Here is a 144,179-nt window from a genome sequence, read left to right on the forward strand (position 1 = left end):
GGTGGGTAGGTCATCATAGAGCAGACCCACTGTAGTCCTGGTAGAGATTACAGTATTGGTGGGCCACCAGAGGTGCAGACCCAGTGCAGTCCTTGTAGAAATAATGGTATTGACGGATCATCAAAGATGTAGACCCACTGTAGTCCTTGTAGAGATGGCCAGCAGCCATCTGTTGCAAATGTGCAGGTGCACAATCACCATCGAAGAGTCTTGCGGATAATATAGCAAGTCCATAACCACCACTTGTGCACTCACAAAGTTTTTGGAATTGTCCTTAGAACCAGCAATGCTGTTATCCAGTCCCTTGCTGAATTATTAACACACGTGCAAACACTAACAGTCCCTACTTCTCACATATTGTCCATATACTATGACCAATAGAAACGTGTGCAGTGAAATGTAACTTGCAAGTTACTTAATTTGATGACCTGGTGTCAATTACAATTTTATAACATAAGAATACAATAACAACGGTATAAAATACATCATTAAAAACATAATAATACAGATAACATTTGTAGGAATAGGGGCTTTACAAAAGAATAGAAATAAACAAATACATCAGTGTTACAAAAATAATGACATAAGTACATACATAAAGATCAGAATAACTTTTGGAATATCAACTTCCACATGAGCATTAAAATAGAACAGAATAAATATCTAAACATCTTTACAAAGTAAATAACATATTATCAATGCAAATTATATTTGAGGATAACAGTATTCCTCATCATAGTTCACGTAGCTGAGTATTAGAAGAAGGAAAAATTCTATGAAACTACACAAAGACAGGAAGAAAACAAATACACAAGGGTACACAAACACATAGTGGGATAACACAAGGAAAGGACAGGGTTCGTTTTCAGTGTAACTTTTGGTACTGCAGTATTGTGCGAACAAAACCTTTTTTGTTCTTGGAGATCTCCCTGTGTTCATCATTATTCCCAAAAAGTCCTATCTGTACCTCTTTTCTGTATTCCAACCATAATTCTTTCAAAATAAATATGGCTCATTGTACAATACTCATTTAGGCCCAAATCTTTTTTTATATACCTTGTCAATGCATTGCTTCCAATTCATCATAGTTAGTTTCTTATATAGTCTACCCCCTCTTAAGCTAACTTAAATCTACTGAGCTCAGATATATATACCAAGGGACGAGGCAATGCAGCATCACATAAAACAATAAACATCAATGACAAATATTTCAAACTGGCAAAGCAAGCTACAGTAAATCTAAATTACCAAGCAATTCAACATTACAACTAATATGAGGCAATGCGCAGCAAACAATAAAATAATCATTAGTAAAACTGGCTTAACAGCGTAATACAAAATCAAATTCAGTAACATTATGCCTGGCAAACAGCAGAAGCAAAAGCAATAAATTATATCTAAACATGACAACGCTCAAGCATAAAAATATTATAGTAAAGACAACAATGCAGATAAGGGAAATGTATAATCACATCTTAATGTCTATGTAATTAAAGTGGTGCACCACAACAACTTATTGTAAAAAAATATTACCATGTACTTGAAAAGAAAATTATGTGTGCAGTAACTGTTACTAGTCCCTTCTTATTGTTCTTTCCATTCCAAGAGCTCCTTTTTCGAAGAATGTGGGTCATAAAGTAATTATTTAATAGATCTGTTGACAGAAAGTGTTCACATTAGCAAATGAATTTTTTTTTTTTATGAAACCAATGCTGCAACACAGCTGGAAACTAGATATCAAATGAAATAAGCAACTATGTACAAAGTAAAGCATAAAATAATCATTCAGTAGTCATGTGACATTTCATAAGTTAGAAATTCTCAAACTTCCCCTTTAAACAATTTATACTCGACTGTGCTTAAACTGACACACAGTATTTTTTTAGCGCAACGCAATCTGACTTTCCACACACAATATTTTGTTAACGCAACGCAATCTGACTTTCAAAATTCTCTACAAGAGAATGGCCCTGACTAACATTAAACTATACCTTTTACAAATCACTTACCTCACAAAAATCTTCGCTACTCAAGCTACTGCAATACAGCAAGCGCCACTACTGCCAGCTAAATAAAAGATTCAAACTATGGAAGGCACTAACTACTGATAGGGATAGTTAGCAAATGAAAGATATTAATAGAGAACAACCAATGTATTTACCTCAATAGTCATAATATATATAGCAGTTCATGACAAATTTCAAAACTCCGCCATCTCTCTCCCCACATCCACCACTGCTGGCGGCTCACCTCCAACTGCGCAACGCTACGCGCTGTTCACAGCCAGCTGCCTAACACTACAATGGCGAGTATTACAACAATGCAAAGCAGCCACAGACTGCACACGGCACAGCCGGTGATTTTCATACTGAGGTGGCGTTATCAATAAAAAAACCTAAACAGCCTACTTACACTGGTTCCACGACAACCTTCGTCAAACACCGTGCCTCTCTGACTGTCGAATGCGTTTCTACATAGACGTCGTTGCAGTTGACACGACCTGCCCTGTACACTTCCTTTTACTATCATTACTTGGGTGTTCCGTATGTTCCGTAGCAACTGTCAGTTGTTCTGTAGACCTGGAAGTTGTTCCTTACCAAGTGTCAATTGTTTAAAGTGAGGTAAGCTGCATGAAAGTCAGTTGCGGTAGGGGATGCCTGTCAATGAAGTAGATTTCGGATCACACGTGCTAGAGAATAAGCGCTGCGTCGAACAAAGACCCTTATTTAGCACACGAAATTGCAAAGAGATAATTAAACAAAGATGAGCTCATTGGAAACGAAGCTAAAACACAAGATTGACAGCATTCTCACCATATTGTATCAAGTAGGTCGCTCACAAACTTCCATCTTGTGCACTAGACAAAAAGTGTGAAGGCTCTAAGTCAGAGAGCCTGCCCCATTGAACGGACGTCCGCTAGCAGCAGCAGAAGAACACGTGTCGTCAAGGAACCGTCTTTCAACCTGCATAGAGAACGTGCATAACCATCATTAAAGTACAAACTACGAAATTCTTTTCAGCCCTCTAGATACTTACTTTACAGATAAAGTCAGGCAAATAACAATTGGTATGGAGGCATACGAGCTAACATTCCTCACACGCTGCGTCCGTAAAAAGGAATGGGACGAAACCTTAATATATGCTAGAATAAAAAGTATTCTCTGTCACTCACATCATATTGATACACTTGGTATAAATATAGATGTCTTCTATAGCATAGATGTAAGACTACAGAACAGCAGAATGACTCAAGATATTTTGAGTTACCCAGCGAGTCTGATTTGGGTTCAAAATGGCTCTGAGCACTATGGGACTTAACTTCTGAGGTCATCACTCCCCTAGAACTTAGAACTACTTAAACCTAACTAACCTAAGGACATCACACACGTCCATGCCCGAGGCAGGATTTGAACCTGCGACCGCAGCGGTCGCGCGGTTCCAGACTGTAGCGCCTAGAACCGCTCGGCCACTCCAGCCGGCTCTGAATTTGGGGTCTACACTGTTTTTCTGTAATGTCATTTTGCTTACACTTTGTATGATTTTGTGATTGTATTGTAACCTCCCAATAGAATAGTTCCGAAACCTCCCAACAGTAGAAAATATAATTAACATTGACATTTAGCGTAACCTCCCAATAAATAAATTGCGTAACCTATCAATAATAAAATGTGACTCTCAATAAAAAATTGCGGCTTACTTATAACCTTTCAATACTTGACTGTGAATTTACACAGGTAAAGTTTGGACGTCAGCAGTGCTGCGTCATGGCCCTGAAAGATCATTGTCAATAAATAGGAAATTCTTACCTCAGTAAGGTCGCCAGATAACGCGTATATATCTGCTCCTATAAGAAATTTTTCTGGCACAGCCGAGTGCAATGCTGGCCGATAGATTTGTCATGTATAAAAAGAGACAACTGATTTTTCTTTACAATAATCAGGATGACCAAGTATTGGAGAAATTTGTGAAATCTTTAAATTGAGTTGAATGATTGTCAAAAGTTAATTTTTATGAGAAATATTATAATTAAGAGTTTTTTAAAACATTTACATGGGACTTAATATAACAATACTACATATGCGCGAGGCTGCTTTTACCTTATACTACAACGCTCAGGCTCCGCCATCGCTCCCCAACTCCACAGACACAACTACTCGCTACTACTACACAGTTCCTACTGCTGACAACACTGCTCTCCGGTCTGAGATTCTCATACAGCTTACATATCGCAGGCAGCGCGTGAGAAATCCATCGAAATTACATCTGCTCGAGTGCTCTAGCAACAAATTCCTTAATCATGGACCTCTTACATAACCCTCCACTGGGGGGGACAAAAATTTGGCAGCGATGGTGGGTCAATTGGACTTGCCATGAGCAACAAATTTTTCTATAATCTATTTCGTTACTAAGTCTACAGTCACAGTGTATATACATTATTGATAAGTGCAGAACATATTAAGAAGTGACAAAATGTATACGCAGTGAATAAAAAATATATTAACAAAGGACATAAAGTGCACATGCACTGTATAAGTCTTTAGTATTTTTTACAAGAACTGAATACATTAAGAGATGAAATAAAGTGCACACGCACTGTATAAATCTTTAGCATATTTAGGAGAACTGACCATATTAACAAATGAAATAATGTGCACACACACTATAAAAGTCTTTAGCATTTTTTTTTACAAGAACTGAATACATTAACAAATGAAATAATGTGCATACGCACTGTAAACATCTTTAGCATTTTTTACAAGAACTAAATGCATTAAGAAATGAAATAAAGTGCACAAACACTGTAAAAGTCTTTATCATTTTTACAAGAACTAGGAAAGGAATGGGAAGCATAGCATCATGGTTGTAGCACAGTGGGTTGCACGTAGCTGCACTGAAAGTCCATATCTTTCTACAGAAGCACAACATCAAGTGAGACAATCTGAAGTTCTCTTCCCTGAAGTATTTATCAGTGTAGCCATGACACTGAAATGTTGTATTAGTACTGTATGTTATCATTTTGGTAGTACATTAGGAACACCAAACAGTAGGACCTTAATAACATCTCCATCGTTCAAGGTGGTGGACAGCTTGATATGTCAACACCACATTCTTGTAGAATCCATAGTCTTACATCAACATAGAATTAGTGCAGAAACCAAATATAGTGCTCCATGATCATGAGGATGGACAGGACATACGAATATTGCAGTAAGTGCTGGTAATTAGGTCGGAAGGTTAAGGACATTAAGTCTTATGCTAGTCATCATTCAGAATTACACTAGTGTATCAATCGAGTTGAATAATTATGGGCGCTCATTGGCTAGTTACTAAACATTTCTGTACTATGTATGGAGCATTACAGAACACTAATCATAAGTCATCTTATTACAGTAATTATTAGCATAGCATTTATGCAGAAGTCATCTCATTACAGTAATCATTGGTATACCATTTCTGCATAAGTCATCTCATTACAGTAATTATTGTCACAGCATTTATGCATAAGTCATCTCATTACAGTAATCATTGGCATTGCATTTATGCATAAGTCATCTCGTTTCAGTAATCATTGGCATAACATTTATAGAGTATAACAAAATATTATATACAGAAATTATTGGCATAGCATTTATGCATAAGTCATCTCATTACAGTAATTATTACAGACTATTATTCATAAGTCATCTAATTACAGTAATTATCTGCATCATAAATCTTCTCATTACAGTAATTATTGGCATAGCATTTATGCATTATTACAAAACATCATTCAGTATTACTCAGAAGTCATCATTCAAAACAAGAGTTATTGCGTGTAGCAACAAGCTGCTAGTGACTATAATTGATATCATGCAAGTGATATAACACATATTTCAAATGTAAGACATTGGAACTAGTATTCAAGGTGTTTAGTCCAGTAAGTCCAATAATACATAGAAATAATGGAATTAATACATCAGAAAAATTTGCATTATATTTAGGACTAGAAATATATCTTAAACTGGTAGCAATATTTAGTTGTATACTGGTAATAGTTGGGACTGGTAATGATTTTTTTTTTTTTTGCTAGCAATGCATTGCGTTGGGATCGATAATTAATTGCTGGGGGATGAAGATATTTGCTTTTGACTTATTGCTGGAAATAAGAATTAATAACATCATTTGTCGTGAGTCAGCTGTGGCAAGGTTATGAAACAAGTAGAGTAAGCAAGTACTGGAACAGGTTTAATAACTAGCTGCTTATAGCATATTAATATCATAGAAAGCTTCTCCTGGGAAAAATTACAAAATGGGTTATTCAGCTGAAAGAAAAAAAGTATATTATGCTGAAAAGTAGTGAACTTCAAATTAACAGGTAATGAAACGTGTACTCAATATGTATGTACTCTAGCTGTCTTTCCCAAAACATTCACTCATTATACTATGCGACACAAGACATACTGCCAAAAGGAACTGCAACAAATACTTAAATAACTACATAGCATTTCTTAACTAACAGAAAATATATAAACGTCATCCTTATCATCATCTGCAAAGAAAAACTTCGTTATTCATATTACCATGTACTTTATATAATATTCATCATCATTTATTATCATCTGCAAACAATAGACACTTCATTATTCATATTCATATCACCATTTACTTCATACAACTATTCACTATCATTCATTACTTCATATAGTATAGAGTTTCTTACTTCTAGCATATTTCATCACTAAAATTAACATGTGTTGTTCTGTCTGACAGCCTGCCATAATCGCCTCGTATTCTGAAAGAAAAATAATTGGTTAAGGCTGCTATTATACAGTGTGTATAATATATTCTTGTTAATGCTTGTTAATTATGATCCATTTACTCTTCATGAAAAGGTATTGCATTTTCTTTCGTTCACTCCGATGGTAAAATTTCATAATAAACCACCGTGGTTGTATAATTTCTTTCTTTTACACGTTATTGCTTTCTGAAAGTGATGAATATGGATTAATATCTTGCATTTAAATCATATACCCATTAAATGAAAACTTGTTTCTAGTGATATGACTAAGCATACGGCAAAGCATGACAGAAAACGTATTTCGTCAGAACCATAGACAACTTTCAAGTGCAAAAAATGTACACACAATACCATAACGTAGCAGCAAAAAATGTAGGATAGTCAAGATATTGAGATATCATAAGGAAAGATGTCAAAGTCAACTGGTGTTTGTTATATCTTAAAGATTTCATAGTGCATACAGACAAAATTCTACTTTCGTTAGGAAAACAATCATATATACACGAAAAAATGGAAAATGTGTACAGTCTGATGTCTAACGACAAGAAAAGCGACCTGCTAACCTTACCTTGCCGGGTACTTGCCAAGAAAAAATATGATCATGATCAGTAAGTGGTCATATAAATATCTGGAAATGGCATTACAGTGTGATAAATCATAAAGTATGTTCACTCAATAAAGGGTTCAATATTGGAAATATGATGATTGCCCTTGCTTTTTCTGGTTCTCAAAGTTTCGACGTGTACTACATTGGGGTGAGGAATGCTGCGAATTCTATATGGACCTGCGTATAGAACCTCAAATTTACTGCATCTACTCTTTCCTCTGTTCGATAAATAGTGTGTGTGTACTAATATCTTCTGTCCTATGTGAAAGTCACGGCGTGTAGAAACCTGTTTTTGCTGTCTTCTCCGGCGCTCTGCGGCACGTTTGATGTTGTTGAGTGAAATGTCAATTATTTCATGGTGGCGTAGTCGACGAGATGTAGGAAAGGATACTAATTCTTTAATTTTGTTAGGTGGTTCAACATTTTTCAATATAACAGTCGGAGATAGCATAGTAGATTCATTTGGTATGGAGTTAATTACTTCCTGGAATGAGAGTATGTGTGTGTTGTGTCTAGTTCCTACAGCATAGACACAATGAGGTAGCTAGGTGCACGCTAAACTAACGCAGACGGGCTTGAAGTTCTGGAACATGAGACTTATCAATGAATAAGAAGAAAAGTACGTAGATGTTACTTAACTTTTATTCTCTTGTTGGAATACATCTCTCTTGAATTTTAGTAAGCTATAAGCACTGATACAAATGGCGCCTTGCTAGGTAGTAGCTATGGACTAAGCTGAAGGTTATTCAATCTGTCTCTCGGCAAATGAGAGGAAAGCTTCGTACGTCTGGTCGCAAGCTATGTCGTCCGTACAACTGGGGCGAGGTCTAGTCCGTGTCTTGTGACCTGCCATGTGGTGGCGCTAGGTTTGCGACTACACAGTGGCGACACGCGGGTCCGACATGTACTACAGGACCGCGGCCGATTTAAGTTACCACCTAGCAAGTGTGGTGTCTAGCGGTGACACCACATTCCTCCCCCGCAAAACGGCGAACGGTCGTGAGATAAGGCTTCCGCCCGCCGTGGGGAGGACCCCATGTTGACGTATGCGATGAGGTGGGGAGCCTAACAACAGGCGAGGCTGTGCCACCCGCACCCGGCCATTCGGTCCGAGGGGAGCTAGGAAACGCCTGCAAACCTAGTCCAGGGTGCACGTCAACCTGAGGTGTATGCGCACGTAAGGAGACAAGAGGGGCCGAAGGGTCGACCTCCATGTGGTCGGAGCACCCGACGGACGAAGACGACATCTGGTCCGGAGCGGGCAAGAGGTCCATGGCGGAGGACGGCTGGTCACGGGAAGCGAGCGGCGGCGCGCGACCCAGGGAGGCGCGTGGCGGCTGCAGCGAAGCGTCCACTGCGGGCGGCGCCGGCGGCAGCTGCGGCGGCGGCGCGACGCCATGAGGCAAAATGGAAGGCAGCGTCGGTAACACCTGGGGATGAGGCGAGCCAGTAGATGGGTCCCCAAGGCGCTGACCTGACGGCTCCGTCGCTGAAAGCAGACGGGGAGCGGCAGAACCCAGGCGACGACAGAAGCGCAGCTGATTGAGATGCCGACGCACCTCACCAGAGGCCCCCAAAACCAAATACCTCGCGCGGCCGAGGCAGAGAAAAATGCGCCCTGCGAGCCAACGCCGTGAACCGCGATAGGTGCGATAGAAGACAACGTCGCCAGGAGCAAAAGCAGGAGTCTGCCGCTGCACAGGAACCTGATGCAGCGGATGCAGCAAAGACATCAAGGTTCGATGAGAACGACCATGGAGCAACTCAGCCGGCGAGCGACCATCGCTGGGCTGAGAGCGATACGAGGACAAAAAGAGCAACAAAGCGTCCTCCCGAGAATGCGATTCTTTCAATTTCAACATCTGTGACTTGAAAGTCCGGACCAATCGTTCAGCGGCACCGTTTGACTGAGGCGAAAACGGCGCGGATGTCAGATGTTGAATACCATTGGCCTTGCAGAATGACTGGAATTCTGCGGACATGAATTGTGGGCCATTGTCGGAAACAATAGTCTGCGGAAGACCCTCAAAGCAAAAGATGGCAGACAAGGCTTGGATTGTGGCAGAAGACGTCGTGGAAGACATTCGGACAACAAAAGGAAAATTACTGAAAGCATCGACCACAACCAACCATCGAGCATTCCAGAATGGACCAGCAAAATCGATGTGCAAGCGTTGCCAAGGGGAAGTGGCTTTCGGCCATGCAAAGAATTTCCGCGGCGGTGCGGATTGTTGTTCGGCACACGCCACGCAAGAGGAGCACATATTCGTAATCGCAGCATCGATTCCGAACCAAGTACAGTGCTGACGAGCAAGTTGTTTCGTACGCACTATACCCCAATGTCCTTGGTGGAGAAGCTTTAAGACAGAGGACTGGAACGAACGTGGGACCACGACTCTGGACTGATCATTATCCGAACGCAACAACAAAACACCACGTCGTACAAAAAGTCTCTCCTTGTGAGCAAAAAAAACGGCGAACCAAAGGATCTTCGATCCGTGACTTTGACAAGGGCCATTGCGTAGCAACAAAACGCAAAACAGTAACAAGGACAGGGTCAGCAGCTGTGGCTGTAGCTACACGACGAAAATCAATCGGAAACGATGCGACCACGTCATCGGTTTCTGAATCAATGAACATGCAAGCAAGTTCGGAAGAATCGAATGCTTTATCCTCAGCAACAGGCAAACGGGACAACGCATCAGCGTTTCCGTGCTGAGCAGTGGACCGATACAAGATATCGTAGCGGTACGGCGAGAGAAAAAGTGACCAGCGAATGAATTTCTGCGCTGTACGTGGAGGTACAGGCTTGGTCGGATGAAAAAGCGATGTCAAAGGTTTGTGGTCCGTGATGATTGTAAAGTGACGACCATACAAGAAATCATGAAACTTTGTAACACCAAACACGAGAGCTAAAGCTTCTTTCTCTATTTGTGAATAATTTCTTTGCGCAGATGAGAGCAATTTTGACGCAAAGGCAATAGGGCGATCATGCGAGCCATCCTTGTGCGCAAGCACAGCACCGATCCCGAAATCCGATGCATCTACCATCAACAAAAGGGGTTTCTGGGGATCGAATGGCGTAAGGCAAGTGTTTGAAAGTAACGCCGATTTCAACTGGCGAAAGGCGCATTCGCATTCCGTCGTCCAGACGAACGGAACACCTTTACGGCGTAAGCGATGAAGCGGAGCTGAAATGGAAGAAGCATTGCGCAAAAATTTATTATAATAATTAATTTTACCCAGCACACTCTGTAGCTGTTTCAAATTCTGCGGAGCAGGTAATTCCTGTATGGCACGGAGGTGCTCTGGACTCGGATGTATACCTTGGGCATTTATGACATGCCCCAGGTAGGGTAAGTCCCGAGCAAAAAACACACATTTGTCCTTCCTCAAGCGAAGACCATTCTGACGCAATACCTGAAATAATGTTCGGAGATGTTGCAAATGTTCGGCTTCTGTCTTGCCGGAGATCACAATATCGTCCAGATAGTTCGCAGCAGTAGGGACCGACGCACACACAGTTTGTAAATATTGCTGAAACAAAGCAGGGGCGGATGCACACCCGAATGACAGTCTTTTGAAGCGATACAAGCCAAGATGCGTGTTTACCACTAATACGTGCTGGGATTCTTCGTCCACAGGTAGTTGCAAGTACGCATCTGCTAGGTCCAACTTTGAAAAATATTTTCCCGGGCACAGTTTGTCAAAAAGATCTTCCGGGCGGGGCAAAGGAAAAGTAGCAGTCACAAGTTGTGGATTCACAGTTGCCTTGAAGTCCACACAAAGTCTCAATTTTCCGGAAGGTTTTGGCAAAATTACTAAGGGTGATGCCCAGAGAGAAGCCTGCACACGTTCAATCACACCTTGTGATTCCAAATCGTTTAACGTTCTTGCGACCTCATCACGCAATGCGTGGGGAACATTGCGCGCTCTGAAAAATTTCGGTTGCGCGTTGTCTTTCAGTTCCAAATGTGCAGCATAGTTCTTAGCGCAACCAAGGCCCGGTGCAAAAATGTCTGCAAATTCTTCACAAAGACTAGAAACACTGGCGGAAGGCACAGTCGGATTCACTGATAGGACCTGATTTACTATAGACAAATTAAACAATTGAAACAAATCTAAACCAAACAAGTTCACTGCACCAGAAGAACGAAGAACGTAAAATGACACAAGTTTCGTGTGTCCCTTGTATGTGGCAAGAAGGCTGCACTGTCCTAACACAGGGATCTGTTGTCCTGAGTAACTAGTTAACTTAACATTTGCGGCACGCAACGGCGGGGCGCCCAGTTGTTTGTACGTGTCGTGATTGAGCAATGAAACTGCAGCTCCGGTATCGAGCTGGAATGGTATCACTTTGCCTTCAAAGTCTAAGTCCACAAAAAGTTTATTGTCCTGTGGACGACAAGAGAGATTGTCACGTGCAATTTGAACTGATACAGGTACAGAAGCACTTGCGACTTTACGGGAATTCCGGCAACGTCGACGCACACTTTTGGTGGGACGAACACAGTCACTGTTAGCTAAAGTGTCACTGGACGGGTGGGAATGAACGACATGAATGTCCATGGGCGAAGGTCCACGAGCCTGATTGTCCTGGGGTTGATTCCGGCGCGAAGCAAAGGGCCTGGAATTATTGTGATGGTCCGATCTAAGCTTTTTTTGGCAAACACTTTGAACATGTCCCTTCTTTTGACAGTAAAAGCAAATAGCTTGGCGTGACGGGCAATTTGCACGCGAATGTCTCGTTGCACACCTCGGGCATGATTTCACTGCAGTTGCTTGCTTACGCGGCGCACGTGTTTGCGAGCTAGGCTGCCGCTGCTGTGCGGACGGGCGCGAGGGCCGTGTAGCGTCCCGGGCAGCGCGGCCGGCGGGCCGGTTAATGTGACACACGGCTGGCGAAGTTTCAAATGAGTCCTGAGCAAAGTCAAGTGTGTCTTGCCTATCCAATATGTCTATCACTTGTTGAAGGGAGGGATTTACTAGTCTCAAAATCTGTTCCCGTATGCGAACATCAGAAACGTTCTGTGCTATTGCATCACGCACCATAGTATCTGAATAAGGAAGTCCACAGTCACATTCAAATGCACACTCCCTAGTAAGTCCTTGCAAAGTTGCTACCCACTCCCTATTAGTCTGACCGGCCGTACGTTTTGTACGAAAGAACGTATACCGTTTTGCAACCACATTACTGTTTCTTTGAAATAGGCATCTAAAGCAGACAAAATTTCTTCGTAGGACAGAGTTGCGACGTCGCGTCGGGGAAACAATTTCACTATCACACGGTAGGTAGACACACCGACACAAGAAAGCAAAAACGGCTGCCGCTCATTACCTTGAATTCTGTATGCTGCTAGGTGAAAGTTGAACTGGCGAGACCACTCTTGCCAGGTCTCGTCGGCCGCCACGTATGGCCGAAAGGGAGGTGCAACAGCGTTTTGTGGCAGCGGTAGCGAAGAAACGGCGGCTGCCGCATCGGTTTGCAGCGCACGTTGACCCTGGACGAGCTGTCCAAGGGCTTCCAATAACGCCTGCGTCTGCTGATTCTGCAAGCGAAAAAGTTCGGACAGTACATCTGGAGATTGTGGCGAAGCCATGACACAAGCAAATCAGAGCAAAGTATAATCAAGGAATGCAACGTGGGCGCGGCATCCCATCCTCGTCGCCAAATAATGTTGTGTCTAGTTCCTACAGCATAGACACAATGAGGTAGCTAGGTGCACGCTAAACTAACGCAGACGGGCTTGAAGTTCTGGAACATGAGACTTATCAATGAATAAGAAGAAAAGTACGTAGATGTTACTTAACTTTTATTCTCTTGTTGGAATACATCTCTCTTGAATTTTAGTAAGCTATAAGCACTGATACAAATGGAGCCTTGCTAGGTAGTAGCTATGGACTAAGCTGAAGGCTATTCAATCTGTCTCTCGGCAAATGAGAGGAAAGCTTCGTACGTCTGGTCGCAAGCTATGTCGTCCGTACAACTGGGGCGAGGTCTAGTCCGTGTCTTGTGACCTGCCATGTGGTGGCGCTAGGTTTGCGACTACACAGTGGCGACACGCGGGTCCGACATGTACTACAGGACCGCGGCCGATTTAAGTTACCACCTAGCAAGTGTGGTGTCTAGCGGTGACACCACAGTGTGTATCCCAATCAACATGTTTTTATGGCAGTATATTCTACATAGTTTACCAATTTCTTTCATTAGTCGTTCAGAAGGGTTCGAAGAAGCGTGATACCTGGATATACAGATAGGATTAATGTTTCTAGCTCCTAACAGTCGTGTCCATACCGCAGATCGAAATTGTGGTCCATTGTCGGAAATTACTTTCAATACATGACCTACATGAAATAAAAAGTGTTTTACAAATGCATTCGAAATAGATTTAGCAGTAGCTTTGCGTAACGGAGTGAAGGTAACAAATTTCGAAGTGAGTTCAACAGCGACAAAGATGTAGCAAAAACCTCTATTTGTTCTGGGTATCGGACCAAAAATGTCTACAGCGGCCATGTGTCTCAATTTAACGGGTACAATGGGATGTAACGGAGGAATATGTGAAGTCGTGTCTGATATAGCTTTCTGGCAGATTTTACGTGACGCTAAAACTCGTCGAATACGTTTCTCCATGTTGGCAAAATAACAGTTCTGTCTCAGTATAAGAAAACATTTTCTGGCTCCATAATGTGCGTAACTTAAATGAGTATACCAAATTAATTAGTTAGCAAGTTCGTCAGGTATACATAATAACCAGTTGTTGCTGTCAGGGTGAGAGCGGCGAAACAGAATGTTCTTGTGTACAGTATAATGGTTTCTAATGGTAACGTTATTCCTATCTTGCCAAAGGTGTTTAACTTCTTTCCACACGTTGTCTTTGCTCTGCTCTTGTGCCATGTCTCGTAATGACGACGAAATGAAATTTTCAAAGGCAACTTGTTGAATATAAATGACGCTAGAATTTGCTTGGCAGAAGTTAGTTGTGATGTCTTGTTGATTGTTGCTGAGAGAACGGGATAGTGCGTCTGTTACAATATTTGGTGTACGGATATACGGAACAGGATAATGTTTAGCTTTAAATGTGTCATGCTGATTAACTTGAAAGTCATACATAAAACTGGACATAGTACCAGGGATGTTGTCAAAAACTGGAGCTCAATGTAATAGAATTTTGCGTAGCTGAATACGATCGTCATCTGTATTTGCGTTGCTCTGTTTAACCTTATCAGAAATCATTTGTATAACGTCATAGTCGACTTCGTCTGGTGTATTATAGTTGTGTACGTACGTATCTGTGAACAATGTGGAATGACAGTCCGTGCTACGCCATGTAGAAGAGACCTCTGTTCGATTAATTGCCTGTTCTTCTGCAGAGAAAGCGTGCTGAAATTCTAATGCTAGTTGTACTTTTTCATCCTTTAACATCAAATAGGAATTTGGAAAGTCAATAATTGCGTCGTGTTGCACCAAAAAATTCGTACCTAAAATAACGTCTGTTGTCAATAAGGGAACTATCCAAAAATTTGAGTGGAACGTATGACCTGCAATACAAAATGACAAGTGTGTCTCTAATTTTACATTCTACCAGATACTGCTCCTTTTACTTTAGTTTTGCCTAATGGTAACGTGGGATAAGTATTCTCTTTGTTACATTCGTTGAATATTTCTTCGTTTATAACTGTCATAGGTGATCCAGAATCGATTATTGCTGAAAATGTGGATGATCCAGTCTTTACTTCAATAACAGGGTGGCAAATGGTTTTTTGAATAGCTGGTTTTCCATGTAAAAGTGTGTTTCGGCTGTCGTCAAAAGTAATAACATTTTCGTGAACAAGAGTCTGTGGGTCAAAAGTATTGCTTACGTTGCTGGAAGATGCAACCTGTACTGTATCCAGTCATATTCTTTCTGACGTGCTGTTATTTGCGGGAGGATGCTGTGGCATTTCCACTATTGGTACTGTTCTGTTATTCGTCCTGACGTATATGTCTCGTGATGATAGCGACTGTCTGTTTCATTCATGATAATCTGTTGTTGCGGATGAATCTGCTGCACGTAAGGCCTACTGTTATTAAATGTACGCTGAAATCTGTGCCCATTACTTTTCCGTCTGTCATGATAGTCATTGCTATACGGCGCGTTACGATAGGAATTGAAATGATGTGTCTTCTGCACGTAGTGATTTCCTTGTCGCTGTGCGTTACTATTTGGTGGAGCCGACGCTATACGCGTTGGCGGCGAAACATTAAAGCTTGGTCGACCTTGCAGACTACATTGTTGGTTAGGTATGCTAACCGGCTGGTTTTGTTGCTGTTGTGGGAAAAGCCCCTATTGTTGCCAAAATGTGTTTGCTGTTGCTGATAATTTTGATGATACTGATAATTCAAATTCTGTCTGTTATTAAAATTATGCTGGCATTTCTTGTCATTTCGGGAGTGTCTAATGTATACTGCCACTTTCAGGTAAAACTTGTCATATCGGGCTTTCTTTACACGTTCCTAATCCTGGACAGATCGATAGTTGAAGAGCTGTTTTGATAAAGGATAGAAAAAGAGTAGGTAACAGTGCAGAAAACTAAAGAGGAAATAGCACTACTACGGCTCGGGGCCCTGTGCACGCTACGGCACGTATTCATCGAAGTGTAATGAATCCCCTGAGGTCACTTACGCGCTGCAAATACATTTTAGTTTCTGCGTTACAGGCAATGCCGGTGAAAAGTGAAAACCAAATTTTTGTGTCCAGTCCAAAGCGTGAATCTGTTTTCTGTCATTCTTAAATTTCCTAACGGATAGAAAGTGCTTGTAATCAAAATTATCGTCTCTGAATGTCTGAACTGGTTCAGGATTGAATGGTAATCTGTTTGTCTGTGACTGATCGGAATCTATGTCACGTACTTTCTGTAAGTTATTTAAGTTATACTGGCTGTGTAAGTGTGACAGATTTTCATAATGTGGGATATGCGGTGACGTGTTAGAGGATGAAAAATTTTTCATTTCTGTTACTTCTTGCTGTAAAGATGACAGTTTTCTACGTAATGTATTATTAGACGAACCTATCTCACTGATTGTCTGCTGTAAGTTTTGGAATTAGGGTGTTTGATTGAACGAAATTGGTGACGTATCGTCTGAATTGGTGTCATTGTTATTTTCGATAACATCAATACGACTGGCCAATTCATCGATTTTTTCAGTCAGTGCTTTTACCTGATCGTCATTTTTAGTGTCACAAACATTGATTTGTTTTTGGATTTTACCGGTGGTTTTGTTCAATTTCTTAACGTCTGCATTCATGGCATCGGGATCCTGTATTAATTCCAATTGTTAAAGTCTGCTGGTCATTGAAAGTCTACTGTGTGTGTGTCTGTTTTTGTTTTAAGAGCGGAGATTTCATCACGCAGTTCAGTGTTCAACTGTTTGATAGTATTAATTTCGTCTGATACTGTAGCAATGTTGACAAACTGCCTATTGGCTTCTGTCTCGGGTTCTTCGGCCGACGTTCATGTAATGATTTTTCTGACGTTTCGCCAGCACGAGTGGCTGGCATTGTCAAAGCTTCACCCTCGATTGCCGGTGGTGAACTGGAGCCGAGCTCGCGGGCGCAGACTATATGTACCTGGCGCGCCAACGTCCGAGGGCTTCTCCGCGGTCATTTCCGGTGCGGTTCTCATCTTGCTACCTGCGACGGTCGTTCGCTGCTGTACGGGAAGCCAGGATCCGTTGACCTTAAGGCTTTCCTCTTTCTTGTTCAAACTGTTGGCGTGTTTTTGTATTTCTACAGCTTCTCTGAACAAGCGCGTGTGATAGTGCTTCTCTACAGCCAGAACTTCCGTGTCGGCGAATTTTATTACGTGGTCGGTCTCATTCAGTGCGTGCTCTGCCACGGCCGATTTCTCCACCTGCCCCAACCTACAATGTCGCTTATGCTCGTTGATCCTGGTGTTGATGGATCGTCCAGTCATTATGTAGGTGGTGATTAAAACGTTCGTCAGTTTGCCTATTTTGTTGTTCAAATTTCTTATCGACATTCGCATCCAGTGTGCCTGAAAGTTCTGCTGACATCAATTTAAATTCGTCGCGTAAGTGTGTCGCGTTTTCAGAACATTGTTTAGCGACTGCACTAATTTCATCTCTAAGTAATTTTGTTGTGGCTCCATGCGGATTACTTAATTATTGTGCAACAGATCTAATTTCTTCACTACTGTTCCTAGCACAAGCCTTAATTTCCTCACGTAATTGTTCTTTAGTTTCATGACATTGCACGGCAACGGCTGTAATCTGTTCACTAAGTTGTTTGTTCTGCTTATTAAGGTTGTCGTGTTTTTCATTCAACTGTTTGAGATTCTCATTAAGTTGTAGCAATAATGCCATAACTTCATCCATGCCAAAATTAGCTGCTGTATTCTCTGTGCTGTGTGATGGTGTATCTGCATTTGTCACGTTTTGTGTAACCATTTGGTCATTCTCTGATTCTTGAAAAGGTTTGTCAATTGGATGTGCACTGTTGGTCACTACATCGGAATCCAATAAATCTGACGTATTTTGACTACATTGTTCATTTTCATTAGAAACATTTATCTGTTCCCTGCGTAAATTTTGCACATCAGGTGTGTCAAACTGGGCAGCGTTCATTGTATCGGAACGTGCCTTGTCATCAATTGTCGTTAAATTTAGTGTGGACACAATTGAATTTGTTTGCTCATCATTTAGATTAAAATCATTATTGGTGGTCGGCACACACACATCTGTAATTGGAGGATTATCATTATGAAACTGAGAGTCGTTACTATTATCTGTCAAATTATTGAAGTCCTCTTTTTCACTCACTGCGCATCGCGATGTACTGTTAGCCGTTTTACAAATCAAAGGTAAGCACAAAATCAAATAAAGACAAAGCAGAAATGGAAAAAATACAATTACAACAAAGAGCAATAAATTGACGATGATCTGTGAATGAAGGAGTGACAAATTACTAAATGCGTTGCGCCAGATTCAAACTACAGTTAATATTACGTAAATAAGAGCAGATACAAGATACTGCGTGAAGCGTTTGACAGAGCACTGAAAGACCTGAGTCGATGAGTCGAAACAACATTAGAACTACTGACGGCCTTGGGAGAGCCAGTCCTGATAAAACTCTCCCATCTGGTGAGCAAGATGTATAAGACAGGCGAAATACCCTCAGACTTCAAGAAGAATATAATAATTCCAATCCCAAAGAAAGCAGGTGTTGACAAAAGTGAAAATTACCGAACTATTAGTTTAATAAGTCACGGCTGCAATATACTAACGCGAATTCTTTACAGACGAATGGAAAAACTAGTAGAAGCCGACCTCGGGGAAGATCAGTTCGGATTCCGTAGAAATATTGGAACACGTGAGGCAATACTGATCTTAGAAGCACGTGAGGCAATACTGATCTTAGAAGCTAGAATAAGGAAAGGAAAACCTACGTTTCTAGCATTTGTAGACTTAGAGAAAGCTTTTGGCAATGTTGACTGGAATACCCTCTTTCAAATTCTGAAGGTGGCAGGGGTAAAATACAGGGAGCGAAAGGCTATTTGCAATTTGTACAGAAACCAGATGGCAGTTATAAGTGTCGATGGACATGAAAGGTAAGCAGTAGTTGGGAAGGGAGTGAGACAGGGTTGTAGTCTCTCCTAGATGTTATTCAATCTGTATATTGAGCAAGCAGTGAAGGAAACAAAAGGAAAATTTGGAGTAGGTATTAAAATCCATGGAGAAGAAATAAAAACTTTGAGGTTCGCCGATGACATTGTAATTCTGTCAGAGACAGCAACGGACTTGGAAGAGCAGTTGAACGGAATGGATAGTGTCTTGAAAGGAGGATATAAGATGAACATCAACAAAAGCAAAACTAGGATAAAGGAATGTAGTCGAATTAAGTCGGGTGATGCTGAGGGGATTAGATTAGGAAATGAGACACTTGAAGTAGTAAAGGAGTTTTGCTATTTGGGGAGCAAAATAACTGATGATGGTCGAAGTAGAGAGAATATAAAATGTAGACTGGCAATGGGAAGGAAAGCGTTTCTGAAGAAGAGAAATTTGTTAACATCGAATATAGATTTAAGTGTCAGGAAGTCGTTTCTGAAGGTATTTGTATGGAATGTAGCCATGTATGGAAGTGAACATGGTCGATAAATAGTTTAGACAAGAAGAGAATAGAAGCTTTCGAAATGTGGTGTTAAAGACGAATGCTGAAGATTAGTTGGGTAGATCACATAAGTAGTGAGGAGGTGTTGAATAGGATTGGGGAGAAGAGAAGTTTGTGGCACAACTTGACTAGAAGAAGGGATCGGTTGGTAGGACATGAGGCATCAAGGGGTCACCAATTTAGTATTGGAGGGTAGCGTGGAGGGTAAAAATCGTAGAGGGAGACCAAGAGATGAATACACTAAGCAGATTCAGAAGGATGTAGGTTGCAGTAGGTACTGGGAGATGAAGAAGCTTGCACAGGATAGAGTAGCATGGAGAGCTGCATCAAACCAGTCTCAGGACTGAAGACCACAACAACAACAACAACAACAACACATAACTGACTACTTCTCAGAAAAATACGATCCTGGCCGGTTGTCGCCAAGGTTAACCGCCCAACAGAAAAGTTCCGAAACATCCCAACAGTAAAAAATATAACTATAACATTGACATTTAGCGTAACCTCCCAATAAATAAATTGCGTAACCTATCAATAACAAAATGTGACTAATCTCTCAATAAAAAATTGCGGCTCACTTATAACCTTTCAATAATTGACTGTGAATTTAAACAGGTAAATTTTGGACGTCAGCAGTGCTGCGTCATGGCCCTGAAAGATCATTCTGAATAAATAGGAAATTCTTACCTCAGTAAGGTCGCCGGATAACGCGTATATATCTGCTCCTATAAGAAATTTTTCTGGCACAGCCGAGTGCAATGCTGGCCGATAGATTTGTCATGTATAAAAAGAAACAACTGATTTTTCTTTACAATAATCGGGATGACCAAGGATTGGAGAAATTTTTAAAATCTTTAAATTGAGTTGAATGATTGTCAAAAGTTAATTTTTATGAGAAATATTATAATTAAGAGATTTTTTTAAAAACATTTACATGGGACTTAATATAACAATACTACATATGCGCGAGGCTGCTTTTACCTTATACTACAACGATCAGGCTCCGCCATCGCTCCCCACGACCGGCCCAGCCAACTCCACACACACAACTACTACACAGTTCCTACTGCTGACATCACTGCTCTCTGGTCTGAGATTCTCTTATAGCTTACATATCGCAGGCAGCGCGTGAGCAATCCATCGAAATTACATCTGCTCGAGTGCTCTAGCAGCAAATTCCTTAATCATGGGCTCTTACAATATACACTCCTGGAAACGGAAAAAAGAACACATTGACACCGGTGTGTCAGACCCACCATACTTGCTCCGGACACTGCGAGAGGGCTGTACAAGCAATGATCACACGCACGGCACAGCGGACACACCAGGAACCGCGGTGTTGGCCGTCGAATGGCGCTAGCTGCGCAGCATTTGTGCACCGCCGCCGTCAGTGTCAGCCAGTCTGCCGTGGCATACGGAGCTCCATCGCAGTCTTTAACACTGGTAGCATGCCGCGACAGCGTGGACGTGAACCGTATGTGCAGTTGACGGACTTTGAGCGAGGGCGTGTAGTGGGCATGCGGGAGGCCGGGTGGACGTACCGCCGAATTGCTCAACACGTGGGGCGTGAGGTCTCCACAGTACATCGATGTTGTCGCCAGTGGTCGGCGGAAGGTGCACGTGCCCGTCGACCTGGGACCGGACCGCAGCGACGAACGGATGCACGCCAAGACCGTAGGATCCTACGCAGTGCCGTAGGGGACCGCACCGCCACTTCCCAGCAAATTAGGGACACTGTTGCTCCTGGGGTATCGGCGAGGACCATTCGCAACCGTCTCCATGAAGCTGGGCTACGGTCCCGCACACCGTTAGGCCGTCTTCCGCTCACGCCCCAACATCGTGCAGCCCGCCTCCAGTGGTGTCGCGACAGGCGTGAATGGAGGGACGAATGGAGACGTGTCGTCTTCAGCGATGAGAGTCGCTTCTGCCTTGGTGCCAATGGTGGTCGTATGCGTGTTTGGCGCCGTGCAGGTGAGCGCCACAATCAGGACTGCATACGACCGAGGCACACAGGGCCAACAACCGGCATCATGGTGTGGGGAGCGATCTCCTACACTGGCCGTACACCACTGGTGATCGTCGAGGGGACACTGAATAGTGCACGGTACATCCAAACCGTCATCGAACCCGTCGTTCTACCATTCCTAGACCGGCAAGGGAACTTGCTGTTCCAACAGGACAATGCACGTCCGCATGTATCCCTTGCCACCCAACGTGCTCTAGAAGGTGTAAGTCAACTACCCTGGCCAGCAAGATCTCCGGATCTGTCCCCCATTGAGCATGTTTGGGACTGGATGAAGCGTCGTCTCACGCGGTCTGCACGTCCAGCACGAACGCTGGTCCAACTGAGGCGCCAGGTGTAAATGGCATGGCAAGCCGTTCCACAGGACTACATCCAGCATCTCTACGATCGTCTCCATGGGAGAATAGCAGCCTGCATTGCTGCGAAAGGTGGATATACACTGTACTAGTGCCGACATTGTGCATGCTCTGTTGCCTGTGTCTATGTGCCTGTGGTTCTGTCAGTGTGATCATGTGATGTATCTGACCCCAGGAATGTGTCAATAAAGTTTCCCCTTCCTGGGACAATGAATTCATGGTGTTCTTATTTCAATTTCCAGGAGTGTATGACTGATCTGAAAGTGTGCATGCGTGTGTGTGTGTGTGTGTGTGTGTGTGTGTGTGTGTGTGTGTGTGTGTGTGCAGCTCAAACAGTTTCGATGAAATTCACGGACTGAGGATGTTTTGGGTCTATGTACAAGCGGGCCAGGGTTTTATTAAGTACTGGATTACCCGCGGCTTTGCATGGGCTTACCATGCGAAGTCGCGGGTTAGCTGGTACTTGTTGGTAAAAATGCATTCAGCCATTTTTTTTTTGTATGGAGTGTAGCGTGTTAACCTCGAGTTGTAAAAATACCGGATAGTAAAGATTTCACGATATATCCACTCATCTTTTTCTTTTTTTTGTGTAAGCAGATGGTGCTGCTGCCTCGCCTACGTCGCCAGTTGACTTTGCCGCGTTAAATGTAATCGCTAATGAAGAGGTGGAAAAATCAGCCAACCAGTTGGAAATAAAGATTTACTAGCCCTTGACCATGGTTTCGATATCTGTAAAAATATCTTCTTCAGAAGTAGTGGCCTTATTACGTGACATGATGGCACAATGGATTAGATGAAGCGGAGCGGCTCTTGTCATAAACAAAATTGATAAACCAAGAATTATTGCAAGCCATAGCTTTAGATTGCGCCATATTACATACATCGTACATCAGAATGAATACTTATTACTAAATGTCCACAGGTAGAGGCTCAGTATAAGATTGTGATGGGCCTCACAGAATAAAATGTTTGCAAAAGTTATATGTACCTTATGTCAGTGACTAATGCTCAACTTCATTCTATTGTGCCATCATGTGATGTAATAAGGCCACTACTTCTGAAGAAGATATTTTTGCAAATATCGAAACCATGGCCAAGGGCTAATAAACTTTTATTTGCAACTAGTTGGCTGATTTTTCAACCTCTTCTGATTTACGCAGTTGCTGTTTGCAGCCATGTTTAAGATTTGAAGCACTACTGTTATAAAATATCAACAAAAATACCCGAAATGTATACTAAAAGAAGGAAAATAGCACCAAAGGTAGATTAATATGCACTTCAGTGAACCTGCAGCTAAAGCCAACACCAGACAGGAATGGAAAAACAGGAACCCAAAAATTTACTCAGCCTTCTGACATCACAATGAGACTGAACCAATTATGAACAGGTTTTAGCTGTGTCTGACACAGTAAATCATTAAATATGTTTTCAAATCTTTCAGGAAGACCATACTTACAACTGTCAACGCAGTTTTCATATTTGGAAAAAATCCCTCTGCGTCACATTATGGTAGTAGAACTTCATCGCTGCAATGTCGCTTGTAAAATAATCCTCCGAAAGTACGTCCGGAATCATAATGTCTGATACAATGGTTTTCTATAACTCAGAAATTTAACAGCAAGCAAGTGTATTACTATGTTGCAATGGACTAACAAATCTTACTTACAGTATTTCACATAAATTGAGGAACTTACAGATTACTACAGATATTCAGTGGCTGTAACGACTGAGTTTCATCGTAATTTTGACTTTTTAAGGAGCAATAGCGACTGCTTCAACGCTAGGTTTCCAGATTGCGTGAAACATTGATCTATTTTTACATTAAGACAACGAGCTGGTGAGAACTGTTGTAGAAATAAACTGTATCTCTATGCATTCTTGAATTTATTTTCGTGATTATTTTATCACTGAAAACCACACCTTAGTAATAGTTCAATATAGCTGCGATCGAAGTAATAACTTTTACATGCACCGCTATAACCATGCGAAATTAGGCATATAATTTAACAGATTCGGTCTAAAGATAAATAAAACGGGGAAAGCTCGTAAAAACACTATTTTAAAAATTACTCACCTAAATCTTCAATTTTCTTGTGTTTTGAGCAGCGAAGACACCAGTTGCTCCATTTCGAGCAAACGTGCAACCTGCCTTTCCACTGCTACTACGGCAAGACTCCTCAGCCGCTCATTGTTCACTGAAGATCTGAGGTAGTTTTTAGTTACCTTCAAGTAGGAAAAGCTGGGCTCTGCAGAATTGACGCAATTTTCAAGTTTTTGGTGTCAAAAACTGTTGTGGCGTAACAAGCTAGTCACGCCACACTGAGGAGGAAGCCGAAAGGCACGCGTACACACACGCCGACTGGCGTCAAGTCTGGAACAGGATAAGTTATGACTGCTATAAAGAAAATACGTAGCTTTGGAATATACTTAACTTTTAATGCTTCCTTCGGTACATCTCTCTTGACTATACAAATGAGACTCGTAAGATACATGCACTGTGACAATTGGCGCCTTGCTAAGTCGTAGCCATTAACTTAGCTGAAGGCTATTCTAACTGTCTCTCGGCAAATGAGAGCAAAGGCTTCGTCAGTATAGTCGCTAGCAACGTCGTCGTACAACTGGGGCGAGTTCTCGTACGTCTCTCGAGACCTGCCGTGTGGTGGCGCTCGGTCTGCGATCACACAGTGGCGACACGCGGGTCCGACATGTACTAATGGACCGCGGCCGATTTAAGCTACCACCTAGCAAGTGTGGTGTCTGGCAGTGACACCACAAAAACAACACTGAATACGTCACAGCAGTTAACAGTTGAAACCTTTCCTTCAAAAGACATAATAGTGGTGTCTCCCACAACATAGAAGAATTAACTTGTCATGGTCGGTGTTCACAGTCATGCTGAATTTTTTTGAGGGACATCATATTCGCCGTTGACTGTAAAAATTATTTATTTCGCTATTGCAACTTAGACAGTTAAAACGACCTAAATGCCGAAACTGCAGTAGTTAAATAAATAATTTCTACAGTCAATGGCCAATATGATGTCCTTTAAAGAACATGAAAGAAGTTTACCGTTAAGCGGTTCTTTTCCACTAAAATAGGTTCATCTTTACTTGCAACTTTAATAGTTGCAGATCTGAATTCTGTTAACTCAGCAACATTTGCTTAAGACGCAACCAATTCCTCTGCTTCCTTCTTACCCTTTTCAGAATCGTTGGCTCTACATTATTAATTAACACTAAGTGATGATTTCATTAATTTCACTGTAGAGTCTAATTGCATACCTTCTCGCGGAACTGTTTTATTGACTCTGTTGACATGGCAAAGGGAATTACGCCATATCACAGCACACAAAGAAAACTTAAATTCTGAGATTTCTTTCAAGATACTAGTTACTTCACTGAAACACGTTGGATCAGTTTTGCATGTGTTCTTTCACAATGTTAATGCAAGTCTTATGCTACTGAGCTCAGATCTTACAACCCGAACACTTTCAGTCCTAGTGTCCCATCTTGTATCATACAGCGGCTTCAGAGTCCGGTTAACGTGACTCTTGAATGCTTGCCAGCGCTTCACAGAGGCGGAAAATAACGTGAACGATCTTCGAACTACACAAAAAAATGTAGCGCAATTATACATGATTTAACTGCGTCACTAACAGCTACGTTCAAGCTACGAGCACAGCAAGCGATAGAATGAACTCTTGGATTTTCTTCAATGATACGAGCTTGAGTACCACTCAAGCATCATGTATGTTGCTCCCGTTGTCTTAAGATTGTCTTGTGCAATCTGCATGTGGTATGATAAGGTTATGTTGTATACGAAGTATTTTGTATGATCTTTTGCAGCAGTGTTACTCACCTATATATATATATATATATATATATATATATATATATATATATATATACATATATATATATATATTCTCCAACTGCAACTGGTTTTCAAACACATCTACCACTCATAAAACCAAGCTTCATTATTCCTTGTGACTTAAATCTGGTTTACAGTCCAGTATTATTGAATAATATTTTTATTTTTGAATATGGAGTCCTACATGCTGTACAAGCTGAACTAAGGTAATGATTTCATTTTGTATGACCTTACTTAAGTAAGCAACCAACCTTCTGGGTTTAGCCACATGATTAATATGATTATTTAATACAGAATCTAACTTGGCTATTAATTATACTTGCCTTAAAAAGTTTCCATTAGCTGGATTTCCCAACATTTCATGGTCGCCTCTTAAAGATAGATTTATTTCGTTAAGGGGACATATTACGTAAAGTAACTTTAACGAAACCGATCCCCACCTCTTTTCTTCCTGATCAAAATGATTATCTACAGAAAATGTGACATTTTTTCACTGATCTCTTGTAGACCGTCCTTAACTGCTCTTATCCTAAATTTATCTTTTATAATATCCGACCAGGTTCCCAGATCGATAAGATCGTCGACGGTTTGAAAGCCATTACCTTCCTTCGACGATTTTGTTTCGTCTTTGAGATCGTGGCTTGATCCAGTTACTTTTATTAGTAGCTATTTCCGCTAGAGGAACAGTTTCATCAGCCACTAAATATTGCTTGCACGAAACGTACGATCCTTTAGCATTATCAACTAATCAAGCTTTAGTAACACTACATTCTTAAATCTCAGTGTACATTCACCGAAGTACTGTCAGTTCGGTTATTCAGTAAGCCCTTTTGCCACATCTGCTCATTAAGGGTGTCACACCCACGTTTTCGTATTTTGGGCACCCGACAAGTATTTACGATCCACTCTGCACTCTAGCATAAAACAAATCACAGGCACCGATAGCACCAGACACAGATCACAGACTGTCTTTGTACTTCGCACTTGACTGACATTAGGGCCCTTCACTCAAACGTGCACGTCCGTGTATTAGCGGTGGAAATCCCGAACAGCTAGCCGGCCTGCAAGCCGCACTGCGTCCAGCAGGCAAGGCTTACCGTGCCTGTCAGCGACAGAAAACGTCACTACTGGCAGAATGGCTGCTGTGATATTTATCAGAGCTGTCCAGATAAAAAAAAGAAAAAAAAGAAAAAGAAAAAAAGCTGAATTACCAATGAAGGTGCTCTTGACAGCGGGTCTAGCGCGAATAGAGCCTGTTAACATTCTAAATTTGAAGAATTTTTTTATTTTTAGAGGAAACCAGACTTTCTTCAGGAAGAGCAAATATTTGCAGCGATCATCGTGGGGCCCCCAGAGCTGGGAACCGTCTGCGACTGCTGTCTTTTTTTTTTTTTTCCTTTATTGATTTTCAATTCCCCCCGAAGGGGGCGGGCTGGCAGCAGCTTAGTACGCTGCTCTACAGCCTACAGACTGTTTTAGAAACGGAGGAAGAAAAGAAACAAGAAAAACAGGTGATAAAACGGTTACTTAAAGTGTAAAATGGCGGAAAAATGCGGAAAGTTAAAACAGAAAGCAAAGGGGTTGGCAATGTTAATAAAATACACAGGAATCAGACAAGTAACATAGTAGACACACAATTAAAAAAAACCTGGCGACAGTCTGGTTTCTCTTCGCAAGAGATAAAAAATCACACCCAGCGACAGTATGATGGCCGTTCGCAACACTTTCCAAACGACACAACACGGAACACTCACCGTAGAACACTCACTGTAAAACACTGTACGAATGGCGGCACAAAGGTGACACTCCCGAGCCAAAGGCAGATTGGGGGGTGGGGGGGACCTGGAGGAGGGGGAAAAACAAGGAGGGAGGAGAGGAAAAAACGAAAGGGGGGGGGGAGCGACTGTGGTGATTGTGATAGCCTTAAAACGGCCCTGCAGAACAGTGACGCACTCTCTTCAATTGCCCTTCTCGCACCTGTTTAATGCATTGGGAGGATTTGAAAATCCTCTAAATCAATGATCCCATATAAAAGAAGATTGGTTCACGTATTATATACACTGAAGCGCAAAAGAAACTGGTATAGGTATGCGTATTCGAATACAAAGATATGGAAACAGGCAGAATATGGCGCTGCGGTCGGCAACGGCTATATAAGACAAGTGACTGGCGCAGTTGATACATCGTTTACTGCTGCTACAATGACAGGTTATAGCGATGGGACATAGCACCTCCAAGACAGCGATGAAGTAGGGATTTTCCTGTACGACCAATTCACGAATGTACCGTGAAAATCAGGAATCCGGTAAAATATCAATTTTCCGACATCGCTGCGGCCGGGAAAAGATCCTGCAAAAACAGGACCAACGACGACTGAAGAGAATCATTCAACGTGACAGAAGTGCAACCCTTCCGCAAACTGCTGCAGATTTTGGTCATGGGCCATCAACAAGTGTCAGCGTTCGAACCATTCAACGAAACACCATAGATATGGGCTTTCGGAGCCGAACGCCCACACGTGTACTCTTCATGACTAAACGACACAAAGCTTTACGCCTCGCCTGGGCCTGTCAACGCCGACACTGGAGTGTTGATGACTGGAGACATGTTACCTGGACGTAGGACTGTCGTTTCAAATTTTATCAAGCGGATGGACATATACTGGTATGGCAACAACCCCTTGAATCCTTGGACTCTGCATGTCAGCAGGGGACTGCTCAAGCTGGTGGTTAAAGAACGAAGATAAACAAATTACATCATACCTGGATTCGATCCCACGACACTTCGGTTCCCCCGCACTCGCTCTGCTCCTAGACCACCTAGCCCAAATTCGATTGTGATCTTGAAAACTAGACCTACAGTTTAACGTGCAATTCTATCCATGTTTTGCTGCTGGCAAATAAATGCTAAGTTAAAAGGCAGTGAAAAATTCCACGGTCTTTCAGTTTTGAGACACGTGCTAGACCACGTCTGATTCGGATTCTGCTGAAGCTTTGTTGCTGTCTGGAGTTGTGGCAGCTGTACCACTCCTAGATGGCAATTCCATCGTTTTCGCAGTGGCAGCGGACTTTGATTCGTCGTGGCTTAGCAATTTCCATGAAATATTTATAAATAGTATTCACAAACCTCCGTCTTCAATCAGTCTATTTGTTGGTAAAAACTGGATCAAAACCCCTGTTGTACGTCCTGAGATTAGCCTGAACATGCAGAGGTGTGGGCGGCGAACTTACATACAGTGCATCACCTAAAACTTGTACCGCGGATACTGCAGAAATGGAAATTTGCTACAGATGAGCGGTTTTCAGAGCGTGGACTGGTAGTCGGGGGCTCATATTGTTCGCCAATAAACAGATTGTAATAATACTTGGAGAGCGTATTTTTTGTATAAACATAGGCTTTTCAATGGAACAAATCCTATTGACATTAACAAACTAAAAATAGAGTAGTGGATGTTAATGGTTTGTGAATGTAGGCCATAGGAAAATAGTATCTCGGAAAAGAACGTGGACATTTGTATCTGTTGATGTGTGCATTCACGAAACACTAGCCGGTTATGGATGCAAAGACGTGTGGTATGGATGATACTTATGACGATGCGATAGTGTGACGGGCCGGCCGGTGTGGCCGTGCGGTTCTAGGTGCTTCAGTTCGAATCCTGCCTCGGGCATGGATGTGTGTGCTGTCCTTAGGTCAGTTAGGGTTAAATAGTTCTAAGGGACTGATGACCTCAGATTTAAGTCCCATAGTGCTCAGAGCCATTTGATAGTGTGACAATAACATGACAATAATACCTACGGACATAGCGGAATCGCGGTGAAATTGCCGGGTGCATATACGTGAGTTGTGGTGCACTGTCTCTACCACAGCTATTTCATTAGCTTCTGTAACACGGCTGCTTTCCTTTTGCCAGTCTGCACACAGCTATAAGACATAAAGGTATTCACAGCCTCGTAAAAGAACGAACGAGAGCGATCTTTCTCTGGAAAACGCTCGGCATACGTGGCAACAGCAGCCTCTAGATGTCTCCTACATTCTCCGTGAATCAGCATTTCAATTTTTTTTCTGTGGCTGCAACATTGATGATCCACTTGGACGTCTGTTTTCCAAATGATACACACGTGTGCAAGCAGTAAACACTGAGCAAGAATTGTATTGTTTAGATTAGCTACTTGTTCTACGTCTGCACGATGTTTGAGCTCCGGTCGCATTGTAAGACCAGTTATTATACTCGGTGTGTCTAAAATGTTCGGTGAGTGGTGTCATATCTGAACGGCAACTTGGCACAAGTGTGCATGCATGCACATGGGTCTTCAGAGACTTGAGGAAAATCGCTACACGGCCTGCACTGCATGTGACTGGCTGTGTAAACGGATTTTGGCCAGGTGAATGTAGTGTAAGAGGAATTGTCACAGCTCAATGGAGCAACGTCTAAACATCACGTTCTGCTACAAATTGGGGAAGACTACAACGTAGACACGTGGAATGTTGGTGCAGGTGTACGGGAAGGAAGCCGTTAGCAGAAAATGTGTGTACGAGTGGTTTAAACGCTGCCGTGAAGGAAAGGAAGCAACTGAGGAGGAGCCACGTTGAGGTCGGCCATCGCCAAGCAGAACCGCAGAAAAGATCGAGAAAGGGCGACAAATGCTGGCACAAAACGGGCGACGGACTCACAGATTGTTTGGATTGATTGTGGAGGAATTGGGCATTAGCAAGGACACGATGCATACCACCATCCTCAGTGATTTGGGTAAGCGGATGATCAGCTCCCGATTTGTGCCGCACAAGCTTAGAGACGAACAGAAAGCAAAGTGAATGGAAGCTGCAGGTGATTTCATTTCCATGTATGAGCAGGATCCATTGCTTCTGAACACATCGACAGGGGAGATGAGACCTTGTGCTACCAGATCGATCCGGAATGGAAACGGCAATCGATGTCGTGGGGTTTACTGTTAAAAAAAAAAAAAAAAAAAAAAAAAAAAAAAAAAAAAAAAGTCTGCAAAACTCCAGGGTGAAAACACTGTTGATCACCTTCTTCGACAACAACGGCATCATCCACAAGGAATTTGTTCCTGTAGGTGAAACCATTAATGACGCATTTAACGGGTCGTTTTGAAACGATTGCTACAGGGTATCCGGGGGCTTCGGCCAGAGAGTTGCACATGACTGGAAAATGGATGCTTGTACCATGACAGTGCCCCTGCACACTGCGCGATCCGTGTTCGCCAATTCCTGGCGCAGAAGATGGTAACTGTTCTTGAACACCCTCCGTACTCCTCTGATCTGGCTGCTTCCTGTTTCCCCACTTGAAGGCGGCCATGAAAGGTGAACGTTGTGTGGACGTGAATGCTGTCAAAGATCAAATGGTTCAAATGGCTCTGAGCACTATGGGACTTAGCGTTTGAGGTCATCAGTCCCCTAGAACTTACAACTACGCAGCATGTCATTCTCAATGGAGAGAAGTCTTCCGAAGTAAGAAGTGCCGCAGGGGATTGTCGTAGGGCAGTTGCTATTCACAATATACATAAATAACCTTGTGGATGAGATCGGAAGTTCACTGAGGGTTTTTGTGGATGATGCTGTGGTCTATAGAAACGTTGTAACAATGGAAAATTGTACTGAAATGCAGGAGGATCTGCAGCGAATTGACGCATGGTGCAGGGAAAGGCAATTGAATCTCAATGTAGACGAGTGTAATGTGCTGCGAATATAAAGAAAGATCTCTTATCATTTAGCTACAATATAGCAGGTCAGCAACTGGAAGCAGTTAATTCCATAAATTATCTGGGAGTACGCATTAGAAGTGATTTAAAATGGACTGATAATATAAAGTTGATCGTCGGTAAAGCAGATGCCAGACTGAGATTCATTGGAAGAATCCTAAGGAAATGCAATCCGAAAACAAAGGAAGTAGGTTACAGTACGCTTGTTCGCCCACTGTTTGAATATTACTCAGCAGTGTGGGATCCGTACCATATAGGGTTGATAGAAGAGATAGAGAAGATCCAACGGAGAACAGCGCGCTTCGTTACAGGGTCATTGAGTAATCGCGAAAGCGTTACGGAGATGATAGATAAACTCCAGTGGAAGACTCTGCAGGAGAGACGCTCAGTAGCTCGGTACGGGCTTTTGTTCAAGTTTCGAGAACGTACCTTCACCGAGGAGTCAAGCAGTATATTGCTTCCTCCTACGTATATCTCGCGAAGAGACCATGAGGATAAAATCAGAGAGATTAGAGTCCACACGGAGGCATACCGATAATCCTTCTTTCCACAAACAATACGAGACTGGAATAGAAGGGAGAACCGATAGAGGTACTCAAGGTACCCTCCGCCACACACCGTCAGGTGGCTTGCGGAGTATGGATGTAGATGTAGATGCAGATGTACTTAAAGCTAACCAACCTAAGGACATCACACACATATGTGCCCGAGGCAGGATTCGAACCTGCGACCGTAGCAGTCGCGCGGTTCCAGACTGAAGTGCCTAGAACCGCTCCGTCAAAGATCGCGCGGCAGCCTTTCTACCATCGATTCCACAGGAGGCCTTTGCTGATAGTTACCAAAAGCTGTACAAACGTTGTCCAAAGTGTATTGTAGCGCGTGGGGACTATTTTGAAGGGCAATAAAGAACATTTGTTTGTATCTTTTGTTTTGTTTGTTGTCTGATAGCATTCACCGAACATTTTAGACTCACCACGTGTGTTATAGTTCGCTACACGGCCACGGTGGGGCGTCGAGTAGTCCCCTGTTCCATATATCGAAGGAATACAACGTTGCAAATGCGGTTTTCAGTTAGAAATGAAATACTGGCCTGTCATATCCTCACAGTATCGAGGTGGGTTCCCACGTGCCAAGGACGTTAATTAGCATGTCGTAAATAACGATTAAAATGCTTCAGACAAAGCGTATGTAGATTTTGCCGTAGAACCGTAATCTGCAGTAAAGGGGTTTGCGTTGAGGATGTCAAAGTTGCGTCCTCCCCCTCCCCCACTCCCCACGGACGGGGTGGGGTAGGGGGTGTAGTGTGGTATCATTGGATGTCCCTCTCTGGTATCACTGGATGTCCCGCTCTGAGATAAATAAAATTGGAACTATAACGTTTTTTGATCCGATGTGTAGTTTTCGAGATATTCCAGTGCCTTCATTTAAAATGGACAAAAACTATGAAGCCTGTGTCAGCGTGAACGCTTATTAGAGCAACGTGTAAAAATATGATGTAAATCGGTAATGAGCTTTTCTAGATTTTTGGTTAAATTACGACCTGTCTTTATATGGTAGTATAGATGAACCTTTCACAGAACCGTGTTTACTGCAGTGTTTACGGCAAGGAGCCATTTAATGCATTATTTTCACAGCTCTGCCGCAGCCGTCAGCACTACAGCTTCATTCCCACTCCTTCCTGTGACACATACGCGCCTCGCAGACGCTACATGAGTAAACCCATCAAATTTCTATCACAGTTTACGCACAACAAACAATGTCAGAAACAAAACTGGAAACAGGAGTGAGTACTAAATACGGGGAACAAGGATGCGTGCATTTGACCTTCCTATCAACAGCGATGGAAATGTTTCTTTCCAAAAAGACACACGTTCCGCATTGCACGACTTCGCGCGGGCGTGAAGGTATTCTCAGTACAATACAGTCTCTAGGTAATTCGAAGACCGCACAAATTACTCCGTAATAAGCCTTAAGCAACCAAAGATCCATTGTGACAAAACAGATAAACGTCTCTGAGGATTCTCCATGTATGAGGGGCTGACAGGTTGTTGCAAAAATTTTCTGACATTCCCGACAACCCTCGTAATAATCAACCAAAAATTAAGGGCAACAACCACCTTTACCGTGATCTCACAAGCGACGATCTCTGTATCAGCATCAGCATTACAGCTGGCATGGGGTTTTCACAACAAAGCATGCACAACAGATTGATGCACCACCACCACAGCACTGTGATACGATGATTTGAACAAGACAATTTGTGAAGCGAACGCGAAAGGGATATCTGTTTCACCAGATCAGGACATTGGAACGCTAAGACCTGAGTGCAACTGAGCAGGAAAAAGGAGACACTATTCACTACATTGTTAACAGATGGTGAACTATCGACAAAATTTCGGAGGTTGTTCAGATGTTCAGATGTGTGTGACTTCCTAAGGGACCAAACTGCTAAGGTCATCGGTCCCTAGACTTACACACGACTTAACTAATTTGTGCTAAGAACAACAAACACATCCAAGCCCGAGGGAGGATTCCAACCTCCGGCGAGAGGGGCCGCGCAGTCCGTGACACGGTGCCTCTAACCGCGCGGCCACTCCACGCTGCGGTTATTGTTCGGGATTTGGCTTATTACAGAATGATTCCATTTCGTTTGATTTCTTATATCTACTGATGTTTGTATCTCTTTTACACTTGAAACGAACCGAGGTGAAAAAAGTCATGGGATATCGGTATGCACATATACATGGCGGTAGTATGGCGTACACATGGTATGAAAGGGCGGGTCAGTGGCGGAGCTTTCATTTATACTCGGGTGATTCGTGTGAAAAGCTTTTCAACGTGATTATGCTCGCACGACGGGAATTGACAGACTCTGAACGCGGAATGATAATTGGAGCTAGATTCATAGGACATTCCATTTCGGAAATCCTTAGGGCATTCAATATTCCGAGATTCACAGTATCAAGAGTGTACCGAGAATACCAAATTTTAGGCATTACCTCCCACCATGGATGCAGTGACCGATGGCAGCCAATTAGCGACGGAGAGCAAGAGCGTTTGTGTAGAGTTGTCAGTACTAACAGACAAGCAACACTGCGTAAAATAACCACAGAAATCACTCTGCGACTAACGTATGTGTTACGACTGTGCGTCGAATTTTGGCCTTAATTGTCTATGGTAAATAGAAATTAGCGTTTGGCTTCATTGGTTGGGAGGCCCCTTACGGGGCATGTCCGGCCGCCTTGGTGCAGGCCTCATTACATTCGACGCCACATCGGGCAGCCTGCGCGCCGGGTGGGGATGAGATGATGATGAAGACAGCATAACACGCTGTCCCTGAGTGGAGAAAATCCCCGACCTAACCGGGAATCGAACCCGGGCCCGTAGGGCGGCAGTCTGTCACGCTGACCACTAAGCTATCGGGGCGGCGTTGACTATGGTAGCAGACGACCGGCGCGAGTGCCTTTGTTAACAGTTAAGACACCACCTGCAGTGCCTCTCCCGGGCTCGGGACCATATCGGTTGGACCCTAGACACCTGCAAAATCGTAGCCTGCTCAACCGATACCCGATTTGAGTTCGTGAGAACTGATGATAGGGTCCGAGTGTAGCTCTGACCTCACGAAGACATTGGCTCAAGTTGTCTACAATGCACTGTGCAAGCTGGCGGTTGCTCCATAATGCTGTGGGCTGTGTTTGCATGCAATTGAACTGAACCGATTATTGACTGGAAACGGTTATATTCGGCTACTTGGAGACAATTTACAGCCGTTCGTGAACTTCATGCTGCTAAACAACGATGGAATTCTTAAGGATGACAATGCGCCATGTCACTGTGCTACAATTGTTCGCGATTGGTTTAAAGAATATTGCGGAGAGTTAAAGCGGTTGATTTGCCCACCCAGATCGCCCGACATGGAACGTAGTCGAGAGACTATTCGTGCACAAAATCCTGCACCGGCAACACTTTCGCAATTATGGACGGCTACAGAGGCATTGTGGCTCAGTATTTCTGCAGGGGATTTCCAACCACTCGTTGAGTCCATGCCACGTAGAACTGCTGCACCACTCCGGGCAAAAGGAGGTCCGACACGGCATTAGGAAGTATCGCATGACTTTCGTCTTAATAGTGCAAATGACGTTTGCCACGTGTGTATTGTTCAGCAACAAACTTGTTCCTTTCTCTCATGGTACTTACTGTTGACAATATTAGCGTTCACTCTACTGTTTTCGCTCAAGCTTCGCACTGAGTGCTGTTCGATTCTGTCTCGAGTTTTCTTTCCGGCAGAGTTAGCTGTACGTTAAAAATACAGGGTGATTCAAAAAGAATACCACAACTTTAGGAATTTAAAACTCAATTAGCGACGGAGAGCAAGAGCGTTTGTGTAGAGTTGTCAGTACTAACAGACAAGCAACAGTGCGTAAAATAACCACAGAAATCACTCTGCGACTAACGTATGTGTTACGACTGTGCATCGAATTTTGGCCTTAATTGTCTATGGTAAATACGACAAAAGGCAGAGCTAAGCACTATCTGTCGGCGAATTAAGGGACCTATAAAGTTTCATTTAGTTGTACATTTGTTCGCTTGAGGCGCTGTTGACTAGGCGTCAGCGTCAGTTGATGCTAAGATGGCGACCGCTCAACAGAAAGCTTTTTGTGTTATTGAGTATGGCAGAAGTGAATCGACGACAGTTGTTCAGCGTGCATTTCGAACGAAGTATGGTGTTAAACCTACTGATAGGTGGTGTATTAAACGTTGGTATAAACAGTTTACAGAGAATGGGTGTTTGTGCAAAGGGAAAAGTTCTGGACGGCCGAGAACGAGTGATGAAAATGTAGCACGCATCCAGCAAGCATTTGTTCGCAGCCCAGGAAAATCGACTCGCAGAGCTAGCAGAGAGCTGCAAATTCCACAATCAACTGTATGGAGAGTCCTACGAAAAAGGTTAGTTATGAAACGTTATCGTCTGAAATTGGTTCAAGCACTGTATGCAGCTGATAAGATTAAAAGAATCGATTTCTGTGATTTTATCCTTGCTCAAATGGAAGCAGATGAATCTTTCGTTTCAAAGATTGTGTTTAGTGATGAAGCAACTTTCCACACTAACGGGAAAGTCAACCGTCATAATGTCTGTATATGGGGCACTGAGAATCCGCGGGAAACAACTCAGTATGAACGTGACTCGCCTAAGGCGAACGTTTTCTGTGCCATTTCAGCCAATAAAGTTTTTGGTCCCTTTTTCTTCGAAGGTGCTACTGTAACTGGACTACAGTATCTCCAGATACTGTTCCCTCAGCTCGAACAAGAAGCACAACAATTCATATTTCAGCAGGATGGAGCGCCACCACATTGGCACTTATCTGTCCGTAACTAGCTGAACGTCAACTACCCGAGGCGATGGATCGGCCGCCAGGCAGCCCGTGACAGAGCACTTCATCATTGGCCTCCAAGAAGCCCTGATCTTACCCCCTGCGATTTTTTCTTATGGGGGTATGTTAAGGATATGGTGTTTCGGCCACCTCTCCCAGCCACCATTGATGATTTGAAACGAGAAATAACAGCAGCTATCCAAACTGTTACGCCTGATATGCTACAGAGAGTGTGGAACGAGTTGGAGTACCGGGTTGATATTGCTCGTGTGTCTGGAGGGGGCCATATTGAACATCTCTGAACTTGTTTTTGAGTGAAAAAAAAACCTTTTTAAATACTCTTTGTAATGATGTATAACAGAAGGTTATATTATGTTTCTTTCATTAAATATACATTTTTAAAGTTGTGGTATTCTTTTTGAATCACCCTGTATACACAGCAATAAGCGAAGGTTGACTGCCGAAGAGATGGTCGACATGCACCTCTGGGAATACAGCGAAAGAGCGGCAGAATTACGCTGCGCTGAGCTCTTCCGGCAACAACAGCAACATCACAGTTTAATCGATATAATCCGATGTATGGCAACACAAGACAGTTCTGCCAACACCAGCAGAGCAACAACAATAATTACACGAATCAAGCAAGACAATATAGACCGAATTCACCACAACAACCGATAATCACGGTAGCCCACGGTAATTTTTCCTCCTATATATGTAGTTATGTAGTTCTCAGTTCGTTCGAGCAATCAATCATTCATAATAGGAAACACAGTTACAACTGATTCACTCAAAATGATTCAGAAATTTTACTTGTTAGAATGAAATCAGGCGAGGATTCCTCTTCTCTGCAGGCTCGTGCTTTGCGGCAGTCTGCTACTCTGTACAAATATAATGCCTCGTAATTTTGGGAGCGTTGTATAATCAGTCGCGAAACCTCAGATCAAGCGGATATTTGGCTTTGACGAAGTTTAACCTTCCGAACAAGTAATGGAGCTCTTGGATTATTAAATGCAGGTTCGTATCCAGTCTTTCGGAAGTTCCCTTCTGATTAACAACTACGCAATATATCGATGAATATTATTAATTCTCAAATTTCAAATAATATAAATTGTTACACACCTTTTGTATGAAGGTGCAATATATATATATATATATATATATATATATATATTTCCCTTTTAATCATACAGTTTCGTATCAGTTATCTTTTGTCATAAATCTCAATATACAGATTACAATTCTTCAAACAATGCTAAGGCTAATCGGCACGAAGACAATCTCGGAAGCTTTTTTCTAACAACCACCAGAGAGAGTACTACAAAGAATAATTATGCGCTCATGACATAGCTATTGTATGAAACTACTTTGCGCATGGCTTCTGCGAGTATGGAGATAGAAAATTAGTAAACATCATTCAAGGGTAGAATTGTATCAGAATAATTCATCGAATATAAAGAGATATTACAACAGTATTTTTGCATCTTTTTTTTTTACTTTTTTGTGTTGTAAGTACTGGTAACTGTATATTACAGACTTTTTCACTACTGTGACGTAATTTTCACGAAAACAATGGCAACAAGTGGAATCGTGATTTTCAGTCTTGGTAATTTACGGGAAGTCGTCGAGTGAAACCGAAGTGATTCCTGGGGATCCCAAGGAGATATTAAAGTCTCCCTACCATTCGTACTCTATATAAGGATTTAATACGACCAGTCCTCTTATTCTGTTTATAGATGCTGCTACCTTTTACCGTCCAGGAAACATGTCAGAAGAGATTAATATGGCTTGTACTAGAGACTTTCAGTAAGCAGTGCAGCACCTTTTTTTTCTGAAAGCAGGTTGATTACATTCAGGATTCCAGTACACGATATTATTCCCCACTCTTTTGGCTACAAAACCTGATTTTTCAACATAATCTCCGATCAATGCAACGGCCTTATCCCATGTTGCTGGGAAGGCCTCTATGCCCACATGGTACCACTCTTTTGGTCGACGACGGAGCCAACGCCTGGCTGCATCAAAAACCTCATCATCATCCACGCACTGCTTCCTGAGAAGTGGATCCTTCATTGGGCCAAACAGACAGGAGTCGGCAGGTGCGACATCCGGACTGTATGGTGAATGAGGAGGAAGAGTCCAATGAGGCTGTGTGAGATCCTGTCGAGTGTGCAGACTTGTGTGAGCCTTGCGTTGCCATTACTTTACCAGCTGAGGGTACGGTTTTGTTCTTCGGATTAGAGGTGGTGTGATGCCACACAATAGACTGACGTTTGGTTTCTGGTTCTAAGTCATTAATCCGTGTTTACTCGCCTGTGACGACATTTGACAAAAATTTTCACGATCAGCCTGGTAACGTGCAAGAAATTCCGCACAGATGGTCCTTCTTTGCTCTTTAGGATCTTCTGTTAGGTGGCGAGGAACCAAGCGGGCACACTCCTTTGAGTACCCTAACAAGGGAACCTCCCCATCGCACCCCCTTCAGATTTAGTTATAAGTTGGCAGAGTGGATAGGCCTTGAAAAACTGAACACAGATCAATCGAGAAAACAGGAAGAAGTTGTGTGGAACTATGAAAAAAATTAGCAAAATATACGAACTGAGTAGTCCACGTGCAACATATGCAACTTCAAGGGTGACATGCAGCCAGGAGCGCCGTGATATTGTGGTTAGCGTGAGTAGCTGCGGAATAAGAGGTCCACAGTTCAAGTCTTCCCGCGGCTGAAAATTTTAATTTTTTGTTTTCAGACAATTATTATCTGTCCGTCTGTCCGTCCGATGCGATTACTTTTTTGGGAGTGATAATCACATCCACAAGAAAACCTAAATCGGGCAAGGTAGAAGAATCTTTTTACCCATTCGCCAAGCGTGCAAGTTAGGTGGGTCGACAACATATTACTGTCATGTGACGCACATGCCGTCAACAGTATCGTATAGAATATATCAGACGTGTTTTCCTGTGGAGGAATCGGTTGATCTATGACCTTGCGATGAAATGTTTTCAGTTCCCATTGGAGAGGCACGTCCTTTCGTCTACTAATCGCACGGTTTTGCGGTGCGGTCGCAAAACACAGAAACTAAACTTATTACAGTGAACAGAGACGTCAATGAACGAACGGACAGATCATAACTCTGCGAAAATAAAGGTTTAAATTTTTCACTCGGGGGAGGACTTGAACTGTGGACCTCTTATTCCGCAGCTACTCACGCTAACCACAAGACCACGGCGCTCCTGGCTGCATGTCACCCTTGAAGTTGCATATGTTGCACGTGGACTACTCAGTTCGTATATTTTGCTAATTTTTTTGATAGTTCCACACAACTTCTTCCTGTTTTCTCGATTGATCTGTGTTCAGTTTTTCAAGGCCTATCCACTGTTCCAACTTATAGCTAAATCTGAGGGGGGTGCGATGGGGAGGTTCCCTTGTAAGTAGTATCAGCACTACCATCACAATTGAGCAACATGGTGTTTGTTATCCGGATGAGAGTCCATATGTTCCAACATTGCAGGAGTCACAGCTGTGTACGGCAGGTTTGCCCGATCTCGTTGCGATGATGATAGACACCTCATCCAACGCCCCGCCACGTATTTGTTCACTGCCAGATCTCTGTAGACATTCTGCAAACGTGTAAGTATCTGTGATTTTCTGGGTTTCCATTAAAAGAAACTCAGTGACAGCCCTCTGCTTGGAACGGACCTCCATTAGGCCGCGTCCTACGTAAGCGACAGAAGCGACCGACAGCGGGCTACTTCTCGATACGCGACACTCCAGCGACAAGCAGCAACATCGGGCGAAAAGCTCGGGTGTCCTGCGTGCGAGCGACCATCGTGAGCCACAATATGGCTGCCTAGAGCCGACCAGCTGTTTCTAGAAAACGACGCACCTAAACTGTAGAATACTGTAGCTAGAAAGTAAAGCTACAGAATTAGCTTTCCTTAGGAAAATAAAGCTAAAAGGAATGCTGTGCATGAAATTTACAAAGGGAGGAATCTTCATGAAGAGTTTCATAATTTAAATCATCAACTAAAAAGACCACCAGACAAATTCTTCGAATATACGTTAATGAGTACAGGAGTATTCGACTATCTCATTACTAAATTAAAGACGAATGTTTTTCACATGATCAAGGACTTTTACCAGCCCATAAATGCGGAAGAATGAATGACTACTGATTCCTGAAATGTAAAGAATGAGGGAAAACATCAGTAGTATGATGTGGTGTAACTGTAGCGTTCGCTGTTTGAGAAAGATGCACTAAAATGGCCCTGGGTTCGATTCCAGCTACTACATACGATGTAACTGACTCAGCTGCAATTCTACATTTTAAGTTTTATGTATACTGTTTACATTGCATCGCGAAGTACATTTTTATCCTTGCCAAAGTGTATACACACCTATCCCAGTATATCACACACACTAAATTCCTAATAAATTACAATGGACAACCACCTAATTTTACAGAAATTTGATGTTACGAACGTAATTCATCAGCAGTTAGTGATAAGGCTAAGCGTTACAGTTAATCTAAATAGTCTGTAAAAGTAAAGCATTCAACTACACTCCTGCAAATGGAAAAAAGAACACATTGACACCGGTGTGTCAGACGCACCATACTTGCTCCGGACACTGCGAGAGGGCTGTACAAGCAATGATCACACGCACGGCACAGCGGACACACCAGGAACCGCGGTGTTGGCCGTCGAATGGCGCTAGCTGCGCAGCATTTGTGCACCGCCGCCGTCAGTGTCAGCCAGTTTGCCGTGGCATACGGAGCTCCATCGCAGTCTTTATCACTGGTAGCATGCCGCGACAGCGTGGACGTGAACCGTATGTGCAGTTGACGGACTTTGAGCGAGGGCGTATAGTGGGCCTGCGGGAGGCCGGGTGGACGTACCGCCGAATTGCTCAACACGTGGGGCGTGAGGTCTCCACAGTACATCGATGTTGTCGCCAGTGGTCGGCGGAAGGTGCACGTGCCCGTCGACCTGGGACCGGACCGCAGCGACGCACGGATGCACGCCAAGACCGTAGGATCCTACGCAGTGCCGTAGGGGACCGCACCGCCACTTCCCAGCAAATTAGGGACACTGTTGCTCCTGGGGTATCGGCGAGGACCATTCGCATCCGTCTCCATGAAGCTGGGCTACGGTCCCGCGCACCGTTAGGCCGTCTTCCGCTCACGCCCCAACATCGTGCAGCCCGCCTCCAGTGGTGTCGCGACAGGCGTGAATGGAGGGACGAATGGAGACGTGTCGTCTTCAGCGATGAGAGTCGCTTCTGCCTTGGTGCCAATGATGGTCGTATGCGTGTTTGGCGCCGTGCAGGTGAGCGCCACAATCAGGACTGCATACGACCGAGGCACACGGGGCCAACACCCGGCATCATGGTGTGGGGAGCGATCTCCTACACTGGCCGTACACCACTGGTGATAGTCGAGGGGTCACTGAATAGTGCACGGTACATCCAAACCGTCATCGAACCCATCGTTCTACCATTCCTAGACCGGCAAGGGAACTTGCTGTTCCAACAGGACAATGCACGTCCGCATGTATCCCGTGCCACCCAACGTGCTCTAGAAGGTGTAAGTCAACTACCCTGGCCAGCAAGATCTCCGGATCTGTCCCCCATTGAGCATGTTTGGGACTGGATGAAGCGTCGTCTCACGCGGTCTGCACGTCCGGCACGAACGCTGGTCCAACTGAGGCGCCAGGTGGAAATGGCATGGCAAGCCGTTCCACAGGACTACATCCAGCATCTCTACGATCGTCTCCATGGGAGAATAGCAGCCTGCATTGCTGCGAAAGGTGGATATACACTGTGCTAGTGCCGACATTGTGCATGCTCTGTTGCCTGTGTCTATGTGCCTGTGGTTCTGTCAGTGTGATCATGTGATGTATCTGACCCCAAGAATGTGTCAATAAAGTTTCCCCTTCCTGGGACAATGAATTCACGGTGTTCTTATTTCAATTTCCAGGAGGGTATTTTAAAAAGAAAGTCAAACATTTGGTGAAATGATTTGTCGAAAAGTATGAAATAAAAAAAAATTATAGAAGCGTTTGATGCACCTCATTTTCTGTTCATGATTCCGAGCATCATTCAAAGACACGTAGAACGTGTCTCTGATCTATTTATTTCTTTTACACAAATCATTTCACAAAATATTCGACCGATTTCTTTCATTTTTTATTTTCAAGTTTTATTCAGAAAGAATGATCTTACTGACTCCTCGTTTTCCTTCCTAACGACTTCTGTTCTCTAAAATCCTAGCTGTGGTACTTGATTCGAAGGAAGCCTTTTTGACATTTAAATACCGCACAAATGTATCTTTATATGTGCAAAATAGTTAGGCCTTGAAAAGATGAACTTTTTGACGCTCCAATTACACAGCTTGGCAACAACTTTTCGTGAAGTGTTTCAATTTTTCCTCAACTCATTAATTAAGTTTTCCTTAATTACTCTGATTACTTTCAAGCAGTCAAATATTTTCATGCGAAACTATACCTCACGCTGGTCACTTTGATACCCCGTTTCACTAGTTTTCTCTCTTTGCTTATAAAAATTCGGGCAAAACCTCATGGTGTAACTTAAAGGGAATCTTGTTACCGCTCTGATCACGCGTTTACAAAAACGTATCGAATGTCAATGAAACGATAATATAGTCCGTTCTAGGTGCTGTCATTTCCAAAGAACGTTATCTTGAACCGTTTATGAGATACGACGAGTTTTACGACCACTTGATTTCCGAAGCGCAGGAAAGGATTCGGACGCGCCGCGAGAGACGCGTCCGCGGATATAACAACGAATATCTGAAGAATGAAAAGTTAAATACAATTTAAATATATTAGCCACATTTCATACACAGCAATTTATGGTCATAAATGAACTACACTCATGCTAATAAATTAAGGATAATTGCAGAATGTGGTGCCACACAACATGGCACTACACAAAACTGGCGCCAATAGCATAGGCACATAGGGAACACACACGACACAGATCTGTAAGTCCACGGTATTGGTGATAAGTTGAGAAAACCGTCCCGAAACACATGTGCCACAAAACGCCACTGTTTCCTGCGCATGTATCCCGACACCAATATGGAATATGATCACCATGAACACGTACACAGGCCGCACAACGGGTTGGCATACTCTGGATCAGGTGGTCGAGCAGCTGCTGGGGTATAGCTACCATTCCTGCACCAGTGCATGTCGGAGCTCCTGAAGTGTCGTAGGGGTTTGAAGACGTGCAGGGATACGTCGATCGAGAGCATCCCAGACGCGCTCGATGGGGTTTAGGTCTGGAAAACAGGCAGGCCTCTCCATTCGCCTGATATCTTCTGTTTCAAGGTACTCCTCCACGATGGCTGCTCGTTGGGCCGTGCGTTATCATCCATCAGGAGGAAGGTGGCTTCCACTGCAACCCTGAAAAGGCGGACATACTGGTGAAAATGACGTCCCGATACACCTGACCTGATACAGTTCCTCTGTCAGAGACATGCGGGGGTGTACGTACAAGAAGTATAATGCCATCCTACACCATCAAAACATGATCTCCATACAGGTCCCTTTCAAAGACCTTAAGGTGTTGGTATCTCTTTCCTGGTTCATGCCAGATGAAAACCCGGCGAGAATCACTGTTCAGACTACTTGTCCGTGAACATAACCTGGGACCACTGTTCCAATGACCATGTACTGTGCTCTTGACACCAGGCTTTACGGGCTCTCCCGTGACCAGGGGTCAGAGGTCTCCGGGCGAATAAGCTATGTCTGTTCAGTCGTCGGTAGACTGTGTGTATGGAGACAACTGTTGCAGTGGCTGTGGTAAGGTCCCGAGCAAGGCTACCTGCAGTACTCCGTGGCCGTCTGCGGGCACTGATGGCGAGATATCGGTCTTCTTGTGGTGTTGTACACTGTGGACATCCCGTACTGTAACCCCGGGACACGTTTCCTGTCTGCCGGAATCGTCGCCATAATCTTGAGATCACCCTTTGTGGCACACGGAGGGGCCGTGCTACAACCTGCTGTGTTTGACCAGCCGCCAGTCGCCCTAGTATTCTACCCCTCATAACGTCATCAATATGTGTTTTTGAGTAATTCTCAACACACAGTCACCATTAGCATGTCTGAAAACGTCTGCACACTCACTCGCTGCACCGTACTCTGACATGGAGCAACACACCTTGTAAGACGTATGCTTCGCCGGCGATGGGCGAGGCATGACAGAATCTCTGACCAGAGAGTAGTTTATCGTTAGTTGTTGCTTGTCGCTAGTCTGCGCTTGTCTGCGCGAGTCGACAGTAGTAGTTAGTAGTAGTCTGCGTGAGTCGGCGGGAGTCGGCATGCGTCGGCTGTCTGCTCTGCTCGCGACTCTGGTCAGGACTCTGGAGGATGAGTATTGTTGTAGAAGGTAAAGAAGCAGCCTTGCGCATATTTAATAATGTATGTTAATTGTAATTTAATTTGTTCCAAAAAATGCCCCAATAATAATTTTTATAATATAAAGTAACTCATTTAAAGAAAAGCATTCATCTCAATTTAAAGAATATTTCCAATGCATGATCATTCCTTCCAAGAATCAAAAAAAAAAATAAATAAATAAATAAAAAAATAAACGCCAGCATTGCACGAAGCTGTGTCGAAAGATATCTAATTAAGAGCAGATATAATTGCAGTTTTTATTGAGGTAAGAATTTTTGCTTTTTTTAAATTCAGAATACAGGGCCGAAGGTCAGCGCTGCTGTCCTCATAAAATTTATCAGGTTACTAAACTTTTTTTATTATTTTGGTGTTCATGAATTTTTTTTTTTGTTTCGAACTTAACATTAAATGAGAAAAGAATTTTGTGGGAACATTAATTGTGAATGCATTTCTGCACACAGACTATAAATCGAAGCCAATTTTGTTCAGAGTTTACAATATTAGAAAAATTCATTTAATCATTATTTTTGTGGCGAGGCTACGCTTGGCATATTTCCATTTAACAATATTTTGTGGGGAGTTTACGCTTGGCTCCATTTTCATTATTATTTAACATTTTTTCTTCTGTGGGGAGGTTACACTTGGCGACATCCAGCCAGGATCGTATTTCTTTGTGAATCTTCTGAGAAGTAGTCATATATCTGCTCTTATTTACTTAAACGTAGTTTGCATCTGGCGCAACGCATTTACTAATTTGTCACTCTTTCTTCCACAGATCATCGGCAATTTGTTGCTCTTTGTTGTATTTGTGTTTGTTGCATTTGGCATTGTGCTTGTTTCATTTGTGCTTAATTTTGTTTTGTGAAAAATGCCGCGAAAAACTGTTAACAGTACATCGCGATGTGTAATGAGTGAAATAACCGACTCGAATAATTTGACCGATAGTACTTGCGACACGCAGTGTAATGATAACAATCCTCCATTTACAGACAATCAGTGCGTACCGACCACTAGTAATGATTTTGATCCTAATGATGAACAAATAAATTCAATTGTATCCTCTGTTAATTTGACGACAATTGATGACGCGGGACGTTCTGTTACAGTGAACGCTGCCCAGCTTGACACACACCCGGTTTGCAAAATTTACGTAAGGAACAGACAAATTTCTTTAATGAAAATGAACAGTGTAATCAGAGAACGACAGATTTATTTGATTCTGAGGTAGTGACTAACGGTGCACATCCGATTGGCAAACATTTTTAAGAATCACATAATAACCAAATGGTTACACATAACGTGACAAATGCTAATACACCATCAAACAGCACAGAGAATAGAGTAAGTAATTTTAGTTTGGATCAAATTATGGCATTGTTGCTCCAAATTAATGAACGTAATAAAAAACAAGACGAAAATTCCAAACAACAGAATGAAAGACAAGAGAACAATTACAAACAACTTAATGAAAAACTAGATAACAATTCCAAACAACAGAATGAAAGACAAGAGAACAATCACAAACAACTTAGTGAAAGTCTCAAACAACAAATTAATGAAATTAATGAAAAACTAGACAACAATTCCAGACAGCTTAGTGAACAGATTACAGCCGTTGCCGCGCAGTGTCATGATACTAAAGAACAATTACGTATGGAAATTGAGGCTTGTGCTAGGAAAAGTAGGGAAGAAATTAGATCTGTTGCTCAAGAATTAAGGGATATGCAAGCAGCCACAACAGAATCACTTAGACACGAAATTAGTGCAGTCGGTAAACAATGCTCAGAAAACACAACACAGTTACGCGAGGAATTTAAATTAATGACAGCAGAACTTTCGCGCACACTGGATGCAAAAGTAGACGCGAAATTCGACCAACAGAACAGTCAAATTGACGAACGTTTTATTCACCACCTACAAAACAGTGAAACGCGTTTCCGTAAATTCATACAGGAACAAAATAAAGTAAAACGACAAGTCATGGAAACAATTACCGCACAGAGACAGGAAGATAAACGTAAATTGTTTACGAAAGCAAAAACATACGTAGACAACAATATTGCTACAGTATCAGACGAAATTAACACTATCAAACAGTTGAACACCGGATTGCGTGATGAAATTTCCGACCTTAAAACAAAAACAGACACACACACAGTAGACTTTCAAACAGTGACCGAGATACTTGAACAATTAGAACTAATTCAGGATCCCGAAGTCATCAAAGCTGACGTTAAAAAATTGAACGAAACCACACGTAAAATACAAAAACAGATTAATGCTTGTGACACTAAAAACGATGATCAGGTAAAAATACTGACTGAAAAATATGATGAATTGGCCAGTCGTATTAACGTTATTGAAAGTAATAATGACAGCAAATCAGACGATACTTCACCGATTTCGTTTAATCAAACACCTGAATTCCAAAATCTACAGCAGACAATCAATGAGATAAATTCGTCCAATAATACTTTACGTAGAAAATTGTCAACTTTACAGCAAGAAATGACAGAGATAAAAAGTATTTCAGTCACTAACACGTCACAGCATACGGCACATTCCGAACATTTGTCACACTCACACAGCCAGTGTAACTTAAGTAATTTACAGAGACTACGTGACTTAGAATACGAAGTGACACAGACAAACAGATTCTCATGCAATCCTGAACCTCTTCACAATGTCAGAGACGATATCCTCGATTATAAGCAATTTTTATCTGTAAGAAAATCTAAGGTATTTGAAAATGACAGACCACATGTACACGCTTTGAAGTGGATACGTCGATTTATTTTTGTACTTTCATCAGCTTGGCCTGTAATGCAGAAACTAGCTTTGGACTTGATAGAACAACTTGCTTTTGAATTTTCACCGGCATTGCCTGTAACGCAGAAGCTAAAATTTATTTGCAGCGCGTAATTAACCTCAGGGGATTCATTACACTTTAATGAACATGTGCCGTAGCGTGCACAGGGCCCCGAGCCATAGTAGTGCTATTTCATCTTCAGTTTTCTGCACTGATGCCTTCTCTTCTACTATCCTTTATATCTATCAAAACAGCTCTTTAACTACCGATCTATCTATAATTATGAAAGTGTAAAGAAAACCCGATAAGACAAGTTATACCAAAAGTGACAGTTTTCATTAGACGCTCTAGAAATGACAACCACGAGAATTTTAATAAGTAAAAAAATTTAATCATCAGTATGTGTAAAATTATCAGCAACAGCAAACGCACTTTGGTAACAATAGAGGTTTTTCACCGCAACAGCAACAAAATCAACCGGTTAGCATACCTAACCAACAATGTAATGTACAAGATCAACCAAGCTTTAATGTTTCGCCGCCTACGCGTATAGCGTCAGCTCCAACAAATAGTAATGCACAGCAACAAGGAAATAACTACGTACAGAAAACACATCATTTCAATTCCTATCGCAATACACCGTATTTCAATGACTATCATGATAGACGTAAAAATAATGAGCACAATTTTCAGCGTACGTTTAATAACAGTCGGTCTTACCAACAGCAAAATCATCCGCAACAACATATTATCATGAATGAACCAGACAGTAGATATCATCCCGAACGTAATACGTCCGGAAGAAATAACAAAACAGTACAAATAGTCTAAATGCCACAGCATCCTCCCGAAAATAATAGCACGTCGGATAGAATTTGACTAGATACAGTACAGGTTGCATCTTCCAGTAACGTAAGCAATACTTCAGATACACAGAATCTTGTTCACGAAAATGTTATTTGAAACATGCTTTGTTGAATGCACCACTTTTATCGCACCCAGATCTTACTAGAAATTTTTCCATTGCCACCGACAGTTCTAACACCGCTTTAGGCGTACACATTTTTCAGGAAATTGAAGAAGATGGCACTACAGTAATTAAAAACATCGCCTTTGCGAGTCGCATTCTGTCACCTGCTGAACGCAATTATTCTGTTACAGAACTTGAAACATTATGTGTTGTATGGGCATTTACGAGATTTCGGCATTTCCTTTATGGAAGACATACGACCGTTTACACATACCATAGAGTGATACAGTTTTTACTTTCCGCTAAATTTACACACGACAGATTAAGTAGATGGAAACTTTATTTGCAGGAATTTAATTTTTACAATTTTTCACATTCCCGGCACACAAAATATTGTAGCAGACGCACTATCCCGTTCTCTTAACAACAATCAGCAAGACATCGCAACCAACTTCTGCAAAGCAAATTTCAGCGTCATGTACATTCAACAAGTTGCATTTGAAAATTTCATTTCGTCGTCATTACAAGACATAGCACGAGAGCAGAATAAAGACAACGTATGGAAAGAAATTAAACACCTTTGGCAAGATAGGAATAACGTTACCATTAGAAACCATTACACTGTACGCAATAATATTCTGTTTCGCCGCTGTCACCCTGACGGCAACAATTGGTTGTTATGTATTCCTGACGAACTTGTTAACAAATTAATCTGGTATACTCATTGAAGTTACGCACATTACGGAGCCAGAGAATGTTTTCTTATACTGAGACAGAACTGTTATTTTACCAACATGGAGAAACGTGTACGACGAGTTTTAGCGTCATGTAAAATCTGCCAGAAAGCTAAATCAGACACGAATTCACATGTTCCTCCTTTACATCCCATTGTACCTGTTAAATTGAGACATATTGCCGCTGTAGACATTTTGGTCCGATTCCCAGAACTAATAGAGGTTTTTGCTACATCTTTGTCGCTGTTGAACTCACTTCAAAATTTGTTACCTTCACTCCGTTACGCAAAGCTACTGCTAAAACTGTTTCGAAAGCATTTGTAAAACATTTTCTATTTCATGTAGGGCATGTGTTGAAAGTAATTACCGACAATGGATCACAGTTTCGATCTGCTATATGGACACGTATGTAACGAGCTAGAAACATTTCTCCGATCTATATATCTAAGTATCACGCTTCTTCGAACCCTTGTGAACGATTAATGAAAGAAATTGGTAAACTGTGTAGAATATACGGCCATAAAATACATATTGATTGGGACACATACATACTCTCATTCCAAGATGTAATTAATTCCATACCAAATGAATCTACTATGCTATCTCCGTCTGTTATACTGAAAAATGTTGAACCACCTAACAAAATTAAAGAATTAGTAACCTTTCCTACATCTCGTCGACTACGAAACCACGAAATAATTGACATTGCGCTGAACAACATCAAACGTGCCGCAGAGCGCCAGAGAAGACAGTAAAAACAGGTTTGCACACGCCGTGACTTTCACATTGGACAGTACGTACACACTATTTATCCAATAGAGGAAAAGGTAGGTGTAGTAAATTTGAGCTTCTATATGCAGGTCCATATAGAATTCGCAGCATTCCTCACCCCAATGTAGTACACGTCGAAACTTTGAGAACCAGAAAAACCAAAGGGAACCACCACATCTCCAACATCAAACCTATTATTGAATGAAGATACTTTATCATTTATCACACTGTAATGCTATTTGCTAATTTTTTATGACCACTTATGCAATTATATTTATGTGACTACTTACTGATGATTATCGTATTTTTTCTTGGCAAGTGCCCGGCAAGGTAAGATTAGCAGGTTACACATCAGACTGTGCATATTTTTCCAGATGAACTTACACATTTTTTGACCACTTATGCAATTATATTTATGTGACTACTTACTGATGATTGTCGTTTTTTTTTTTTTTTTTTTTTTTTTTTTGGGAAGTGCCCGGCAAGAGATAAGGTTAGCAGGTCGCTCTTCTTGTCGTTACACATCAGACCGTGCATATTTTCCATTTTTCATGTATGTATGATTGTTTTCCTGTTTGCCGGCCGAAGTGGCCGTGCGGTTAAAGGCGCTGCAGTCTGGAACCGCAAGACCGCTACGGTCGCAGGTTCGAATCCTGCCTCGGGCATGGATGTTTGTGATGTCCTTAGGTTAGTTAGGTTTAACTAGTTCTAAGTTCTAGGGGACTAATGACCTCAGCAGTTGAGTCCCATAGTGCTCAGAGCCATTTTAGTTTACCTGTTTTGTTTGTATGCACTATGAAATATTTAAGATATAACAAACACCAGTTGACTTTAACATTTTGCCTTATGATATCTCAACATCGTGACTACTTTACTTTTCTTTTTGCTGCTACATTGTGATACACTATGTACATTTTTGCCTCTGAACACTGTCTATGTTTTTGACATGTTACGTTTTCTGTCATGCTATGCTGTATGCTCAATTATGTTACTATAAACCAGTTTTTATTTAATGGGTATATGATTTAAATGCAAGACATTAATCTTTGTTCTTCATTTTCAGAAAGAAATAACGTGTAAATGAAATAAATTAAACAGAAATGGGAATTTCACCTTCGGAATGAACGAAAGAAGATGCAATACCTCGTGACGGAGAGTAAATGGATCAGAATTAACAAGCATTAACAAGAATATACTATACACATCGTAGAATAGCAGTCTTAACTAATTTTTTCTTTCAGAATACGAGGCGATTGATGCAGGCTGTCAGACAGAACTACACATGTTAGTTTTAGTGATGAAATATTCTAGAAATAAGGAATAGTTGTATAATGAATAATGAAGTGACTTTTTTGCAGATGATAATGAATGATGATGAATAATGATGAAGAATATGCTACTATGGATAATGAAGTTTTTCATTACAGGTGATGATAATAATGGAGTTATGATAATATGGATAATGAAGTTTTTTCTTTGCAGATGAGGATAATGTTGAAGTTTATGTATTTATGCTATGTAGTTATTTAAGTATTTCTTGCTGTTCGTTTTGACAGTACGTCTTATGTCACATGGTATGATGACTGAAGGTTTTGGAAAGGACAGCTGGAGAACATATATATTTTTTATACACATTTCACTATCTGTTAATTCGAAGTTCACTACTTTTCAGCATAATATGTGTTTCTTCTTTCAGCTTAATAATCCATTTTGTATTTTTCTAGGAGAAGCTATTCACGAAATTAATACGCTATAAGCAGTTAATCATTAAACGTGTGTCATTCATGAATGTGATCACATATACTCTACTTGTTTCATAACCTTGCTACAGCTGACTCATGACGAATGACGTTACACATCTTCATTTGCAGCAATAGCTCAAAAGCAAATATTGTTATGCCCCAGTAATTAATTATCGATCCCAACGCAATGCATTGCTAGCACAAAAAAAATTGAATAATGGTGACAGTATGTTACATTTTCAATATGTTCTATGTAACTGAATGATCAGTTCTGAGTAATATGTCATTTGAATGATGAATTCTGAGTAATACTGAATAATATTTTCTAGTCACAGACCTTGAATAATAGTTACAGTATGTTACATTTTCAAAATGTTCTATGTCACTGGAATGATCATCTCTGAGGAATATGTCGTTTGAAAAATGAACTCTGAGTAACACTGAATAATGTTTTCTAATCACAGACCTTGAATAATAGTTACAGTATGTTACATTTTCAATATGTCCTATGTCACTGGAATGATTAATTGTGAGTAATAGTGAATGATATTTTGTAATAATGCATAAGTACTATGCCCATAATTTCTGTAAATAATATTTGGTTATACTCTATAAATGCTATGCCAATAATTGACTCTCATTTTGAATGATAACTTCTGAATAATACTGAATAATGTTTTGTAAAACTATATGAATAATTTGTAAGTGGCCAATGAGTGCCAATAATTACCAAAAGCAGATGAGTTATGAAAAGTGTCTTCTAATATTCAATACTTGCTACATGTTTAGTAACTGGCCAATGAATGCCACTGTTTACTGTAATGTGATGACTTATGTATAAATGCTATGCCATTCATTAGCTCCTGTTTTCAATGATGACTTCTGATGGTTTGTAACTGACCAGTGAGTGCCAATAATTATTTTAAATATGTCGTATGTCACTTGAATGATGAAAAATGTTTTGTACTATTCAATACTTGCTATATGTTTTGTAACTGACCAATGAGTGCCAATGATTACTATAATTAAGTGAATTATGTTAATAGTATGCCATTCATTAGCTCCTGTTTTCAATGATGACTTCTGATGGTTTGTAACTGGCCAATGAGTGCCAATGTTCACTGTAAACAGATGATTTATGAACATTATTGTGTAATACTACATACATGGTACAGACATGTTCAGTAACTGGGCGATGAGTGCCACCAATTACTCAAATCAGTTGTTAGACTAGTGTAATTCTCAATTAAGACTAGTATGTGACTTAATGTCCTTCAGCTTCTGACCTAATTACCAGAAATTACTGCAATATCCGTTTGTCCTGTCTATCCTCATGATCATGGATCACTATATTTGGTTTTTGCACTGATTCTACGTTGGTGTACTTTACAAGAACGTGGTGTTGACACGACATGCTGTCCACCACCTTGAGCGATGGAGATGTTATTATGATCCCACTGTTTGGTGTACCTAGTGTACTACCAAAATGATAGCATGGAATATTATTACGACATTTCAGTGTTTTGGCTACACTGATTAATACTTCAAGAACTTCAGATTGTCTTACTTGGTGTTGCGCTTCTATAGAAAGATATGGACGTTCAGTGCAGCTGCGTCCAACCTAAAGTGCTACAACCATGACGCAATCCTTCCCATTCCTTTCCTAGTTCTTGTAAAATGGTAAACACTTATACAATGCGTTTAAATTCTTGTAAAAATGTTAAAGACTTATACAGTGCGTGTGCACCTCATTTCATTTGTTAACAAGATCAGTTGTCCTAAAAATGCTAAAGATTTATACAGTGCGTGTGCACTTTATTTTACTTCATGATATGTTACGTAAAAATGCTAAAGACTTCTACAGTGCGTATGCACTTTATTTCACTCCTTGATATGTTTATTTGTTATAAAAATGCTAAAGAGTTTTACAGTGTGTGTGCACTTTATGCCATTTATACTCATTACGTATACATTTTGTGATTCCCAGATATGTTCTGTACTACGGTGCTTGTGCACTTTCGTCATTTTGTTAACATGATTTGTATTCATTGCATATACATTTTTGTGATTTTCTGATATTTTCTGAACTACAGTGCGTGTGCACTTTTGTCATTTGTCAATATGATTTGTACTTGTTATGTTTCTTTGTTGTAAAAATGCTAAAGAGTTTTACAGTGCGAGTGCACTTTTGCCATTTGTTAATATGTTTTGTACTCATTGTGTATATATTTTTTGTCATTGCCTGATATGTTCTGTACTCAGTGCATGTGCACTATATTTTATTTCATGTTTTGCACCTATATATATATGTATATATTCTGTGATTGTAAAGGTAGTTAATTAAGAAAAATTTGTTGCTCATGGCAAGTCCAATTGACTCACCATCGCTGCCAAATTTTTGCCCCCCCCAGTGGAGTGTTATGTAAGACGTATGCTTCGCCGGCGATGGGCGAGGCATGACAGAATCTCTGACCAGAGAGTAGTTTATCGTTAGTTGTTGCTTGTCGCTAGTCTGCGCTTGTCTGCGCGAGTCAACAGTAGTAGTTAGTAGTAGTCTGCGTGAGTCGGCGGGAGTCGGCATGCGTCGGCTGTGTGCTCTGCTCGCGAGTCTGGTCAGGACTCTGGAGGATGAGTATTGTTGTAGAAGAAAAAGAAGCAGCCTTGCGCATATTTAATAATGTTGTTAATTGTAATTTAATTTGTTCCAAAAAATGCCCCAATAATAATTTTTATAATATAAAGTAACTCTTTTAAAGAAAAGCATTCATCTCAATTTAAAGAATATTTCCAATGCATGATCATTCCTTCCAAAAAAAAAAAAAAAAAAAAAAAATATATACGCCAGCATTGGACGAAGCTGTGTCGAAAGATATCTAATTAAGAGCAGATATAATTGCAGGTTTTATTGAGGTAAGAATTTTTGCTTTTTTTTTAAATTCAGAATACAGGGCCGAAGGTCAGCGCTGCTGTCCTCATAAAATTTATCAGGTTACTAAACTTTTTTTATTATTTTGGTGTTCAGGAATTTTTTTTGTTTCGAACTTAACATTAAATGAGAAAAGAATTTTGTGGGAACATTAATTGTGAATGCATTTCTGCACACAGACTATAAATCGGAGCCAATTTTGTTCAGAGGTTACAATATTAGAAAAATTCATTTAATCATTATTTTTCGTGGCGAGGCTACGCTTGGCACATTTCCATTTAACAATATTTTGTGGGTAGTTTACGCTTGGCTCCGTTTTCATTATTATTTAACATTTTTTCTTTTGTGGGTAGGTTACAACCTCTGCGTTTGTGGACTGCTGCCAGCAGCACCGTGCGAGGACCACGGGTCAAATGCCCGCATGGTCATAAGCCGAGGTGGTTTAGACCAGCAAACCGCCAGCCAGAGCGTTGTTTTACCATGTATCAGCATTATCCTTAAGTTATGAACATTTGTGTATATGGAAAGTCTACGCAATGTGATTTTACCTCTGCAAATTCTTAAAAATTTGGTGCAGCCACGTATTCAGTTTCGTGCAGCACAGTAACAATAACAAATAACGAAAATAAATTCAGAACTTTATTATGAAAGTATAGGAACTGAAGCAGGAATTTTTCAGCTGAAACCGGCCGAGAAAAAAAAGTGTTGTGTTACATGATCAACGACCCTCCTAAAAACAAATATATCTATATTGTGCGAAAAAGGCAATTAACCGTGAACAAAAAGAACTGTGAGGACTCGCACATGAGCAGAAAAAAGTACTGTTTTACACGATAAAGCACAAAAATTTAAAGATAGTCCATTCAGCTAAGCCGGCCGAAGTGGCCGTGCGGTTAAAGGCGCTGCAGTCTGGAACCGCAAGACCGCTACGGTCGCAGGTTCGAATCCTGCCTCGGGCATGGATGTTTGTGATGTCCTTAGGTTAGTTAGGTTTAACTAGTTCTAAGTTCTAGGGGACTAATAACCTCAGCAGTTGAGTCCCATAGTGCTCAGAGCCATTCAGCTAAACACCTAGGTATTACAGTTGCTAGCAACTTAAACTCGAACCCTTACATAGAAAATGTTTTGGGTGACCAAATAGGCGTTCTATTGGTAGAAAGCAACAACTCTACTAAAGAGGCCGCCTATACTACGCTTGTCCGCCCTCTTTATGTAGTACTACAGTGCGGCACCAGATGGGATTAATGGAGGACACCAAGAAAGTTCAAAGAAGGGCAGCTCGTTTCGTATCATCGCGAAATAGAGGAGAGAGTGTCACGGACGTAATACGCGATTTGGGGTAGCAATCATTGAAAGAAGGGCCTGCGTCGACGCTTTTCCACGAAATTTCACTTACCAACGTTGTCCTCCGAATGTGAAAGTATTTTGCTGACTCACACTACGCAGGGAGCAATAACCATCGTGATAAGATAACGGAAATCAGAGATCACATAGAAAATTTTAGGTGTCTCTTTTTCCAACGAGATACTCGAGAGTGGAGCGGTCGAGAAACTGAAAGTAATTCTATGAACCGCTTGCTAAGCACTTAAGCGCGAATTGCAGTGTGGTTAGGTAGATCTTGATACGGATGTAATTAGAATAGCGAACCAAATAAATCATAATTACATCATTACTATTAAGCCACCGTGGACGACGCGTCGCTTATACAAAAATACTCAGAAAATATTTGTGAAAACGCTCCGAAATTTTGTAGTTGGTCCGCCCTGGTTCGCCCTGTTTATGTTAGTTTAGCCAATACGACTTAAACTGTAGTGAAACAATAATTTTGTTTTAATGATGATGGAAAATGGGTACAAATTCTTGTGTTAAAATCAAAATAACTTTTTGATAATGCTATTTCCAAAAGATTTGTAATTACAAGTATTACAGTCATAAATATTTTTTATATATTGTAACAGGTTATATTTTATTATTTGGATTGTTTCCTGTACTGGCACATTGGTGTATAGATTAGTGACATCAAATGAAATAAATTTAGCATTAGGTGGTATTTGTATGTCTTTTACATATCTTGCCAGAGTACGCGAATTTTTGATTGTGTACTTTTTGTTGAAAGTATAAAGTTTTTAATTAGTGTATTTAGTTTTTTGCTTATCAAATATGATGGGTAATTAATGCAATTAATTACGGGTCGAGTCGTAACCGTCAGTATATGTGTCTTTGGCTGGCCCCTTAATTACACAATGGTAAATTTATTTCATGTGATGTCAGTGATCTATACACCAACGTGCCAGTACAGGAAACAATCCAAATAATAAAATATAACCTGTTATAGTATAGGAAAATATCCATGGCTGGAATACCTGAAATTATAAATGTGATGGAAATTACAAAGTACCTTTATCAATCAACTCGCCGATGTTCAGTCCGTTGGGTCACTGCAGCATAACGCTGAACCAATCGGTGCATAGCTTCCTGCTGCAGTGCCCTGTCTCACCCTGAATAGAATTACTGCGGTTGCGTACTACTAGAATATTCCCTCCTGTTTGGGAGTTGGGATCTATGAATAATGCATTTACAACAGCCACATCGCCGTAACTCAGTTTAGCGCTTGTTTATTCTGTTTAGTTAGGTATCAGATTTACGTTCTACCTATCTCGTTGAGTTACTAGGCGCTACAAGACACACGGTGGAAAATATTTTATCCGGTAATACGTAACGCATCGGCGTGACGAACGTCGAGTCAGTTCTCTTCGGCATACTCAGGAACATACACTCCTGGAAATTGAAATAAGAACACCGTGAATTCATTGTCCCAGGAAGGGGAAACTTTATTGACACATTCCTGGGGTCAGATACATCACATGATCACACTGACAGAACCACAGGCACATAGACACAGGCAACAGAGCATGCACAATGTCGGCACTAGTACAGTGTATATCCACCTTTCGCAGCAATGCAGGCTGCTATTCTCCCATGGAGACGATCGTAGAGATGCTGGATGTAGTCCTGTGGAACGGCTTGCCATGCCATTTCCACCTGGCGCCTCAGTTGGACCAGCGTTCGCGCTGGACGTGCAGACCGCGTGAGACGACGCTTCATCCAGTCCCAAACATGCTCAATGGGGAACAGATCCGGAGATCTTGCTGGCCAGGGTAGTTGACTTACACCTTCTAGAGCACGTTGGGTGGCACGGGATACATGCGGACGTGCATTGTCCTGTTGGAACAGCAAGTTCCCTTGCCGGTCTAGGAATGGTAGAACGATGGGTTCGATGACGGTTTGGATGTACCGTGCACTATTCAGTGTCCCCTCGACGATCACCAGTGGTGTACGGCCAGTGTAGGAGATCGCTCCCCACACCATGATGCCGGGTGTTGGCCCTGTGTGCCTCGGTCGTATGCAGTCCTGATTGTGGCGCTCACCTGCACGGCGCCAAACACGCATACGACCTTCATTGGCACCAAGGCAGAAGCGACTCTCATCGCTGAAGACGACACGTCTCCATTCGTCCCTCCATTCACGCCTGTCGCGACACCACTGGAGGCGGGCTGCACGATGTTGGGGCGTGAGCGGAAGACGGCCTAACGGTGTGCGGGACCGTAGCCCAGCTTCATGGAGACGGTTGCGAATGGTCCTCGCCGATACCCCAGGAGCAACAGTGTCCCTAATTTGCTGGGAAGTGGCGGTGCGGTCCCCTACGGCACTGCGTAGGATCCTACGGTCTTGGCGTGCATCCGTGCGTCGCTGCGGTCCGGTCCCAGGTCGACGGGCACGTGCACCTTCCGCCGACCACTGGCGACAACATTGATGTACTGTGGAGACCTCACGCCCCACGTGTTGAGCAATTCGGCGGTACGTCCACCCGGCCTCCCGCATGCCCACTATACGCCCTCGCTCAAAGTCCGTCAACTGCACATACGGTTCACGTCCACGCTGTCGCGGCATGCTACCAGTGTTAAAGACTGCGATGGAGCTCCGTATGCCACGGCAAACTGGCTGACACTGACGGCGGCGGTGCACAAATGCTGCGCAGCTAGCGCCATTCGACGGCCAACACCGCGGCTCCTGGTGTGTCCGCTGTGCCGTGCGTGTGACCATTGCTTGTACAGCCCTCTCGCAGTGTCCGGAGCAAGTATGGTGGGTCTGACACACCGGTGTCAATGTGTTCTTTTTTCCATTTCCAGGAGTGTATTTCTTAGCATGCTATGTTTAGCAGCGAATATTACTTGTACAGTTATTTCGTATTCAGGTGGATAAATTTGATTTGCCTACAATTTGTGGCTCAGGGAAAACTAGCGACAGAGCAGTAGCAGAAGCATAGACGACACGTGGCAATTAATCTAACTCGCAGCTTTTCTCAGCCACTGTATCAACTGCTCTAATTTTCAAGTACTTGATTCATATACATGAGAAGCAGATTTTAACGTATGTTCATGTCACACGAATATGCGTCTTACATCGCTGCTCATTATAGTCTCCTATAACGAATGCAACATCACGCGACATTTAAGTCTTTTAATATTCTCCATTCTCGTCCAGCTGAGCAAGATTTCATTGACTGTGACAGAACGTATAACTGTATACAGTAATTTCCATATACAATAAAGTTTGTGACAATTGAGAGACGTAGGATACACTGGACTGCAATAAACATCAAGTCTCACATTAGGTAAACAGAAATGCAGGTATGACCAAAGTTACATAGGTGTGCATGATCCGTAATTCAGTACGAATATTATGACGCTTCAGTTGCCCAAATTTGTGATGTTCTTAGAAGACATGATCCTATTATCAAGATCTACAAAACCAGGAAAATATGACTCATTATTTTTGGGTTATTTCACACACTACATATATTGTATAACTGTCTGTATTTTTTCATGTGGTATCCCGTACTTTAAGAGCATTATGCTGTTAGACGTAGTAAAAAATATGCAAGCTGCAAAATGCGTTATCAAACATACGCAAGGCTCCCCATTTTTACGTAATTACGGGTGGCATTTAAGACCCTCACTGATGTTTGTTAAGTGCCTAACAAAAAACCAGAGCCATTTACCTACCACTCTCAATACAAGTTCACTTGAAAATCTTTGACAATCTATATGACTGTCTTATAGCAACAACTAAAAACGTTCATCTTCTTATTTTACAATATTTTGCGTATAGTCATGTATGACAGAGTGGATTATAACACTCACTGGTATATCATCTTACATATTTCACCCCTGGTAACTAATTGAATATGATTCATTCCTGATCCCTGTTCCACACAAATTTTGCTCACTACATACATTGCAAATTGCAAACTATAAGTATAAAACCTTATTACGACTAAAGCATATTAAGTATGCTGGCTAAGTATAAAACCTTATTACGACTAAAGCATATTAAGTACGCTGGCATTGTTCGCCAATATCATCGCAAAAGTGGGTCCAGAAATGCTCATTGCGTCTTTCTGTTTAACATTTTGGCAATTTAATCTGCGAAAGCTCAAAATATTTCCATTTTCTATTCTTCTTCTAAATGCAATTGGTTCAAGATGGATGTCATGTTTCCTAAAGACAGTTATTCAACCTTAAGGTGTTCCGTCAATTCACCATTTTCTTCACTGTCGCTACATGGATTACATCATGGTGAGTCGGAGATTGCGAAATCAGATACTGCTTTGTGAGACGTACTCAGATGCACATATTGTTTCAGATCACAATTTAGTAATGATGAAAAGTAAGTTGAAGTTTAAAAGAGTCGTTCGGATGAATCAACATGGAAAGAAGTGGAATACTCAAGTAATGAGGAACGATGTATTTTTGAAATTCTCCAAGGGTGTACGTAGAGTGATTATGAATATTACCGTGGGCAGTCGAGTTGAAAAGCAAAGATTTCTCTAAAACGGGCAGTCAAGAAGGTGGACAGACAGATACACCTGCAAAGAAGTTAACTCCGAAGAAACTTTGGACAATGGATGAAATACTTCAATTAGTCGAAGAAAGCGGATCATTTGCGGTCTACTCTACTCATTTGTTCCACTAGTACATGGTATGGTTTTCGTTGGTTTTTTGTCTTTTTTCTCGTCGCCCCCCCCTCCCCACTCCACCACACCGTGTATTTTCACAGTTAATTAGATTCCTTTTTTTGGTTCCGGCTATTTCCCCCCCCCCCTTCTACATTAGTCTATCGTGGGCTATGAGACATTCTGGGAAGGGGGGGGGGAGGGGAGATTAATGTCAATTTTGCTCCAGTATCATGTTGCAACTGTATGTACTGATCGTTGCCAAATTTTATATTACTTGCAGTCAGTCACTTTTAGCAATGACCTGACGTACTTTTTATCCCCTGTTGTCACTCCTGGTATTGTTTCACGGTTTCTTTCTATTCAGGACTTCGCCTGATGATGCAGATAACATGCGAAACCAGTCGTGCTATGTAACTAAAGTAAACTTACAGCTGAAGTGGGGTTTTTTGCTTAACACATACAAAAATTTTCACGGAAAAATGGTCCCCGGTAGGAGTTGTAACCCCCAGATTTTTCTGTGGTGTGTAAATCAGCAGTTTTCCAGTCCCATATAAAGAAAGAGAGTGCCGTTAAATAAGAATTATGTTTCAAATCGTGGGTCCATACTTACGTAAAGATGATCTCGTGTATAGTAATCGTGGACCTATTGCTTAATTAACTACAAAGCTGGTTAAATTAATCAGTCATAGACATCAATAGTCGTTATCCGTCGGAAAATCTAATGACTTGCCTAAGAAGAGGACTACCGAATGCAGATGGCAAATTAATTTTCATGTTCATCGATCAATTATTGTAGAAAAACAAGAAGATGGCGACAATCAGTAGAAGTTAGTATCTGTTACATTCAGATTCGGCCTATAGGCACGCCGCTGCGTAGGAATATTAGTTTAGGATGTCCATTTCATTTTTATTAAAAACCGGGACATTTTCAAAAGTTTAGAAAAATCTGTGACAATTAAGAAAACAACGGGACACGAACTATACTGACAAAATTTTATGGACGTAGAAGTTTATCTTTGTATCATTCACTCAGACGATTTGAAATGACATTTTACAATTATTCTCCTGCACTTTCACTTTGTAGTTTTAACTTTTATGTACTAGGTCTACAACATTGCTTCCGCCGTTTTTTCTCGAAGTTCAAAGTTTTGTTGCGAAAAACTTACAAAAAATTTATGAGTCAAAGTATTGGCGATCGCTAGCCGCTACTTCCTCGCATCTTTCAGACAACACACGAATCTCTTGACGGAAGGAAGAATTGGGCTTTTATACAAGAGACACATGAATCGATCCAATTTGCCACTTGTTCAGATGACCGGAAGTGAGGTCAGCTGTGTGTCAATGCCCGGAGACTACGGCGGGTGGTGTAGGATTTCCCAGTTCAGCGTTTCCCAGTACCCTTTGATGGGTTCTAGGAGATGGAGTCAAGTACTGTCATGCTGAAAAATCACCTTGTGACTGTCGCTGAATTGTGTGCATTTGCCTTAAAGTGCTCATCTCAAACTCATGAACTGCTTTCGATAACGGACTCCCTGTGCTTCCGTCGCTTTCAGTAGTTCTCTCTTCGATCGCCATGCCGGCCTCCGGCTTCAAAATCACCGTTCTGGAAGCGTTGAAAGCATTCTCTTTAGGTTCTTTCACTAATAGGTGCCTTACTAGGTCTTAACCTACATTTTATGAGCCTCGGCCGCAGATTTCTTCCTGACAAAGCAGAAAATTAAAACTCCCTGTAAATGACAAGATATGGGCTCGTAAGCTGATATAGTCAATCGAAAATAACTTTATGACTAATATTTTGATGGCGTTACGATTACAAATGCCTAACCCTATTGTATGACACTTACGACCTACCACCTGCACGACGAGTTGCTGCTGCTGCCATCTATTGCCAACCGGCTGTAGTGAAGCCGTAGACAAAACATTTTGTCAAGAGGTGCATTTTCGTTTGAACACTCATGCGATGTTTCTTCGTTTTAATGTGAGTCACAATGTCACACCTTCCACCACCTCCAATGGCAAAGTCCTACTTGCACATTTTACATTCTACAGTTTCTCCACTGCAGCTGATAAAAGTAAACTCACTTTTTATATTGGTGTTTAAATTACACTTCCGTTTTGGCCTGATGAAGCAGTGCAACACATGAATAGTATATAAACAAATATTCTAGGCAAGTTTACAAGTGGCAGTTACTGCCGGATATATTTGCGTGTTGTTGTTGTTGTTGTGGTCCTCAGTCCTGAGACTGGTTTGACGCAGCTCTCCATGCTACTCTATCCTGTGCAAGCTTCTTCATCTCCCAGTACCTACTGCAACCTACATCCTTCTGAATCTGCTTAGTGTATTGATCTCTTGGTCTCCCTCTACGATTTTTACCCTCCACGCTGCCCTCCAATGCTAAATTTGTGATCCCTTGATGCCTCAAAACATGTCCTACCAACCGATCCCTTCTTCTAGTTAAGTTGTGCCACAAATTTCTCTTCTCCCCAATCCTATTCAATACCTCCTCATTAGTTACGTGATCTACCCACCTTATCTTCAGCATTCTTCTGTAGCACCACATTTCGAAAGCTTCTATTCTCTTCTTGTCCAAACTGGTTATCGTCCATGTTTCACTTCCATACATGGCTACACTCCATCAGAAACGACTTCCTGACACTTAAATCTATACTCGATGTTAACAAATTTCTCTTCTTCAGAAACGATTTCCTTGCCATTAATCCTCTCTACTTCGACCATCATCAATTATTTTACTCCCTAAATAGCAAAACTCCTTTACTACTTTAAGTGTCTCATTTCCTAATCTAATCCCCTCAGCATCACCCGATTTAATTTGACTACATTCCATTATCCTCGTTTTGCTTTTGTTGATGTTCATCTTATATCCTCCTTTCAAGACACTGTCCATTCCGTTCAACTGCTCTTCCAAGTCCTTTGCTGTCTCTGACAGAATTACGCGTAATACGTAGTAAATTTGCAAATCAAGCAACGGATTGGGTAAAATACTTTAAACAAGCTGAACCAGGAAAAGGCGGGACATTAGAGCGCCCCCAAAAAACCTTCGTGACAGCGGAATATTTTGGAAAATATCTTCAGCGTCCTGGGAAAAAACTGGACGAATAGACACCCTACACTAGTTTCAGCCGCTCTCGTTGATCTGGCGACGCAGCACGCGACCCAGATTAAACACCGGCTGGTGGGAAGCAGCTGGAATTGTCTTCACTGGCACCCTCAGAAAAGATGGCTGACTGAAGGAACCGTTTACACTTGGAGGCATACTGCCGTGCAGCCTCCGACTTTACAAAATCAGAGATGCTCTCCGAGTCCCTTTTGGTTGCAGTTGTTAGCCGGTATCACATTATCACTGGCAGTAGCGCGGGAGTTGCGACATTTTTTTGTGCATGAGTTGGCTTCAAGCAGCCTTATTCAGAGTCAGCCAGTTTGAGTTAGTATGCTTCACGTAGCTAATTTTGTAGTTCTTATCGCGTCATTATGCTGTTTGCACCGCGAGAATCTGGCATCGCGATTTCATCAATGTGGACACGGTAAGCCTTCTCGCACTGCCCATCTCTTTGCATTCGTACATATAGCTCCTCACGGCTAAACGTTTCCTTTCGTGGTATTTGAGCTCCAAGAGTTAATTTTATTTCTACAAATTCCACTCCCTAGGGTCTGCATGCCTAGTAATCCAGACATGTGGGTAGATTTCCAATTATGTAGCACGACAAACTCGCATTGTGTTGTAATGCGCAATCTACGCGGTCCAGTCACACTAATGTGACCATTGCCTATGTCTGACGTCAGCGTCCAATAGCCATTCACACACGGCGGGTGGCAGCACTAGCAATGGAGGGTATGTATACCATGTCGGGGACAAGAAAACTCCAGTTGCACAATTTCTTGAAGAAAGATTCTCTTAGCTGCAGTGGAAGAAAAACAGATATCTGTCCTCCCACGTCCTCTAACCCAGCAGTGGGAGCGCTACTTTCCCGTCTGCCCCGGAGATAAGACAGCAACCTTACATAGCTCACCGCAGAAATGACCAACGTCAATTAAAATAGGACACACATTAAAATATTATTGTAAGTACGAGGGCCGTTCAGAAAGTAACCTCCGGTTGATTTAAAAAAATACACCAAGTTAAATAAAAATATTTTAATATATACATCTTACAACTACATCTTTGCACTATTTTTCTACATAGTCTCCATAGCGATTGAGGCACTTATCGTATCTCTTCACAAGCTTTGAAATTCCTTCTGCATAAAAATCACCCGCTTGTGCCTGGAGCCAGCCTGTGACCGCATCTTTGAGCTCTTCGTCGTCATCAAACCGCTGTGACCCGAGCCATTTCTTCAAATGCGTGAAGAGGTGATAATCACTTGGCGCCAGGTCTGGGCTGTAAGGTGGATGGTTGATAACATCCCACTTGAAGGACTCAAGAAGGGCAGTTGTTCTCCGAGCAGAGTGAGGACGGGCGTTATCGTGCAAAAAAACGATACCGGAAATCAGCATACCACGGCGTTTGTTCTGTATAGCCCGTCGTAACTTTTTTATTGTTTCACAGTACACATCTTGATTAATGGTCGTACCACGTTCCATGAATTCAACCAACAACACCCCTTTGGCATCCCAAAACACCGTTGCCATCAGTTTTCTGGCAGAAAAATCTTGCGAGGCTTTTCTTGGTTTGGTAGGCGAATTTGAATGTGCCCACATCTTTGATTGTTCTTTTGTCTCAGGGTTCACGTACTTAATCCAGGTTTCGTCACCGGTCACGATTCTGTTTAACAATGGTTCTCCTTCGTCCTCATAACGTGACAGAAAGTCTAATGCAGAGGCCATTCTTTGAGTTTTGTGGTGGTCGGTAAGAATTTTGGGCATCCATCGTGCACAGAACTTACGGTAACCCAATCTTGCTGTCACTATCTCGTACAAGAGAGTCTTAGAAATCTGTGGAAAACCAGTAGACAACTCCGACATTGAGAAACGTCGATTTTCACGAACTTTTGCATCAACTGTCTGAACGAGTTCGTCAGTCACCAATGATGGTCTACCACTCCTCTCTTCATCATGAACGTTTTCTCGTCCACTTTTAAATAAACGTACCCATTCACGGACAACTCCTTCACTGATAACTCTCGGTCCGTACACGGCACAAAGCTCACGATGAATAGCTGCTGCAGAATATCCTTTGGCTGTAAGAAACCTTATGACAGCACGCACTTCACATTTGGCGGGGTTTTCTATTGCAGCACACATTTCAAACTGCCACAAAAACTAAACTAGCGCAGGTACGACGTTCACTCGACCACGGCTTGATGCCGACTGACCTGTTGAGTGCGTGAACGCACAGATGGCGTCGCTACTCCCCCCACAACCCGCACTGTGACCAATCGGAGGTTACTTTCTGAACCGCCCTCGTATTTTTGTCTTGAGCTGATTAGAAGGACCACGCACTTAAGAAACTCTTAATGATAGGTGACGTTACTGGATTCGGCCGTTAGTTGCTAGATGCACATATTTCATAAAATGAGGCTGAGAATCGCGAACCGCAGGAGTACTTCCGAGCAATGCGGGCCGCATGCGGCCTGCTGGCCGCTGTTTGACGACCATACATCATGATGTATGAAGTCAAATCGTAATAAAGATCATCTTCCCCAAGAACGTGAAGTGGCATAGCACCGAATCAGAAGTGAGAGGCCCTGCAATCTCTCAAGTGCTCTTAAATGTTTACAGTAGATTACGGAGCCATGGTTGCATTGAGGGGTGCACCTCTTCGTCCAAAGCAAATCGACAACCACGAAATCACATGGGGAGAGATCGGGACTGTATAGAAGATGTGTAATGCATCCACAGTGGAAGTTCTGTAGCATAGTCGAAAGCTAAACATCAGGCGGCTGTTATCCTGCAACACAATAATGCCATCCGTCAACATTCCTCGCCTTCTGGGATTGATGGCCTGCTTCAAATTTTGCAGAGTACCAACATACCGATGTGCAATAATTGTGGCGCCAGTCACCGGGAACTCAATGCGCAGCTGGCCCTTGCAGTCAAACGAAAGGGCATCAAAACAGACGAGCGATGTTGTTTCGTCTACGGTGCAAAAGTTTCGCTGGGAAGCTCTTGCACATCTTCTGTACAGCCCTGATCGCTCCCCATTCGCTTACGTGGTTGTCGATTTGCTTTGGACGAAGAGGTGCACGCCTCAATACAACCATGGCTCCGTTCTGAATAACTGGTATTTTGTGATTTTTTTGGTCTTGGTTGCACAAGTGTTTTCTTTTTTTAATTTTGGCGAACATCCAGGTAAAAGATCTGAAATATCATTTGGTCATAGGAGCCATTTTAAAACAACGAGTAATTTTTATTCATAAAATTTCCTTTGTTTTGATATACTGTGTTATTATATGAAATGGAAAAACCGATCAGTGCTATTTTATTAACAATGCCGACAGAAACGAACAACAAACATATGGCATAAGAATCGGTGCAGTTCTTCTGAGACAATAAGATAATGATTTTTTCTTGTTTAGTTTGAAACATAACAAAAATAAAATCAAATTTCACTGAATTGTACCAATCGGTGATCTCAAAATTTTCCTTGCTACTTAAAGAGGCAACTTTCACGGTTCGTATTTCATAGAGACATAGGGAAACTTTAGGATTTTTCAGTACACTTTCTCACTGTTCAAGCTCATAATATGGTTCACATTTAACAATAAGTACACATATTTCTACAGATTCTACCTCAATTTTACCTTCTTTGGAAGTGTATATTTTATTTCAAGGACTGTATCTTTTCAGTCAGCACGTATACAGAGTGCCTCCAGCACTGGAACTCCAAGGAAAATTACAGTAAGATTTCCTTCCCATAAAATTTCTTAGCAGTCCCTAAAGAAACAACCAAGCATATTCAGAATATAAAGCACTTCGTTTTTCCCTCTCTATACTTCACAGTTATTAAGTACACATTCCTCCATACTTATTTCATCATTAAGAGATTAAGTCAAATACAACAAAACTTAGGATGAAATAAAAGGCTGCTCTGTTCTAGACATATCATTATTGCCCTTCTTTATCGTTATATAATTAAATAGATTTGTCACATAAATACTAATTAATTTTTATTAGATTTTCCACAATAAGCTCGATAATCTCTACTACCAGCTCCAATAATATTGAAGCTCACATACAACTGAGCATGATTAGGGTGAAGCTATCCACTGCCTATACTTAAGGTACTTCTGTATCTTGTTAGGAATATTTAGGTTATATTTTTGATTTCTGGTACACAGAGAATAAGTAGAACTGACAGCTCTCAGTCTTGTTCATGTAATAAGAATAAAACTTTACTAAGACATTACTAAAGCAACTGTCACTCAAGCTCGAGGAAGTGATATAATTATTAAGTTGTGTTTGAATATTTGTTTATTCATGTTCTATAACATTTAACGGTAGACAATTAGTAGGGTTAAGATACAATAAACAGTTTTGATACAATTACCAAAAAAAGACTCAGAAGAAAATATCTTACAAAATCTAAATATATGAGATTTCTAACTTAAACTCTTGAACACAGTAAGAATGCTCAAAACTTTATAATCATGATGAAATTTTCAAAATACAGGAAAATAAACCACTGAATGAAATATTTCTTTTTTTGACTGATGCATTTGAGAATTTAAGAAACAAAAGAACAATTAGAGATTATCTTGTTGACAAAGCATTTGTAAAGAGCATACAAACGATAAATTTAGAAAACAATATAAACTTGTTTGACCCAAACTTCTTCTTGAATGCACCAAAACCAAAATTATGAAAATTGTGAAAATACATGGATTGAAATTAAAAGTTTTTTATGAATACAGAATGTACACAAGTGGAAATATTGTGCAATACAGATATCAAACACAAACCTATATAATCACCAAATTGATATAGTTTATTAAAAAAATTACGAATGCTAAACAAAATATTTTATCAGAAATGTATGATTTTCAAGTGCAAGGATCAAGTTGGTCATTAGATAGAATTATCAGCTTGCTATTTAGAGTTAATAGGTTTACTTTATTAAGAGGTTTACCGTATGCTGACTTGCCTGAAACAATAAAAAATAAGAAAGCTCATATTAATGTAAAAATTTATGATCAAAAATGTTTTCTATGATTTATAAAATGAGTATGATACCCTGTAAATAAAAATATGGCTAGAGTCACAAAATGGTGTTGGTCTTGATACTGATCAAAAACTGGAAAATTTTGAATGTACTGTAGTGATTGATAACACTGAGACTAGAATTAATGTATCTGTTAATTTTTATTCATTTGATGAAAAATACCAAGTGTACTCATTAAAAATAACAAAATGTAAAAGACAAAAACACATAATTTGCTTTATTTGAAAAATGGTAAAAATCAAACTATTGTTATAGAAAAACCTATTTAGGCTTGTTTCAATTCCAATTACAAATCATGAAAACGTAAAATTTTTTGTCATGTGTAGTTGCCCCACTTGAGTGGTAAAGAGAAATTAGATATTCACACACCAAACTGCTTAGTTTAAAAACTGTTAAAAGTAGAGTTACCAGAAAAAGGTTCATATTTAAGTTTTGGAAATAATCAACATACACAGTTAACCCCTTCAGATATTTGTTGATCCTGAAAGTTTACTCTTAAAGATGAATAACTGGCAACCAAATGCAAAGAACTCATATATAATGAAATGTCAAAGCATGAACTGATCAGTTTTTGTTATTATATCAAGTATATTAATGGACACTACAACCAACCAAATTGTCATAAAAAATTCAACAAATATGCAAAAGAAGAGGTTGAAGATATTGAAATAAGTCCTTCTGAAATTGAAAAAAAAAATGAGACCATTAACATCTGAAGAACAATCAAAACGTACAAGATCTAATATATACACATCATGTAGATGTGATCACACAAAGAATACTAAAAAGGTTCATCATCATGATCATTTGACTGGAAAATTATAAAGCTGTTATGTAATAATTGTAATGTAAAACTAAAAAATTCAAGTGTTGTACAAATACATATTTACATAATCCCTCATGAAATGAGTCTCATTTGTTTGTAAAGTAACTTCTTTACGATGGATAGGATATAGATTTAATACCAAATAGTAAATAAAGGTACATTAATTTTGGAAAGATGGCAGAAAATTTGAATATAAGGTTTATTGACATGTTTAAATTCATATTTTTAAGTCTTAACAAACTTTCATAAAATATGAGGAAGAATGAAATGAAAATTATTAAAAATATTTGTCCACAAAATCTATTCAGTCTAGTGAACAAGAAGTGTGTCAATCTCTATGATTGTATGAATAGCTGGGAGCAAGTTGAAAAAATACAGTCTCCAACAAGAGAAGAAGTTTACAGTAACTAAATGACTGTGAAATAAGGATAAAGGTTGAAAACATGCCAAATTACTTTGGGAAACATTTAATATCAAAAATTTTCGTGAATATCGTGATCTGTAAATTAAAACATTAATTGTTATTAGCTGATATAATAGAAATTTAAAAAAATTGTGTATAAGAGCACATGCCTTTGATCCATCTTTGTATTATACAGCAACTGTTTTATCCTTTGATCTAATGTTAGAAATGACAAAACAACCACTGGAATTATTATGTGATTAGGATATGATATTAATGGTTGAAAAAGTATAAGAGGTATTATAGCCTAATTTTGTAACATACATGTTATAAAAATAAAGAACATCCGGAATGAAGATTTCTATGAAGTCATAAAGTCGATGATTGAAAGATTTGATACTAGTGACTATCGCACAGATAAACAAGGTCTTAGAAAAAATGGAAGATAGAATCTAATGGGAAAAAATGAAAGAATTTTGTGGTTTAAAACGAAAAATTAAGCTTATAAAGTTGCTGACAAATGAGAGAAAAAATCTGAAGGAATTAAGAAATATGTTGTTAAAAATAAAATAATTGACAAGATTTTAGATGTTGTTTGCTTAACAACAGAGAATAATACAGAACTTTGAATTAATATGATGCACTAAACATGAATTTTATTCAGTCAAAGCAAACAAAAGAGCACTTAGACTACATGATCATAAAATTGTTACAGTACCATATGGAGATTGGTGTAGTTGTTGTTGTGGTCTTCAGTCCTGAGACTGGTTTGATGCAGCTCTCCATGCTGCTCTATCCTGTGCAAATTCTTCATCTCCCAGTACCTACTGCAACTTACATCCTTCTGAATCTGCGTAGTGTATTCATCTCTTGAACTCCCTCTACGACTTTTACCCTCCACACTGCCCTCCAATGCTAAATTGGTGATCCCTTGATGCCTCAGAACATGTCCTACTAACCGATCCCTTCTTCTAGTCAAGTTGTGCCACAAACTCCGCTTCTCTCCAATTCTGTTCAATACCTCCTCATTAGTTATGTGATCTACACCATCTAATCTTCAGCATTCTTCTGTAGCACCACATTTCGAAAGCTTCTATTCTCTTCTTGTCCATACTATTTATCGTTCATGTTTCACTTCCATACATGGCTACACTCCATTGAAATACTTTCAGAAACGACTTCCTGACACTTAAATCTACACTTGATGTTAACAGATTTCTCTTCTTCAGAAACGCTTCCCTTGCCATTGCCAGTCTACATTTTATATCCTCTCTACTTCGACGATCATCAGTTACTTTGCTCCCCAAGTTGCAAAACCCCTTCACTACTTTAAGTGTCTCATTTCCTAATCTAATTCCCTCAGCATCACTCGACGTAATTCGACTACATTCCACTATCCTCGTTTTGCTTTTGTTGATATTCATCTTATATCCTCCATTCAAGACACTGTCCATTCCGTTCAACTACCCTCTCAAGTCCTTTGCTGTCTCTGACAGAATAACAATGTCATCGGCAAAGTTTTTATATCTTCTCCATGGATTTTGGTACCTACTCCGATATTTTCTTTTGTTTCCTTTACTGCTTGCTCAATATATAGATTGAATATCATTGGGGAGGGGCTACAACCCTGTCTCACTCCCTTCCCAACCATTGCTTCCGTTTTATGTTCATCGACTCTTATAACTGCCATCTGGTTTCTGTACAAATTGTAAATAGCCTTTCGCTCCCTGTATTTTACCGCTGCCACCTTTAGAATTTGAAAGAGAGTGTTCCAGTCAACATTGTCAAAAGCTTTCTCTAAGTCTACAAATGCTAGAAACGTAGGTTTACCCTTCCTTAATCTTTCTTCTAAGATAAGTCATAGGGTCAGTATTGCCTCACGTGTTCTAACATTTCTACAGAATCCAAACCGATCTTCCTGAGGTAGGCTTTTACCAGTTTTTCCATTCGTCTGTAAAGAATTCGCGTTAGTATTTTGCAACTGTGACTTATAAAACTGACTTCAGTAATTTTCACATCTGTCAACACCTGTTTTCTTTGGGATTGGCATTATTATATTCTTCTTGAAGTCTGAGAGAATTTCGCCTGTCTCATACATCTTGCTCACCAGATGGCAGAGTTTTGTCATGACTGGTTCTCCCAAGGCTGTCAGTAGTTCTAATGGAATGTTTTCTACTCCCAGGGCCTTGTTTCGACTCAGGTCTGCTCTGTCAAACTCTTCATGCTGTTTCATATCTCCCATTTCATCTTTATCTACATCCTCTTCCATTTCCGTCTTCTAACCATCCCTACTTAGCCATTTTGCACTTCCTGTCAATCTTGTTTTTGAAACGTTTGTATTCCTTTTTGCCTGCTTCATTTACTGCATTTTTATATTTTCTCCTTTCATCAATTAAATTCAATATTTCTTCTGTTAAACAAGGATTTCTACTAACCCTCGTCTTTTCGCCTACTTGATCCTCTGCTGCCTTCACTACTTCATCTCTCAAAGCTACCCATTCTTCTTCTACTGTATTTCTTTCCCCCATTCCTGTAAATTGTTCCCTTATTCTCTCCCTGAAACTCTGTACAACCTCTGGTTTCGTAAGTTTATTCAGATCCCATCTCCTTAAATTCCCACCTTTTTGTAGTTTCTTCAGTTTTAATCTACAGTTCATAACCAATAGACTGTGGTCAGAGTCCACAGTTGCCCCTGGAAATGTCCTACAATGTAAAACATGTTTCCTAAATCTCTGCCTTATCATGATATAATCTATCTGATACCTACTAGTATCCCCAGGCTTCTTCCATCTATACAACCTTCTTACATGATTCTTGAGCCAAGTGTTAGCCATGATTAAGTTATGGTCCGTGCAAAATTTTACCAGGCGGCTTCCTCTTTCATTTTTTTCCCCCAGTCCATATTCACCTACTATGTTTCCTTGCCTCCCATTTCCTACTATCGAATTCCAGTCACCCATGACTATTAAATTTTCGTCTCCCTTCACTACCTAAATAATTTCTTTTATCTCATCATCTCATCATACATTTCATCAATTTCTTAGTCATCTGCAGAGTTAGTTTGCATATAAACTTGTACTACTGTAGTAGGCGTGGGCTTCGTATCTATCTTGGCCACAATAATGCGTTCACTATGCTGTTTGTAGTAGCTTACCCGTACTCCTATTTTTTTATTCATTATTAAACCTACTCCTGCATTACCCCTATTTGCTTTTGTATTTATAACTCTGCATTCACCTGACCAAAAGTCTTGTTCCTCCTGCCATCGAACTTCACTAATTCCCACTATATCTAAATTTAACCTATCCATTTCCTTTTTTAAATTTTCTAACCTACCTGCCCGATTAAGGGATCTGACATTCCACACTCCGGTGCGTAGAACACCAGTTTTCTTTCCCCTGATAAGGACGTCCTTTTGGGTAGTCCCCGCCCAGAGGTCCGGAATATTTTACCCAAGAAGACGCCATCGTCATTTAATTATACAGTAAAGCTGCATGCCCTCGGGAAAAATAACGGTTGTAGTTTCCCCGTGCTTACAGCCGTTCGCAGTACCAGCACAGTGAGGCCGTTTTGGTTAATGTTACAAGGCCACATCAGTCAATCATCCAGACTGTAGCCCCTGCAGCTACTGAAAAGGCTACTGCCCCTCTTCAGCAACCACACGTTTGTCTGGCCTCTCAACAGATACCCCTCCATTGTGCTTGCACCTGCGGTACGGTTATCTGTATCGCTGAGGCACACAAGCCTCCCCACCAACGGCAATGTCCATGGTTCACGGGAGGGAGGGGGGGGGGTGATACACATATTACCTGATCAATTAAGTTGTCAGTTAATCATTATTAATAGAAATTTTTACTTTGTAAATGGAAGCTTTGCTGAAGAAGATCAACAATATTAATGATTATAATTTGTTTAAAAACAATAATGAGCTAAAAGTTCAAATGGTTCAAATGTCTCTGAGCACTATGGGACTTAACTTCTGAGATCATCAGTTCCCTAGAACTTAGAACTACTTAAACCTAACTAATCTAAGGACATCACACACATCCATGCCCGCGGCAGGATTCGAACCTTCGGTTCCAGACTGTAGCGCCTAGAAGCGATCGGCCACCCCGGCCGGCGAGCTGAAAGTAAATAATTCGTATTACTTTACTGACTGTGAATATTTGAATACTAGAAATGGAGAAAAAAATTTGTACGGAGCTTGTTAATAAATTCAAGATTATTTTACTAAATACTTGAAATTATATACCAGCGAAAAGCGCAAGTTTCGAAGTTTTTTGCAGGCGGCGACGGGCTGGCTGTGATGGTTTCAGAAGCGGCCGGTAGAGTTCGCACAGCAATACGGCCGTCATTCCGTTTCACTGTCAGTTGTGAGTGAGATGGTGACTGAAGCGCTAGGTTTTCTGCGTTCTTGAGTGCACGAAATGTGAATTGCAAATTGCAGTGCAGAGGGCATTTCGTACCAAATTCGCCATTCAACCACCAACTCGCAAAAGCACTAGCCGTTGGTGTAATAACTTTGAAGATACTGGGAGTATGTACAAAGGAAAAGGCAGAGGCCGACCGCGTGTGTTGGAGGGTGATGTCCGACAGATTCAAGGAAGTTTTGTGCGCAGCCCCACTAAGTCTACCAATAGAGCCAGTCGAGAACTTTTAATATCCCAACGAACTGCATTGAAAGTTCTGAGATGGCGTTTGCTGTACAAGTCCTGCCGACTACAATTTGTGCAGGCTCTCAATCCCAATGAGAAAGAGAAACGTCTCGCATTTTGTGATCAATTGCTAGCAAAGATGGAGGAAGACGTATTTCTACAGCGTGCAATTTTTAGCGATGAAGCGACGTTCCATGTTAGTGGAAAAGTCAACAGACACAATGTTCGCGTATGGGGTTTAGAAAATCCACATTCACCATTGCAACACGAAGGAAACTCATTGAAGATCAACATGATCTGTGCTGTATCTCGTATGAGACATGGGACATACGCTCAAGGATACTTCAACTCAATAAAGACAAGGCAATAATTACCAATTAAACCCCAATTCTGGCTTGTAATGTCCAGAAGATTTTATTTAACAGTTGCATGACAACAGTAAACTGCTGTTACCCCAGAACAATATACACAATTGCCCTAGAATTTGAAACATTACTAAACAGACAAAATGTCTACGGGCGTCAAAGCACAGCGAAAACAATAAATAATTTTAAAACCCTCTTTACATAAATCTTAAGAACCAGTAACAACGGAAACAACTCTCAATTTCTCTTTCTGAAAAAGATACGAGTATTAAAAAGCCAGTACAATGAAAGGCATCCTTCAGGTATTACAAATATTCAGCGGGAAGTAATGGTACATCAGAGGTGCGCGGAAACTGTAACTCAGATCGATCCTGAATGACTGCTCAAAGGAACGGTGAAGAAGGAAAGACGGACGCCTTGGCATCACCAGGAACAAATAATAAAATACTCAACTAAAATTCGCCGAAGAACTGGTGTCTACTGATAAACACAGCATCCGCTGCTATAGGCTACAGTTGAAACTGGCCGCCGCCTAGGCGTCACCCCCCCCCCCCCACCTCCCTCCCCTCGCCAGTTAAACGACCAGCTACAACGGACGGCGCGCACCGCTGATCATACCACTGAAACGACAACATGAAACCACACAGCGACTGGGCAGTATCCAGAGTAACACAACCACTAGAAAAATTTCAAAACAAGAATACTATTATTTTTTGCAGCCAAATTAAATATCTTGCAATCACTGTCTACAACAACAGTTCACACTCCGTTTGCACACGAACCACGATACATAAAAATTCACGATGAGAACACAGAGAGCCGTAAACTGCAAACAGCATGAAATTCAACATACATACATGCAGCAGGACTTTAAGAACCTGAATAATCCCCATCGTTTCATTCTGTACCGTATCCGGTTGCAGGCTGATACATTCCAAAGCCACTTTCACATGTTCAGATCGTTAAGCAGCACAGACTAGACCATCGCCCTCTCCCTAGACTCGCGACCACGCGCTCGTCTCCGGCCGCAGCTGCCCACGTGACAGAAAGAGGCAGAGCATGCGCATAGAGCGACCGCCCAAACCACACTGCACACCGGAGCGCCAAACAACCGACCAATATCAGTCTTCTCCCAACACCGTCGTCGGCTTAAATACCCGGAAAGCGACCAAAGAGGGAAACCGCGGCCACGCGATACGGAGTGGATTGCAGAGACCTCAAATGGATACAGAGAAGCTACTGTGCGCCAGCGGCGCAACGTATCACCGTACAAAGATTTATGGGCCATTTTTCTTTGCGGATAGTACTGTAACGGGGATCACGTACCTGCACATGCTGGAACAATGGCTGCTCCCTCAAGGTACGGAAGATTCCCGGGACTTCATTTTCCAACAGGATGGAGCTCCACCCCAATGGCACCGTGACATATGAAGCTTTATGAATGACTCCCTTCCTCAGCGCTGGGTCGGTCGCATGGGACTTGAGGACCTGGCTCTGCACTTCTGGCCACCGAGCTCTCCTGATCTCACGCCCTGCGACTGTTTCTTACGGCCAATAATAAGATACCAACAGCCGTTATTTTGGTTTTATTTGTCAGGCAACCAGTTTCGGCATTACGTTATGCCATCTTCAGGTCTATACAGTAAAGGTTACAAAAGAGAAATAAATACGTAGTAAAAGGGGGAACGATGGATTTACCAGAAGAGGTGGAGATATTTATCCCTTTAGGTAATGATCCTGGTGACTTGTTAAATGATCAGTTAGATTTTGAAAACAAACAATTCTTTGAAACATTTAGAGAGTTCTTTTAATTTCATCATTTACCCGTGTTGTTATGTAATGTAAATTTATTTCTGACTATCTTTGTTACGCAGGAGTGTTAATAGTAATGGAATATCGTCCTATTAACTTTTCGGGAGCATTTTTACGCCGGCCGCTCTGGTCGAGCGGTTCTAGGTGCTTTAGTCTGGAATAGCGCTGCTGCTACGGTCGCAGGTTCGAATCCTGCCTCGGGCATGGATGTGTGTGATGTCCTTAGTTTAGTTAGTTTTAAGTAGGTCTAAGTCTAGGGGACTGATGACCTCAGATGTTAAGTCCCATACTGCTTAGAACCATTTGAAGTATTTTTACCTTGCGAGTTCCTTTATATTTACTCTTATTGCTTATTTTTAGAGGCTGACGATGCTGTACGTGATGTATGTTCAGTTCAGGCTCTGTCGTTTCTTAATCGGTTTCATGTCAGGTTTACGTCTATCTTCTTGCTATATGGCCTAAGTCCGTCTTTTTGCCGTAGACTAAACTGCAACATATCGACTCGTCTCAAGTAGGCTCTTCCATTCTACATGGAACAGACTGTGGTGTCATCTTTGGCCTTCTAGTTTGAGTTGTTGGTTTGACAGTTAAATGGTTCAAATGGCTCTGAGCACTATGAGACTTAACTTCTGAGGTCATCAGTCCCCTAGAACTGAGAACTACTTAGACCTGACTAACCTAAGGACATCACACACATCCATGCCCGAGGCAGGATTCGAACCTGCGACCGTAGCGGTCGCGCGGTTCGAGACTGTAACGCCCAGAATCGCTCGGCCACCCCGGCCGGTGGTTTGACACTTGATGACAGCTGTCCATGGAGGGCACATACCCGTGGGAGTACGTATTTGTGAGGTTATCATCCCTTATCAGTCATATATTCTCCGTTACTTCATTGCTGATGTTGACTTCTCTCTTCAGAAAAAATCTTCACGATACCAGTCGACAGTGCTATATTGATTTCTAACACGAGGGTTACACGATATATGCAGGTGAGTGGACCCTCCCGTGTTGATTAACGTCTTTTTGGTCAGCTATAGGTTCATGTAGGTCCTACAGTACAATTAGTAGTGTCTTTTTACTTGATTTGTCTCGTGTGGTTAGGTCATTTGGGTATGGGATACTTTGGGGTTTACTTATATATATGTTCAGTCCATTCGGTTTTTACATTACCCTGTTTTTTGAATGTAACTATTACATCTATACAATTTTCATCTGCATTTAAGTAAGTCATTTAAGTGGTGTAATGTTGGTCTGGGGAGTGGAGATTATTTTCTAGTGACTTTCTGTTAATACATTATTATGAAGTGATATATTCGGATGTTGTATGGTGAAATGTACGTCATCCTTTAACTAGGCCAGTTATGGAATCCAATGTGGCCTCTCATTTGCTTTAACATTTCTTAGCATGTACTTGAGTTTACTTTTTGGTTTTTGCATTTCCGATGTTATTTAGATGGAACATTTTACGTCTGGCTTGGTTGAGCACTATTCCGTGTATAAAATCCATAGTGACATAGTTAACTAGTATATTTGTTATTTCTCCTCTTTGTATGACGAGACTACTGCTAATGATGTTCTTTCCACATACACTCCCCAGAGGTATGATGTTAGGAATTTTCTGCCCAATAATTGATGTTGTTTCCCATCTTCTACACAGTGTTTTTACAATAGGAGACACAATAACCTTGCTGGTACATTTCTAAAACGTGTGTTTTTAAAAAGTTTTTTAAAAAGTTAACATATGTAGTATCCTCTTTTCGTTTGTGGTTTCCTTCGTCTTATTAGATGGGTGGACGCATTTTTATGGCCTCTTTCTATTGACAGAACACGCGTTTAGGTACTTGGCTACAAGATAGTATCATTCATTATAGCAGTCATATAATACCACGGGCCATGCGCCTGTCGTATGTTTGGTGATTGCTTTTAGGTGATTGTAAGTACAGTACAGATTGTTACTAATTTAACATGAGTTCTTTTGACGAAGACATTAATTTTACTACTCTCCATCACTTTAGTTTGCCTGAAAAGATTAAAATGATCATTATAATTGAGTTTTGACGGCTAGTACTTTGTAGTTTGGCACTTACCCTTTACCCTCATATTTGCTGTTTAGCCGTGGTTGTAACGATTATAACGTTGTATTGAATGACAACTGTATCGAGATGGTTATGTTATCGATAGTGGGTTCAAAAAAATGGTTCAAATGGCTCTGAGCACTATGGGACTCAACTGCTGAGGTCATTAGTCCCCTAGAACTTAGAACTAGTTAAACCTAACTAACCTAAGGACATCACAAACATCCATGCCCGAGGCAGGATTCGAACCTGCGACCGTAGCGGTCTTGCGGTTCCAGACTGCAGCGCCTTTAACCGGACGGCCACTTCGGCCGGCTCGATAGTGGGCATTTATTTAATTGTAACTTATTTATTTATTTCATTAGTCTTCAATTTCAGAATGACATGCTGAACATGCGTAACAGCTCACTGTGGTTAAGATTTGTAAGTCCATTTTTAGACGTCCAAATACCCACGCATATCTGCAGAAAATGGGTATACAGGACTGATGGTTACATTACTTTGACACTTCTGTTTTATGATTATTTCCATTAAGTTACTGACGCTTTTACATTATGCATGTGTAATTGGTTAATGCCTGATAGTATATATCACGTTGTAACATACATATTTTAATTAAGACTGATGTCTTTTACTTATTTAAATTAATATGTGACGCTTGCTTTATTTAGATAATACTTCCTGGCTTTTTACTACATATTTATTGTTCTTTTGTAACCTTTACTGTATAGACCTGAAGATGGCATAATGTAATGCCGAAACTGGTTGCCTACAAATAAAACCAAAATAATGGCTGTTGGTGTTTTATTATTGGAAATCGACCAGCCGAAATCCCGCACTCCCGACGTAGGGTGGAGTTACATTTATTTCTTATGCGGTTATATGAAGGAAGCTGTTTATGTCCCACCTCTACCAACCACTCTGAAAGATCTGCGGAGCCGGATCACTGCTGCCATGAAGTCAGTAACAGCAGATACGCTTTCGCGTGTGTGGGACGAGTTTGGTTACCGCGTTGATGTTTGCCTTGCAGCCAACGGTGGCTACATTGAACATCAATAACACGTATCACAATTCTCATTATTAAATAATTATTAAAAACTAATTAATTACAAATTATTAAATTTATTGAATTGACATCAAACATTATGAAAAAAACTTTGAAACTTCCTCTTTTTATTGGTATAAAGCTTGTTCATTTTGCATATGTACTTGAATAAGTACGTAGTTTTGAAAATGGGTTCATCACAGAGAATTGCCTTGTATTTCACAATAACAGTTATATTTTTTTATTATTTTCGCACGAAAAAGTGAGCCAGAAATGTAAAATCGTGATAGTAGGATAAATAATGTAGGTACTTTTAAAAAAATTGAGCCAAAACCAACAGTTTTATCCAACTTGGAGTCTTTATCTGAGCTAACCCATTCATCTTGCTGTCGTCTAACTCGATGTTGACATAGTATCACGTCTTCGTAGATAGTGTTTTCAATTTTGGAGATTTGATCTGTCTGTTTATTTAATAATTCCCATTTCCCTGCGTACCTGATATCTTGCTATGTAAGTGGCTGTACCACTCACAGTATAGAGCTAAATGTTCCGGAGATCCATATTCTCCACACTGGAAATCACCACTGTCAGAAGCTGAAATGCGCTGCGTATGCTGTGACTTGGTGGTTTTCGTATTCGTCAACTTACTATATGCTGGGGAGCAAGTCCTAAGTGACACGGACTACTGTATACATTTTGTCATTGGCTATGTTATACACTGCTGGCCACCGTAAATGCAACACCCTGAAGGAAGCATCCGAATCAAGTGAAATTTACACCATGAGTTTGCTGCGATGAGATATGCAGCTGATTAGAATTTCAGCGCAGACGCACATCACGCGCGCCCGTGGCGCCACCTCATAGCGCCATTTAAGTCTTGGCGATTTCGACGAGTGTACGTTCGGCACGTGTGTTTACCTTGTGGTTGTTTCACAAGACGATCAGTTATGCCTCGTAGACAACAGCGAACATCTTTTGGTCAAGTATCCGAGTTCGACAGAGGAAGGATAGTGGCTTACCGAGATTGTGGATTATCATACAGAGAAATCGCTAGTCGTGTTGGACGAAACCAAACAACTGTAATGCGGATATGTGACCGTTGGATGCAGGAGGGTACGACGGACCGACGTGGTCGATCGCATTCACCTCGGTGCACCACTGCACGTGCTGATAGGCAAATTGTGCGCATGGCAGTGACGGATCGCTCAGTGACATCCCGAACCATAGCACAGCACATTGCGTCTGTAACGCATCATCCAATGTCTGCGCGTACCATTGGAAGCCGTTTACAGCAGAGTGGTCTGTCCGCAAGACGTCCATTGCTTCGTCTACCATTGACGCAGAACCACAGACGTCTCCGTCGCCAATGGTGTGATGACAGACGGATGTGGACGGCAGAATGGAATGACGTTGTCTTTACTGACGAGTTACGCTACTGTCTGCAGCACCACGATGGTCGGATTCGAGTGTGGAGACACCGTGGAGAGAGGATGCTGGACAGCTGCATTATGCACCGCCACACTGGTATTGCACCGGGTATTATGGTATGGGGCGGTATTGGATATTACTCTCGCACGCCTCTAGTACGCATTGCCGGTACTTTAAATAGCCGGCGCTACATATCCGAGGTGCTGGAGCCAGTTGTCCTTCCTTACCTTCAGGGCTCGGCCACAGCCATATTTCAACAGGATAATGCGCGACCACACGTGGCACGCATTGTCCAAAGGTTCTTCGTCAATAACCAGATTGAATTGCTTCCCTGGCCGACTCACTCTCCGGATCTTTCGCCGATAGAAAACATGTGGTCCATGGTTGCTCAACGAGTGACCAAGATTACATCCCCAGCTGCCACACCAGATGATCTTTGGCAACGTGTGGAAGCTGCTTGGGCTGCTGTACCCCAGGAACACATCCAATGTCTCTTTGACTCAATGCCGAGACGTGTGGCAGCGGTGATCTCCAACAATGGCGGCTACTCTGGCTACTGATTCTGGCAGGAACCACATGTCACAGACGTCTATAAACGTAATCATTTGATACTTGGTCAACATGTTATCTACAAAATAAATTTTGTTGTGCTACCTCTTGTCTTTCTTGGTGTTGCATTTACGGTGGCCAGCAGTGTACATTTTGTCATTCACCATGTTCTCACTCCCCCCCCCCACGCAATTCGTTTCCGGTTTGGGTGGAGTCGGTAGTATTCGCAATCCTCGGGTTCCTTCGTTCCAGAAGCTATCGTTATACTGCGATTCTATCAGTGCTACAGCAGGTGACCGGAGCACAACTTTTGCCGTCCGGTGAACGTGTGTCGCCGTGCTTTGTCTCTACAAAACCAGCCACCATAGGTGTCTGCCTGTAAGAGCCTCCGTGAAGCAGTCGCATGGAGATTCAATCTGGAATTACAAGAGGGGTCAAACGAAAACCTTAACTTTTATTTTATTAGACAAAAAAGGAACAGAAGTGTCCAATTTCTCGACATACCCTCCGTGTCGTTCAACATACTTTCTCCAGCGCATAGAAAGTGCAAAGATTCCTCAGGAAAAAAAGTGTTTTCGTTGTGTGCGCACACTCTCGTGCACCGCCTGCTACACCTTTTCATCGGAACGAAATGTCTTTCCTCCCATCATCTCTCTGAATCGTCCAAACATGCGGTAATTACTCGGTGCGAGATAAGGTCAGTATGGCGGACGTGGAAAATATCAGAGGGCAGGTGACCGATGGTTGTAAGTGCTACACGAGCGGCATGAGGCTCAGCATTGTCACGTCGTAAAATGACAGCTGTATTCAGTCCACATCGCTTTGATATTATTGCAGGCCGAAGAAGATTTTCCAACATATTGGAATATGAAGCAGTGGTGATAATGTCGGACAGTGTTCCAATATAACGCCTCATTCTTCCTAAGGGAGAGTCGGCAAAATCTTTCCTGCAGCAGGCTGAGTCTGGAATTTCAACAATTACTTGCTTGGTATCTTTGTTCCAGGCTGGTGGTAGCGTTCCAATGTTTCTTTCCAGTAACAAATCTGGAGAAGAAGCCATCACATCCTGCTTCAAAGCTCCACAAAAGTTCGTCGCTGACGTCAAGGCTTCGCTCTTTCTGTCCTGGAGCGAACTGCCATGGCTCTGAACTTGTAGACACTTAACAATCACTTCATGAATGATGTGCTGAGCCACGACTAATGTTCAGTTTTGCGGCCACCGTCACATGGCGATTTTCCATCACAATCGTCTTTAGCTGCTGCGTTATGTTTGCCCCGTGCGCTGAGCGTCCGTCACAGAAGTTACGCCATTTTCCGATGTTTTTACCCCACTCATAGTGTAATGCTCTCATATGTTTTCTGCTATTTTAAATAATTCACGTTTCCTGTAGTGGGACAGAGATGAATGAGTCCACTGCAGGAGTTGTAAATAAGATCCTTGACTCTGACTTTAATTTTGTCTGTGGCTGACTTGCTAGTTAGACACTTGTGCAGCGCTAGGGCATTCTTAGTTGAGGGTTAGCAGCGAGCAGTTTCGTGTTTCAGAGAACGAGGTCTGCTTTCTGTGAATCTTTGAGGAATTGTCTGGACTACTTTATTACGGAGATGAAAACTCATTTATGATACATTCTTGTTCTTTAGATTGATAGAGAAGATTTTGAATAATTTCAATGGTATGTTTGTAGTTTCTTTGAGAGAATTTTGTAATTGTTAGTTCTTCTTATGTTGTGCAGTCTTTGTGTCTATATTCAGAGTGATTTCTCAAAAACGATTTTTTTAAAAATAAAAAGAACCTCCATGATTCATGATTCATAGCAAAGTTTTAAAAATTCTGTCGTAGAAAGTTTAAAATGTCGTAGAATGCATTACACCTCAGGCCACACGCACGATCACATTGTTTCTGACAAGCAAAATAATTTAAACTAGATTTTTTACCTTTAGCTGCTGCATCAGCTGATTTTTATTTGCTTTCGATGACTTCATTACATGAGACACAAAAACGAATTCTGAGCAAGAGGTAAGTCGCTTTTATTTCAGGGCAGATCTTACCTTACACTCTTGAAGAAACAGTGCGTAGTCGGGATTGTCAGGTGTCATGCTAGCAAGCTATTAATTTTAAGTGAACAGTAATGGTAATTTCAAACAGTTATTTTCTTCCGAGTAGAGGAGTAATTTATTTCTGTGGGTGTTCCAAGTCGAACATTGCACTTGAAATCACACGACATGTGATACTCCGGTACTGAGTCTTAGTTAGTTTGAAGTTTTATTTCACGACGCTGTTCACGTGCGCATCACAGGGCCAACCAACAGTCGGTATTGCTCGGCAGTTACATACGATGCCTAAAGTACCCGTTACATGCGGTGGAAGTTTTTGAAGTCTCTGTATTCACTTTTCTCACATACAAACAATTTCTTTATACAAAGCTTACTATACACTTGCTGCAGTGATAAACATGCGTCATCATACTGGACCTTCATACGCCGATGGATTTAAATACGTTTCTTACCTTCACTCCTCAGAAAACGTATGACAGAACGCTGTTCTTCGTTGGCGCAAGTCTCAAGCTGGTATTGTGGCCGCGTTTTGCTTGTGTATAGTAAGCTGTATGGGCATCCCTTCCATCATTGGTAAAAGAGCTGCTAACTTACAGAACAATGGTGCGAAATGTCGATTTTTAATTAGACTTTTATAGTTTCCTAAGAAATGAACACAAACTGTCTCAACCGCAAACAACCTTTATTTTGTGGTTACCCGTTTCGTGATGATGTTTGGTTGTTGGGGCACTCAACTGCGCGGCTGTCAACGCCCGTACGAAGTCCCAATTTTTACACAGTCCAGTTTTTGTACAAGGTCCAATGTAGCCACTGTCAGGAATGATGATGACGAAATGATGAGGATAACACAAACACCCAGTCCGCGGACAGAGAAAAATCCCCAACCCGGCAGGGAATCGAACCTGGGACTCAGTGACCCAGCGGCAGCAACGCTAGCCATTAGTTCATGAGATGCGGACTACCGGGTTCGCTCAGTTTTTGACCATCTTCAGACCTCTTACGACGGTAGACGCTGGCGGTGAACGAATCAGTTGTTACGACTCTACCAACGTCAACTACAGTTTTTTGCGTTAGAAACTGTTTGTGTTCATTTCAAAACACTAAAAAAACCGCTGTCTCTACGAGAAATGTTATTAAAAGTTACTTAAAATTTACATTTGACTTCCCCTCGTATTTTGATATAACAACGATTTCGGCTGTTACCATTACTGCCAGCACAGTCATGGTGATGCTCTTCAGTCCGTACGAGAGGAATAGCTATTCAGGAAAGAGATTCCACCCAAATAGTACATTCACGAACACAGTTACAATCACAACTTAATAGGTTAGGTGAATAGTATTTATATGTAATGGCTACGTCAGTAACGACATTCTAATAGGGAAGTAACGAGTAACTAGTATTTTCCAACACGTATGTGCCTCGAGAATACGAACAGGTATAAAATTTGGTCGTTATTTTTACAGCGGTGCTGTTGAGACGTCCGGCCGGCCAGCCGACGCGTCCAACAAACCATTCATTACCTCGGCTGGGACGGGTATTTCTGGCTGCCCTCTGCTGTAGCTGCTGACAGACGGGACCAGCTGCTGTTGCAGGCACACCGGACGCTCCACCTGAGTTACACGCTGGCCACAAAGTGTACGCGAGAAGACAAAGCACGCTGCGCAGCAGCCCAACGTCCTAGAGGGCAGCTACTGTCGCTGTGCAAGTATCGTGTTCAAGAGGGTGCCTACTATTAGGACTGTAGATGTTTTTAAAAATATCGAGTATCTTTCATATCGATATTTTTAAGTCCCACTAACGGCTCTCGATATATCGAGACAAAGAATCGATGCATTGATACAGCAACAGAGAAATATCCACGTATCGACCCATAAAAATATCGGCTTCACATTGTAAATATAATCCCGGATTTAGAGCTGTATATGTAAGTACTGATTTATTCAGGATGTATACGACACGGGACAACCGGGAGATCCGGGAAAAATCCGGGAATTTTTTCATCCGGGAGAAAAACGGGAAAAACCTGGGAATTTTTTTTAATTCCGGGAATTTTTCATTGTTTCAGTTTTCAGTTAAATATTTGTGATTTTGACTGGTAAGAACCAATACTCTAACAGAAAATATTACTGTATCCCGCTTCTGCAGAATTATACTGCAGCAACAAAACATGAACGAGAGGAAAAAAAAAAAACGAAAATGAAACTTAAGTCGCAAAGGAAATGCGCCGTATACAACAAAACACAGTGCTCACACAAGCGTCTGCCGACAGCAATGTGTGTCAAAGGCTTTAGGAAGACTGTGCAATGCTTCTTAACAACAAATTGCCTCCAATGAGCGTGACGTGACAGTTGTTTACATTAGATTCGTTTTAATGCAAGATCTTTCAATGTTTCACACGTACGAACATGCGGGCTTCCTGCGTCATCGTAGCTGCCCAAGTGCAGTGACGCCAGTTACCTGGCGCTCTCTGGCAACTGCTGAAAAGAAGGTATTTCTAATAGGTCACGGAAAAATATTGCGAATATTGCTTTGAAAAGCGTTACTTTCAAAGTAAACTATGTGAGAGAATGTACGACGAATTTCTTAAATCACAGAGCGTTTGGATCTCATTTAAAAATCAACTCTTTGGGGACGACCACCTGAAGAATTTCGAGCCCAGAAGATGAGACATTTATGTCATTATTAAAAATTTTACTGGCACATTTACGTGATGTATGACGCGCAAAAAAGATCAACATTATATGTGGAAGCTTTAGCTTCTCTTGCAGCTTATTAATCTTCGAGACCAGCATTATATGTGTAAGCTTTGCTTTTCTTATAGCAACAATATGCATATTAATTTAAGCGATTAACTTTTTTTATTTGTGTGTCGCGCTACTTAAGAGTCATCTTGCTATTTGCAGACTACATCACATGTCAAATGCTGTCATCAGCTCTGGCGAGATCACGTGACGTGAGCTGTGACCGGCTTACAAAAGAGCGTCGCAATCTCGATTTTAATGCTTCGGAAAGTAACATGCGATGTTTGGTGGAATTCGAATTTATACCTTTGTAACACGAAAATATGCAGCGTACATGTTGCTGCACATCAAAGATCTTTCCAAAACGTGTATTTTCCCCCTGAGTTTCATTTTCTAACGTGCCGGGAAATTCTACGTCGTTGTATAAAACCATAAACCATCAAAGGATTGATAAGTTTTACAGTGCCGAGGAAAAGTATACCGTCACTTAACAGGGAAAAGTGTATTTTCACCCAGGAGAGAGTGTATTTCCAACCGGGGAAAATACGGGAATTTGTTTTCCTTGTCCATGTATACACCCTGTTTATTATTAAATATTCTGTAAATCAAAATCTAGCAGCCTGATTATCCCCTTTAGAGCAAGAACTGAAAAGAAAACGATGCACGTTCACGCTTGGCGATAACCACTTTGCTGTCAATGGTAGCTGCATGTAAGTGGCACAATGAAAGGTGTCTGTCTTGCGGCTTTTCGTCACAGATCGGATTTGTCCGGAACACTTCGTCTCGACTTCCCTGTGTTTCATGTCTGCCAACGCTAGCGACCTAGCAATTGTAGTGCCAAAATTGCGTGGTGAAGCTAAATGTTGCAGTTTCTGTTGGTAGTGCCGAGCGCCGATTGCGTCAGCATTTCTCCTCACACGTCTGCGCCCACCGCAAAGACCAATCCTGCCATTCAGATTTTTGTTCATCTTTTTCAGCAACTGTATTTGAAGAGTGGCGATGGGAAGAAATAGCACACTAGTTGCTTTAAATTTTTTTAACTGAACTGGTGTGCTATTTCTTTACATCGGAAATCTGTTTACTTCATTCACACCGCCACCCCACAGTCAAACCAGACTTCTTCTTCTGTGCCACATATACTTGCTTCACACAGTAAAAGAGAAAGATTGGACGTGATGAAAGCTCAAAAAGTGGTAAGACTCTTTCACAAAATGAATTGTGTTCTACTATAATTTCAAAAGAACGACTTCAAATATGTGCCGAAAGCAATGAAGAATGCCGGCCGCGGTGGTCGTGCGGTTCTAGGCGCTCCAGTCCGGAGCCGCGCTGCTCCTACGGTCGCAGGTTCAAATCCTGCCTCGGGCATGGATGTGTGTGATGTCCTTAGGTTAGTTAGGTTTAAGTAGTTCTAAGTTCTAGGGGACTGATGACCACAGCAGTTGAGTCCCATAGTGCTCAGAGCCATTTGAACCATTTGAACCAATGAAGAATTGTAATACAAATTAAGAATATCAGCACTCGATATTGCCATCTTGATACTGATATAACGAAATATTCGGTGAATAATTTCGGTATATCGATATATAGATATTTTATAAACAGTCCTCTTGCTGACTATTGGAGAACATTTATTAGTTTCTAGATGTCTGGATGATGCTGATTCTGTAACTGTTGTTCAATCAATGATAAACCGCTTCAGCTACGTTACTAGAACTCTATTAAGTCCACAGGACAGGTTTCGGCCTTTGCATTAGTTCATTGTCAAGTTTATCTGTAACTATCAAACTTTAGTACAAAATATGACAGGTATACAGATATTTTTTATAAAGGGGACGAGAGACATTGCTTATCCAGGGTGTCAAACTTCTATGGGAAGTGGGGTAAATCATAAGGACTGAGAACTGCATAGTACACCATGGCCGTAAACGTCGTCATACGCCGCCAGGCGGCGTTGTACACGACAGTCCTTACACGCCTTTCCTGCCTCTGGATCACAGAGTCTTGGGTTCGATTCCCGACCGAGTCGGGGATTTTCGCCGCCTGGGGACTGGATGTTTGTCGTGTCCACATTATTTCGTCATCATTTAGGAAAATGGCGAGCCTGGACTTTGAAAGGACTGGGAATTTGTACCGGCGCTGACAAACCATTGAGCGCCCCACAAACCATCATCATCATCATCATCATCATTATCATCGCACACGCCTTTCGTCTCCAAACGGTGCACTCCAATAACCATCCTGCAGGTGGTTTCTGTAACAAAGCGGCTGAGATGTGCATTTCCCAGCTTACGTGTTCTGCACTGATAACGCCACATTCACTGGGGCGGCGTATTCAGTCATCGCAGTGAGCGTTTGTGGGCACCAGAAAACCCCCATAGCGTGCGGCAGTTCACGGCAAAACATCGCTTCACAGTTAATGTGTGCCCGTGTTTGTTCGGCAAATGCTTAGTCGGGCCGTACCTTTTACCATTCCGCTTGACCGACGCGAATTATCACATCTTTCTGGACACAGTCTTTTTCCAGTTTGCTTGAAGACGACCGCGTGTTGTTGTTGTTGTGGTCTTCAGTCCTGAGACTGGTTTGATGCAGCTCTCCATGCTACTCTATCCTGTGCAAGCTTCTTCATCTCTCAGTACCTACTGCAACCTACATCCTTCTGAATCTGCTTAGTGTATTGATCTCTTGGTCTCCCTCTACGATTTTTACCCTCCACGCTGCCCTCCAATGCTAAATTTGTGATCCCTTGATGCCTCGAAACATGTCCTACCAACCGATCCCTTCTTCTAGTCAAGTTGTGCCACAAACTTCTCTTCTCCCCAATCCTATTCAATACCTCCTCATTAGTTATGTGATCTACCCACCTTATCTTCAGCATTCTTCTGTAGCACCACATTTCGAAAGCTTCTATTCTCTTCTTGTCCAAACTATTTATCGTCCATGTTTCACTTCCATACATGGCTACACTCCATACAAATACTTTCAGAAACGACTTCCTGACACTTAAATCTATACTCGATGTTAACAAATTTCTCTTCTTCAGAAACGATTTCCTTGCCATTGCCAGTCTACATTTTATATCCTCTCTACTTCGAGCATCATCAGTTATTTTACTCCCTAAATAGCAAAACTCCTTTACTACTTTAAGTGTCTCATTTCCTAATCTAATCCCCTCAGCATCACCCGATTTAATTTGACTACATTCCATTATCCTCGTTTTGCTTTTGTTGATGTTCATCTTATATCCTCCTTTCAAGACACTGCCCATTCCGTTCAACTGCTCTTCCAAATCCTTTGCTGTCTCTGACAGAATTACAATATCATCGGCGAACCTCAAAGTTTTTACTTCTTCTCCATGAATTTTAATACCTACTCCGAATTTTTCTTTTGTTTCCTTTACTGCTTGCTCAATATACAGATTGAATAACATAGGGGAGAGGCTACAACCCTGTCTCACTCCTTTCCCAACCACTGCTTCCCTTTCATGCCCCTCGACTCTTAAAGCTGCCATCTGGTTTCTGTACAAATTGTAAATAGCCTTTCACTCCCTGTATTTTACCCCTGCCACCTTCAGAATTTGAAAGAGAATATTCCAGTTAACGTTGTCAAAAGCTTTCTCTAAGTCTACAAATCCTAGAAACGTAGGTTTGCCTTTTCTTAATCTTTCTTCTAAGATAAGTCGTAAGGTTAGTATTGCCTCACGTGTTCCAACATTTCTACGGAATCCAAACTGATCTTCCCCGAGGTCCGCTTCTACCAGTTTTTCCATTCGTCTGTAAAGAATTCGCGTTAGTATTTTGCAGCTGTGACTCATTAAACTGATAGTTCGGTAATTTTCACATCTGTCAACACCTGCTTTCTTTGGGATTGGAATTATTATATTCTTCTTGAGGTCTGTGGGTATTTCGCCTGTCTCATACATCTTCCTCACCAGATGGTAGAGTTTTGTCATGACTGGCTCTCCCAAGGCCATCAGTAGTTCTAATGGAATGTTGTCTACTCCCGGGGCCTTGTTTCGACTCAGGTCTTTCAGTGCTCTGTCAAACTCTTCACGCAGTATCTTATCTCCCATTTCATCTTCATCTACATCCTCTTCCATTTCCATAATGTGTGCCCGTGTTTGTTCGGCAAATGCTTAGTCGGGCCGTACCTTCTACCATTCCGCTTGACCGACGCGAATTATCACATCTTTCTGGACACAGTCTTTTTCCAGTTTGCTTGAAGACGACCGCCTAGTAGGGCCATATCTTTTACCATCCCGCTTGACCGCCGCCAATTATCAGACCTTTCTGGACACAGGTCCTTCCCGGTTTGCTTGCCGGTTTGCTTGAAGATGTTCCAGCAAATGTGAGGCGCAGCATGTGGTTCCAATATGATGAGGTGCCTTCCCGTTTTGGACTGGCTGTTCGTAGACATCTGAACAGGTCATTCCCGCACTGAGCGTGTTGGACCGGTTCTCTGCTCCCACGTGAAACGGATTTATCGATTCCTTCAAACGTAAGATCAAACCGACAAGCTTTCTCAGTACTTGTACGGGCCTGTTTGACACATCAAGAGCGAACTTGATAGACGAGTTTGCTCTTTTAGAACGGACTTAACAAGTTTTAAAAGGATTCGTTGTCCATTCGAAGAAAGTGAGTGTAGTCATCGGGTTTTGCCGTGCAGGATTAGCCGAGCGGTCTCAGGCGCTGCAGTAATGGACTGTGCGGCTGGTCACGGCGGAGGTTCGAGTCCTCCCTCGGGCATGGGTGGGTGTGTTTGCTTTAGGATAATTTAGGTTGAGTAGTGTGTAAGCTTAGGGACTAATGACCTTAGCAGTTGAGTCCCATAAGATTTCACACACATTTTTCATCGGGTTTTGAGAGTAATATTTCCTTTAGCATATTTTCGTGTGTTTATCTCTCGTTTTAAGCCATTCCCTGGACCAGAGTCTTCTTTTCTCCTTCTTCTTGAAACACAGTGCCAAAGTCAATGGCAGGACTGCTTTGTCTGCATTTGAGGCCGTACGTACTACTCTCAAAATACACACGAACACGAATACTGTCTGCTTCACTCAGGATAAACTGACAAACAATGTTTGAAACTGTACTAAGCAAGTCCGTGGCTACGTAGGAGCCGTTCTGTCAAACAAGTCTGATCGTTTACGGGAGCCTTAAGGGATGGCCGGATGCCCTTCCTGTCGCCACCCAGTTACATCCCAACTGTCTGCGTGTAGTGTAGTGTTATTCGTGTGAAAGTGAGCGAACGTTTTCTGATGCTTCCGAATCGTGCAACTAAGGCGGGATTTGGATACCGGTCCAGTATTCACCTACTGGGATATGGAAAACCGCCTAAAAACTTCATCCAGGCAGGGTGCCACACCGACCCTCGTCGGTAATCCGCACCTCCTCGTCCTGGAAGTGGCGCATTAATATACACGGCTATCCACCGGAGCGTGAGCGGTACTCATTTCTGCAGGTAGAAGGTAAGCATTATAAAAATAACTGACTACTTTTCACATTACTATCCAAAAACAAAGTAAATTATAGAAAATTTCAAACTGAATTTTGATGACAGATATGGGTACATCATTCCACACAGCTTAAACTCTGTGCCCGAGTTCAGTTGCAATGGCTGGCAAGTACTGGCGTGCCAGTCTTTTGGCAACATTTTCCTTACGTCTCTGGCGGGTGAGGTATCTGGAAAATGCGCTGGAGCAGTGCAGCAACACTCGGAAACCCTCTCTATCGAGGTAGGTCAGCAGGGCATGAACAGCATGCGGTACCTTCTTGGAAGATTACATCACGGACAACTCGATGCTCTAGCGTCTGATCGCATGTCAAATGTCTGCTGCCCCAATTACTGGCTGTGCGAACCAGAAGTGATTAGTTTTTGTACTGAACGGCAGTGCATAGCATTGAAGAAGGCCGGAATTAGAGAGATAGTTCTGAGCTTACCACTCTCTGCTGCGATTCGTTACAAGCAGTAGCAGTGTGATTGAAGCATAAAATAACCCCCTGCATGTGTGTGCTTGACATTCAGCCATGCTGACAGAGCACAGTCTGGCCGAGCGGTGACGTAACGTCAAATTTATGCCAGTGACGTCCCCAGACTAAGGCAGACTAAGGCAGTGGCGGCCGAGACGTGGCTGACGTCTGCAGCGCTGCCCAGCTGGCGGCAGTGGGTGACACAGCAACCGTGGGCCACTGTAGATGCGCTGAGGCCAGCGTGCTGTGTCCCAGTGCCCAAATGGCCCTACAGCGTCTCTGTGTTTTATGTCTCAGGGCAGGCTGCCCTGACACGGGCTCGAACTGCAGACCCCGTACAGCATTCCGTATGGCGCCCCAGGTGTCACAGTCCCCATGGTGGAGTGCTACGATACTAACACATGATGATTTCTTTAAAAAAGTGGCTACTTATTTATATACATATGGGCTGCACTTGTTTGGGCTTTGCTTTGCCTTGCGACATGCAGTTGCTGGTGTGGAAAGCTTCCGCCTTCTTCCGCTTACGTGCTGCTGTGACAACTATTTCCTACATTGCCTGGCCGGCTCGCCTCTCAAAGTGCGACAGCTGTGTTGTCTTTTGTAAGGCGTAACATCCACACTCTCCTGCGGCTGGCTCTGCTATAACTTACTTCCTACTTTGAGCATTTCTGACCGAGTATGGTACGTGTGCTTCCCTCTTCACAAGACCCAGTCACTCGGTTTGTCTTAAGGACAACATACTATCCTTAAACATCAGGATGATAGATCTTGGCGGCTGGCCCATCTGGCCCCAGACTGCTCTTTCAAGATTACTCTTCACTGTCAAGTTCCCTTAAACGCAACTTATCCTAAGTTCCTTAGTTTTTGCTCAACTAAATGTTTTTTCTCTACCGCCTCCCTAGGGCCTGAGAATCCAGTCCACCAGAATCTGCAGGATGCCTGGATCTGAACATCTTGTGTTTCGCTTTTTGTACATATATAGGACTACCCTTAGACAAAAAGCGTTGCTGCAATAGCTGGCATGACAATGATCAGCGTTGTTTCCCTCCAGCAATGATGTCCGCAGCTAGTGGTCTCGCGGTCGCGTTGTCGCTTCCCCAGCACGGGGTCCCGGGTTTGATTCTCTGCGGGGTCGGGGATTTTCACCTGCCTCGAGATGACTGGGTGTTTGTGTTGTCCTCATCATTTCATCTTTATTCCTGGACTGAACGCCTCGAGATGACTGAGTGTGTTGTCCTCATCATTTCATCTTCATTCTTGGACTGAACGCAAGTTGACAATTTGTACGGGCGCTGATAACCGCCATGTTCAGCACCCTACCAACCAATCATCATAGTCATCATCATCATCCAGCACTGATTCTTCCGGTACAGACTCGCATGCTGCATCAGTGTCTCCACGGAGATTCGACCCTCCTTCTCGCTAACGAATTTGTCTGTGGTCTTTAACTTGGGTCTCAAGATCTGGTTTAAAATAGTCAGGTCCGTGGCTGGTAACACTTCCATGGGTTCCTCTGGGCACTGGACTCAAGGCTGCGACATACTTAGATGGGCTATCCTCGAAATTGTGACAAGTAGTTGAAAGCAGGTCCAATGTTTCACATGGTGTTGCGTTTATTAATAATCCACTCCCGTCTAACTCTAAACTATTTTGCTGTCGTGGGTTTCCCCTGCTCGAAACAAATGGCTACTACTATTACTTTATGGAAGGTAGAGCATGAAACAGGGAATTACAAGGATCGAGGAAACAACGTGGAAGAACTAGGCCCCTTTAACTAACATCATTTATCCTTGGACAACAAAATTTATTTTTATATATTTTTTTTGCTAACAACAGGTCCCATTTGAAAAGCAGGTACCAAAACTGAAGTTAATTTACCATTACAGACATGAAGGCCTTCAAAATGGTGAATGAGACAGCCGTTGAATTACAATAATAATAACCGAAACAGTATTGGCTTTTCTACAAATTTTAAGTTAAACAGTTTTAAATAAACTAGCCAATTAAAATAGTTAAAACAGTTCCAGATAAATTTCTTCAATCGAATTCAACTCCAAGACATTAGGCAAACCCCCAAAAGATGAATATTAACAACGATAACAATTGGCCTTTAGGGATTACCCAAAAGGTTTATACCAAAAAACTAGGGTATAATATGTATTAGTCATTAAAGAAGGCAACGGCCTTGCCGCAGTGGATACACCAGTTCACGTGAGATCACCAAAGTTAAGCGTTGTCGGGCGTGGCTGGCACTTGGATGGGTGACCAGCCAGCCACCATGCGCTGTTGCCGTTTCTCGGGGTGCACTCATCCTCGTGATGCCAAATGAGGAGCTACTCGGGCGAATAGTAGCGGCTCCGGTCAAAGAAAACCATCATAACGACCGGGAGAGCGGTGTGCTGACCACATGCCCCTCCTTTCCGCATCCTCAGCTGAGGATGACACGGCGGTCGGATGGTTCCTGTTAATCATGGCCTCTTGGCCGACTGCAAAATTTCATTACAGTGCAAATCAGATAACGGAAGATACTCAGCGTGAGCAAAGACATTCAGGACGCGCGACTGTGAACAAACGACATGGGGAGCTAGGAAGCGCTCGAGAGCCGTCAGCAGGGCAAAAAGCAGCCGACACGGAAACCTCTTCCAGCAACTTAGTAAGCGCTGTTAACAAACAAGAAGCACTACACTACAAGTAGAAGTTATGGTTTAACCATTATTGCACTTACACAGTCTTTCCAATAAGTTGACACGCCATAGGAAACAAGCTTCGCTAACAGAGAACCACTGAAAGGAAGCTGTAATTTCTTGCAGGAAGAAATATAAATAACTACTGTCTAGGGTCTTACCATTAGCTGGAGCTGACAACATGCTTAACTGGCTGGGTAACAGCGGTACCAGAGAGCCCAACAGCTTCTAAACATCGTGAAAACAAATATTACAATTCACAAGCATCTGGTTCTCTTGCTTGATAATTTTAAAACGAACGCAATTCTTTTATTTAAAAAAGCTAGATAACGCATAGGCGTATGATATACAGGGTGATTCAAAAAAATACCACAACTTTAAAAATGTGTATTTAATGAAAGAAACATAATATAACCTTCTGTTATACATCATTACAAAGAGTATTTAAAAAGGTTTTTTTTCACTCAAAAACAAGTTCAGAGATGTTCAATATGGCCCCCTCCAGACACTCGAGCAATATCAACCCGATACTCCAACTCGTTCCACACTCTCTGTAGCATATCAGGCGTAACAGTTTGGATAGCTGCTGTTATTTTTCGTTTCAAATCATCAATGGTGGCTGGGAGAGGTGGCCGAAACACCATATCCTTAACATACCCCCCATAAGAAAAAATCGCAGGGGGTAAGATCAGGGCTTCTTGGAGGCCAGTGATGAAGTGCTCTGTCACGGGCTGCCTGGCGGCCGATCGATCGCCTCGGGTAGTTGACGTTCAGGTAGTTACGGACAGATAAGTGCCAATGTGGTGGCGCTCCATCCTGCTGAAATATGAATTGTGTGCTTCTTGTTCGAGCTGAGGGAACAGCCAATTCTCTAACATCTCCAGATACTGTAGTCCAGTTACAGTAGCACCTTCGAAGAAAAAGGGACCAAAAACTTTATTGGCTGAAATGGCACAGAAAACGTTCACCTTAGATGAGTCACGTTCATACTGAGTTGTTTCCCGCGGATTCTCAGTGCCCCATATACAGACATTGTGACGGTTGACTTTCCCGTTAGTGTGGAAAGTTGCTTCATCACTAAACACAATCTTTGAAACGAAAGATTCATTTGTTTCCATTTGAGCAAGGATAAAATCACAGAAACCGATTCTTTTAATCTTATCAGCTGCAGACAGTGCTTGAACCAATTTCAGACGATAAGGTTTCATAACCTTTTTCGTAGGACTCTCCATACAGTTGATTGTGGAATTTGCAGCTCTCTGCTAGCTCTGCGAGTCGATTTTCCTGGGCTGCGAACAAATGCTTGCTGGATGCGTGCTACATTTTCATCACTCGTTCTCAGGCGTCCAGAACTTTTCCCTTTGCGCAAACACACATTCTCTGTAAACTGTTTATACCAACGTTTAATACACCACCTATCAGGAGGTTTAACACCATACTTCGTTCGAAATGCACGCTGAACAACTGTCGTCGATTCACTTCTGCCGTACTCAATAACACGAAAAGCTTTCTGTTGAGCGGTCGCCATCTTAGCATCAACTGACGCTGACGCCTAGTCAACAGCGCCTCAAGCGAACAAATGTACAACTAAATGAAACATTATAGCTCCCTTAATTCGCCGACAGATAGTGCTTAGCTGTGCCTTTTGTCGTTGCAGAGTTTTAAATTCCTAAACTTATGGTATTCTTTTTGAATCACCCTGTAGTATGCGTGGCAGTTGGTCGCATTACATAAGCATAACAACATCAACCATGGTAAATTTTTTGAGAGAGAACGCTGGCCAGCAGATTAACACGCGATACTTCAAAATCAGATAGAACAATACACTAGTACTAGAACCACAGAGCCAAATAATAAGGCGTGAGTGACGGCTGAGTGAATATAAATACAAACATATGCTCAAACGGCTTCTGGAATGGGGAATCGCTGCATAGAGTGGAATAACTAGTTGTGCTCAATATAAGCAAACCAGACCTTTGCTTTCTGGCGAAAATGAGTGCGGACGACCCGTAAAAGACATTGCGCCGATCCACACCGCGTGTCCTTTGCTCCAAGCACTGCTTCTGCCTCCAGTTCCACACTGTGCGAAAACTAACAGTCAACTGCCGTCGCCGCGCCCCTCGGAGACCTCTCTTTCTCCAGACGCGACTCTAGCGGTTGCTTTCGAAGGCGAGGCAAGGCAGCGACAACCGCACGAGGGACTAATCCGCGCCCCCCTGGTAAGGCGTCAGGTAAGAGTTATCAATAGTCGGAAGGTGAATCCAGTCGCTAAGGTTCAGTGTGCAACCAACGTCCCTCAACCCGTTGGAAGGAAAACTCCGGCCTAGTCGCCTTCCTGTTCTCCTTCTCCGCTTTTTGACCCAGTAGTAACTAACTGTGCAGGCATTCTGACCCTCTCTCACTACCCTGTTTGGACAAACAGTAATCTCACCCCTGTAACACTACTGTAGCTCCGTTTCTTTCATTTCCACATCTCTGGTCTTGTCTTCCGCAACCGATAACAACAATTCTGCCTTTACTCTGACAAAATTCTTCGGCATTCCCCACTTAACAGGATACGTGTGGACTACATACCACTGGTACTGTGTCTGCTTCCCTGATACTGGAAAGGAAACTGAATATTGTACTCCTTCTCTTCCTCGGTTCTTGCTTCTACTGTGGCTAGGTTAAAATAAAACGATAAATTTTTATGGTTAGTTTCCAAGCTCTTTTGCTATTTCCATAGCCCCTCTAGGTACTGTTCCGGCGACAACCACCTCACCCCTACGTGGTCTCATACACCTTTTGCGTAGTTTCCCACATTTCTACTACCACCCGTCGTGCTTCACACGTAGTCATGTGGGCCGAACAAATGCCCAGTGGGTAGGCCATTTATAAATGTGCATTTGCTCTAGAATTTAACCAAAGCTGTTTAAAATACCCAAACGCTGGGCATTTATAAGAACGTTTTTACTGTTAGAATGTCCAATTTACCAATTAAAATAAACCGCGCGGGATTAGCCGAGCGGTCTCAGGCGCTGCAGTCATGGACTATGCGGCTGGTCCCGGCGGCAGTTCGAGTCCTCCTTCGGGCATGGGTGTGTGTGTGTTTGTCCTTAGGATAATTTAGGTTAAGTAGTGTGCAAGCCTAGGGACCGATGACCTTAGCAGTTAAGTCCCACAAGATTTCACACACATTTGAACATTTTTTGAATTAAAATAAGTGATGGGATGATACTCCCAGTATTAAAACTTCGTAAATACACTTAAATTTACGTATATCATTTATTTTTTTTTATTACTCAGGACAAAAGGAAAGAAGAGATATACCGATGCCTCCTCTTAAGTCTTCTTCTTATGTCTTGTTTATCCCAGCTTTTTGAGATCTCTTGTGAAGAGACACGATACAACACGTTCAGTAGTGGCGTGGGACAATCAATGAAATGAAATGATCGAAATGCATTGTTGGCCGGGAGACTCTATGCGAGTCAATGATGATGAAAGACACACAACACCCAGTCATCTCGAGGCAGTGAAAATCCCTGACCCCACCGGGAATCGAACCCGGGACCCCATGCGCGAGAAGCGGGAACGCTGCCGCAGGACCACGAGCCGCGTACGGGAAAATCAATGAAGTTACACAATAGTTAGTAGTTTAACTTTTGAAACCACCCGTTTATTGGCATTTCTGGAAATAAAATCACTTTCATACTCTCATGTGGTGAGCAAATTTCGTGCAACAGTTTGTATGTGTAATGGGACTTATTACGTCGCAAATCGTTCTAATGAATTAATTAATCTGTATTACAGTGTTGCTAAGCAACGTGATCAACAAGATGATATGTGTAACGTATTTCAAATCGAGAGCGCAGGTTTCAGTTTTCCCTAATGGGCTAAACGACTCTTTTGTAATAACGTGATGGGTCTATCTCACTTAATCTCAATGAAACTGGATTTGTCTCCATTGTGGTCAAAATCACAAAAAAATAAAATTCACTGCGCAGGTCAGCGAACTGTACACGTGCACTTTTAGCGTTCTAAGTGATAACTCGTCTCAGAGAAAAAACCACACATAAATCCACACTTTTTCATACACACAAAATTCAAAACAACTTCATATTAAACAGATAAATTATGGCCTGCAGTTACTAATTAACATTTCCCATTCTCAATAAACTTCAAGAAATTGTATTTCATAATCAATAAAATTTTATCGCCTGACAGAAACTATTAGTTTGGTAAAACGGATTCAGATTATAGTCAACTCATGTCTAGACGATGACGTCACGAATCGATACTCACTTGGAATGAACGAAATACCTGTACGGAAAAATAATGTCCGTTGAGTAATTTACTGACTCTTATAACAAATTTGGCACCCCTTGCATCACTACAGAGAGAAACTTGTTTTTACTAACATTCCAACTTCCTGTACCAAGGAAAGGCACGTGTTCCTGACAGCTGCCTATCCTTGATAATGTCCTTTTTCTTTTTACCAGTTCTATTCTTCTCTCTCTCTCACTTTCTCTGTTTTGCACTCACACACTCATACACACACACACACACACACACACACACACACACACTCACATACACACACACACACACACACACACACACATACAAACCACGTTGCACTGTGTAAAATTTCTGAATATTATTGAAGAATGATTATTGATAGCAACATTATTGCTGAATGCATTAAACAGCTGGAATGTGTTTCTTAATTGTAAATATGTTCTTAAATCTTAAGCTCTTTGCAGTGGAAAGAAAACGGCTTTATTATCAAATGGAGTGACATTGTAGAGAGACTGTAGTTTTCTATTCTACTCATTTCCCTGTGTACTTTTATATGACTGCACTGCTGTGAAGATAAAAAGACAACACTAATATAAAAGAGATTGAATAACATAGAATCTAGTCCCAAACCCCTTTTCCAATACAAAATATTTTTGATTTCGGATATTTACAAATTTTTGGCATTTTCCGAGGCGTTTATCTTGGGCATTTGACCCAACTTAAAAATGCCCAGGCATTTCACACCACAATTCCCACATGCTGTTCTCCAAGAAATGTAACTGCTTCGCTACCCCTATGCCCTTGCCCAATGTTTCACTGATTCTTCAGCAGTTTTCGCATAGCTCATCACTTCCCCAGTCAGCTGGCGTAGCGACCGAGTACTGTTAAACACATCTTTCTTGAACTTGCGATTTGGGTGGTGTGCTACTGACCTGCTGCCTTGTTTCTTTGCACCCATTCTTTTATTGCTTCAACTGTGTCATTCACTCCCCTAATGTCCTCCTCGTCCGCTGTCCCAAATACAGTCTTCAGAAGTCGGCCTGCCGCATCGATCCAACGTCGTCTTCTGATATGCGGTATAATCCTCAGAACCTGCGACATTTCATCCTTCAGCTTCTCATAGGTCCCATGCATTTTCCTTCATGCCCCGGTAACTTCTTTAAACACTCCGTGAGTCTCTGCCCCCTGTCGAAAATTATCGAAAGCTGCCTCTAGCCGGGAAATGTAGCATCGGCTCTCTAAATCACTGCATGCGCGGAAAAGAGGTGATTAGTTTTAATACTGAATGGGAATGCGCAACATGAAGCCAGGTTCTGTTCCTATATGATGATGATGATGACGAATGCAGCCAAACAACACTCGCTCCTGGGAGCCTCCACGCCCAGTTAAGCCCATCCTGAAGCTGTAAGCGAAAGGGACTTGTCAAAATAAATAAATAAATAAATAAAATAAAAAAAATGATGTGGAGGTGGATTCACTCAAGTATGTGTACAGTACTGACGTTGGGTGTGTTACTGTAGGTGCGCCTGTTTCTGCTGCCGCTCCCTTAGAACGGTCGCCATGCTGCCAATCTGTGGCGCTCTAGACATCGTCGCGTTTTCCGTATGGATATTTCTCTGGTTTGAAACAACCACGTTTCCTAGCTCAAGATACGCTACGTGGCTATATACACTCCTGGAAATGGAAAAAAGAACACACTGACACCGGTGTGTCAGACCCACCACACTTGCTCCGGACACTGCGAGAGGGCTGTACAAGCAATGATCACACGCACGGCACAGCGGACACACCAGGAACCGCGGTGTTGGCCGTCGAATGGCGCTAGCTGCGCAGCATTTGTGCACCGCCGCCGTCAGTGTCAGCCAGTTTGCCGTGGCATACGGAGAACCATCGCAGTCTTTAACACTGGTAGCATGCCGCGACAGCGTGGACGTGAACCGTATGTGCAGTTGACGGACTTTGAGCGAGGGCGTATAGTGGGCATGCGGGAGGCCGGGTGGACGTACCGCCGAATTGCTCAACACGTGGGGCGTGAGGTCTCCACAGTACATCGGTGTTGTCGCCAGTGGTCGGCGGAAGGTGCACGTGCCCGTCGACCTGGGACCGGACCGCAGCGACGCACGGATGCACGCCAAGACCGTAGGATCCTACGCAGTGCCGTAGGGGACCGCACCGCCACTTCCCAGCAAATTAGGGACACTGTTGCTCCTGGGGTATCGGCGAGGACCATTCGCAACCGTCTCCATGAAGCTGGGCTACGGTCCCGCACACCGTTAGGCCGTCTTCCGCTCACGCCCCAACATCGTGCAGCCCGCCTCCAGTGGTGTCGCGACAGGCGTGAATGGAGGGACGAATGGAGACGTGTCGTCTTCAGCGATGAGAGTCGCTTCTCCCTTGGTGCCAATGATGGTCGTATGCGTGTTTGGCGCCGTGCAGGTGAGCGCCACAATCAGGACTGCATACGACCGAGGCACACAGGGCCAACACCCGGCATCATGGTGTGGGAAGCGATCTCCTACACTGGCCGTACACCACTGGTGATCGTCGAGGGGACACTGAATAGTGCACGGTACATCCAAACCGTCATCGAACCCATCGTTCTACCATTCCTAGACAGGAAAATGCACGTCCGCATGTATCCCGTGCCACCCAACGTGCTCTAGAAGGTGTAAGTCAACTACCCTGGCCAGCAAGATCTCCGGATCTGTCCCCCATTGAGCATGTTTGGGACTGGATGAAGCGTCGTCTCACGCGGTCTGCACGTCCAGCACGAACGCTGGTCCAACTGAGGCGCCAGGTGGAAATGGCATGGCAAGCCGTTCCACAGGACTACATCCAGCATCTCTACGATCGTCTCCATGGGAGAATAGCAGCCTGCATTGCTGCGAAAGGTGGATATACACTGTACTAGTGCCGACATTGTGCATGCTCTGTTGCCTGTGTCTATGTGCCTGTGGTTCTGTCAGTGTGATCATGTGATGTATCTGACCCCAGGAATGTGACAATAAATTTTCCCCTTCCTGGGACAATGATTTCACGGTGTTCTTATTTCAATTTCCAGGAGTGTAGGATCATGCACTGCTGAGTGAACAGTGTGTTTATCCTCTACGGCGCTAGTCGCGTGGGCAGCTGAAATTCTGCACTGTGTTGAATAAGGTCCTCCTGAACCCCTCTCTGCTATATTCGCTTGACATTCGAAGGATAGCAACCATCACGAGCAACAACCGACACTCCCAACAGACCACAATCAATCCGCTGTAGAGGTCCAATACGTCCTGGTAGAACTCTCTCCTTCCTACAGGAGGCATAACATGACATTCTCTCACAAAAAACCAGCGCTGAAATACGATTTTTGGATGGGAAATCGCTTCATAGCTTTCCTCATACACGGAAAGTAAATGTGCAGAATGTAAATGACGTTACATTGTGCAGTTCCGCTGAAAAGCGACTCATTTTCGTATTCAAGTACGTATCGTACTTCGTACCAACTTGGGGTATTTTGCATGCTGCGTTCGTGGAATTGCAATTTTAGATGAAAAATACGTTGTACTTTGATTGTTGGGATTGTATTCGATAACATTTTTGCTTTATTTTCAGAAAATCGAACCTAAGAAAAAATACTACAATAGTCACATCACAATGAGAAATGCTCCTGTCTGAGCAGAGCCAGTGGTGTAAAAGAAGGTAACTAGCTTTCCGACTTATCTGGTAGCTTTGAAGACATTGAAATCAATACACCTTGACGTATTAGTATTAATACCTATGTCATGTAATGTATCGTGTCAAGTAAAGTAACATGACACACAATGTCATCCCCAGAGGAACAAATCCACCGCCAGAAATTTTATCCCCTCCAAGAAAAACTTTTTTAGCTAATTCATATACCTTCTTCAGCCATATAATATATTGTTCCAGCGAATCTTCTGTACTTTGGACGCAGGATCAGAGAATTTAGCTAGTCAATTGCAAGATGCAGGTATTCCAGCACCTTGCAGCTAAGAGAGTTCACTGCACAGAAGTAGGGTTAACTCGTAAAAAAGTGCGAATATGTGGCGATATTTTGAATTTCTTTGAAGCCACCAGGTAAGTCGAAAAGTTAGTTTCCTTCTTTTACATCCCTAACGCTGCCCAGGACATATTTGCCTTTTTTGCACTATGGTAGAAACACTTTTCATTATGGTTCCCAACTTCTACTTTACCATAATTTTGACATTAGACCGCCATAGCTTGGCAACCGACGTAGATTTTTTTTCACTCGAGCTACGACTGATTCAGTATATATCTTTCTTTTCATTTTTTGATATTAAAGCTACGGAGAAAGTTTTCACAAAACAGCAGGATTGCATGATACCTATCTTCTTACAAAATTTGAACCGATTCGCACAAGCTTAAAATATAGAAGTGGTATGCTTCTAAAACAGCCCAGAAAAACCTGCTTCACGTAAAAAAAAACTCACAAAAAAGTGTTCTTTTTTGCACCTGAAATACGAATGAAGCTGGATTTTAAATTTCATCTCAAGAAGGCATTTTTTATTTATCTGAACCACTTTAAACAGTTTTCGGGCACTCAAATCAAGTACAAATTAATTTTATGTGCTACATTTAGACAGACCTTAAACCAACATATCTCGACAACGGATGAAGATTTTATCTACACTGTTGAATAGTTTGAGCCGATTATTACAAGTTTAAAGTATAGAAGCGGCGCGTTACGAAAAACTCTCAGAAAAACTTGTTTTCTGTACATATTTGCACATAAAGTTCGAACGGTGCTCATACAAATGGTGGCATGACTGAGCATTAATTTCACCCCTATAAATAAATTTTACAAAAGGAATTAATCGACTCGCTCAATTTGTTTGGTGCTAGCTCCGGTTCGCCGTTAAAACCTGGCTTAATATACTGTAACGTAGCGACTGTGAGACAGATGTTGCAATCGTTATGGAAATGGCCGCTGGTCCGGGCTAAATACAAAAAGTTTTACCGCATATTCCTAGCTGAAGTAGGATGTGCGCTGTAACGATTAAATTCGGATTTACTTCCACAGAAAGTAATGGAGAAATAAAACCACATTGCGTTGTATGCGCAACCGTTCCCGCGAACGATTTCTTGAAGATAGCGAGATTAAAATGCCACGTAGAATTAATTTCTCTGGCAGATTACTGGACTCCTTTTAAGTAAAATTAGAGAATTTAGGCAGAATGAAACTCGGTCCTCGTGGTACAAGATTTGCTTCATCGGAGAAAACATTACTAGTGTCGCTTGAGATATTGAAATTGGCAGCGCTATCAAAAGAGCCTCACACAATAGGAAAAACATTCGTCAAACTTTGCTTTAAGGTTAGAAGCTAAAAAAAAGTTACAAGAAATGCCTCTATCGAATAACAGCTTAAAAGTTCGAATTGAGCTGTTGTCAAACGATATAGAAGAGCAACTTGTTTCAAGAATTAAAAAATCGCCATGCTTCGCTTTGAAGGCTCATGAATCGTCTGACATTTCTAATTTTTGTCATTTACTCGTGTTTGTCCGCTTTTTAGACGACGAACACATAGTCAAACAAGAACTATTGATTTCGCGGTAACTGGAAAAGACATGAAAAGGTATCGACTTCATGAAAGCAATAACAGAATTAAGTCGAGAAGCTCGTAAGTTTCTACACAGAATGCGCTCCATCTACATTAGAATCACACTCCGGTCTAGCGACGTTATAAAACAGACGAACCCTTCTGCATTAATAACGCATCATGTCATACATCCCCAGGCGTCAGCTTGCGCGAGTCTTCCCGAGTGCCTTAATAATACAGTGCAATTGCCCATAAATGTCGTAAATGTTATCGAAAGTAAAGCCTTAAATACACGTACTGAAAATACTGTGCACTGAAATGGACTCCGATATTGAGAGCCTTCTCTTTCACACTGAAACTCGTTGGCTGTCGGAGGCTAACGTGCTGTAAGTATTATGCGAACCCAGAGGTTGAGTTGTTTCTAGGTGATAAAAAAACTGAAAGATTTACTGGAGCAGTTTTCTGAACTCACATTTCAGATGCATTTGGCTTATCTTGCGGATATTTTAACACACTTGAATAAGTTGAAGTTGCAGTCGTAAGGTTCTGGGAACAGACATTTAGAAGGAAAGAGTAAATTGGAGAAAACAATTAGTCTGCGTCCTGACAGTAAACTCACTCGATGATAAGATGTCTGACACGATTAGGGCAAACATGCAAGAAAACATCAAGAGTCATCTGTTAATGTTGGCTGACGAATTCAATCATTAAGCCACAGTTCACCAAAAAGTAATTCTTTTTAAATTCTCCTGGGCCTGCTGCGTTCTAAACGCTTTTTATTAAGGTGTTATTTTATGGTGCTATAAGCTTATTTCATCCCCATGGCCACAAAATTCTTATCAGTTACTGCGTTTTTGCTTATTATGCATATAAAAACTGATTCGCAACCCTTTTAGCACTAATTCTGGGAAAGTTTCAAAAGAAATCCAGGAAAAGCTCATTTAATTTCAGAATAATAGAAACTGTAAGGACGCAATTGAAACTGATTCTCTTGAGCAGTTTTGGTTTTTTAAAGGGCAATTTCATACATTAAAATTCCAGAAATCGCCTTGCGTTATCTTGTGCCGTTCTTCACAACTTATTTATCTACATCTGCATCTACATCTACATGAATACTCTGCAGATCACATTTAAGTGCCTGACAGAGGGTTCATCGAACCACCTTCACAATTCTCTATTATTCCATCTCGTACAGCGCGCGGAAAGAATGAACACCTATGTCTTTCCTCACGAGCTCTTATTTCCCTTATTTTATCGTGGTGATCGTTCCTCCCCATGTAGGTCGGTGTCAATAAAATATTTTCGCATTCGGAGGAGAAAGTTGGTGATCGGAATTTGGTGAGAAGATACCGTCGCAACGAAAATCGTCTTTCTTTTGATGATGTCCAACCCAAATCCTCTATCATTTCTGTTACACTGTCTCCCATATTTCGCTATAATACAAAACGTGCTGCCTTTCTTTAAATTTTTTCTATGTACTCCGTCAGTCCTATCTGGTTATGATCCCATACCGCGCAGCAGTATTTTAAAAGAGGACGGACAAGAGTATTGTAGGCAGTCTCCTTAGTAGGTCTGTTACATTTTGTAAGTGTCCTGCCAATAAAACGCAGTCTTTGGTTAGCCTTCCCCACAACATTTTCTATGTGTTCCTTCCAGTTTAAGTTGTTCGTAATTGTAATACGTAGCTATTTAGTTGAATTTACAGCTTTTAGATTAGACTGATTTATCGTGTAACCGAAGTTTAACGAGTTCCTTGTAGCACTCATGTGGATAACCTCACACTTTTCTTTATTTAGGATCATCTGCAACTTTTCTCACCATTCAGATACCTTTTATAAATCGTTTTGCAATTTTTTTTATCTTCTGATGATTTTATTAGTCGATAAACGACAGCGTCATCTGCAAACAACCGAAGACGGCTGCTCAGATTGTCTGCCAAATCGTTTACATTTATCTGAACGAGACTTCTCTACTTCGCAGGTAAATAAAAGCAAGTCCATGAATCGATTCAATGTAAGTGACGCCATGCGTGTAAGTTTTAGCAATAATATTAGTCCCAGGATTACCGAACTTGTATGGAACATGCAAGCACAGAAGTCACACTGATGCAAACCGAATGTAATTTTCTGCTATAAATGTTGTGTTTTCTATTGCAATAGTACTGTCAAGGCTGTTACTTTTGAGTGTAACGAGCACGTTCAAACAAGTTTGTTTGAGTGGCCATCGTCCGCAACAAGTAAAGAAATATTCGTGTTGTAAATAAAAAAACGCCTTTTTCTTGCTGCAACGTATAATATTTCTTCCATACGTGTTTCGTCTTTCTACTTTAAGGCATGTTCAGTGGAATGATACAGTTTAGTTTCTATATGCGATATTTGTAGATTATACAACTAACATCTTGTTTTCTTTACGTAAGTATGCGATTACCTACAGTTATTCGAGATTTTAGCTGGTATCAGCGTTTCGTCCCTTCAGGTCACATGCTGGAGGTCGCACTATAACTTCACTTACGAAACATAAGCACATTTCCACGTTACGAACTCGTTTCTCCAGAGTTTTAATGTTCTTTGCGCTAATTTCTGCCGAGTACTATTGTTCTTCTGACACTAGATGTAGATACGAGGGCTATTAGGAAAGTAAGCTCCGATCGTTCGCGAAATGGAAACCAAAGTGAAAATTCGATGAAGTTTTGCACAGATGTGTTGTGCAGTGTCCCTATACCCCGTCGATCGCGTCACGCCGATCTCCTAAATTCTGACAGCACAATGAGCTAAGAATGCCTAGAAAATAGTGCCTCCAGCCAAGTGCGAGTGCCTGATGAGAAATTTCGGCTGAAGTTATGCAACCCATATAACATAACTGTCATGCGTTTCCATCTTCACGACACTTCTCAGCCGCATTCTGCAGGGGCAATGAAGATGCTTCTGCAGCGTTTTCAGTGGGTTCAGACGGCTCAAATGGCTCTGAGCACTATCTGAGGTCATCAGTCCCCTAGAACTTAGAACTACTTAAACCTAAGTAACCTAAGGACATCACACACATCCATGCCCGAGGCAGGATTCGAACCTGCGACCGTAGCGGTCTCGCGGAACCGGACTATGGCAGCTAGAACCGCTCGGGCACCAAGGCTGGCTTTTCAGTGGGAAGTGTTTGATTACCCACAATACAGCCCATAATTGTCTCCCTCTGAGTTTCATCTCTGCTCACATAAACAGCTGACTATAAAAACAACATTTTGTCACAGACAGTTAGCTTTAGACCAGCATAGAGAATTGGTGGAAATCACTGGCTCCTGCCATATATGACATGGGTGTTGAAAAGTTGTTACAACGCTACGACAAATGTCTAAGTTGGAGTGGCGACTATGTAGATAAATAACTGGAAGTTATAGCTGTCGCAAACAAAACATTTTTTATTTTCATAGTGGTTTCCATTTACATGGATATAAAGAGAATAAAAATGATGTACGTTAGTTTTCAACATAGTCCGCAGCTCGTGGTCGTGCGGTAGCGTTCTCGCTTCCCGCGCCCGGGCTCCCGGGTTCGATTCCCGGCGGGGTCAGGGATTTTCTCTGCCTCGACTGGGTGTTGTGTGATGTCCTTAGGTTAGTTAGGTTTAAGTAGTTCTAAGTTCTACGGGACTGATGACCATAGATGTTAAGTCCCATAGTGCTCAGAGCCCTTTTTTCAACATATACTGCGTTAGGTTGGCAACATGTACGCAAACAGGCCAAGTAGGAGGAGACAAAGTGAAGAAACACACAGTAGTTACACGCTTAAATTACAGTTGTCAGTAAAATATATACATCTGCTGAAAGAAGAATAATAGCGATAAACAGCAACTCGCCAAAAGAACGTGAAAATTATGAAGAAAAAAGTTTCCTAACGTGAAAATGTGGTTATGTTTCGTAAGTGAAGTTATAGCGCGACCTCCATCATGTGACCTGACGAGACGAAGCGCAGATGGCGGCCAAAAACTCGAATAACTTGGCATCACTTATTTATGTAATCAACAAAAAGTGAACTGTTGTATAATCTAGAAATATGTCATATCAGAACACGACTGTGTCATTCTACATTCCACTGAAGATGCCCTAAAACAGAATGGCAAAACGCATCTATAATAAATAAAGTACAGTGCGGCAGGATAAAGGTGGTTTTTATTTACGAAACGAATAACATGTTACAAAGTTTGACCAAACTTTTTTTTTTAAATTGACACAGTGAAGGAGAAGTTTACTATATTTTCGTTCAAAAAATCGATTTTTTTAAATTGCATTTTTGGATCAATAAAAGTGTTTAGACTTCACGCCTGAAACGGTTTTTTCGACTACGGAGCGGAAATGTTTGTTATTGGTGGATGAACAAAAAAATGCACCTGCCTGAAATCGGCCTTTTTCACGCACCAGTTTTTTTCTTTCAGAGGACGAGTTACTGTACCGGTGCTTGGGAGGAAACACACATAATTCAAATTAAAGGTTTGAACGCGTGTGTTAGGAAGTTTGCCCCCAATCATTTGCATTCTGGTGCGAAGACTGTAGAGATTGCGACTTTCCTGGCAGTGAGCAGCTTCAACGAAGGGTATTCAGCAATTCTGAAGACCATGTCAACGATGGAGGTCACCCTGAGACTCTATTCGACGCAGTTCGCCAAGCATTCGGACGACCCCCGGATTCAAGCGGCCGGAAACCACTTGTCACCGAGCGGCTCTGGAGCAGCGCAGGATGGCCCAGATCGAGCAGAAGGCGCTGTATGAGGAAGAGGAAGGACTATTTTATGGACCCGGAATAGCAGATTGAACGTAAGCTGCATAATATTGCATTTACATGTAGTCAAAACTTAAAACGCATTTTTCTCGAAATGACTTTTTTTTATCGCGCGGCATGGTAACTTCAAATCTACTGAACCGATTGGCATGATTCTTTGTTTCCGACGAAGCTAATTAAATTCTTTAGGAGTTGTACCACTTTTATTCTGATGCATCAACTATAAATACCTTTACTGGGCCGACGAAGTCGAAAAGTCGATAAAAAGACCTAGATTTTCAAATGGCCGCCATTTTGTTTCCTATGGTCCAAATAACTTAAAGAGGGTAGGACGTCAAATGGGCCGACTTGGAGCACGAGAGTCACCACAGGACATTTTAATTTCTACTGTCTATACTTTTACAGATAAATTCATAAAACTTTGTCACCATGACCAGGAAGGATTGAGGACTCACACTCATCGCAGTGGAAGTTCAAAAACGTGGCAAAATACCTTTTTTTTTTTACATGTTAAATTTCATCATTTTTTTCACTTATTACTGGCTACATTTGTTGCTATAGGTACACTTTTCTTCCTAAGTAAGAGAGATTCTTCGATGAATTTTTCATAGCATACAAACAGTAGTTACAGGTATATGAAACTCTAGAATTTTCCAAATCTATTAAAAAACTATGGAAAAATTGAGATAATTAACTATAAAACTTTAGTTTTTTCTAAACATGAAGTTTAAAATGTAACATTCATTCATTTTTTCATAAATTAAATAACTTCTAGAGTTTCATACACCTGTAACTATGGTTTGTATGCTGTGCAAAAGTCATCGAAGAATCTCTCTTACTTAGTAAGAAAAGTGTACCAACAGCAACAAATGTAGCCAGTAGAAAGTGAAAAAATGATGAAATTTCAAATGTAAAAAACTTTGTTTTGTTACGTTTTTGAGATTCCACTGCTATGAGTATGAATCCTGAATCCTTCCTGGTCATGCTGTTAAAGTTTTATGAATTTATTTGTAAAAGTATAGACAGTGGAAATTAAAATGTCCTGTGGTGCCTCTCCTGCTCCAAGTCGGCCCGTTTGACGTCCTACCCCCCGTAAGCGAGGTACAACTCCTAAAGAATCTTATATACTTCGCTAACGTCAGCTCAATTTTGATTTCAGACGAGCCGGCAGACCTGTGACATACCACGCGTATATGTCTACACCGAAATTTGGTTTCGTTCCGACGGCACTTCCGCCTTCGCTCTTCGACATTTCCGGTCGAAAAAACTTCCAGTTTGTAGAGGAAATATCAATAAACATTTTGACCAAATTTGATATTGATTTCTATAACACATCCCGAGAAAAAAATTCTCAAAAAACATGCTTTCTTCGGGCCAAAGATAGTAAATCTCCCCTTAATGTTTTCTGAAGCTTGAAGACCCTGAAAAAAAACGTCGAAATCAAAGTAGTTCCTGGTCAAAAAAAAAAAGTTGGGAACGCCTGGTCTACAAGGAGAGAAGCTACCTGGCCTGTAGAGCGCCTGCACGCTCTCTTACTGCATTGCGGAAGTGCCTGGCGTAGAGGCGGATTGCTGCATTTTCCCCCCGACACGGACAGGCACGAGGTAACCGCCACTGCAGACGAGCAGTGGGAGATGAAAGAGCGGTGTCACGTGTGCAGCTGCCGCCCACTGCGCCGACAACAAGGTCACACGTGGCGGCCCGCTTATGCAAAGTGCTGGCCTCGTGAGGCGTCCAGCTCACTTCATTACGGCTCACACCCAGTGACAGAGCTAAACTGTCCAGCACCCCGAGACAAATGGAACACGTCTTTCGGAATCAAAATGATGCAAATTTCTGTTCCTCTGTTCCCTACCTGTATGACATTCGTATGTCAATGTGAGCATCTTACTGCACTGCAGTATGATTCGTCAGCTGCGTGCTATTATACAGGAGTGTGTTGATTGCACCATAAGGGAATTACGGCTGACCCGTGGTCTAGGGGTAGCGTCTTTGATTCATAATCAAAAAAACGTCTTCGGTCCAGGGTTCGATCCCCGCCACTGCCTAAACTTTGATTGATAAATAATCAGCATTGGCGGCCGAAGACTTCCGGCATAAGAAGTCAGCCTCATTCTGCCAACGCCTTGTCAAAGAGGCCGGAGGAGCGGATAGAGGTTCAGGGCACTCTCTTGTCCTAGGGGTGGGAAATTGCCCCTAAAGGCGGAAGAATCAGCAATGATCAACGACATGAGGATGCAGAAGGCAATGGAAACCACTGCATTACAGACACGTAACGTGTATCCACAGGACATGTGGCCTGTAATTGAAGAAGTGTCATGATGATCTCTCCATTGGCAAAAGATTCCGGAATAGTCCCCCGTTCGGATCTCCGGGAGGGGACTGCCAAGGGGGAGGTTACCATGAGAAAAAGATCGAATAATCAACGAAAGGATAACATTCTACGAGTTGGGGCGTGGAATGTCAGAAGCTTGAAAGTGGTAGGGAAACTAGAAAATCTGAAAAGGGAAATGCAAAGGCTCAATCTAGATATAGTAAGGGTCAGTGAAGTGAAGTGGAAGAAGACAAGGATTTCTGGTCAGATGAGTATCGGGTAATATCAACAGCAGCAGAAAATGGTATAACAGGTGTAGGATTCGTTATGTATAGGAAGGTAGGGCAGAGGGTTTGTTACTGTGAATAGTTCAGTGACCGGGTTGCTCTAATCAGAATTGACAGCAGACCAACACCGACCACGATAGTTCAGGTATACATGCCGACGTCGCAAGCTGAAGATGAACAGATAGAGAACGTGTATGAGGATATTGAAAGGGTAATGCAGTATGTAAAGGGGGACGAAAATGTAATAGTCATGGGCGACTGGAATGCAGTTGTAGGGGAAGGAGTAGAAGAAAAGGTTACAGGAGAATAAGGGCTTGGGACAAGGAATGAAAGAGGAGAAAGACTAATTGAGTTCTGTAACAAGTTTCAGCTAGTAATAGCGAATACCCTGTTCAAGAATCACAAGAGGAGGAGGTATACTTGGAAAAGGCCGGGAGATACGGGAAGATTTCAATTAGATTACATCATGGTCAGACAGAGATTCCGAAATCAGATACTGGATTGTAAGGCGTACCCGGGAGCAGATACAGACTCAGATCACAATATAGTAGTGATGAAGAGTAGGCTAAAGTTCAAGACATTAGTCAGGAAGAATCAATACGCAAAGAAGTGGGATACGGAAGTACTAAGGAATGACGAGATACGTTTGAAGTTCTCTAACGCTATAGATACAGCAATAAGGAATAGCGCAGTGGGCAGTACAGTTGAAGAGGAATGGAAATCTCTAAAAAGGGCCATCACAGAAGTTGGGAAGGAAAACATACGTACAAAGAAGTTAGCTGCGAAGAAACCATGGGTAACAGAAGAAATACTTCAGTTGATTGATGAAAGGAGGAAGCACAAACACGTTCCGGGAAATTCAGGAATACAGAAATACAAGTCGCTGAGGAATGAAATAAATAGGAAGTGCAGAGAAGCTAAGACGAAATGACTGCAGGAAAAATGGGAAGACATCGAAAAAGATATGATTGTCGGAAGGACAGACTCAGCATACAGGAAAGTCAAAACAAACTTTGGTGACATTAAAAGCAACGGTGGTAACATTAAGAGTGCAACGGGAATTCCACTGTTAAATGCAGAGGAGAAAGCAGATAGGTGGAAAGAATACATTGAAAGCCTCTATGAGGGTGAAGATTTGTCTGATGTGATAGAAGAAGAAACAGGAGTCGATTTAGAAGAGATAGGGGATCCAGTATTAAAATCGGAATTTAAAAGAGCTTTGGAGGACTTACGGTCAAATAGGGCAGAAGGGATAGATAACATTCCATCAGAATTTCTAAAATCATTGGGGGAAGTGGCAACAAAACGACTATTCACGTTGGTGTGTAGAATATATGAGTCTGGCGACATACCATCTGACTTTCGGAAAAGCATCATCCACACAATTCCGAAGACGGCAAGAGCTAACAAGTGCGAGAATTATCGCACAATCAGCTTAACAGCTCATGCATCGAAGCTGCTTACAAGAATAATATACAGAAGAATGGAAAAGAAAATTGAGAATGCGCTAGGTGACGATCAGTTCGGCTTTAGGAAAAGTAAAGGGACGAGAGAGGCAATTCTGACGTTACGGCTTATAATGGAAGCAAGACTAAAGAAAAATCAAGACACTTTCATAGGATTTGTCGACCTGGAAAATGCGTTCGACAATATAAAATGGTGCAAGCTGTTCGAGATTCTGAAAAAAGTAGGGGTAAGCTATAGGGAGAGACGGGTCATATACAACATGTACAACAACCAAGAGGGAATAATAAGAGTGGGCGATCAAGAACGAAGTGCTCCTATTAAGAAGGGTGTAAGACAAGGCTGTAGCCTTTCGCCCCTACTCTTCAATCTGTACATCGAGGAAGCAATGATGGAAATAAAAGAAAGGTTCAGGAGTGGAATTAAAATACAAGGTGAAAGGATATCAATGATACGATTCGCTGATGACATTGCTATCCTGAGTGAAAGTGAAGAAGAATTAAATGATCTGCTGAACGGAATGAACAGTCTAATGAGTACACAGTATGGTTTGTGAGTAAATCGGAGAAAGACGAAGGTAATGAGAAGTAGTAGAAATGAGAACAGCGAGAAACTTAACATCAGGATTGATGGTCACGAAGTCAATGAAGTTAAGGAATTCTGCTACCTAGGCAGTAAAATAACCAATGACGGACGGAGCAAGGAGGACATCAAAAGCAGACTCGCTATGGCAAAAAAGGCATTTCTGGCCAAGAGAATTCTACTAATATCAAATACCGGCCTTAATTTGAGGAAGAAATATCTGAGGATGTACGTCTGGAGTACAGCATTGTATGGTAGTGAAACATGGACTGTGAAAAAACCGGAACAGAAGAGAATCGAAGCATTTGAGGTGTGGTGCTATGGACGAATGTTGAAAATTAGGTGGACTGATAAGGTAAGGAATGAGGAGGTTCTACGCAGAATCGGAGAGGAAAGGAATATGTGGAAAACAGTGATAAGGAGAAGGGACAGGATGATAGTACATCTGCTAAGACATGAGGGAATGATTTCCATGGTACTAGAGGGAGCTGTGGAGGGCAAAAACTGTAGAGGAAGACAGAGATTGGAATACGTCAAGCAAATAGTTGAGGACGTAGGTTGCAAGTGCTACTCTGAGATGAAGAGGTTAGCACAGGAAAGGAATTCGTGGCGGGCCGCATCAAACCAGTCAGTAGACTGATGACAAAAAAAAAAAAAAAAAAAAAAAAAAAAAAACACGTCAGTCGACGTCGTCTTACATCACGCACCTACTCATCCTGTACTCATAAAGTGTATATCCACTCGGTCTATCTAACAAGGAAACATCTCCTACTTGACATGAAATTTTAAGGATTAAAAACAATTAGTGGATTTTATCCATCTTCAGCAGCTGTAATCGTATATAATGAAATAATAAGCAGCCAGTTGCATAAAAGAAATTTAATTACTTTACAGGTTTTGGGCACTTTTAGTGACCTTCACAAGGCAGAACAGGAAAATACAGCACAAATAAGTAGAAGTCAGATAATAATATTAAAATTAGGGACGAAAACCTTAAAAAATTATTGAGAATAGTCTCTCGACTTACTCCAGTTTCAAGTTCCAGCTCCATGATGCACTTCGCACTTTGTTTCTATAGGCAGGTTCCCCAGAAGCATGCTACTGACCTCGCTACAGCTGCATGGAGATCAGTTCCCAAATTTCCCATGCATAGCACCTCTTGTCAATATTAACTTATATGATTTACCATTAAGTTTTTTATATTGTTTACTGCGCTACTTATATCCACTTACAATTTTATTTATGTCTTATGTCAACTATAGTCACCGTGTTTTATTATTTTACCGTACTTGCACCTTCACCTTGAGACCAACTTAAAGATATGCATGTCACTGACTGGTTGTCTCCTGTTCTGGCGTGATGTCTGCACTTGTTTCGCTTCTTTTTATTAGTTTTATGCAGACAGTGTAAGCATCTAAGAGTTCTTATTTTATTAGTTGATTTAGTATTGTATTAGTTAGTGCTCCTGCATATTTTTAGGACCATGGCATTTTGCATGACATTTGATACTCAAAAATAATGAGGAGGCATAAGTAGGTATCATTTTTATCTTTAAATTTTTTAAACGTTTTGTCCCTAATTTTAATATCTTACCTGACTTATGCTTATTTCTCCGCGCGGGATTAGCCGCGCGGTCTCAGGCGCTGTAGTCATGGGCTGTGCGGCTGGTCCCGGCGGAGGTTCGAGTCCTCCCTCGGATATGGGTGTGTGTGTTTGTCCTTAGGATAATTTAGGTTAAGTAGTGTGTAAGCGTAGTGACTGATGATCTTAGCAGTTAAGTCCCATAAGATTTCACACACATTTGAACATTTTTCTACTTATTTCTATTTTCCCGTAAGCCTTCTCAAGAAGCAACATACAATCCTGAGTTAATAACGAGCATCAAAACGGATACAGGGATTGGTGAACATAGGGTTGTCGTAGCGACACTGAATATTGCAAGCCCAAAATCCTCCAAAAATAAACGAAAAATATACCTATTCAAAAAAGCAGATAAACATTCGCTCGAGACCTTCCTGAGAGACAATCTTCACTCCTTCCAAATTAATGATATAAGTGTAGACCAGATGTGACTTGAATTCACACGGGGGTTTTTTAGGTTAGAGGGACCCCCCCTTGGGCGAAACGATAAAATACCTGACGGCTTACCAGAGAGAACATTATCATCGTTGATAAAGAACGTCCGTCCTCAGAGACCAAAAACAGGAAAAGTTTACGTAATATTGGTAAACTGCAGGAGTATCCAGGGCAAGGTTCCTGAATTAGTATCTCTTATTGAAGGAAATAGTGCGCATATAGTATTAGGAACGGAAAGTTGGTTAAAACCGGAAGTGAACAGTAACGAAATCCTAGACACAGAATGGAATATATACCGCAAGGATAGGATAAACGCCAATGGTGGAGGAGTATTTATAGCAGTAAATAATTCAATAATATCCAGTGAAGTTATTAGCGAATGCGAATGTGAAATAATCTGGGTTAAGTTAAGTATCAAAGGTGGGTCAGATATGATAGTCGGATGCTTCTATAGGCCACCTGCATCAGCAACCGTAGTAGTTGAGCGCCTCAGAGAGAACCTGCAGAACGTCGTGAAGAAGTTTCGTGATCATACTATTGTAATAGGGGGAGACTTCAATCTACCAGGTATAGAATGGGATAGTCACACAATCAGAACTGGAGCCAGGGACAGAGACTCTTGTGACATTATCCTGACTGCCTTGTCCGAGAATTACTTCGAGCAGATAGTTAGAGAACCAACTCGTGAAGCTAACGTTTTAGACCTCATAGCAACAAATAGACCGGAACTTTTCGACTCCGTGAATGTAGAAGAGGGTATCAGTGATCATAAGTCAGTGGTTGCATCAATGACTACAAGTGTAATAAGAAATGCCAAGAAAGGAAGGAAAATCTATTTGCTTAACAAGAGTGATAGGGCACAAATCGCAGAATATCTGAGTGACCACCATCAAACGTTCATTTCTGAGGAAGAGGATGTGGAACAAAAATGGAAAAAATTCAGAAACATCGTCCAGTACGCCTTAGATAAGTTCGTACCGACTAAGGTCCAAAGCGAGGGGAAAGATCCACCGTGGTATAACAATCATGTACGAAAGGTACTACGGAAACAAAGAAAGCTTCACCATAGGTTTAAGAGTAGTCGAATCATAGCTGATAAGGAAAAGCTGAACGAAGCGAAAAAGAGCGTAAAGAGAGCAATGAGAGAAGCATTCAACGAATTCGAACATAAAACATTGGCAAACAATCTAAACAAGAACCCTAAAAAGTTTTGGTCATATGTAAAATCGGTAAGCGGATCTAAATCCCCTATTCAGTCACTCGTTGACCACGATGGCACCGAAACAGAGGACGACCGAAGAAAGGCAGAAATACTGAATTCAGTGTTCCGAAACTGTTTCACTGCGGAAAATCGTAACACGGTCCCTGACTTCAGCCGTCGCACGGACGCCAAAATGGAAAATATTGAAATAAACGATATCGGAATTGAAAAACAACTGCTATCACTTAGTAGCGGAAAAGCATCCGGACCAGACGAGATACCCTTAAGATTCTACAGTGATTATGCTAAAGAACTTGCCCCCTTTCTATCAGCAATTTATCGTAGATCTCTGGAAGAACGTAAAGTACCTAGCGACTGGAAGAAAGCACAGGTCGTTCCCATTTTCAAGAAGGGTCATAAATCAGATGCGAATAATTATAGGCCTATTTCACTTACGTCAATCTGTTGTAGAATAATGGAACATGTTTTGTGTTCTCGTATTATGACGTTCTTAGATAATACAAATCTCCTTCATCATAACCAACATGGATTCCGCAAACAGAGATCATGTGAAACTCAGCTCGCCCTATTTGCCCAAGAAATTCACAGTGCCGTAGACACTGGCGAGCAGATTGATGCCGTATTCCTGGACTTCAGGAAGGCATTTGATACGGTTCCGCACTTACGTTTAGTGAAAAAAATACGTGCTTACGGAATATCGGACCAGGTTTGTGATTGGATTCAGGATTTCCTAGAAGAAAGAACACAACATGTCATTCTTAACGGTTCAAAATCTGCAGATGTAGAGGTAATTTCGGGAGTACCGCAAGGAAGCGTGATAGGACCTTTATTGTTTACAATATACATAAATGACTTAGTTGACAACATCGGTAGCTCCGTGAGGCTATTTGCAGATGACACGGTTGTCTACAAGAAAGTAGCAACATCAGAAGACTCGTACGTACTCCAGGAAGACCTGCAGAGGATTAATGAATGGTGCGACAGCTGGCAGCTTTCCCTAAACGTAGATAAATGTAATATAATGCGCATACATAGGGGCAGAAATCCATTCCAGTACGATTATGCCATAGGTGGTAAATCATTGGAAGCGGTAACGACCGTAAAATACTTAGGAGTTACTATCCGGAGCGATCTGAAGTGGAATGATCACATAAAACAAATAGTGGGAAAAGCAGGCGCCAGGTTGAGATTCATAGGAAGAATTCTAAGAAAATGTGACTCATCGACGAAAGAAGTAGCTTACAAAACGCTTGTTCGTCCGATTCTTGAGTATTGCTCATCAGTATGGGACCCTTACCAGGTTGGATTAATAGAAGAGATAGACATGATCCAGCGAAAAGCAGCGCGATTCGTCATGGGGACATTTAGTCAGCGCGAGAGCGTTACGGAGATGCTGAACAAGCTCCAGTGGCGGACACTTCAAGAAAGGCGTTACGCAATACGGAGAGGTTTATTATCGAAATTACGAGAGAGCACATTCCGGGAAGAGATGGGCAACATATTACTACCGCCCACATATATCTCGCGTAATGATCACAACGAAAAGATCCGAGAAATTAGAGCAAATACGGAGACTTACAAGCAGTCGTTCTTCCCACGCACAATTCGTGAATGGAACAGGGAAGGGGGGATCAGATAGTGGTACAATAAGTACCCTCCGCCACACACCGTAAGGTGGCTCGCGGAGTATAGATGTAGATGTAGATGTAGAGGTAGAAATTGAGAGATTTATACCAAATAAATTACCGAACGACGGAGCTAATCCTCCTTGGTACACAAAACGGGTCAGAACACTATTACAGAAACAACGAAACAAACATGCCAATTTCAAACAGACGCAAAATCCCCAAGATTGGCGATCTTTTAGATAAGCCCGAAATTTAGCGTTCACTTGAATGCGAGATCCTTATAACAGTTTCCACAACGAAACTTTGTCTCGAAACCTGGCAGAAAATCCAAAGAGATTCTGGTCGTATGTGAAGTATGTTAGCGGTAAGAAACAATCAATGCCTTCTCTCAGTGATAGCAATGGACATACTATCGAAGACAGTACTGCCAAAGCAGCGTTACTAAACACAGCCTTCGGAAATGCCTTCACAGAATAAGACGAAGTAAATATTCCAGAATTCGAATCACGAACAGCTGCCAACATGAGTAAAGTAGAAATAAATATCCTCGGAGTACTGAAGCAACTTAAATCACTTAATAAAAGCAAGTCTTCTGGTCCAGACTATATACCAATTAGGTTCCTTTCGGAGTATGCTGATACATTAACTCCATACTTGACAATCATATTCAACCGTTCGCCCGACGAAAGATCCGTACCCAAAGACTGGAAAGTTGGATAGGTCACACCAATATTCAAGAAAGGTAGTAGGAGTAATCCACTAAATTACAGGTCCATATCGTTAACGTCGATATGCAGCAGGATTCTGGAACATATATTGTGTTTGAACAGTATGAATTACCTTGAAGAAAACTGTCTAATGACACAGAGTCAACATGGGTTTAGAAAACACCGTTCTTGGGAAACACAACTAGCTCTTTATTCGCATAAAGTGTTGAGTGCTATTGGCAAGGGATTTCAGATCGATTCCGTATTTCTGGATTTCCGGAAGGCTTTTGACACTGTACTACACAAGCGGCTTATAGTCAAATTGCGTGCTTATGGAATATCGTCTCAGTTATGTGACTGGATTTGTGGCTTTCTGTCAGAGAGGTCACAGTTCGTAGTAATTGACGGAAAGTCATAAAATAAAAGAGAACTTATCTCTGGCGTTCCCCAAGGTAGTAACATGGAAAAGCCGTGTGGCTAGGGCCTTCCGTCGGGTAGATCGTTCGCCTGGTGCTAGTCTTTCGAGTTGACGCCACTTCGGCAACTTGCGAATGATGATAAGGACAACACAACACCCTGTCCTTGAGCGGAGAAAATCCCCGACCCATCCAGGAATCGAACCCAGGCCTTTAGGTAAGAAATTCCGTCGTGCTGACTACCCAGCTACCAGAGGCGGATTCCAAAGTAGTGTTATATGCCCTTTGTTGTTTCTTATCTATATAAAGGATTTGGGAAACAATCTGAGCGGTCGACTTAGATTGTTCGTAGATGACGCTGTCGTTTATCGACTAATAAAATCATCAGAAGATCAAAACAAATTGCAAAACAATTTAAAAAAGATATTTGAATGGTGCGAAAATTGGCAGTTGACCAAAAATAACGAAAAGTGTGTGGTCATCCACATGAGTGCTAAAAGGAATCCGATAAACTTCGGTTATACAATAAATTAGTCAAACACAAAGGCCGTAAATTCAACTACATACCTAGGAATTACAGTTACGAACAACTTAAATTGGAAGGAACACATAGAAAATGTTGTGGGTGAGGGTTTTATGGCAAGACCTTTAGAAAATGTTACAGATCTACCAAGGAGACTGCCTACACTACGCTCTTCCGTTCTCTTTTAGAGTAATGATGCGCAGTGTGTAATCCTTACCAGGTAGGACTGACGGAGTACATCGAAAAACTTCAAAGACGGGTAGCACGTTTGCTATTATCGCGAAATATGGGAGAGAGTGTCACTGAAATCATACAGGATTTGAGCTGCACATAATTAAACGAAAGGCATTTTTCGTTGCGACGGAATCGTCTCACGAAATTCCAGTCACCAACTTTCTCCTCCGAATGCGAAAATGCAATCCGAAAACAAAGGAAGTAGGTTACAGTACGCTTGTTCGCCCACTGCTTGAATACTGCTCACCAGTGTGGGATCCGTACCAGATCGGGTTGATACAAGAGACATAGAAGATCCAATGGAGAGCAGCGCGCTTCGTTACAGGATCATTTAGTAATCGCGAAAGCGTTACGGAGATGACAGATAAAACTCCAGTGGAAGACTCTGCAGGAGAGACGCTCAGTAGCTCGGTACGGGCTTTTGTTGAAGTTTCGAGAACATACCTTAGCCGAGGAGTCAAGCAGTATATTGCTCCCTCCTACGTATATCTCGCGAAGAGACCACGAGGATAAAATCAGAGAGATTAGAGCCCACACAGAAGCATTCCGACAATCCTTTCCACGAACAATACCAAACTGGAATGGAACGGAGAACCGATAGAGGTACTCAAGGTACCCTCCGCCACACACCGTCAGGTGGCTTGCGGAGTATGGATGTAGATGGATTGAGATGTATAATATTTTGTTGACACCTTCCTACATAGGGAGGAACGATCACCACCATAAAATAAGGGAAATCAGAGCTCGTACGGAAAGATATAGGTGTTCGTTCTTTCCGTGCGCTGCACGAGATTGGAATAATAGAGTATTGTGAAGATGGTTCGATAAACCCTCTGCCAGGGACTTAAATGTGATTTGCAGAGTATCCATGTAGATGTAGATGAGGGGAACTAAGTGCCAGAAACCAAATAAGAAATTAACTTTCTTTTACGCTACTGATTGCTTATTATTTCTTTATAGATTTAAAAAGCACATTAGCAAGGTATCAGCTCAAGCAATCGATCCCACACGAAAATGGGGATCGTAATTCTTGTAGTACGCAATTATGGGCTGAATGGACAGCTCGGAAACTTCGCACACGCTGGTTTTTTGTCACTGACTCTGCCCCAGTGCAACCGCTTAATGCCCGAGTGCGAAGTACAGGTTTGTTATAAATAAACTTTCATTACCTTGGCCAGTTAGAGTAGAAACTTTTTACCGTATGTGTACCCGACTTTATAGGAATGATGTTCAGACTGTGCGCTGTGGAGTTTTATGTAGTAGTGAACTAAATAGTGTAGGGTTGCCGTTAAGCGCCCGTAGCGGTACGGCGACGTAGGGTTGAAACACAGTGCACCAGTGTGCATTTCTGTTGTAATCAATACAGTTCTGGTTAGGCGGACAGGGCTTTACTCGAAAAGCTGTTCCATCGAAGAAACAGCACTAGTGTTGCTACTCTTCGTGTGTATCGACGCATTAAAGGAATACAAAGAGGTCCTTTTTCCGCATCGGAGATGAAGAATATGATTCGGGAGTTCAAATTACCTGGAGGTTTTGGAATTGCTCGTGGGAAAGCACGAATTATTGAAGAAGTTAGTTCTGACATGGATGAGAATTCTGGACGGAATGTGCTACATCCTTGCAGTGCCGAGCTATGTCACGACAGCTGAACTGTCCATGGTTCACCGTTCGAAAAGTGCCGCGAGCACTTGTGAAATTGTGTCTGTAGTGCGGTTCCAGGTTGTCGAGGATGCAGATGGTCGTCACACTGAGCAACGTTTGCAACCTGGAACGTAAACATGGTACGCAGTTAACAAGTGTTACGTTCTCATGTGGAAATTGAAATGTGTTTCTTTCAGTGATTTGTTCGTTTCTTCTCTTTCGTGTCTCCTTACAAATGTTTACACAAAGTTTTCATAGAGACCTTCTCAGCGAAAGTTTGATCATAAACACCCTCTACTGTAAAGCAGAGTAATACGAGGTAATGAGACTGATATTCTTTGCAAGTTGTGGCAACCCTGTAGGCTTGCGTAGGCACAATATCTTTGACCTTGGTCTATAAGCTGTTTCTAGTCCAAACGGCACATCGATACAACTGCTCAGTCATGAGCTGTGCTGTAATAAGTTAACACGTGTTTGCGTCTATCGTCACGGAAATGGAGCTGCATAATATTGCGCAACGGTATGCCATTTCTTTTTGCGTTAAATTGGGTGAAAACGCGACGACAATTTACGGTAAGCTTCAGAAGGCTTTTGGAGAGAAGGTTATGTCAAGAGCTCAAGGTTTTTGTTGGCATAAAATGTTTAGTGAAGCAGAACGAATGTTGAAGATTAAGACCACAGTGGACGACCATCAACCTCATGAACGGATGTCGACTTGGCCCAAGTGCGTGAACTCGTAAGATCTGATCGAAGATTATCCATGAAAATGATTGCAGAAGAACTGAACTTCAATCGAGAAACGGTTCGCCTAATAATAACTGAAGATCTTGGTATAAGAAAGATTGGATTCTACATCACTATAATGCGCCATCCCATACTGCTCTGCCAGTACGGCAAGTTGTAACCTCAAAACAAATTTCAGTGCTACCACAGCCACCTTATTCACCCGATATCGCTCCGTGCGACTCTGCCGACTGATGGCCGCTTGTAAGCTGATTTGCGGCGTTTGTGCTGTGTTCAAAAATTAACTGAAATTTTTGGTTTTTGGATAGACTTTTATTTACTCGTCTGTATCAGGGTTATCATCAAATAAGGCCTCATTCGATACTACACCCCTACGCCAGCGTCTTTTCTAATCCCCGAAACACAATGGAATTAGATCTCTGGGATAGCATTCAAGTCTATAAGCTATGCGTTAGAAATATAATTTTCGCTCGCAAAACGAAGATACTTTAGTCCTTTCTTTAGTTTGGAGAGTATAAGTAAATCACATGGCGAATATGGAGGCTGGAGCATCATTATACAGGGTGATTCAAAAAGAATACCACAACTTTAAAAATGTGTATTTAATGAAAGAAACATAATATAACCTTCTGTTATACATCATTACAAAGAGTATTTAAAAAGGTTTTTTTTCACTCAAAAACAAGTTCAGAGATGTTCAATATGGCCCCCTCCAGACACTCGAGCAATATCAACCCGATACTTCAACTCGTTCCACACTCTCTGTAGCATATCAGGCGTAACAGTTTGGATAGCTGCTGTTATTTCTCGTTTCAAATCATCAATGGTGGCTGGGAGAGGTGGGCGAAACACCATATCCTTAACATACCCCCATAAGAAAAAAATCGCAAGGGGTAAGATCAGGGCTTCTTGGAGGCCAGTGATGAAGTGCTCTGTCACGGGCTGCCTGGCGGCCGATCCATCGCCTCGGGTAGTTGACGTTCAGGTAGTTACGGACAGATAAGTGCCAATGTGGTGGCGCTCCATCCTGCTGAAATATGAATTGTTGTGCTTCTTGTTCGAGCTGAGGGAACAGCCAATTCTCTAACATCTCCAGATACTGTAGTCCAGTTCTCGGCCGTCCAGAACTTTTCCCTTTGCACAAACACCCATTCTCTGTAAACTGTTTATACCAACGTTTAATACACCACCTATCAGGAGGTTTAACACCATACTTCGTTCGAAATGCACGCTGAACAACTGTCGTCGATTCACTTCTGCCGTACTCAATAACACAAAAAGCTTTCTGTTGAGCGGTCGCCATCTTAGCATCAACTGACGCTGACGCCTAGTCAACAGCGCCTCAAGCGAACAAATGTACAACTAAATGAAACTTTATAGCTCCCTTAATTCGCCGACAGATAGTGCTTAGCTCTGCCTTTTGTCGTTGCAGAGTTTTAAATTCCTAAAGTTGTGGTATTCTTTTTGAATCACCCTGTATTATTCCTGTGATGCAGTTGTTCATTGCGGTGCATAGCTGTTAATGTCACTTACCTGGCGGATTGAATTAGTCTTGAAGGTGAAAATGAACGTTGTGCACCACATCAGCAGTAAGTGTGTATTAGAGTGGACTGCATGCAGTCCGCATCTCGTGGTCGTGCGGTAGCGTTCTCGCTTCCCACGCCCGGGTTCCCGGGTTCGATTCCCGGCGGGGTCAGGGATTTTCTCTGCCTCGTGATGGCTGGGTGTTGTGTGATGTCCTTAGGTTAGTTAGGTTTAAGTAGTTCTAAGTTCTAGGGGACTGATGACCATAGATGTTTAGTCCCATAGTGCTCAGAGCCATTTGAACCATTTGACTGCATGCATTTGCAGTCTCAGTGGACAACTGCACCACAGGGTTATTGTTTTTTGCCTAAAGATCACGAACAAGCAACAGAGTGTGGGCTGGTGCACTGTTCCACCATAAAACCGGGCTATTTATGTGATTGCTTCACCCAAACGGCGTTGAAGTTGCATGTATTACCCTTCACTTATCTTTCGTCGTTGTGGTTAGAATACATGATGCTCTAGGCCGCTAAAATCAAATAACATAGTGAGCCAAACTTTCACATTTGACCAGAATTGTACAGCTTTGCTCGATCTTGGCTATCCAATGGGATGAATGAGCCTGTGGTGTACTGAGATGACAAACAAAAAAAGTTTGCTACTGTTTGTACCAGAAGTACCGTGGGCGTCCGTCTTCATCAGGAACATCGCTGCATGCAAACCAGTCACGCTGTCCGAGGGAATTACTACCACTGGAGCGAAAGCGTGAGTAGGAAGAGAGACGCGGCTCAAGTAACCGTGTACGAGGTTAAGTAGTCAGTTGCAAGTAGTAAGTCGGTCCAAGTCTTGATACAGAATTACTGCAGAACGTTAGTCGTGTCTTCATGTCGTCGAGCGAGGTAGAAACAATGGCTGATAGACAGTGGTTAGTCTTCAGTAGAAACAGAAAAATGAATAAAATTATCGTGTATGCACAGAGACTGTCTGCCTACAGATTTAATGAGCACTATTAATTTGGAACTGTTCTTCGAATAATACATCAAGACAGAAGATTAATTTTCTCCCGAATTTAGTTCTGAGAATATTATTTAGTTTCTGTTAATGGAACTGTAGTCATCGCAGGAGAGATAGGCTAAACGTGCGTTCTACGAGTGTTTTTACCAACATTAGTAAAGTTGAGTATTATAGTTTACTAGTCACCATTCTGTGTTACTTTTATTATGTGTGTGGTGCTCTAGAACCCACGAATTCGTCCTACTGAAACGTCCCCTTTGAAAAATTATACATGACTGTGCTTAAACTGATACAATATTTTTAGCGCAACGCAGTCTGACTTTCAATAATCCCTACAAGAGAATGGCCCTGACTAAATTAACCTATACGTTTCACAAATCAATTACCTTACAAAAATCTTCGTTACTCAAACTACTGCAATACAGCGAGCGCCAATACTGCTAGCTAAATAAAAGATTCAAACTACTGAAGGCACTAACTACTGATAGGCATAGTTAGCAAATGAAAGATTTCGGTAGAGAACAAACAATGTATTTACCTTAATAGTGTTCAAAAGTCATAATATATATAGCAGTTCATGACATCCAGTCTTACAAATTTCAGAACTCCGCCATTTCTCTCCCCACATCCACCACTGCTGGCGGCTCACCTCCAACTGCGCAACGCTACGCTCTGTTAACAGCCAACCGCCCAACACTACTATAGCCAACAACAATGCAAACCAGCCACAGACTGCACGCAGCACAGCCAGTGATTTTCATACAGAGCGCTACGTGGCGTTAACAATATAAAAACCTAAACAGCCTACTTACACTACCAGTACACCTTTATTAGCCTTTTTCAGGGGCAGCGAGATTGTCATCAAAAATGAACGTCCTCAAGCCACAACAGAGGCTTAGTTTCAACGTGGTACCCGTAAAAACGTGTCCAGCGACTTTAGAACAAATTTTATCCTCGGCTGTTTTTGTTCGAAATCCAACGATTTTGGAGACAGATGCGAAAAAAAAAATCATGGCCTAAACCAGTTGATATACCAACATCATCAGTGACTTTTCTATTTTTCGACTATCGTTCATAATCATCTCTTTCACTTTTTCCACAGCGTCATCGATTGAGGATTTGCTGGGGCGTCCAGAACGCCTCTTACCCTCAACGTCTTCACAGCCTACTTCGAAACGCTTACACCACTCGTCAACCGACATTTAAGTCACAATAAGCTCACCAAAAGCAAATATGACATTTCAAAAATTTTGCTGCACTTAATTTCGTTCTTATGGCTGAATTTAGTACAGTTCATCTCATCCATTTCTAAAAAAAAAAAAAATAATCGCCGATACTACCGAAACACACTTAATTTATCTGATAGCTGCCACAAGATTAAATATCGGATATGGTTAACATTGTACAGATAATTTTCAGATATGTTTGCCTGCAAAACGAATCTGATTACACGCGAAATTACAAAATTCTCGTTACATTTTGAACACTCCTCGAATACACAGAAGCAGATTTCTCCGGAAATTAATTATCCCCTGGTTGCAACACACGTGGCATCACGCGTTGACGCTCGCCATTAATCAGAGCGCTATGAATATGTAGGCCCTCCTGGAAACCTCGTTATATAACGCAGGAGGTGGTTACAAGGCTGTACGTGGAAGGCGATAGGCCACTGCCGTAGCGCCTGACACGCAGAGGATCCCATGTCGTTCTGTCATTACCGGCCGACTGTGTCGTTCCTGCAGTTCGTCATCGACTACGATGCAAAGCGACGATACCAGTAACTCAACCATAGCTACCGCATACTACCCTGTCTCTATTGTGCTGAGGTTTGAAATCTAAGTCAGGTGAGGGTGGAGTAAAGTCATATTCTGTCATTAACCAGTATACGAAGCTCAGTTAAAAGTTACGTTTTTCTCATTTACGCTGCTACGAGAAACGACGTCCAATTTTATCAGTCATATCCGGTTTCTGCATAAGATAAGCGTTCTCTTTTTAATATCTTTTCTAAGTCCAGTGCAGATACTGAAATAATATCAAGATATGAAGCGTTGTTGTGCGCCAGATCATATCAACAATAAGTCATGACGTTACATTGTAATCTTTGTTATTTTGTAAAGTGCCACTCAGAAGTATATCTATAGTGTCTGAAGAATACACTTCAAGGCCTGGAGCCAAAACGCTCAGTAGCCTCCATAGTTTACCAGCAATGAACACAATAAAAAAATGAACAATGAACGGTGATAAATGTGGCAGTAATAATACAAATACTTAGTTTACCGGTGTCTGTGGCATAGGAAACAGCATTTATGTCGTGTTGATACGGTTTTTGCATTGATTCTGAACAAAAGTTTATATTTTGCTACTTACATCAGCAAGTAGCCTATACACGCACTATATTCTTCTACAGTAATTCTGCTTTTTGGATATTGACTGTTGATTCACTGATAATAGCAGTACTTGTTCAGTCTCTCTGTTCTAGGTATTCTCCGTACATGTTTATATTAACTAAACCAAACTTCACGTCAGTTTGTATCATATTGAATGAAACTGCACATTTAAGCGATTTCACGTTCTGCATAATTATTTTTTTATAGCACTATCGATAAAATTACAAATTTAATGCATCTCATACTTCATTTTCTGGTGCAGACGACACCTCTTGCCGATTTCTGTGAAGTGATTGTGGACTGTTTTCTTTACATGATAAATAAAGAAGAAACTCAAAAAATTATATCACTGAGCCTGGAATCATACGGAAAGCTTCAGTGTTTAAACATTCACACGAAAAAGTTTCTTCCATAGCATTCTCTGGTCGTTTGCGTTAAAAACATTCCTTTTCAGGCAAGGATCCTAACACTCCTTCGTACGTAATCAATGAGGAAACTGTCATTAGTACTGATATACGTGAAAAGAAATTACCATGTTCGTAACACGAACAGAAAACATAGACCTTGCCACTAATGTCTCTAATGTCCCTTACGATTTAATTCGTAATGTTTATACACAAATAATACCCTCAAATATAATTCTCTTTTACTCGGTATTCCTCCTCAGTTCCAGCCTAGATTGGTTCAAATGGCTCTAAGCACTATGGGACTTAACATCTGAGGTCATCAGTCTCAGCCTAGATTCGCTGACTCATTCTAATGAACCTGTTTACAAAATTTTTGTATTTTTAAAACAGTCTTGAGTATCGAACGGAAAGCTACTTCCTGACACGTATTTCTCGGTAGAACTAAACGTTGCATATGACTAGCATTTTAAAGAAAAAAAGGAACATTTCTGAAAATTTCCTGGAAGTGAACTATCTACATCTACATCTATACTCCGCGAGCCACCTTACGGTGTGTGGCGGAGGGTACTTATTGTACCACTATCTGATCCCCCCTTCCCTGTTCCATTCACGAATTGTGCGTGGGAAGAACGACTGCTTGTAAGTCTCCGTATTTGCTCTAATTTCTCGGATCTTTTCGTTGTGATCATTACGCGAGATATATGTGGGCGGTAGTAATATGTTGCCCATCTCTTCCCGGAATGTGCTCTCTCGTAATTTCGATAATAAACCTCTCCGTATTGCGTAACGCCTTTCTTGAAGTGTCCGCCACTGGAGCTTGTTCAGCATCTCCGTAACGCTCTCGCGCTGACTAAATGTCCCCATGACGAATCGCGCTGCTTTTCGCTGGATCATGTCTATCTCTTCTATTAATCCAACCTGGTAAGGGTCCCATACTGATGAGCAATACTCAAGAATCGGACGAACAAGCGTTTTGTAAGCTACTTCTTTCGTCGATGAGTCACATTTTCTTAGAATTCTTCCTATGAATCTCAACCTGGCGCCTGCTTTTCCCACTATTTGTTTTATGTGATCATTCCACTTCAGATCGCTCCGGATAGTAACTCCTAAGTATTTTACGGTCGTTACCGCTTCCAATGATTTACCACCTATGGCATAATCGTACTGGAATGGATTTCTGCCCCTATGTATGCGCATTATATTACATTTATCTACGTTTAGGGAAAGCTGCCAGCTGTCGCACCATTCATTAATCCTCTGCAGGTCTTCCTGGAGTACGTACGAGTCTTCTGATGTTGCTACTTTCTTGTAGACAACCGTGTCATCTGCAAATAGCCTCACGGAGCTACCGATGTTGTCAACTAAGTCATTTATGTATATTGTAAACAATAAAGGTCCTATCACGCTTCCTTGCGGTACTCCCGAAATTACCTCTACATCTGCAGATTTTGAACCGTTAAGAATGACATGTTGTGTTCTTTCTTCTAGGAAATCCTGAATCCAATCACAAACCTGGTCCGATATTCCGTAAGCACGTATTTTTTTCACTAAACGTAAGTGCGGAACCGTATCAAATGCCTTCCTGAAGTCCAGGAATACGGCATCAATCTGCTCGCCAGTGTCTACGGCACTGTGAATTTCTTGGGCAAATAGGGCGAGCTGGGTTTCACATGATCTCTGTTTGCGGAATCCATGTTGGTTATGATGAAGGAGATTTGTATTATCTAAGAACGTCATAATACGAGAACACAAAACATGTTCCATTATTCTACAACAGATTGACGTAAGTGAAATAGGCCTATAATTATTCGCATCTGATTTATGACCCTTCTTGAAAATGGGAACGACCTGTGCTTTCTTCCAGTCGCTAGGTACTTTACGTTCTTCCAGAGATCTACGATAAATTGCTGATAGAAAGGGGGCAAGTTCTTTAACATAATCACTGTAGAATCTTAAGGGTATCTCGTCTGGTCCGGATGCTTTTCCGCTACTAAGTGATAGCAGTTGTTTTTCAATTCCGATATCGTTTATTTCAATATTTTCCATTTTGGCGTCCGTGCGACGGCTGAAGTCAGGGACCGTGTTACGACTTTCCGCAGTGAAACAGTTTCGGAACACTGAATTCAGTATTTCTGCCTTTCTTCGGTCGTCCTCTGTTTCGGTGCCATCGTGGTCAACGAGTGACTGAATAGGGGATTTAGATCCGCTTACCGATTTTACATATGACCAAAACTTTTTAGGGTTCTTGTTTAGATTGTTTGCCAATGTTTTATGTTCGAATTCGTTGAATGCTTCTCTCATTGCTCTCTTTACGCTCTTTTTCGCTTCGTTCAGCTTTTCCTTATCAGCTATGATTCGACTACTCTTAAACCTATGGTGAAGCTTTCTTTGTTTCCGTAGTACCTTTCGTACATGATTGTTATACCACGGTGGATCTTTCCCCTCGCTTTGGACCTTAGTCGGTACGAACTTATCTAAGGCGTACTGGACGATGTTTCTGAATTTTTTCCATTTTTGTTCCACATCCTCTTCCTCAGAAATGAACGTTTTTCCGATACAGCACTGCCAGTTTACTGTAACCTTCGCACCCTCACATTAACGATTTAACACAGAAATTTCGTTTCTATTAAATACTAAAGCATCCATTCCGACTTCTCCCCAACCGAGTAAAGCGGCTATGGTCTACGTGAGGATCTTCTTCTGGGAGTCAATTGTTCCTATGCAACACTGCCATTTTACCGTAACCTTCGCACCCACACATTGACAATTTAACACAGAATTTGCGTCACTTTTAAATGCTAACGGATCCATGCCAACTTCTCCCCAAGTGAGTAAAGCAGCTATGGTCAACCTATGGATCATCTCCTTGGAGTCAAGTATGTTTTTTCCACTGCACCGCAGTCAGTTTACTGTAACCTTAGAGCACTCATACACTCCTGGAAATTGAAATAAGAACACCGTGAATTCATTGTCCCAGGAAGGGGAAACTTTATTGACACATTCCTGGGGTCAGATACATCACATGATCACACTGACAGAACCACAGGCACATAGACACAGGCAACAGAGCATGCACAATGTCGGCACTAGTACAGTGTATATCTACCTTTCGCAGCAATGCAGGCTGCTATTCTCCCATGGAGACGCTCGTAGAGATGCTGGATGTAGTCCTGTGGAACGGCTTGCCATGCCATTTCCACCTGGCGCCTCAGTTGGACCAGCGTTCGTGCTGGACGTGCAGACCGCGTGAGACGACGCTTCATCCAGTCCCAAACATGCTCAATGGGGGACAGATCCGGAGATCTTGCTGGCCAGGGTAGTTGACGTACACCTTCTAGAGCACGTTGGGTGGCACGGGATACATGCGGACGTGCATTGTCCTGTTGGAACAGCAAGTTCCCTTGCCGGTCTAGGAATGGTAGAACGATGGGTTCGATGACGGTTTGGATGTACCGTGCACTATTCAGTGTCCCCTCGACGATCACCAGTGGTGTACGGCCAGTGTAGGAGATCGCTCCCCACACCATGATGCCGGGTGTTGGCCCTGCGTGCCTCGGTCGTATGCAGTCCTGATTGTGGCGCTCACCTGCACGGCGCCAAACACGCATACGACCATCATTGGCACCAAGGCAGAAGCGACTCTCATCGCTGAAGACGACACGTCTCCATTCGTCCCTCCATTCACGCCTGTCGCGACACCACTGGAGGCGGGCTGCACGATGTTGGGGCGTGAGCGGAAGGCGGCCTAACGGTGTGCGGGACCGTAGCCCAGCTTCATGGAGACGGTTGCGAATGGTCCTCGCCGATACCCCAGGAGCAACAGTGTCTCTAATTTGCTGGGAAGTGGCGGTGCGGTCCCCTACGGCACTGCGTAGGATCCTACGGTCTTGGCGTGCATCCGTGCGTCGCTGCGGTCCGGTCCCAGGTCGACGGGCACGTGCACCTTCCGCCGACCACTGGCGACAACATCGATGTACTGTGGAGACCTCACGCCCCACGTGTTGAGCAATTCGGCGGTACGTCCACCCGGCCTCCCGCATGCCCACTATACGCCCTCGCTCAAAGTCCGTCAACTGCACATACGGTTCACGTCCACGCTGTCGCGGCATGCTACCAGTGTTAAAGACTGCGATGGAGCTCCGTATGCAACGGCAAACTGGCTGACACTGACGGCGGCGGTGCACAAATGCTGCGCAGCTAGCGCCATTCGACGGCCAACACCGCGGTTCCTGGTGTGTCCGCTGTGCCGTGCGTGTGATCATTGCTTGTACAGCCCTCTCGCAGTGTCCGGAGCAAGTATGGTGGGTCTGACACACCGGTGTCAATGTGTTCTTTTTTCCATTTCCAGGAGTGTATTTACGAATTAACACAGAAATTGCGTCGCTATTAAATACGAAAGAATCAATACCCACTAGTGGTTAAGCGAGTAACGTAGCTACTATCAATTGAAGCATCTCCTCTTGGGAGTCAAGAATCTTTTTTCTGTTGCACCACTGCCAGTTTACTGCATCCCCCGCACTCTCAAATTTACGGTTTAACGCAGAAATTTCGTCGCTGTTAAATACTAATGAATCAATCAAAGCGGCTATGGTCAACGTATGGATCTTCTCATGGGAGACAAGTATCTTTTTTCCGATGTACCACTGCACTTTTACTGTATGCCTCACATCCTCACATTGACGATTTCAAACATTAATTTTGTCGCTATTAAATACTAATGGATCCAAGCCAGCTTCTAACCAAGCGAGTAACGCGACTATGGTCAACGTATGGATCTTTACCGGGGAGGCAAGTATTTTCCTTTCGATGCACCACTGCCAGTTCACTGTATCCCTCATAACCTCACACTGGAGAATTAACACAGGAACTGCGTCACTATTAAATACTAAAGGATTCATGCCGAGTTCCCCCCAAGTGAGTAACACCGCTATGGTCAAGTATGGATCTTCTTTTGGGAGTAACGTATCTCTATTCCGATTTACCACTGCCTGTTTACTGTCTCGCACGTCTCGCACCCTTACATTGAGGAATTAACACAGAAATAGCGTCGCTATTAAATACTGAAGGATCCATGCCGAATTCTCCCCAAGCAAGTAATGTGGCCATCACAACGTATTTACCTTCTCCTGGGAGTCAAGTATCTATTTTCGGATTAACCACTGCTAGTTTACTGTATCCCTTGCACCCTCAAATTAACGAATTATAACAGAAATTACGTCGCTATTAAATAGTAAAGGATTCGTGCCGACTTCACCCCAGCGTGTAACGCGGCTACGGTCAACGTATGGATCTTTTCCTGGGAGTAAACTACATTTTTTCGGATACAACACTGCCAGTTTACTGCAACCTTTGCATCGTCATATTGACGTATTAACACAGAAATTGCGCCGCTATTAAATACCAACGGATCGAAGCCGACTTCGCCCCAAGTGAGCAACACTGCTACGGTCAAGTATTGATCTTTTCCTGGGAGTCACGTATCTTTTTTCCGATCCACCACTGAAAGTTTACTGCAACCCCAGCTACCCACATTCATGATTTAAACAGAAATTGTGTCGCTATGAAATACGGAAAGATCCATGTCGACATCTCCCAAGCGAGTAACGCGGCTACTGTTAATGTATAGATCTCCTTGCGTGAGTCAAAAATAGTTTCTTCCGATGCACCACTGCCAGCTTAAGGTACCCCACACACCCACATTAAGGATTTAATGAAGAAATTAAGTCGCTATTAAAAACAAAAGGATCCATGAAGCCTTTTCCCCAAGGGAGTAACGTCGCTATGGTCAACGTATGAATCTTCTCTTGGGAGTCAAGCATCTTTTCTTTCCGAAGCACCACTGCCACTTCACTGTACCCCTCGCACACTCACATTGACGATTCAACACAGAATTTGCATTGCTATTAAGTATCATAGAATCCCATACATGTTCTATCAAAGCAAGTAACGCGGTTGGGATCAACATATGGATTTTCTGCTGGGAGTCACATATTTTTTCTCTGCTGCGCCACTGCCAGTTTACTGTATCACTCGCACAGTCACATCGACGATTTAACATAGAAATTGCGTCGAATTTACTATATCCCTCGCAACCTCACATTGGCGATGTAACACAGAAATTTCGTCGCTAATTAACTTCAAAGAATCCATTTCGACTTCTCCCCAAGCGAGTAACGAATCAGCGGTCTGTGTATGGATCTTCTCCTGGGAGTCAAGTGTCTTTTTTCCGATGTACAACTGCCCGTTTATTGTATGCCTCACACCCTCGCTTTGATAATTTAACACAGAAATTGTGTCGATATTAAATACTAATGGATCTATGCCGCATTCTCCCCAAGCAAGTAACGCGACTACGACAATGTATGGACCTTCTCCTGGGAGTCAAGTATCTTTTTCCGATGCAGTATTGTCAGTTTACTGTACCCTCGCACCCTTAAATTGAAGAATTAACAGAGAAATTGCGTCGCTATTAAATACTAAAGGATCCATGCCAACTTCTCCACGAGCGAGTAAAGTGGCTAAGGTCAACATATGGATCTTCTCCTGGGAGTAAGGTATCTTTTTTCCAATGCACCATTGCCAGTTTACTGTAACCCTGGCACCCTCACATTCACGAATTGACACAGAAATTGCGTCGCTATGAAATACGAAAAGATCCATGTCGACATCTCCCAAATCGAGCAATGAGGCTACTGTTAATGTATGCTCGTGTGAATCAAAAATACTTTTACCGATGAAATACTGTTAGTTTACGGTGCCCCTCTCACACTCACATTGACGCTTTAACACAGAAATTGCAGCACTATGAAATACTAACGGATACAGGCTAATTTTTCCGATGGAACATTGCTAGTTTATTTTATCCCTCGCTCCTGACGTTAGCGAATTGACACAGATATTGCGCCACTACTAAACACTAAAGGATCCATGCTGACTTCTACCCAAGAGAGGAACACTTCTATGGTCAACGTAAGGATCTTCTCCGTGGAGTCTAGTAGCTTCTTCCCAATGCACCACTCCCAGTTTAATGTAACCCTCACACCCTCACATTGAAGAATTAACACAGAAATTGTGTCGCTTTTAAATACTAAAGGTTCCATGCCCATTTCTTCCCAAAAGCGTAACGCAGCTAGAGTCATCGTATGGATCTTCTGCTGAGAGTCAAGTATCTTTATTCCCTAAGCGACTAAAGGTGCTATGGTCAATGTATGAAACTTCTCCTGCGAGTCAAGTATCTATTTTTCCGATGCAGCGCTGCTACTTTACTGTAACCCTCGCACCCCCACATTGACGAATTAACACAGAAACTGCGTCCTTATAAAATACTGAAGTATCAAGTCCAACTTATCCCCAGGCGAGTAATGTGGCATGGTTAACATATGGATCTGCATCTGGGAGACAAGTATCTCTCTTCCGAAACACCACTTTCAGTTTACTATAACCCTCACACCATCACATTGACGAATTAACGCAGAAACTGCGTTGCTATTAAATTCTAAAGGTTTCATACCGACTTGTCCCCAAGCGAGTAACGCAGCTAACGTCAACGTATGGATATTCTCCTGGGAGTCAAGTGTCTCTTTCCTAATACACTAATGACAGTTTACGGTATCTCTGACAGCCTCACAGTGATGATTTAACAACGAAATTGCGTCGCTATTAAATACTAATGGATGCATGCCAAGATTTCCTTTTGGAAGTAAATCATATGGTCGACATATGGATCCTCTCCTTGGAGTCAGGTATCTTTTTTCCGAAGCAGCCCTCGCCAGTTTACTGTAACCATCCCTCACTCACATTCACGGAGTAACACAGTAATTGCTACGCTATTAAATACTAAAGGATCCATGCAGACTTATAACCCAAGGGAGTAACGAGCTACAGTCAACGTATGGTTCCTCTCACTATTATCTACTAAAGGATCCACACCTAATTTTCCCCGAGGCAGTAAAGCGGATAAGGTCAAAGTATGGATCGTCTCTTGAGATTCAAATATCTATATCCTGATGGAACACTGCTTGTTTACTGTATCTCTCGCACCCTCACATTGACGATTTAACACAGATATTACGTCGCTATTAAGTAGTAGAGAACCCATGTTGACTTCTCCACAAGAGGGTAATGCTGCTACGGTTTACGTATGGATCTTCTCCTGAGAGACAAGTAGGTTTTTTCCGATGCACCACAGCTAGGTTGCTGTATCCCTCGCACCCTCACATCCACGATTTAACACAGAAATTTCATCGTTATTAAATACTAAAGGATCCATACTGTCTCCTCACAAAATGAGTAACGCGTCTGCAGTCAACGAATGGATCTTCTTCTGGGAGTCAAGATTTCTTTATCGATGCTCCACGACTAGTTTACTGTAACCCTTGCTCCCTCACAAAGACATTTGACACAGAAATAGCGTCGCTACTAAATAATAAAGGATCCTTGCCGACTTCTCCCCAAGCGAGAAATGCCGCTGAGGTCAATGAATCTATCTTCTCCTGGGAGTGAAGTACCTTTCTTCTGATGCAGCACTGCCAGTTAACTGTAACCCTCGCACACTCACAGTCACGAATTAACACAGTAATTTCGTCGCTAATAAAAACGAAGTGACCCACGCCGACTTCAGCTTAAGCGAGTAACGCGATTACTGACAATGTATGGAATACCCCGTGGGAGACCAGAATCTCTTTTCCGATGCACCACTGCCAGTATACTGTAGCCCTCTCTGTTTGTCACTGACGAATTAACACCGACATTGCGTCACTATTAAATACTGAAGGATCCATGCCGATCTCTCCCCAAGCGAGTAAGGCAGCAATGGTCAACGTATGGAACTTTTCATGGGTGCTAAATATTTCTTTTATGATGCACCACTGCTGGGTTACTGTATCCCGTGAACCCTCACGTTGATGAATTGATACAGAAATAGCGTCACCAAAAATACTTAAGTACCAATCCCGATTTCTCGAGTAACGTGCCTACAGTCAATGTGTGGATCGTCTTTTGGGTGTCTGTTATCTTTTTTCCGATGCGCCACTGCCAGTTTACTGTTACTTTCCCACACTCATTTTGACGAATTAACAATGAATTGGCTTCGCTATTAAATACTAAAGGATCCATACAGACTCCTCCCCAAGAGAATAACGTGGCTACTGCCAACTATGAATTTTCTCCTGGGAGTAAAGTACTTTTTTTTTCATTGCCCCAATGCCAGTTTAGTGTAAACCTCGCACCCTCACATTGAGGAAGTAATAATGAATTTGCTTCACGATTAAATACTAAAGGAACCATGCAGACTTCTCCCCAAGCGAGTAACGTGTCTACGGTCTATGTATGGAACTTCTCCTGGGAGTCAAGTATCTCTTTTCCGATGCACCTCTGCCAATTTAGTGTATCCCTCGCACGCTCACATTGACGAACTAACACAGAAGTTGCATCGGTATTAAATACTAATGAATCCATGCAGACTTCTCCCATAGTGAATAACGAAGCTACAGTCAACATATGGATCCTATCGCTATTATATACTAAAGGATCCACGCCGACATCTCCCCGAGCGAGTAACGCGGCTAAGGTGAACGTATGGATCTTCTCCTGGGATTCAAATATCTTTTTTCCGATGCACCACTGCTGGTTTACTTTATCCCTCGCACCCTCACATTGACGATTTATACAGAAATTGCGTCGCTCTTAAATACTAAAGGATTCATGCCGGCTATTCCCTAAGTTAGTAACGGGGTTACAGTCAACGTATTTATCTAGCCTTGGGAGTCGAGTATCTCTTTTCCGATGCACCACTGCCTGTTTACTGTATCCCCCTCACATTCATGTTGACGAATTAACTCAGAAATTAAGTCACTATTACATACTAAACGAGCAATGCCGACTTCTCTCCAGGCGAGTAACGCGGCTATGGTTAACGAATTGATCTTTTCTGGGAGTCAAGATTTTTTTCCGATGCACCACTGCCAGTTTACTGTATCCCTCGCAACCTCTCATTCACGATTTACTACAGAAATTGCGTCGCTATTATATACTAAAGGATCCATGCCGACTTCTCTTTAAACGAGTAACGTGGCTACAGGCAACATATGGATCTAGAGCTGGGAGTCAAGTATCTTTTTTCCGATGAAAAACTGCCAGTTTACTGTTTCCCTCGTGGCCTCACATTAGCGAATTAACAAATAAATTACGTCGGTATTAAATACTAAAGAATTCATACGTATTTCTCCCAAAGCGAGTAACGCTATTATGGCCAATCAATGGATCTCCCCCTGGGAGGCAAGTATCTATTTTCGAATGAAAAAATGCCAGTTTGCTGCATCCCTTGCATACTCACATTGACGAATTGACACAAAGTGCGTCCATATTAAACACTAAAGGATCCATACGTACTCCTCCCCAAGCGAGCAACGCTATTATGGGCAACCAAAGGGTCTCCTCCTGGGAGTCAAGTATGTTTTTTTTCCGATGAAAAACCCCTGGTTTACTGTATCCCTTGTACCCTCACATCGACGAATTAACACAGAACCTGCGAAGCTATTAAATACCGAAGGATCCATGCTGACTTGTCCCCTAGCGAATAACGTGACTACAGGCAACAAATGGATCTAGCCCTGTGAGTCAAGTGTCTTTTTTCTGTTGAAAATCTGCCAGTTTACTGTATCCGTCGTTGCCTCACATTAACGAATTAACACAGAAATTGTACGGCTATTATATACTAAAATATCCATGCGTACTTCTTCCCAAGCGAGCAACACAGCTACGGGCAATCAATGGATCTCCTCCTGGGAGTCAAGCATCTATTTTCAGATTAAAAACTGCCAGTTTACTGTATCCCACTGACTCTCAAATTATCGAATTGACACAGACAATGCGTCATTATTAAATACTAAATGATCCATGTTGACTTCTCCCCAAGCGAGTGACGCGGATACGGCCAACCAATGGATTTCCTCCTGGGAGTCAAGTATGATTTTTCCGATGCAAAACTGCCACTAACTGTATCCCTCGCACCCTCACATTGCCGAATTACACACAGAAATTGCGTCGCTATTAAATAGTAAAGGATCCATGCCGTCTCCCCCAAGCGAGCAGTGCTGCTACCGGCTAGCAATGGATCTCCTCCTGGGAGATTTTCAGAATCAAAACTGATACTTTTACTGTATCCCACGCACCCTCACTTTGACGAATTAACACAGTAATGGCGTCACTATTATTTATAAAGGATCCATTCCGACTTTTCCCCAAGCCAGTTACGATGCTACATGCAACCAATATGCCTCCTCGTGGGAGTTATTTATTTCATTAACAGTACGGAGTAACACACCGGCTTGTAATGTAAGGTGGGTCGTATGCTTCTGGATCTAATAGTAAGGACCTCTCATTATTACAGTCTTATTGATATACAGGTGTTAACGCTTTTTAAAAAAAATAATATAAAGAACATAATATATAAAGATTTCTCTGAGGTTATAGCGAATTGAATGCTTAACAATTGTTAAAATGGTTCCATATAATTTGATACTACTTGGTTCATGTGAATATAATTTAGACAATGCAAATTTCAAAGTAAAATGAAAAAAAGTAACACAATGAGCGTGGTTAAGAATAATTTGTAATATATAGAGGGAAGTGATATGCTGTATTTGGATGAGTAATACAGTCTAAGTAGCATGTTGGTTAGTAATGGTCTATTTCTGTCTATTTCAGATGAGAAGGTCTCGGTACAACCTCGAGCTATTCTTATCTGAAATGCTTTGCGCTAATGTAAGTTTACACAGATTATACAGATTAAATGCTGATTGAGCACTTCATACATGGAATAAAAGAATTTTAGCTTCACATGAGAAATACACTTATATTTGTAACTTGTTAGTTGTTACAGAATATAGTTCATTGCTACTTGAATGTATTATTCCTTAAATAACTTAATACATTTCTGATGTATGAAATTTATTGATTATAGCTTTGAACAGAGAAGAGAATATACTTCTGTCTGCACACAATAAGACGAGCAGTACATTACTGCGTGTGTGTAGTATACTTTAAAGACTACCCAGGATGTCATTGGGGAGGAGGAGCCTCGGAATAAAAGTTCTTCGAACCTTCTACTCCCAAGCGACATTACCATATTACTACAGTTTTAGTACGTGGTGCCGGTGTTTATTTGTTTTATGATTGTTCTGTTGTTTGTGACTGTGTTGTGGCATGCGGTATCATACATTGTTGGTTTTGGTCCCTTACATGTTGATCCCTTCTGAGTCATGTTCACTTAGTGTTCCTTCCTCGGTTTCGGAATCTGTGGTCGTGTTTGTGTCCTCCCACGTGGGTTGTTATGCTTTTTGTGCTTGTATACGCCTCCTTCCATATGAGTTTTGGCGCTTGTATTCTTCGTGCAGGGTGTTCGATACAATATCGTCTAAGCTATTCATTTTGTTCCAGTCATCGGGATTACGTACTATTCTGGCGATGTAATTGTCGTTCTGTATAGGACTCACTTGTTTTAGCGTGTTGCACAGCAGTGCGACATGTTCTGGTGTCCCAGTTTCTCCGCATACGCATACTTCGTCGTTAGTTAGTCCCATGAGGTTTAAATGTACCGGATACGGCCTGTGGCCTGTCAGGAAATGGACCATCCCCCGGCTTGGGTCGACATGTTTCAGTTGTAATCTTTCGTGTATACCAGGATACCAGGAGAGAAAGTGTGTATTCGGCGACCCTTACCGGATGCATCCCACGCTCTCTGCCATGTTAGTATCCGCCATTGTCATTTGTGTTTTGTTCTTAATGTTGGTTCCTTAATTTCGGTGACTTTATCGACCCTGTCCCTCTTAAGCCAGTAAAGTGCAGCTCTATAAAGTATTGTTATTTCTATAGGGCAGGTCCCCATCACAACGCAAAGTGCCTGTAGTGGCGTGGTGTTGAAGGCTCCGCTCATTTTCGGGAGTACACTACCTTGACCTCGTCTTGCAATTGTCTTGTTAGTCTGTATGTTCAGTCTGTGAGCCCAAGCACTTGCGACGAAGCATGCGATGGATCAAATATCGTGATGTGGTAGATCCTTATCGTCTTAATAGGTAATTTGTACAGAGTTGTGCATAATTTTGGAGGCTTTGTCATTGTCAGTTTTTATATGGTGGTTGAAAGTCTGTTTTTCGTCTAGATGCAGTCCGAGATAACGTGTGGCTTGCTTCCTCTGTATGCTTATATTGTCTAATTTTGGAATTGGATTCCTCTGTAGTTTCCCTCTGAGCAGTAAATATACCGTTTTGTTGGGAGCTATTTTTAATTTATTTTCTTTGCACCAACTGTTAATTTTCTGAAGAAGATGCGTGCCTTTTGCCTCTAGTGCTGTTCTCGAGTTGTCTGACACCACTACGACCAGGTCATCTGTAGTCACTGTCCAGGGTGTTCAGCAAGGGGCTCGATTGCGATATCCCAGAATATTGGTCCGCAGATCGAGCCCTGTGGACATCCCTTTGTTATTATCTTGACAACCTTCCGTGTACCAGCCCTACACTCCGGCACTCTGCCTCTGCAGTAATCGAGGAGGCAATTGTAGAGGGAAGCTGATAGCATCGTTTCCGCTAACCTGGCGAAGGGGGATGGCCACAAGTTGTCGAAAGCCCCGGCTATTTCGATTAGAATGACGGCCGCGTATTTGTCGCTGATGTTATTTGTAACTGCCAGTGCTTGGTTGACGGCGTTTTCTATTGATCTACCTTCCCTGAAGCCGAACTGATGGGGGGTTAAGCCGAGGAGACGTCTGTGCGATTGCAAACGGTCACACAGGAGCCTTTCCTGTACCTTGCCGAGAGTGTTCAAGAGACAGAGCGGTCGGTACGTTTAGCGGTCTGTTGGTTCATTATGTTGTGATTCCCTGATCATTACTACATCAGCAGTTCTCCAGAGGTATGGAATTCTGCCTGTTAGTAGTGCCTCGTTGAACATGTTAGTAAGAAAAGGTGTGATTTGTGTTACTGTTTGTTTTAATTTTTCTGAAAGTATATTGTCTGGGGCGGGCGCTTTTCGGTTTTTAAGCCTGCTGATTGCCGCCGCGACTACTTCTTGCGCGAATGGCATGGTTACACTGTCACTGATGTATGGTTGCCTCATGCTCTCTCTTAGGTCAGCGTGGTGTCGCTCGTCTTGTGTGAGGTCGTCATCCTGGAGGAGCCTGTTCAGAAGATATTCTGCTGTGCTTCTCCACCCTCTGGTCGTTGTGCCGTCAGCTTGTTTCAGTGTTGACAGAACTGTCGGTGTCTTAACTCGTTCTATCTTGAATGGTTGTCCCCAGATGTCGTCCTGTAGCTGGGTTTTTACAAAATTGGTCAAGTAGT

This window comes from Schistocerca nitens, chromosome 2 (assembly GCF_023898315.1).
Source record: "Schistocerca nitens isolate TAMUIC-IGC-003100 chromosome 2, iqSchNite1.1, whole genome shotgun sequence".
In the NCBI taxonomy this organism is placed as follows: Eukaryota; Metazoa; Arthropoda; class Insecta; order Orthoptera; family Acrididae; genus Schistocerca; species Schistocerca nitens.